A 118,522-nucleotide genomic window follows, 5' to 3' on the forward strand; every position below is an offset into this window, starting at 1 on the left:
GCTTTTATAATGAAAAATATTGCATTTTATGAAATTTGTATAAGCAAATTTCCCCAGAATCTGGCTATTAAAAATAATTATCCTTACAAAGTTAGTAAATTTGAATTTCAAATCTCCCGCCAGTTATGTTACTACTGCCGCCATCTTGTAGACAACTAGTTAATGGACGAAAGTTGCTTTGGTTTATAACATGTTATCTACTAAAATCGTTGATATTATTGTTATCCAGTTTATTTCAAAAAACAATAGAATGTTAATTAGTAGTGTGAGTTTATTATTTTGATAATTAAATAATTTTGATTTCAATATCACATGTATTGCCATCTTTTGTGAATTTTCTAGGTGCGTAACGTCCATCGTATTGTTTTGACATTTCCCATCAACGTGTTCTATTTTTAAACATTTTCTTAAGGTTAAGTTTAGATTTCGATTCCCCAGTGTCATGTTACAGTGCCGGAAAATAAGACGTGTTTTAACCTATAGTTTAGTTTGTTAAATAATTCAAAGTCAAAAATGGGGAAGAAAAAATCCCATCAGACCCGGAATTGTGCAACCGGCGATCACAGACATTTGCCTAAACATAAACGCCAAGAATTAAACAATTTGGTAGAGAAGTTATTGAAAGTCACCAGTATTAATCCTGATGGTCCAGGTATTGGTAAATTATGGGACCTCCATGCTGAATCACAAGTTATTATTGATCGTATCCAGCAAATTGAAAGCGAGGTTAAGAGCCCTATACACTTACAAAATCGTAACGCTTCTTTAGACACGTTTTTATCATGGTTGAAACAAAATGATGCTAAATTCGAGAGCATTAAAATTTCCCATTTTCCCGACTATGACTTAGGCTTAGAGGCTACTACACCTATCACTAAATCTTCTGTCATCTTAGAAGTACCTCAAAAACTTATGTACACGAGTCAATGTTGTGATGTAGCAGACTCCAAAAAGCTCTTCGATACTGATAAAATGTTAACTAACATGCCAAATGTAGCTTTAGCTTTTGCATTAGTCGTGGAAAGATTGAATAAAGACTCGTTTTGGAAACCGTATTTAGATGTTTTGCCTAAAGACTATTCTACAGTTTTGTATTATAAATCTAATGAATTGCAAGAGTTGAGAGGGTCTCCGAGTCTGGAGATGGCTTTGAAACAGTGCAGGAGCATTCGGAGGCAGTATGCATATTTTTATAAGATGCTGTGGACTTCATCTTTTGCTCTATTTGAGAAGATTAAGGAAAAATGGACTTATGACCTGTATTGGTAAGTGGATAAGTTAATTATAATGTATATATATATATATATATATATATATATATATATATATTTGAAGTATTTTGCAGCTCAATCATAAAATTAAAAGAAGGTAAATAAGACAAATTCTTGATTAATTAAACGTTTCAACACTTAATGCGTCATCATTCTGTGATCAAACCAGAAAAAACACAAGAACATAAAATTTATTAAAAACCCAAAAATTGTACTATAAAACAACATAATTAATATATAATTAATAAGCGAGCAACATAATGACCCAATTTGAAGAATGTTCATTCAATTTTATGTATTTGTATTTTTCCTGGTTTGATTACTGAATGATGACACACATTAAGTGTTGAAACGTTTAATTAATAAAGAATTTGTCTTATTAACCTTCTTTTAATTCGATGATTGGGCTGCATAATGCTTTAAATATGTATCAACGTCGACACAACTATCATCACATATATATATATATATATATATATATATATATATATATATAATATCCTGCTTCTCTGAAATAATATGATTAAAAAATAATAATTTCAAAATATCATTGTCAATGGTAAATTTGAATTTCTAGTCTTCAAGTATATAATATTTTTTATTACTCGTAATAGTACACAATATATTCTTATATTTTATCCTAACGATACATAAAATCTTTCAAACAAACTTAAAATTCTGCATACACATAATAATAAATAACTAATAATTTCATCTTCGTGTTAGTGATAGTTAAAACATAAATTAAAAGTCTTATAAAAATATATACATACATAAATTATATACATTGATACTAATGTGCTTTTACTGCATCAAAATCAGTGAAAGGTTTTTTTAAAGTGATTCCATAAATATTCTTGAATATTCCTTCGAGACCTGGTATTGAGTGTGTGTAACTTACCATTTTTGGATCTTGATTTCATAACTACAGGGTTTTCTTTTGGAGTACCCAGATCATGCTGGAGAATAGGTGTACGCCCTTTGCAAAAAAGTAGTCTATTGTTGTATCGCATTTTGTTTTTGCTTTTTTGACGCCATCTGCAAGCAATAAAAATGCATAGGAAGACTAAGATTGATAAACCACCTATAACCGAGCTGGCTATTATTGCAGATCGGACTCCTAAGGCTTCGACGTAGCTAAAATGACCATCTGAAATGTCTATGGTTTTGTATTCACTTTCACTAGACAAATCGACGTGTAGGATTTCATTATTGGTATCGGAGTTGCCTGTGTGTTCCATCAGGACATCCATGAGTCCCTGAGTGCTTTCTTTCACCTCCGGTTCACTACTTGGTGTAACTGGTTGGGACCTCGAGTTCTTTTTTGTAGCTCTGGAAGGTAAGGCTGTAGCGATGTTATCAAAATCACTCATGGACCTACTTTTTTTGATAAAATCTGGTGGAGGTTTTACACGACTCATAAAACCAAGTACTGACAAATCAGAACTTTCAGCTAACGAGTCACTTTCAGCTGATAAACGCACTCCACGCATATGGGATAAGTCGAAATTTGGAAAGTTTTCAAACATAGCAACTTCACGTTCAACACTTGCTAAATCTCTAGGACGTCTAGTAGTGGTTGTATACATTCTTAGGTTAGCCAAACGGTTTTCTTCCTCGGTAAGTCTTTTATCAACTTCTGCCAAGTGCAGTTGACTCGAACCACGTTCCCTGTGGTCCAACAACTCCTCCAAAGTCATATTTCTTTCTTCCAAAACCCGACGCAATCTATTGCCTCCTCGTCCATTCAAAACTTCCAGCAAGTGCCCTCTATCGAATTCCCTGGTGTATGCTGTATCATAATCATTGCTATCGAGTCTTAAAGAATTATCAGTATGTACTATAATAGATTCTTGTAAAACTGTTTTGTCAGTACTTGTCACAACTGGTTCTTTGTAAGTTGTTCCTTCGGGTTCATAATCTATAGACATTGGTGATGTGGAGTGTCTCCATGTAGTACGTTCATATTTCGTGGTAGGTTCCTCCTTGTCGTCAACTGTGGTAGGAACTTCTGAACCATCTTCAAAACTTATGGACGAAGTTTGCTCGCTGTTGAGGAGTTCAGTACTTGATGCAAAAAATTCACTGGATGTACCCTGGACTTCCACATATGGATCTTGAGTAACAAAAATACTTGCTCTGGTGGTTTCTTCAACCTCATTTTTGTAGTCATCAGGAAGAGTTGTTGCAACAGTACTTTCTTTAACACTCCCAACCTCATAACTTCTTGTATAATGTACACTCGTGGACTGATTCATATGCCAACCTATTATCTCATCAGGTCTTGGTGTTTCTGCATGCACCACCACAACTTTTTCACTACTATCTTCAAATCTTACCATTTTCGGAGCATCATCCACAAACACAACTGTATTTCCTTTACCTTTTGGAGGTGAAGTTGGAAAAACAACAATTGTCGTCGACGGTTCAGCAATTTTATACTTGACTTCTTTTTCTTGATCATCTCTGCCAAATACAAACTTGATGCTTTCGTTTTCTATGGGCTTGAATGATGAACTGGTTCCACTGATGAAAGTGAATCTGGTAGGCGCGTTTGATGGAATGTCGAACTTATTTTTTGTGTCTTCGGGATTTTCAAGTTTCGATCGCCAAATTGGAATTTGAGTTGGTTTTTGTTCTTCGTTTCGAAAAGGCGGCTGGAGTTCGGTACTGACTTCGTTTTGGTTTCCTGGTGGTATACGTTGGCCATATGCTAAAAGAGACATAAATCTATTTAATTTAATTTGTGATATGTAGTAATTCGCCAGAAAATTATAATAATCAGATAAAATATTATTTCTAGGTATCTTAGAATTATTCTACGATAAAGCAATTTTACAGGGTTTTTCATTATTAACTTCCCATAGGGTAAGTTATAGTAATCCGAACATTTTGGCATACCTTAGAAAAAATGTATTTGTGTATGTGTGTGTGTGTGTGTGTGTGTGTGTGAGTGAGTGCGGATACAAATATTTGTCGACTTTCGAATCGGATCAACCGATTTGAATAATTCAAAAAACATTCGATTCCTATTGATAGGATGATGTGCTGATTCGTTTTTACCAAAGGTAGGTCCAGCCGTTTCAGAGGCACGGGGCAAAAAGTGCCAAAAATGGTATTTCAATTTTTGAGAGAACGGAGCGTTCGATTTGAACGATTCAAAAAACATTTCACTTGAATTGACGAAATGAACATCTGGTAAAATTTTTGTAAAGGCAGGTCCAGCGTCTCTGGAGATCCAATAAAAAAGTGAAAAAAATGCCATTTGGCGGTCAAAAATGAACATTAGATATATGTACATCGTACTATTTTATAAAGATTATAATAATAAGTACAAATTTTGTGTACATTTATATGGGTTTCGTATCAATGTTCACACGTTAGACGACGCAGCGCTTACGCGCTTTAATATTTCGACTCCAAATCAACTTTGCAACGCGATTGCTTAAAAAATGTTTAAAATTTTCAAAATAAATCAAAATACAAAAAAATCTAAATATAAAAAAATCTAGTTTTCCAAAAAGGTCGATTTTTCTCAAAAATTTTAAAATTTCTCAAAAACCAAAATTTTTCAAAGATTTGCAAGTTTTTTTTTCATTATTTGGTTTTCAGTACGGGAAGTTCCAGCAATTTTCCTTAAAGCACGATGCCATATACCACTAGTTTAAACAATTTTTGAAAAGAGATTTTTCAAAATACTGCTGATTCAATCAAAATTTTGGAAAGCAAAATATTTAGAAAGTAGATACTGATTAGAAAATAATTATGGCACTTCATAATGTTATTTGGGGGATTTTAAGGAATTGTTGACAAATTGCTTCAGAATGCTGTTTTTTATATTGTAGATACTTTTGAGTTATATTTGTAACATTCTAGTTAAATATTAGTAAGTTATTTGATTAGATTTTTTTATTGGGCAATAATTTATTTGTTCGAGTCAAATTTTTGGTGTAAACATCAAGGCACTAAAATTATAAAATCATCTGACCAATAATTAACCAATGGACTATTTTGAGCCGATTCTGTCTCACAATAGACTAATGCTATGGCAAGGCCATGTTATGCTCCAACTTCCATATCATGCCACTGAATCATACTGAATACTGTCAAAATGTCATGTATTTGCTGTGCATTCAGGTGTTTTACACATACACTGCAACGTCACTCGTATGTTCTGAAGCTGAGTCAGAAAGATCCTGTTATCTAAGATTGTTTTTTGATATTTCTGCGGTTTCTGGGTTAGGTTTTCTATCTGACAACCTGACAAAAACGCCTGACTGCACAGCAACCACATGGCTTTTGTCATTATTTAGTATAGAAAGTTCTTCATAACATGGACTTGCCATAACATTGACCTGTTGTGCTGGAGAATCGGTCCATCTATGCATTTATGATTAATGCAGGATAAACTTTCATACCTCGTATGGTCCTGGCTGTTTTTTTCTATTTCTGTTTCTATTTTTAAAATTTTACCAATTAGTTACCTGAGTTGGTCTTAATTGATACTGCGCTGGGTTCAACCAAGGCCGACAAGGCCCTACGTTTTCCTTTGATCAGGTCAGACAAAGTTAAATTCCTCTGTTGTAAAATTTCACTTAAACTTAAACCTGATGCTTGCTGCTTCAATATAGACTTCAAATCTACTGCTCCAGTATCACCAAAGCTATTGTTTTCCTAAATATATAAATAAAAATAGTTAAAAGAATCCAGGAATATACGATTTTTCATATGAATCTAATTGAAGACCCTCGAGTCGTTTTATTTGATTAGTTGCTATATTTTCTTATATACAAAATTTACTTCGTTTTTATAATTTTTAAATAGCTATCAGAATGCTATAGCATTCATTTTCATTGTGATGCAGAATGACATGAATGCTATAGCATCCACATTTTAATAACTATGATTTTGAAATTAATTTTATATAACTTCACATTTTTATTATACCTGTCAAGGTAATGGCTAACTGAATCTTTAATTATTTTATTATTATCTTATCTTTTTTGTAATACTTGACGTGGATGCTATAGCATTCATCTTATATAACAGTTAAAATATGATAATCTGACTACCCTTATCGGCATTAAAATAATTATAATATTTAAAAACAATAATGTAATTAAAGTCATACTTCAAATATGACATGATCGGTTTGTCATTGTAATTAGCATTTAGTTAATTGATAATTAATAAATTTTATAATATTTGTTCACACATTGGGCAGCTGTAATATAACAATCTTGAATACTGTCATTAACACTATCAATAAATAAATTGCGTTGATGTCCATTATCCAGTATATCTGTATATTAATGATGCACAACTACACAAACTATTGTTGTGCTTGATTTCTTGTTTAGAGTAATACATCTGAATATCAATTAATTTTTCATTATTTATCAAAATATGCAACTTTGTAATACTTTATGTTCAGTATCAGCAAAATGAAATTGTATTTGAACGAGAACATCTATTTCACTTGTCATGTAATTAAAATTAACATAAATTCATTGAGTGTTTGCTTTTTTGACTATTTCGCTGGCGATACAGTCTCATTCTTTGAGCAGCTGTAGTATGTGTCTTGTCTATAAAAATAATTTCTAACAGTAACAACGAACAATACAAATTACTTTAATAAGAACTTACGTTTCTTACACGGCACAGATTTTTCATTTATTTTATTATTTTCACTATATGAGGAGACATACTACGATAAGCATACAACCAAAGCAATCATACTCACGCGACACGACGACCAATCACAATCGACTCGTATAGAAATGATGTCATTTTTACAGATTTACACCCTAGTCGCGCCTAAAGAAGTTTTACTCCAAAAATTGTACATATTTCGTACACATTTTAGAATATATCTTTAATAGTTTCATTAGGTTTTTTTTAAATAATTGTGATATTCGAAATTCATTAAAAATAGAATTCTATAAATTGTATAGATCCTTACAATCATGTCTAATTTTAACATATTTTCTTAGCATGGGACTTTTGCCTCAAATGCAGAGTATGTTTTCTTGTACATATATTTTTCAATAATCTTTAATGTGAATTCATATAAGAATACCCATTGACTTGTAACATAAATATTATTTTCATATATTTGATGGGTAGTTATAATTTTACAATTAGGTAACTATACTTTTCCTAAACCCAGGATAATTTTAAGCAAAAGATCTAAGTTTGGGACAAATATTGGTTTTAGGAAATCCGGGACGGCCAAATCTGGACCTATGGTTACCTTACTAAGTAACTACATCTCAATTTTTGGTTATTTATTTTTTTTTTTTTTTCATTTAGTAATTACAACTGTCTATAAATATGACATTTAGTAATTTTTTTGATTAATATAAATAAAAGGGCATATCAGGCCGCCCAGTAGTGGTCCTAATATTATTAATTCTTGGTTATAGAATACGTATCAGGAAGTTCATGCAACTTGCCTTAAAGCAAAATGCCACTAAAACCTAGTTAAAATTGTTTTATAATTAAAAACAAGTCAGTGTTCTTTTATTACCTCAACCGACGCCTTGGTAGTTTGCACCACGACAACCTCGCTCTTCGTCGGTGGATTTCTATTGGAAAACCTGGATTGCGAGTACGGAACCCTGTACCTTTTCTTCACTGTATTATTATTATTACTATTATTATTATATCTCGATCTTTCTCTATTGCTTCCAAATTGATGTTGCAATTGTCTGATACTGGTGGTCGATGGTCTGGGAGTAAATAAAGGCGGTTCTCGTCTTAAGACGGTTGCAGAAGTGGTGGACGATGGTACAGGCGTTGGTAAGAATGTTGGACTTTCTTTTATTATTACTTCAGGTACGGGTTGTTGGTCGCTTTTGTATTGTAGTATTCCTTCGTCAGATGTCCTGGGGAAAATAGTAATTATAAATATTTATTATATATATATATATATATTTCAAAGTAACTAGCAGCCCATTCGTCGAAATAAAAAAGGTATAAAGTGTAAAAACTTTTATTTATACGTTTCGACACAAGATGCGTGTCATCATTCAGCAACTACAAAAATTTGAAAAATTTTATTACTAATATACACAACAATATAGATTAATTGTAGCATAGAGAAACATTATACACACCACAGGACAAAAACACTCAACAAAAATTTATTTTAAAAAATTAAACTTAATAACATATTAGAAAAAACATTTTTTTAGAAATGTTTTTTCTAATATGTTATTAAGTTTAATTTTTTAAAATAAATTTTTGTTGAGTGTTTTTGTCCTGTGGTGTGTATAATGTTTCTCTATGCTACAATTAATCTATATTGTTGTTTATATTAGTAATAAAATTTTTCAAATTTTTGTAGTTGCTGAATGATGACACGCATCTTGTGTCGAAACGTATAAATAAAAGTTTTTACACTTTATACCTTTTTTATTTCGACGAATGGGCTGCTAGTTACTTTGAAATATGTTTCAACGTCGAAAAAACTATCAAGATATATATATATATATATATATATATAAGTTATATAAGGAATAATCTTATGATAACAGAATTCTAGATGGTGCAGTTATTATAAGATTATTCCTTGCTGGTTTATATGTAAAATACGCCTGATCGCACGGCAAATAAATAGACATTTTCATAATTTTCAATACTAAGCACAAGCATGAGAGAGCATTGCCATGACAACACTATTTTATGAGCTCTGTTACGGCAGAATTGCCCCATAAGTTTTACGTGTGAATAATACTCGACTCGTACATAGTGCTATATATTTTACGAATACATACAACTCATTTTATAGCGCGGTTTCCACATTACGCGCAGCTGACGTACCAACAGCTCTCCTATAACGCGGGACTCTTATTGCGCGGTTTCCGTTGAACATCTCATTAGTTACTAGGAAAATTCATGCAACATGCCAAAAGGTAAAATACTATTAAAAAGTACCTATTTCATACAGTTATTATTTCATACAGTTATTTCAAATTATTGTAAACAAATTGACATTTTAGAATGCATTTTTTTTCACAAAATTTAATTTAAATGGTAAATGATCAATAAACAAAATTCCGCCACTTCTCAATGACGAGTGTATTCGTCATTGTTTGGCATAGAAAATATTTTGACAAATGAGAACTGTCATCAATTCACTTATGAGCCTAGACAATATTAGAATATAATAAATAATGACGAGTATATTTATTTACTTGTATATATCTGGACGAGGCCTCCTTTTCCTTTTTCTCCTCCTGCGCAGAGGCGGAGCAGATGCATTTTGTCCTTCTCTTGGCACTTGTACTGATGCTATCGTCGTCAAAGTACGCCACTGGAAAAAATAATAGAAATTATAAAATAATTCATCAATTTTAAAAATATTTACACAATTCCAAAGTTTATTGTCGAAATTTATACTTGTTATGTGATTTAAAATTGTTCTTTCCGAATGAAAAATGAGAAAACGTCCACTATTGGTTCGGAATCGTGGTAAACAAAAAGATATCCTGTACACATAGAGGAAAGTTGATGCAACTTGCCTTAGGGAAAAATGCCACTTACACCCAGTTAAATTTTGTTTGATATTTGATTCAAAATTCATCTAATAACCAAGCAATCAATCCATAATATATAATTGACCCAGCAATTAAATTTTAAAGCATATCTATTCAAAGTAAGTTTCAATAATTTCTTAAATGAAACAACAAAACAAACACAAACTAATTAACAACATCATTGTCTTGTTATTGTTGTTGTTGTTAATTTTTTCTGTGATTTTGTCCAAGTACCATGTATTGTTCATTTTTTTCTCAATTAACTACTTAGAAGGACGACACTGGCCAAAGACAATGGTAAATCATGTTAAAATTTTATGATGGAAATTATCGTCAAAACGATTTGGCTTTGATAACTGTTATTAAATTAAATATGAATGTTAATTATGGGAAGATGATAATTGGAATTTGATTAAGAAATACATCTACGATGTCATTTTGTAAACTAAGCAAATTAATTATCGAATAGATCATAATAAGATCGGCTGACACTCGCAAAAGATTGTGAATAAAACTCCAATGTTGTTAAATTAAATACTTTGGAATGAAGTTTTTGGCAAATCATTATTATAATAAAGTCTTCGTAATTATATATTTATATCAACTATGAATGGAATGCTAAGAGAATTTTAATAATATACTTTGGAATTGTAGAAATATTTTTTATAATTGATTATTATATAAATACTATGAATGATTATTATTTTATAAATACTAGGCATTTTATTATTTAGTGTATCCAAAATATTTGCAATCATAACAAAATCGTCTGAGCACTCACTAAAAATTAAATTAAATTTCTAATGTTGTTCAATTAAATATTTTAAAATAAAATTTTTAGCAAACTATTATTATAATAAAGTGCCAATCTTGTATATAAAATTCTACTATACCGATGTATGAATTCAAACTCCTACACGGTTATCCGAATTTTGATAAATTTTTTTGGAGTTTGTTAAGGAAATTTTTTAAGATGTGATGAATTATAAAACTTTTAGTAATATTGTAGAATCAAGTGCCAATCTTATATATAAAATTCTACTGTACGGATGTATGAATTTGAACTCCTCCTACAGAGTTATTCGAATTTTGATAAATCTTGTTTCGAGTTTGCTAAAGAAAATTTTCAAGTTGTCATGAATTATAAAACTTTAGCAATATTGTAGAAATAAATCACATTGAAAACATTTGAACTGTCCTCTATTAGGAATGTCAATTCACATGAAATTTGAATTTAGCTGAAATTATGAGCCTGGATATATTAAAACATAATATATAAGAAAAATGTAATGTCTACACTATTATTGCCTAAAAACAGCTTAGATGTGCCAGAAATTGAAATAATATAAGATACAGTCAACAGTATATAGTTTGGCAGATGAAATTATATAATTCAGATTCACATATTATTTTTTGTAACTTATACATGCCGTATTTTGCATTACTTTATTAGAATATTTCACAATACGAAAAAAAAATTACTTCTTAAATTAAAAAATTAATTAAAATTATTTCATTTGTTTGACATTGTATATTGAATATTTAGTTAGTTGATCCTAGATTGAATAGTGCACATATGAACAGGATTTGACAAATTAATTTACTTAAAATATGAATTTAAGTAATAATTTATATTAAATTATTAGTGAGAAAAGTGTAATTTATATATTACAATTATTAAAAATCAATTAAAATATGGAACGAGATTATAAAAATTATTGGCAACATTAATGAAGCAACTTGTACGATAAAAAAAATTAAAAAGTACGATATTGTACTTTTACTTACTAAATCAGAAAAAAATGCATGTATCCTAGGATAATAGGATATTAAATAAGATATTAAAAACGAATTTAAAAAAATGAAAGTTCTAAGTTGCATTTAAAAGCTCATAAACGCTTTTAAGTCCAAACTTTTTATGTTAGTTACGATAGTTACGTAGTCACCTCGTTTTGATTTGACGTTGAGTTCTGGAGCACCCAGTATATATATATATCTATATATATAAAAGAGGATCGCTTTATGTTATAACACTTATAACTCACGAACGGCTGAACCGATTTAGATGAAAATTGGCAGGGAGGTAGTTTAGAGCCAGGAGAAGGACTTAGGATACTTTTTATCCTTTTATTTCATTCTAATTCAAAATTAATTATTTATAAACTATCCATGTAGTTTATTCAATCTATGATACTATCAATGATTTCATCCATGACATTTACATTCGATTGTCAACTGTCATTCGGTGTTTCTGTTTTGATACAAATATATTAATATGCATTTCTTAATGACCATTATTTGAAAATTATTACGTGAATAATATAAATATTTTAATCGCCACGGAAAATTAATACAAAGTGGCAAATAAATTAATTCTTAATAATAGCAAGCGATGCTAGATGGACGATGGGGAAATTTATTTCTTGAAAATGGAAATGTAATTATTTATATAATTAGGTATATATGTATATTTGTTTATACGTATTTAAATAGAGTATTTGAGGTGTTTATATTATATATCAGCAATAAGTATAATCATCAACAAATTAATAAAAAAAAATATTCTGAAATATAGTTTCTTGACATAACCTCAAAATTTGTAATAAAAATGTAAATAGTTATACATTAATTGCTGTTAATTTGTAATTTCTTCATACATATCTTATAAAATGTTTCAGGTGTTTACAACTAATTGGCATATATATATTATCAGCAAATGTGCTTTGATTCGACAATAAAAAGGTCTAATTGAAGTAATCGACTACCTTAAGTTAACTATAGTGTTAGAATATTAGTTTTTGGTTCTCATATATTATAACCCAGCTATAAACCTCACGGAGCCCCAGACCTTTCCAGCGAATGCAAAATTGTTGAATTCGGTTTGTGCATTCTGGAGTTATATCGTCAGAACTTATAACTCAAGAAGGCTGAACCGATTTACCTGAAAATTGGCTTTGGTAAAGTTGGTAAAAGTTGGTGCTTTGATTCGACAATAAAAAGGTCTAATTGAAGTAATCGACTACCTTATGTTAACTATCGTGATAGAATATTAGTTTTTGGTTCTCATATATTATAACCCAACTATAAACCTCACGGAGCCCCAGACCTTTCCAGCAAATGCAAAATTGTCGAATTCGGTTTGTGCATTCTGGAGATATATTGTCAGAACTTATAACTCAAGAAGGCTGAACCGATTTAACTGAAAATTGGCTTTGGTAAAGTTGGTAAAAGTTGGTTCAGAGCCAGGAGAAGGACATAGGATACCTTTTATCCCGTTTGACTTGGAATAACAATAAGCAAATGACAGCTATGTAATCACGTATGGATGACAATTCAATATTTGTAAGGAATTAATAATAAAATTATTTATTTTAAATAAATAAATAACAATTATAATATAATGATAGTGCCATTGCCCATTCGTATAAACAGTGAAGCGAACTATGTATAACTCAGTATGGTTGACAAATCATATTTTTCTCAAACACAATGCTCTGAAAGAACTCATTTGTATAATTATGTACACATTGGTATTTATAAAACCTTTTCTAGATTATTCAGATTTAGAACCTAAATTTGGAATCGATCAAAGGAACATTTTGTCGAATAGCTTATTTCCAGTTATAATTTCCTGAATTTATTCAAGAATGGATAGTAATATATGAAGATCCACGACCGAAGTGTCAAAAACCAGTAAAGCTAAGCATTGTTTAACAACAGTATTTGAATGTAAAGGGAAAATATGTATAATCAGCTATAACCTTGATTCTTATGACTTTGGTATTGGGAGATAAATGGTAATCTTTGAAAATCCATAGTAAAAGTATTTTCTTCCATTGGTAGTTTTCTAGCAATTAGTTGAAAATGTAATTATTTTGTAAAATACTTTTGAAATTAAAATATGACATTAGACCTGTTTTCCATCTGGCCGCTCCAAGTTACCCCGTTATAGGGTAAAAAGGTCTAGATAAAATTTTTTTTAAAGACAGCAAAAAAGCACGTTTTTACAATGATGAAGTAGCTGGTAGTTTTACTGAACGTAGTCAGATAATTGTTCATTTGAAATGTGTCATTTGTTGTGATGTAATTGGTTTGATATTCATAATAAAATTTATATTTGCTTAAAGTCAAATTGGACCTTTGTGCCTTGCCCTGTTCTACATATATACTTTTTATTAAATTTACTTTTATTCATCGAATATTACTAGAAACTTTTCAAAAAGCAGGTCAAAGAAGAGATACCTAAATCATTTTGTATCTCTCCTCGCAGAAATTTGAAAATTTTGTATAAGCTCAATAGTATTATTTACAATTATACACAAAATCCAGAATCCAAAAAAAATTTCAAAAAATTTGAAACGCATTCAATAATAATCGATTAAATGGAATTTGTAATGACTATATAAGTCGAAAGACCAACAAAGACTTGGATTGAATTATGCCATGTTTTCTATAGAAAGTGTATAAAACTTTCAGTTTGGTTGTAATAATAAAATATATACAAACTAATGGGGTTTATTGTTTCTATAATACCTCATTGTATATAGCAATTCAAACAACACATCCTTACACAAAAAGTATTGATTTTTTAGATACTCTAAAAATTGTTTATAAAATAACTTACTTAGCAAAACAACGTTTGCCGGGTCAGCTAGTATATATATATATATATATATATATATATATATGTGTGTGTGTGTGTGTGTGTGTAATATATTTATTTTACGTTCGTGCACACTGATTAGTTGATTTTGATCATTAGTACGTCAAACAAAAATTTATGCTGGTAGGAAGAAATCTTAAGTTCTTCCAAAAAAAAAAATATGTAACAGCCATGTTGGTACTTCTTGGTCATTAAGAAGACTGATACTTTGTTTGCTTTAGATTTTTAAACATCTCGAATAATTTTTCAAAATAAAAAAATTATACATTATAAACAATTTTTTGGAGATATTGTTTAACCATCCAAAGATTATACTCCTCATCAGAGTTCTTTTATTACCGTGACTCTCATCATAAGGAAACACTTATAAATTATCAATTTTCAAATAATTTTTATTGATATAATTCCATTACATTCGTGTTTAATTTAATTCTTCCATCGTGCAATTTATTACGGAATATTTTTTAATAATCGGGCTCGTCAAAAAGAAATCTCGTGCAGGTTGGGAGATGGCACGATCGCCGTATAAAACACTTTCTCCGTCGGAACGCGTTATTCCCAACGAATGATGGTTGTTTTGCCATCATACTGACAGATTGACGGTTTGGCATCATTCCAAAGATGATGTTTACGAATTCATAACGATTAATTAATTGCGAAGTATCTAATGATGGATATTTATAGTAGAAAAATATCTAGGCATCATGCGTATTGATGCGGAATTAAATTGGAGAACTTGCATTGGCGACAAGAATAAGGGAGTACAATTGGAGGTGAGGGATTTATGTATACCATAACTTAAAGGGAGCAAATGCATTCTTTTTTCATCGACGATATTATTGAAAGTTTTGCATTTTATTAAGGCTGTGATACATTATTATATCCATAAATAAGAAAAAATAGGAAAGAAATGGGCAAATGACTTCTATTGCTTGTAATCGAACGCATGGGATTTAAATGACAACGTTCATCTCCATTACCATTCTAATTTATTTTATCAGTTTAATCAAGGAGTGATTTTTTAGGTCATTTTGCTTATTGATTTTTAGAATTCTCGAATAATTATTTAAAATAAAAAAATGATAAATTACACATTTTTTTGAGAGATGTTGTTCAACAATTTTACTCGTAATGAATTAATGTATTATACTCATTATTACTAAATTATACTCGTCATGAAGAGAAGTAGCATAATTTTCGGTGTCGATGAGTATATTTGTCATGCCTAGGTGACTATTAGCTTTTGCAATTGAAATTTTTGAACTAGTGGTGCATGGCATCGTGCCTTAAGGCAATTAGCTGGAACTTTCCGTACCGAAAATTAAAATTTTTAAAAACCTTTAAAATATTTTGAAAAGTTTGAAAAAAATTAGATGGTTGAGAATTTTGAAAGTTTTGAAAGAATTTGATTTTTTTGAAAAAATTGATAATATTTTATACCTGGAATTTTTCAGAAAATTTTAAACCTTTTATCAAAACAATCGTGCTGCGTGGCTGTTTTAGATAAGAAATATCGATGCGCGTAAGCGCCGCATCGCAATCTAACGTATAAAAATTGGTATGGAACCCACGTAAATGTACACAAACTTATTGTGTACAAACCCGACTGGAAATTGAAGTATGGCGCGGATCAGGGCTGCCCTAAATCAAGTAGGGTCCCAGTGCGGCAACCGTACTTGGCCCCTATGCGATATGTAACGCCTTGCCGGATAAGGTCTGTGTTGGGCAAACTGTTCCGGGCCCTAATCGAAAATATGAAATGGCCCCTATAAAAATATCGAACTTGGCCCTTAACTTAAAATAAGCATATGGCCCTGAAAATAATATGTGATATGGCCCTGAAAAATATATTTGATATGGCCCTGAAAAATATATTTGATGCGGCCCTGAAAATAATATGTGATATGGTCCTGAAAAATATATTTGATATGGCCCTGAAAAATATATTTGATGTGGCCCTGAAAATAATAATTGGCATGGCCCATAAAAAATGCATATGCTAAATTTTTTTTATTAATTCTTTTGATAACAATATTTTAATATATAATAACAATAAATAACAAATGTTAATTAGGTTTTATTGGTCCGCCTATGATCTCTCCCATTCTCCCAATCACGGGAATAATTTATAACCTTCCCGAGGGCTTGGTTAAATGCTTGCTCTTTAATAGGGCTCAACTGCGGATTTTTAATTGATTCAGTTGTCATTATACCTGTAACAAAATGTATAGCCATAAATAATAAAATCATCTATGTGTACTGTGTGAATAATACCTACCATATAAACACTTCACAAGTTCACTGTCTTTAAGACATTAAACACTAAAAAAATAAAAACTAAAAATTAAAATTAAATTATTCGATAATAATAAAAAGAAAAATACACGATAAATTGTTAACAAGAATACACTTACTTGAAGCATTGCGCGACTTATTGCCTAAATTTATGTTACATTCCGACAACTGCTGATCGACGTTATTCTGATTTACAAAACGCCCTTTATTCAAGCGGTATTGTTTTTTTAGAACATCTTGCCTTCTGTTTATGGTTTCTTCATTGTCCGTAGAAAACGCATATTCCTTTTGTTGCAATATTTTTAACTTTTCCAAGGCAATTTAATATGTATCTGAAATTACAACTCAAATCAAAGATATGTTTATATATATATATATATATATATATATGTGTGTGTGTGTGTGTGTGTGTGTGTTTGTGTGTGTATGTAACAAAATACACAATACGTAGTTGATCAATAATACTTACTCGCGTAATCTCGTACATCCACCTCATGAAGACTCCAATTATCCGATGCTGGTGCCGCCCGACGCTTCACCAAATCTTGAAGAAGAAGTAAATTTTCTCCCGATAGCTCATAATTATTTAAAAATGGGCATTCGAATTTATCTTATCTTCATTATATATCAACCAATCCACCGGCACTACATCGATACTCTATTTTCACTTGTATCATTGGGAAATAAAACAACACAATACACTACTTTTCCACTGATTATTAAACGATAATTACACGACGTTCTTTTAAAACAAATAAAAATATATCGTAATAATATTTCGTAATTTTCGCACTTCCTATTAAACACATAACGACCGCTTAGCTTGGCATTCAGTAATGAACTAAAAAACTAACAATGGTCCTCTTTGATAGAAGATGAAGTTCTTACATACATGTATTGGTGCCTCGATCGTATTCCATATTATCAATCAATGGTTTATATAATATCATATGCAACGGCGCGATGATGATCTCTTTCTCTGCATTCAATATATACTTATATATATATATATATATATATATATATATATATATATAAATTTTTATGGGTCGTCGAATAAAAAATTAATGTACTATTAATTTTTTTACGTAGAACTTCAATATTAGATCTATTTGAACTAATATCAGTATTTCTGTCCACATAAAAAAATTGTTCGAAATAATATTTGACAAAATGTTTGTTGCCTATTCGTATTATATGAGCAATCATAAATGTATATTGTTCACAATCTGCTGTACGCCGGCATCTATAAAGTTAACGTGTGACATAGCGCCGATCTTTCTTACTCTTGCCCACTCTATTTCATTCGATGTTAATGTTTAGCAGTATTTAGAATATGTTAAAATGAAATGTAAAACTTTTGATATTTATTATTGAAGTAAAATTATGTAAATTTATTTCAGTTTTTCTACTTGTCCTATGTCAAGGTCCTATGCTTTAGATAGACCAAGTACGCATAAGAAAAAGGTCATCGATCCTGTTTCTGATTGTTACACTTTCGATACTCGATATGAGTTAATATTCATGTATAGTCTAGACTCTAAAATGAATAAATACGATATATGTGTGCTGGACGAATTTTCTAAGAAGGTCCTATATCTTATGCAAACAGTTCACGTACGCAGAATTGATCTTATTATTTCTACTTATTACATTCGATATGATTATATATATATAATTTCAGTGAGGAAACTACTACTATTATTAATAAATTGATCATAACTTATAGTACATTAATTTTTTTATTCGACGACCCATAAAAATTTATATATATATATATATATATATATATATATATATATATATTATATGTCTCACATGACAAAATCGAAAAATAGTAATATACCTAATAACTTCTAATCACAAAAAGTATTATTTTTATTAAAAAATTATTTTATTGTATTCGCTATAATTTTAATATCTTGTTATATAATCGATTCAATAATTATTTTTATTGTTAATAAATTTTATGTAATTTCCTATCTTTCATGATTTTATTAATTTTATTAAAAAAAAAACACTTTTTGGTTTTGTATTACCATTGGATTTTTTGTTCAAAGTTGTATAAAGCTTTCGTAAATTCGTATATTATATTTATAATATATTGATAATAATGAATACGGTATCATGCAGATTATGGAAAGAACGAAGAAATATATTGTTACCGATTACATATTGTTATTATTTATTAATAGTTATTTTTTATTATTAATTATGTAATTTATTTCTATATTTATTTTAGACTATAACGACAATCATTGATCAATAATACACATTATAATCCTTTTTTTTTTACAAAATATTAATAAATCAAACTATTTTGATTCTATTGATATTGAATCCTAGTAGGATTCAAATAAAGAATGCAGATAGGGCTTGTCTAAATAATCTGTGGGTAAGCCGTATTAGGGCTCTAGTAATGAATTTCCAATACGGACCGTATCATCATATCATGGGCAATACGTATTAGGGGTACAATAGGGCATCCGAATATGGCCCGTTTCAATTATTATAGGGCAATCCGTGTTAGGGCTGAATTCAGGCATGCCTTTTATGGACCCTATTCAAATTACCATATTAGGGCCGCCCATATATGGCCCCTATGAGGGCCACGCACTAAATTCCGTAATACGGACGCCGGAGTACAGCCCTATAGGGGCCTATAGGGGCCGGACCTGAGTTAGGGCTTGCCGTAACAAATTTCCACTCGGGAACTTGAGCTTATTATTAAAATCTCTATAAAATATATGATAATTTAATGCGCATATGTCTAATGATCATTTTTGACCGCCAAGTTGCATTCTTCACTCTTTTCATTGGATCTCCAAAACCACCTGACCTGCCTTTCCAAAAATTTGATCAACTATTCATTTTGTAAATACAAGAAAATCTTTATTAAATTATTCAAATCAGACGCTTCGTTCTCTCAAAAATTTAAATACCATTTTTGGCACTTTTTTCCCCGTATCTCTGAAACGACTAGACCTGCCTTTGCCAAAAACTAATCAACACGTCTTCTTATCAAGAGGAAACAAATGTTTTTGTCGAAAAATTATATCCGAACATACACACACTCACGCATACATCATTTTTTTCTAAGGTGTGCCAAAATATTCAGAAACCTCTGAAACGTAAAGATATATAAACATTTTCTATTTTTATTTCTTTGCGATTACTATAACTTATCTTACGGGAAGTTAATAGATCTATCCTAAATTGCCAAGGTTGTTGAGAATATTTTGACTGTACAAATAAAATAAGTAGCTGTAAGTGGCATTTTACCTTAAGGCAAGTTGCTCGATTTTCCAGAAATGTAGAAATAGTGTACTTCATCAATATAAATTAAAATTTAGCTGTTGAAAAAACTCTTTCTACTGTTTATTTTGAAAATAGTTTTTAACTATGATCATATATGTTAAGTTTTCAGTTTTTGCCTTAAAGACATGTCTTAATACTGATTGTATTCTTCACAAACACTATATTTTGTTGATACAGTTTTTATAATTGATACAGATTTTCTATTGATTTTGATATTTACATATATCTTGGTCTTAAAATACAAGTTTACGTTAAGGCAAATTACTTTTCCCAGTAAATATTATTCGAATAACCTTATTCTTTTCTCCAACTAGAATTCTCACGACTAAGGTAGGATCATCGTAGTTATCTAATCGTAAAATATATGAAATGAGAAATAACTTTCGCAATATCAGACATATATGATCAGAGAAGCATATGGAATCCAGGTGGTATTTCAATACCAAATATAAATAGTAGCATCGTTATATTGTAAATAACAGATGAATGGTACGTTGGTTCTAAATATTTTGCTGTCATCTTTTTTTTTGTCAGTTATTAGTGATAAACTAAAATTTTATTGGATTGAATCTGACTTAAAATTAACAATACATCTTAGAAAACAATTTAATAACGTATACTTAAAAATTATATTCAAGTCTCGTAAACTAAACAACAGTGCTCACAATCAAAAAAATTAACAACGAAAGAAAATACTTTTGTTACGGATTTTCAAACAATGTCGTTAAGTAAGAGTCAAGGTGATGGTTGCAGCCAACCATGGTTATACATCTTTTGCACTCTACTTTCAAATATTGTTGGTACAAATTTTTTTTACTCTATTTGTTTTTTAAAAAAAAATGTTGGCAAAAAGGCGACTGCTTGAAAAAAATGAAAAAAATGATGAAAACTTTTTGAGTATCACAATTTTTTTAAATATAGCAAAAATTTAAATTCAGGGATTAGGCAAGTATATGCCAGAGTGAAGTATATAAAGAAGATCCGGTGGTGGATTTTTTTACCAGCGGGCTTTTAAGCCCCGCTTTACCCTAATGTAAATATTACATTATTTTTTAAGTTCACAAATATGCTGTGCCTTAACTGAATAGAAGTTAATAACAAATTTTATTCTAACAATATGCTTTATGGGCAGTTCCCATTGGGGACAACTGCAGAGGCTATAATGATCATTTGTAACTGGAAAACAATAAGGCAAATTTAAAAAAAAAAAATTAAAAACCCAAAATTCTGCATGACTTTTCCATAACGAATGTATACGTAAATTTGGTTAATTGATACAAAAATACAAAATATTTCAATTATTAACAGTTGTAGAAATCCAAGCTGTCCTTTTGAAAAAGAAGCAAATCGCTTCTTCTTCAGTCGTTTACTATGACCATAAATTCAAGGTTGGTACAGATGCGTGTGCGTGCTGTTCACCTACTTTTCCCGATACAAGAAGCAACTTGTTTTTCCCACCGAACCAACTACTACTACGAAGTCTTCTTCTAAATTAATAGTATACCTACTATGTATGTACCACACTCCATCATCAATATTATCATCATCATCATCAATATAGTTTTCATCATGGAGATTAGAACATCAGAACCAATCGTTGGAGATCTGGATGATCTTTCAATACAGCTATGTATTTTAATGCATATCCGCTTGTAGGAGATCATAGATGGACAAACAGTTATAGGTACCTATTGCGAAAATGATTTTTTTTGCATTTTTAACTTCCTGAAGGTAAGAAAATTCTATAATTACATATTGTGGAGGATTGTCAGTGTTTCTATTGCACGCCCAAGGGATATAAAATCGTGTTAGGCAAAATTGGACTAGATTTCCAAGGATTCTGAAATTAAGGATACAATCGAAGATACTGACATCAACCTGGTAGACGAGTTCCAGGACTCTTGATGTATTTTTGCACTCAAAATTCATATCTTTTAACACCTTTTACCATCGGTAAATTGGACGAGAAATTTTTAGAGATTCTATAATGGGGATTCTACAACTATGGAGCTTCAAATCCAACGTGATAAGAATTCAAGACTCCCAAAATAAATTACTTATAGAAATTTTGAATACCCTAAAGTATGTATCGAATTGGTTTAAATGTAAAATTTTAAGTTTGAATTGGCTTGTTTTCGCTTGAAAATCCTTGATTAAGGGGTTATTCCAGTGTAGAAATTCCAAAAAATCGTTTTTTGTTTTTTTTATGTTTTCAGAGCTTAGCTATTTAAAAATATGTGCAGGTACGAGATGATTTTTTAAAATTTAACTAATTTTTGGAGATACAGCTATTCTTCTTAATTTTGATAAACAGTTTTTTTCAAAACTGTCTTTTTCAATAAGATGTCCCGAGTTTTACTGAACCGATTTTCTTGAAACTTTTAGAGAATCTTCTATATAAACTTCTGTCAGGCATATATTAGCTTCATTCCTAAATTTCAATTTTTACAATTTTTTAAAAAAAATGTGAAACTCAAAAAGTTGAGAAAAATGATCATTTCTTTCAAACAGTCGCCTCTTTGCTAACAAAAATTATTTTTAACATATTTCCAGTATATGCCATTGCTACATCATTCTAGATTAATAATCTTGTTTGTTTTTTTTTTATTATTAGGAGGGTTGCAATCGTGGGCATGGTCACGTGACAATTTTTTGTGACCCTCCACTTCAACAAATGCTAATTTTTGAAATTATTAACTATTTTTGTTTAATTTTCCTTTCTTTACTTTTGCAACGTTGATAAATAAATTATATAAATGTATAATAGTAAAAAAATGTTTTGCCTTTTTCATGATGATTGAAAAATGTCCTAAGAGTCAGCCATTTACACTAGAATACCCTCTTAATCTTATCTTAATTTTCAATAATTGGATGGATGAAATTTATTTCCTTGAATTTTTTCCTAAATTAAAAAATATTAACATTAGTTTCAGGTGTAAAATTCTATAACTTACGATTAGAACAAGTCTGCAAAATTAACTTTAAAGAAATAACGAAATCTTGTATTAAAAATTAATTTACGATAAGTAATAAAAAATTAATCTTAAAATCATTAAAACTGCAAAAGATTTACCGTCTTTTTTAATTTTTGCATTTCTTAGAAAAAAGATATAAACAATCAACTATTTTTTAAAATAGTAAATCTCTCAAAATAAATTTTAAAGAAAAGATATAAGTTATTCTGAAAGCTATTAGTAAATTTATGGCAATGCAAGTCGGCGTTGGTTTTGTAATTAGTAAATGAATTCATTACAAATTGATAAATCATTTCGTTCGACTAATTATTGATAAATAGATTTTCTATAGTTGGAAGTCCCTGTATTTATCCGAGATGACTCATTATTTATAAACAATCATCAAACGGCTATTATAATCGTAAATTATGCTTTTATACATATAAATTCAAAGTTGTTACTGGTTGTTGAGTAATAATCTACGTCGGAAAATTAGCGATTACCTTATATCATTATTATTCAACAAGCTATATAAAGAAGAAAGCTAATTTGTTTTAAAGACGATAAAATGATCTGATCAATGATAACTGCTTTTGTTGAAATAAAACGAGTTTTTTCATAATAATAACAATGTGCATAGGAATAACAAACATGTATTGGTAATAATTATCCAGAATTAATTGTTATATGGACTTTTTTTGCTATCACTATTTGAGACATGGTAGTTAGAGTTATGGATTTCTGATGAGAAGTGTTAGGTTTGATATTGGCTTCAGACAGCTTGATGCAAAGCAGCAGTGAGATTCACTTCCAGTTGAAAACATAGATGTCAATATGTTTTCAAGTGAAAACAGCATTTACATTGCTGCACCAATATAAAATTCATCAGTATTGCAAATGTAATAAAAAAATTCACCACCTAGAGATAGGACCACTGCCTGGGTTGCCATTTATGGTTAAAAGAAGTCAGCTCATAAAACTCGTTACTTCTGATATATATCTATCTATTATATAACCACCAAGAAATTATACTCAATCTAACTTTTTTATCAAATCTTTTCCAAATTCACGGTATCCGAACATCAATTCATTAAGAGTCTCGGTATCTTCTCCGATTGTTCACTGAAGGTCTTCAAATATTGCACGGTTCTTACTTACCATCATTGACCATTGTTAAGTGGAAGATTCAACTACTGAAAATATTTCCCAACAATGGTGAAAAAAAAAAATTAAATAAGATACCAGATAGATAGCACCATTACGAGGTGCGCTGGTGTGCGACCAGGTGGAACATATTGAATATTATTAGTAAACACAGACAGAATTATGAATATCGGAAAATCGAATTGTGCAAAATGGAAATGAGGTAGAAAGTTGGGAGTTAATTGTTGAAGACTTATTCAATAAGTGTTAAAGTCGATTTCGACTTGCATGAAGAAGTCATAAATTTTTAAAATATCTTTAGATGTTTTACAAAATCATTCATTTGAATATTCAAATACTTTCTATGTTTGACGAATTAAATTTTTCTAATAGGTTCGAAATATCTATTGAAATAGTAGTGACGAATGAGCCTTAAGAAACTTCGATTTTTTTTAAGTGAACTATATTCTTTCACTAAATATGTTAGCAACTACCTGCACTTCTGTCCACATAATTACGACAAAAAGAAAATTTCATTTCCCTGAAAATAGTCAAAAAAGTAATGCAAAGTTCTAAGAATAGGTAAGCTCTTGGAAAGGATAACACTCAATATGTTGTGCTCAAAAATCTACCACCAAAAGCATTGATCCTATTTACTAAAATTATGAACTCTATTTTCAAACTAGTATATCAAAAATCGATCGAAAAACCAACCTAGTGGGCTGCATGGCATCGTGCCTTAAGGCAAATTGCTGGAACTTCCCGTACGATAATTAAAGATCTTGGTACGGAATCCAAAAAAAGATACACAAAATGTGCACACATTATTAAAATCTCTTTAAAATATCTGCCATTATTTTAACTTATTTCAATTGAGAGTCCATAACCGGTGGACCTGCCTTCTCAAAAATTTTACCAGTTGTTCATTTTGTCAATTCAAGTAAAATGTTTTTAGAATTATTAAAATCGGATGCTCTGTTCTCTTAAAAACTGAGTTACCGTTTTCGCCAAAAACTAATCAGCACGCCTCCTTATCAATACGAATCGAATGTTTTTTGAATTATTCAAATCATTGATCAGTGTTCCCGAAATCGTCGACGAAAATTTGTATCCGCACACATACATACATCCATTTTTTCTAAGGTATGCTAAAACCTTCAGAAACCTTTGAAACGTAAAGATCTATAAAATTTTCATTTTCGATTTTTTTGCGATTACTATAACTTACCCTACGGAAAGTTAACAAACCTAATCACTTTCCTAAATGTATGATGTGTAATAATGTGTGATGATTTTATATTTAACCCGAAGGAGAGGTTTGTTTCTGCCAGAAAATTCTATTTCCTAATTTTGTACATTCTTTAAGTTTTAAGTCATTCTGAATAAACAATTGTAAGAATGACATCTGGCCTTATGATGTATATCAAATGCCAATAAATAAAAAAAAAGATAAATAAAATAAAAGTTTAGTATCAAAATTAGAACAATTATGTGTGTGTATGTGATGAGTCTATTTTTGATCTTTTTGTCGAGGTTTTCTCAAAAACGGCTGAACCGATTTCTAATTAATGGAAACGCGTTGTGTAGTTTTGAGAGACCATCAAACCAGATTTTTTTTATAATTAGCAAAAAAGTGCAAAATTTGTCGTTCATCATTTAGTCTAAAATCCTGGAGAGATTGTTATAATTCAAAAACTGATAGAAATTATTTTATAGAAATCGTGTTGACTAGTTTTTGGTAAATATAGACTTCGTAATTATTTTTTAATTTTTTTTTATGAACTTTATGAAGGTCATGCTTCAATGTTTTGCTGCACCAATGCCGGGCAAGGGCTATTTTCACTTGGAAGCATATTGCTTTCTATATTTCCAAGTGAAAACCATTGTCACGACTGCTTGACAACAAGCTGCCCGAACTAGGTCTCGAAACTTGGGCATTTTTAATATTATTGAACTATTTTTCTTTTAGACAAATGCAAATTTTAAGTGCAAGGCTGTACACAATTAGTTCAATTCTATATTGCAATTTTTTTTCAAACCGACTAATAATATGAATTGTTGCATATAAAACAAATTTATCTTCTCTTCCATAATTTCCAAGAACGATTATAAAATCATTCATAATTCACGAAGTAATTCTGGCGATCTCTTATGATGATTTACATGCAATAAATACATGTTAGTGCATCGGATGCAAAAGTTTAATGTTAAGTGCATACAAGTTTTGCAAATTGGCTAAATGCCGATGTTAATGCAAGTTTTCACTAACTTTCTACCTTTCTCAGTGTGCCAACAACTACCATATGATCTGATGTGATCTGATTCGATTTCATATGACAGATCTGTAATTATCTACCTTGGTACATTTAGAATTTTCACTCTCTTTCAAGTGGATAAACCATTTTCCATTTTCTGTAATGGATTTACTGGAAAATCGGCAATCCACAATGATATTGACCAAGTCTAAACAAAATGCATTTATTTCGTTAACTTTTTTGGACTTTTTGACATAATTAACTTTCCCAAGGAGAAGTCCAAAAATCCGTTTTGCTAATTATATGTTTTCTCGACGTTTCAAGTCATTCTGAATCGAATGAGCCCAAATTTGGAAAAAGTATCTGTGTAAATCGATCCCCCGAAAGCGTGGACGAATAATTGTATCCATACACACACACATCCATTTGTTAAGAAACCTTCAAAACGTGAAGATATGCAAAAAATTTCAATTTCATTTTTTGGACAATTACAATAACTTACCCAACAATGGGAAGTTAATAAGTACAAAAAAAAACTAATTTTTTTCAAAATTTTTGGATATCAATCTTTTTTCACTATGGTAAATTTAGAGTCATTATCTTCTTTAAGACAGACAAATAATTTTCATTGCCTTTTTGTAATCGATTGAGTGTCAAATTTATTGTCGAAAATGATATTCACAAATATAAAACAAAATGTGTTAAAATATTAAACAAATTATCAAGTTTTTTGTGAGAAACGAGGGTTGGAACCCTTTTTAATAAACTTAAGTGTTAAGTTTGAAAATGCTTGAGCATATCAAGCTAATCTATGTTTTTATAACAATAATCATAATTTAATTAATAATGTGCGAATAGTTTTTTAAAAAAAAATATGTGGGTTGGTATTTATATTCTCAATACTTATTATTTTCAATATATAAACTTCTTAGCTATAATTTAGAGAGTGAAAAAATGTTTTATAAGTGACCTTAGAAAAAACGTGAGCAAGATAATGCATTTCTGGATGCACAATTTTCAATCCAATATAAATCACCAATATTTAATCGGATTTTTGTAGAAATTATATAATTACAAATGTAATTTTAATAATAACTATTAATCGATACCTGATTATCATAATCCAATCGTACATTTTGAGATTCCATAGCCAGCAAATCACTTTTGTCATCATTTTCTTGATCTTCACATGAAATATTGTTTATAAAAACTACCAAAAGCACAAAACTGCAAAATAGTAAATTTTTTGAACCCATTTTGCAAAATATATTGTTATTACACTTGTGCACTGAGGATCAACTTATATTTTCACATTATTTAGTTGTTTTCACTTTGAATATCACCATATTTATTTTTACAAAATTTTAAAATCAAAAATTAAAAACACATTAGAATTGATAAAATAAATCTATATGTATGAACCAAAATTTTATTTGGTAATAAGAATAATTGGTATAAAATATTGTAGTTAGTAATTTGCAGCATTTAATTTTTTAATTTAAATAAGAATTATTCAAGTTTGTTTATATTTCAATAATTTATTAAATTATAGCTTCTAGTGCAATGTTGAAGTTCTAATCCAAATATTTATTTTGCAATTGCTAATTTTAAATTTAATTTTTAACGACACTTTTGAAATTTTGTCTTAAACACTATATAGATTTTTAAGGGTTTTTATGTACACGGATTAATATAATCACGTGATTTATTTAACACTAGTCCAACAAACCTATTTATTTTACATTTGTTCTTTTTACTGAAAAGTGAAGAACCACCATTTTCAACAGCAAAAATTAACTTTTGGGTAAAATTTGCAATTAAACCTTGTAGATTTTCAGTGTTACTATTTCATAAAAATTAATATAAATATAATGTTGGATATATATTTTTTTTAATTATTATTTTTTGTTCCGATGGTATCCGACAGACGGTCGGTTAATGAGTGAATGCGCGTGGTCTGAAAAAGCTCTTTCACCGCAACGAATTAACACCGAAAGTGGGGATTTGTTTATAAATTATATGCGAAATATATATATAATAATAATTGTTGTAATTGATTGATTGGAATGTGTCTGGCCGAAGGCAGGTCCAACGGGCAGGAGCACTACTTTAAATTTTAAAATTTTAAGACAGGATCTTAAGGGGCGCCCATTAAGTGTGAGGCTTTTACGGGACCGGGGGTTTGACAAAAAATCACGAGAAATCAAGTGCGGGAAGAAGGTGTCTAGTAAGATATCACGTGTTTATTTTTTACCTAAATTTGCAAAAAAAAGATACGATTTTTTTCTAAATTTGTTCAAAAAAAGGGTTAATTTTATATATCACTGTGTATCACCAAGGGATAAGGGTCCAAAAATTTCTAAAAAAATCGATCACGTGATTAATGGACGCCCCCTTAGAACTTTCAGAAAGCAATTAAAGAATTCTGATATATCTATATTAAATTAAAATTTGAAAAATTTGTATGTAGGATAATATATCTATAGATACTACTAGTACCTGCATATTATTTTGTCGTTTCGTGTTAATTTTAGAGGTTCTTTTTGGTCCTTTCTGAAGCCCATGTCATGATTCATATAATTTTAACATAATGAAAATATTTCATCAAATTAAAATCAATTAACATTTTTAATAGATCATTTGAATCATCACTTTATATTTCCTAAATTGTTTTTTTTTATGCAATACCGAATTTATGATAACTAATTTATTAACTTCCCGTAGGGCAAGTTATAGTAATCGCAAAAAAATCAAAAATGATCCATCCATTTTTTCTATGGTATGCCAAAATATTCAGAAACCTCTGAAACGTAATCAAATTTGAAATCAAATTTTAAAATTCCAAAGAATTTGTAGGCTATTTGATTTGCTTATGGGAAATCCATTTAATCGTCAAAAACACTCTAACGAATAATAGTAAAATAAAACTATGAGTAGTAAACGTAGAATTTTAAATATTACAAAAAACAATCTATAAATGATAGAGTAGTGTTCGTAGTAGTACTCGTAGTAAACGTAGTACTACGAGTAGTAATCGTAGTACTACGACTAGTAATCGTAGTACTACGTGTAGTAATCGTAGTACTACGAGTAGTAAACGTAGTTACAATAAAGGAATTAAAAATGGTATACGAGGAGTATTCAATGAATGAATGAGTAGTAATCGTAGTACTACGAGTAGTAAACTTAGTACTACGAGTAGTAATCGTAGTACTACGAGTAGTATGCGTAGTTGCAATAAAGGAATTAAAAATGGTATACGAGGAGTATTCAATGAATGAATGAGTAGTAATCGTAGTACTACGAGTAGTAAACTTAGTACTACGAGTAGTAATCGTAGTACTACGAGTAGTATGCGTAGTTACAATGAAGGAATTAATAATAGTATACGAGGAGTATTCAATGAATGAATGAGTAGTAATCGTAGTACTACGAGTAGTATACTTAGTACTACGAGTAGTAATCGTAGTACTACGAGTAGTATGCGTAGTTACAATGAAGGAATTAGTAATAGTATACGAGGAGTATTCAATGAATGAATGAGTAGTAATCGTAGTACTACGAGTAGTAAACTTAGTACTACGAGTAGTAATCGTAGTACTACGAGTAGTATGCGTAGTTGCAATAAAGGAATTAAAAATGGTATACGAGGAGTATTCAATGAATGAATGAGTAGTAATCGTAGTACTACGAGTAGTAAACGTAGTTACAATAAAGGAATTAAAAATGGTATACGAGGAGTATTCAATGAATGAATGAGTAGTAATCGTAGTACTACGAGTAGTAAACTTAGTACTACGAGTAGTAATCGTAGTACTACGAGTAGTATGCGTAGTTGCAATAAAAGAATTAAAAATGGTATACGAGGAGTATTCAATGAATGAATGAGTAGTAATCGTAGTACTACGAGTAGTATACTTAGTACTACGAGTAGTAATCGTAGTACTACGAGTAGTATGCATAGTTACAATGAAGGAATTAATAATAGTATACGAGGAGTATTCATGAATGAATGAGTAGTAATCGTAGTACTTCGAGTAGTATACTTAGTACTACGAGTAGTAATCGTAGTACTACGAGTAGTATGCGTAGTTACAATGAAGGAATTAGTAATAGTATACGAGGAGTATTCAATGAATGAATGAGTAGTAATCGTAGTACTACGAGTAGTATACTTAGTACTACGAGTAGTAATCGTAGTACTACGAGTAGTATGCGTAGTTACAATGAAGGAATTAAAAATAGTATACGAGGAGTATTCAATGAATGAATGAGTAGTAATCGTAGTACTACGAGTAGTATACTTAGTACTACGAGTAGTAATCGTAGTACTACGAGTAGTATGCATAGTTACAATGAAGGAATTAATAATAGTATACGAGGAGTATTCATGAATGAATGAGTAGTAATCGTAGTACTTCGAGTAGTATACTTAGTACTACGAGTAGTAATCGTAGTACTACGAGTAGTATGCGTAGTTACAATGAAGGAATTAGTAATAGTATACGAGGAGTATTCAATGAATGAATGAGTAGTAATCGTAGTACTACGAGTAGTATACTTAGTACTACGAGTAGTAATCGTAGTACTACGAGTAGTATGCGTAGTTACAATGAAGGAATTAATAATAGTATACGAGGAGTATTCAATGAATGAATGAGTAGTAATCGTAGTACTACGAGTAGTATACTTAGTACTACGAGTAGTAATCGTAGTACTACGAGTAGTATGCGTAGTTACAATGAAGGAATTAATAATAGTATACGAGGAGTATTCAATGAATGAATGAGTAGTAATCGTAGTACTACGAGTAGTATACTTAGTACTACGAGTAGTAATCGTAGTACTACGAGTAGTATGCGTAGTTACAATGAAGGAATTAATAATAGTATACGAGGAGTATTCAATGAATGAATGAGTAGTAATCGTAGTACTTCGAGTAGTATACTTAGTACTACGAGTAGTAATCGTAGTACTTCGAGTAGTATGCATAGTTACAATGAAGGAATTAATAATAGTATACGAGGAGTATTCAATGAATGAATGAGTAGTAATCGTAGTACTACGAGTAGTATACTTAGTACTACGAGTAGTAATCGTAGTACTACGAGTAGTATGCGTAGTTACAATGAAGGAATTAATAATAGTATACGAGGAGTATTCAATGAATGAATGAGTAGTAATCGTAGTACTTCGAGTAGTATACTTAGTACTACGAGTAGTAATCGTAGTACTACGAGTAGTATGCATAGTTACAATGAAGGAATTAATAATAGTATACGAGGAGTATTCAATGAATGAATAAGTAGTAATCGTAGTACTTCGAGTAGTAAACGTAGTACTACGAGTAGTAAACGTAATACTACGTGTAGTAATCGTAGTACTACGAGTAGTAAACTTAGTACTACGAGTAGTAATCGTAGTACTACGAGTAGTATGCGTAGTTACAATGAAGGAATTAATAATAGTATACGAGGAGTATTCAATGAATGAATGAGTAGTAATCGTAGTACTACGAGTAGTATACTTAGTACTACGAGTAGTAATCGTAGTACTTCGAGTAGTATACTTAGTACTACGAGTAGTAATCGTAGTACTACGAGTAGTATGCATAGTTACAATGAAGGAATTAATAATAGTATACGAGGAGTATTCAATGAATGAATGAGTAGTAATCGTAGTACTTCGAGTAGTAAACGTAGTACTACGAGTAGTAAACGTAATACTACGTGTAGTAATCGTAGTACTACGAGTAGTAATCGTAGTACTACGAGTAGTATGCATAGTTACAATGAAGGAATTAATAATAGTATACGAGGAGTATTCATGAATGAATGAGTAGTAATCGTAGTACTTCGAGTAGTATACTTAGTACTACGAGTAGTAATCGTAGTACTTCGAGTAGTATACTTAGTACTACGAGTAGTAATCGTAGTACTACGAGTAGTATGCATAGTTACAATGAAGGAATTAATAATAGTATACGAGGAGTATTCAATGAATGAATGAGTAGTAATCGTAGTACTTCGAGTAGTAAACGTAGTACTACGAGTAGTAAACGTAATACTACGTGTAGTAATCGTAGTACTACGAGTAGTAAACTTAGTACTACGAGTAGTAATCGTAGTACTACGAGTAGTATGCGTAGTTACAATGAAGGAATTAATAATAGTATACGAGGAGTATTCAATGAATGAATGAGTAGTAATCGTAGTACTACGAGTAGTATACTTAGTACTACGAGTAGTAATCGTAGTACTACGAGTAGTATGCATAGTTACAATGAAGGAATTAATAATAGTATACGAGGAGTATTCAATGAATGAATGAGTAGTAATCGTAGTACTTCGAGTAGTAAACGTAGTACTACGAGTAGTAAACGTAATACTACGTGTAGTAATCGTAGTACTACGAGTAGTAAACTTAGTACTACGAGTAGTAATCGTAGTACTACGAGTAGTATGCGTAGTTACAATGAAGGAATTAATAATAGTATACGAGGAGTATTCAATGAATGAATGAGTAGTAATCGTAGTACTACGAGTAGTAATCGTAGTACTACGAGTAGTATGCATAGTTACAATGAAGGAATTAATAATAGTATACGAGGAGTATTCATGAATGAATGAGTAGTAATCGTAGTACTTCGAGTAGTATACTTAGTACTACGAGTAGTAATCGTAGTACTTCGAGTAGTATACTTAGTACTACGAGTAGTAATCGTAGTACTACGAGTAGTATGCGTAGTTACAATGAAGGAATTAATAATAGTATACGAGGAGTATTCATGAATGAATGAGTAGTAATCGTAGTACTTCGAGTAGTATACTTAGTACTACGAGTAGTAATCGTAGTACTACGAGTAGTATGCGTAGTTACAATGAAGGAATTAGTAATAGTATACGAGGAGTATTCAATGAATGAATGAGTAGTAATCGTAGTACTACGAGTAGTATACTTAGTACTACGAGTAGTAATCGTAGTACTACGAGTAGTATGCGTAGTTACAATGAAGGAATTAATAATAGTATACGAGGAGTATTCAATGAATGAATGAGTAGTAATCGTAGTACTACGAGTAGTATACTTAGTACTACGAGTAGTAATCGTAGTACTACGAGTAGTATGCGTAGTTACAATGAAGGAATTAATAATAGTATACGAGGAGTATTCAATGAATGAATGAGTAGTAATCGTAGTACTACGAGTAGTATACTTAGTACTACGAGTAGTAATCGTAGTACTACGAGTAGTATGCGTAGTTACAATGAAGGAATTAATAATAGTATACGAGGAGTATTCAATGAATGAATGAGTAGTAATCGTAGTACTACGAGTAGTATACTTAGTACTACGAGTAGTAATCGTAGTACTACGAGTAGTATGCATAGTTACAATGAAGGAATTAATAATAGTATACGAGGAGTATTCATGAATGAATGAGTAGTAATCGTAGTACTTCGAGTAGTATACTTAGTACTACGAGTAGTAATCGTAGTACTTCGAGTAGTATACTTAGTACTACGAGTAGTAATCGTAGTACTACGAGTAGTATGCATAGTTACAATGAAGGAATTAATAATAGTATACGAGGAGTATTCAATGAATGAATGAGTAGTAATCGTAGTACTTCGAGTAGTAAACGTAGTACTACGAGTAGTAATCGTAGTACTTCGAGTAGTATACTTAGTACTACGAGTAGTAATCGTAGTACTACGAGTAGTATGCATAGTTACAATGAAGGAATTAATAATAGTATACGAGGAGTATTCAATGAATGAATGAGTAGTAATCGTAGTACTTCGAGTAGTAAACGTAGTACTACGAGTAGTAAACGTAATACTACGTGTAGTAATCGTAGTACTACGAGTAGTAAACTTAGTACTACGAGTAGTAATCGTAGTACTACGAGTAGTATGCGTAGTTACAATGAAGGAATTAATAATAGTATACGAGGAGTATTCAATGAATGAATGAGTAGTAATCGTAGTACTACGAGTAGTAATCGTAGTACTACGAGTAGTATGCATAGTTACAATGAAGGAATTAATAATAGTATACGAGGAGTATTCATGAATGAATGAGTAGTAATCGTAGTACTTCGAGTAGTATACTTAGTACTACGAGTAGTAATCGTAGTACTTCGAGTAGTATACTTAGTACTACGAGTAGTAATCGTAGTACTACGAGTAGTATGCATAGTTACAATGAAGGAATTAATAATAGTATACGAGGAGTATTCAATGAATGAATGAGTAGTAATCGTAGTACTTCGAGTAGTAAACGTAGTACTACGAGTAGTAATCGTAGTACTACGAGTAGTAAACTTAGTACTACGAGTAGTAATCGTAGTACTACGAGTAGTATGCGTAGTTACAATGAAGGAATTAATAATAGTATACGAGGAGTATTCAATGAATGAATGAGTAGTAATCGTAGTACTACGAGTAGTATACTTAGTACTACGAGTAGTAATCGTAGTACTTCGAGTAGTATACTTAGTACTACGAGTAGTAATCGTAGTACTACGAGTAGTATGCATAGTTACAATGAAGGAATTAATAATAGTATACGAGGAGTATTCAATGAATGAATGAGTAGTAATCGTAGTACTTCGAGTAGTAAACGTAGTACTACGAGTAGTAATCGTAGTACTACGAGTAGTAAACTTAGTACTACGAGTAGTAATCGTAGTACTACGAGTAGTATGCGTAGTTACAATGAAGGAATTAATAATAGTATACGAGGAGTATTCAATGAATGAATGAGTAGTAATCGTAGTACTACGAGTAGTAATCGTAGTACTACGAGTAGTATGCATAGTTACAATGAAGGAATTAATAATAGTATACGAGGAGTATTCATGAATGAATGAGTAGTAATCGTAGTACTTCGAGTAGTATACTTAGTACTACGAGTAGTAATCGTAGTACTTCGAGTAGTATACTTAGTACTACGAGTAGTAATCGTAGTACTACGAGTAGTATGCATAGTTACAATGAAGGAATTAATAATAGTATACGAGGAGTATTCATGAATGAATGAGTAGTAATCGTAGTACTTCGAGTAGTATACTTAGTACTACGAGTAGTAATCGTAGTACTTCGAGTAGTATACTTAGTACTACGAGTAGTAATCGTAGTACTACGAGTAGTATGCATAGTTACAATGAAGGAATTAATAATAGTATACGAGGAGTATTCAATGAATGAATGAGTAGTAATCGTAGTACTTCGAGTAGTAAACGTAGTACTACGAGTAGTAAACGTAATACTACGTGTAGTAATCGTAGTACTACGAGTAGTAAACTTAGTACTACGAGTAGTAATCGTAGTACTACGAGTAGTATGCGTAGTTACAATGAAGGAATTAATAATAGTATACGAGGAGTATTCAATGAATGAATGAGTAGTAATCGTAGTACTACGAGTAGTAATCGTAGTACTACGAGTAGTATGCATAGTTACAATGAAGGAATTAATAATAGTATACGAGGAGTATTCATGAATGAATGAGTAGTAATCGTAGTACTTCGAGTAGTATACTTAGTACTACGAGTAGTAATCGTAGTACTTCGAGTAGTATACTTAGTACTACGAGTAGTAATCGTAGTACTACGAGTAGTATGCATAGTTACAATGAAGGAATTAATAATAGTATACGAGGAGTATTCAATGAATGAATGAGTAGTAATCGTAGTACTTCGAGTAGTAAACGTAGTACTACGAGTAGTAAACGTAATACTACGTGTAGTAAACGTGATGAAGAAATTAAAAATGGTATACGAGGAGTATTCAATGAATGAATGAGTAGTAATCGTAGTACTACGAGTAGTAATCGTAGTACTACGAGTAGTAAACGTAGTACTACGAGTAGTATGCGTAGTTGCAATAAAGGAATTAAAAATGGTATACGAGGAGTATTCAATGAATGAATGAGTAGTAATCGTAGTACTACGAGTAGTATACTTAGTACTACGAGTAGTAATCGTAGTACTACGAGTAGTATGCGTAGTTACAATGAAGGAATTAATAATAGTATACGAGGAGTATTCAATGAATGAATGAGTAGTAATCGTAGTACTACGAGTAGTATACTTAGTACTACGAGTAGTAATCGTAGTACTACGAGTAGTATACTTAGTACTACGAGTAGTAATCGTAGTACTACGAGTAGTATGCATAGTTACAATGAAGGAATTAATAATAGTATACGAGGAGTATTCAATGAATGAATGAGTAGTAATCGTAGTACTTCGAGTAGTAAACGTAGTACTACGAGTAGTAAACGTAATACTACGTGTAGTAATCGTAGTACTACGAGTAGTAAACGTAATACTACGTGTAGTAATCGTAGTACTACGAGTAGTAAACTTAGTACTACGAGTAGTAATCGTAGTACTACGAGTAGTATGCGTAGTTACAATGAAGGAATTAATAATAGTATACGAGGAGTATTCAATGAATGAATGAGTAGTAATCGTAGTACTACGAGTAGTATACTTAGTACTACGAGTAGTAATCGTAGTACTACGAGTAGTATGCGTAGTTACAATGAAGGAATTAATAATAGTATACGAGGAGTATTCAATGAATGAATGAGTAGTAATCGTAGTACTTCGAGTAGTAAACGTAGTACTACGAGTAGTAAACGTAATACTACGTGTAGTAATCGTAGTACTACGAGTAGTAAACTTAGTACTACGAGTAGTATGCATAGTTACAATGAAGGAATTAATAATAGTATACGAGGAGTATTCAATGAATGAATGAGTAGTAATCGTAGTACTTCGAGTAGTAAACGTAGTACTACGAGTAGTAAACGTAATACTACGTGTAGTAATCGTAGTACTACGAGTAGTAAACGTAATACTACGTGTAGTAATCGTAGTACTACGAGTAGTAAACTTAGTACTACGAGTAGTAATCGTAGTACTACGAGTAGTATGCGTAGTTACAATGAAGGAATTAATAATAGTATACGAGGAGTATTCAATGAATGAATGAGTAGTAATCGTAGTACTACGAGTAGTAAACGTAGTACTACGAGTAGTAATCGTAGTACTACGAGTAGTAAACGTAATACTACGTGTAGTAAACGTGATGAATAAATTAAAAATGGTATACGAGGAGTATTCAATGAATGAATGAGTAGTAATCGTAGTACTACGAGTAGTAATCGTAGTACTACGAGTAGTAAACGTAGTACTACGAGTAGTATGCGTAGTTACAATGAAGGAATTAAAAATAGTTTACGAGGAGTATTCAATGAATGAATGAGTTGTAATCGTAGTACTACGAGTAGTAATAGTCGTAGATTTGAGATCATAAAATCCAAAATGTTAAAATATATGAATTGGTGGCCCATAAAATGCCACAATTTATTTCGAATTTAAATTTTACAATTATTTAATGAAATTAGAATCAAATAATATTTGCAGGTGTTAGATCATTAGAATAACAATCATAGATTTAACGTTGGATACACACCTCGGACAGCCTGATGTCAAGCAGTATTGGCATCGGTTTTCACTTGGAAATATAAATAGCAAAATAGTTTTTTATGCCATAGTTGCAACCAACAAAAAATTTATCAGTATTTCAGAAATTCTAATAATAAAGCCTTGTCACATAGAGATGGGGCAACCTTTTGGGTTGCCGTCTAAGTAAGCACAATAGCTCATAGGACTCTTTAACTTCTGATTGCTATTAAATCATTAAATAAAAAAAATTAATAAAATATTTTTTATTCAATAATCTTATAAGTTTTTCCAATATCAATTTCAGTGTCCCGAACGAAAGTACGACCATAAAAAATGTATGTCAATTGTCAATCCAGGTGTAAATATGCAAATTTCTCTCTCAATGAAAAAAATGTGCGGTACGAAAAGAAATGTTTCCGATACGATTTCTATAAATTATAATAATATTGTGCACTATAAATAATAAATAATTTATGTGAGAAATTATGCGACGACGACACAATATTCATTGTTGTAGTCATAGAAAATTAATAGAAAGATTCTTATTAAGCATTTCATACTACATAGTAAAAGTGAGTTGTGGAAGTAAATTTTTTATAGAATTATCTTTTTTAACACTTACACCTAGTTCATAATTAACAGATCATTGTACTACTTATTGAGTTTTAGGATGAACATTCTTTAGTTACTGAATTTGTGGAAAAGTTGAAGAGACTTTAACATTTTAGAATTAATAAAAATTTCTTTGTTAAATGATGGACTAGTTGAAATTAAAAAAAAATGGGTGTAATTATGTGTAAAAATCTGAGTAACAGATTTATATCAATCACCATTCATTATATCGATCCAACAAATGATGATTTCAAAATTTTTCAAGTCAAAAATTTAATTAGGACATATTTCAATTCAAAAATGATGTCTTCAGAACTTCTGCAGAAATTAGAACTTCTTCTGATTTTTATGAATTTGCATATCGCCAAGACAGTTTTGTAATATGGTAATTTTTAATTCCCTTATTTAACTTCCTGTAGGGTAAGTTATTGTAATCGTCCAAAAATCGAAATTGATAATTTTTACATACCTTCACGTTTTGATGGTTTCTGAACATTTTGGCATACCTCAGAAAAAAAAAATTCGTCTACGTTTTCGGGAGCACGGACCAACCGATTTGAATGGTTCGAAAAACATTCGATTCCTTCTGATAGGGAGATGTGCTGATTAGTTTTTGGCAAAGGCAGGTTCAGCCGTTTCGGAGATACGGAGCAAAGAGTGCAGAAAATACAAATTGATTTTTTGAGAGAATGGAGTATCTGATTTGAATGATTCAAAAAACATTCAATTCGTAATGACGGGGAGAAGTGGTGATTAGTTTTTGGCAAAGGCAGGTCCAGCGTTTTCGGAGATACAGAGCTAAATGTGCAAAAAATGGCAGATTTTTAGAGAGCTAAGCGTCCGATTTGAATGAATCAAAGAACTTTCTACTTGTTTTAACAAAATAATTGGTTTTGAAAAAAAATTTGTTTGATTTTTTTTCAAAATCGATACAACTAATATCAATTTTATAAACAATTTAATTCTTTTGCAAATTCAACCAACTTATCGTTAAATGGTTATTTTCTTCTCTAAATGTAATGCAAAATTTTGCTCTCAAAATAAAATATATTTCATAAAAGTAGTTATGCCTGTCTTGATACAATGGTCAAGAAAATGTGTTAGTACAAGCCAATCTCGGCCAGCTTGATATTAAGCAGTATGATATCAAATTTCCACTTGAGGTTATAGATTTTTTGGACATTGCTGCAACATACATATACGCCAACATTATTAGATATACATATATAAAAATAGATTATTAGATATTTGTAGTGTACACATAAAACAGAAGATTGGTTGACCACTGGGTTGCCCTCTCGTGAAAAATATTAGGTCAGGATATAGTCTTTAGCCAACATAACTTCTGGTCGCTGAAAAATTATATCTGAATATTTGTTGGTTGGTTTTCTACATGGTGTTAATAAAGGTTCATAATGTTTAATTTCCTTCCCGTCACTTTCAGTTTCGAACCGATCACAAATTTCTTTTTTTGTCTTAATGTCTTTATAATTTCATTACTCTCATCTTGCTAAACAGTTTCCTAAATGAAAGAATAATTATATATTCCGGTCGATCAGCTAATTTATATCTCACTGAACCGGTTATCATATAAATAGAAAAGAAATTCTGGATTTTTTTGCAGATCTTTCTATAGTCTTATCGGAAGAGACTGCACCAAACTTTAAAAAAATGCTTAAAAGTAAACATTTTTTTTTTTGGTTTTAATATAAAAGTGAAATTGCTTCATTAATTATTACGAAGTTGATTTCGAGCAAGTTTGATACCGGTATTAATTGACAAGAAAATTATCAGTGCTTTTACAGATTTTTTACACTTATCTGCTAATTATAAAGAAACTGCTCGGCTGATTGACTGACAAAATCAATCAGGGCAAGTCTTTATTGAAGTACACAAACTTCTAAATTTTCCAGAATAATTCCACCCATTTTTCAGAAGGCATTGAGGGAAAGTCAAATTTTGGATCACATATTTTTTCCAAATTTTGTATCCACTTGAAACGAAGATAAAACATAAAATAAGCAAATCGGATTTTCTTGCTAAAACATTAACTTCTCTTTTGTAAAGTTGAAAAAGTAAAACTATTATTGTATTTGGCATTTTGGTATGCCAAAATGTTCAGAAACTCCTGAAACGTAAAGATATGCTAAAGTTTTTAATTTCTATTTTTGGACGATTACAATAATTTACCTCAAGTGAAGTTAATAAATATAACAATATCGTATCGAAAATATTTAACAAATAAATTAGTGAATTACAATGCATTTAATTTGTGCCAATTTTAATCTGTGTTATATTCCCATCGGTTTGTTCGCTTCAATAGTTAATTATAACTTTGCTGATCATGAGATTTAATTTCACAAAACTAAATTACAAACTTGACTTTCTATAGAAAATGAAATCCTAGAATGAATTAATAGAGTACATAATTTGGTAAAATTAGAATTAAAACTATATGGTGTAATAATGATTATTATCTTACCACTTCACTAAATTGTTGATCGAATACAACTTCTAAGAGTTTTATAAATAATTAATTACTTTTTAAAAGCATTGCAAAAGTGAAATTCATATTTGTAATATATAACATTTCTTGCCATTTTAAATTATATAATTAAATTGACAAACAACTTAAATAAAGTTGACTTATAAAATAGTGTGCTGAATATTCTCCAATTTTTGGTAAACCGATATTTGGACTATATAGATTTTTAATCTTTTTTTTTTCAATATAAATATTTATACAATAATTACATGTAATTATCAACAATAATTACATTACTTAATCGGACCTATTTTCAGTTTACTTTGGCCTTGAAGGCGTCAATCTTCATGGCATTGAGCTTATACACATGTAGAAGGGGTGGCTTATTTATATCGGACTTAGATTTCTCACTTCTAAAACTAAATAATAATAAATAAATAATCAATAAATATATCTTCTTCAATTAGAACTTAGTGACAAATCATTAGTGTTATACGAACTTGCAACAAATACATAAATTATACCATAATTTGGCAAAATTAAAATTAAAACGATTTGGTGAAAAAATACTAATAATACCTACCTATTCTTGATTGAGTACAACTTATAAGGGTTTTATAAATAATTAATTACTTTTTGACAAAATTAGTTGCAAACGTGAAATTCATATTTCTAATAGATAACATTTTTTACAATTTTAAATTATACAGTTAAATTAACAAACATCATGAATGAACTTGACAAAAAGCATTATGAATTTTAGTAAAATAATGTGCTGAATATTTTCTAATTTTTGGTAAACCGTTATTTGGACTATATAGATTTTTAATCTATATTTTTATTTAATATAAATATTTAAATTACTTAATAGGACGTATTTTCAGTTTACTTTGGCCATGAAGGCGGCAAACTTCATGGCATTGAGTTTTATACCCTGTAGAACGGGTGGCTGATTTGTATCTGACTTATTTTTCTCACTTCTAAAACTAAAGTCCACGTAATAGCAAGTGTAATAAATAATCAATAATTATATCTTCTTCAATTAGAACTTAGTCACAAATCATTGGTGTTATAAAAATTTGCAACAAATACATAAATTATACCAACAAATCACTGTTTCATACAGTTCACAGGAACAAAGGTTAAATTAAAATCAAACAACTTTAATACTCATGTACATTACTTTTGTGACAAAATCTTTCTAAAATATAGATACCACTAAATATCATTTAATGTAAAAAAAATATTTTATTCCAATGTTACAATAATCACAATCAGGCTTAGTTTGTGCAGATTGTCTTGAATATCTTAATTTTTGTTCCATATTCTGTGTCTTACTTTTCATGTCTGAAATATGAATATTTATCAAATTAAAATGCAAGTGGGTTTTCATTTTGTAAACCAATTTCGAAACATGTTTTAATTTTGTGCCTTTATATTGTTTCCTCATATAATATACGTTTTAGTGCTTCACACGTGATTGTTCTGAGAATTTCAATTTAGTTACGTGCATTAATTTCATTTTCAATTGCCCAAAGATATTTCAGCAATGGAATGAAAATATTGGGCAATTGCTAAATTAACTAGAACACTGAAACTCTATTAATAATAGAAATGCTAAGTACCAAAGTTATACAAAAATTTGCACATAGATGCCTAAATAAAATTAATGTATTTTTTGATCAGCATTAAATATATGCATTAAAAAAAGATGCCTAAATGCTTCATAATTAAAGAAAATATATGAGACATTTATCTATTTATGTTCAATAAGATTATTAGAGAAAATTGAGTGAAATTACAAATTTGTTAAGTAAATTAAAAGATCTAACTCAGTAAATTATATCCTTTGTGAAATTGACTTGACTTGACTGAATTGCCTAGAAATAAAAATGCTTCATGTAGTTAAATGAAGTTTTAAACGTAATAAATAGTTAATAAAAATTTAGTAAATTCTAACTAATAAATATATTGTTTTATATAATTTTCTATAAAGTAATATAATGTTTTGGGTTTAAAGAAAAGAGATTAATTTTGATAATACTTTTGTCATTTTTTTCTGTTTTGGAATTCCAAACATAGAATTGTTGATTCGAGATCGATTGTCATGATTGTGATTGTTGTTATGTTGGGGAAAGTTCCCAAAATATCATCAAATCAACAAATTTATAATTCTAACAACCCTAAAAAATTTAAAACCTTGTTCTTTGAATACTTTTCAATATTAATTATCTGGTTAATTTTATCATAAAAACAATTTGCAGATTTTACTTTTTTCCGAAAATTACAAATTTTTTGACTTCTGTCTTCATGATAAAATTAATTTTGTATAAAAATATATAAAAGTTCATAATAATGAAATGCTAACAAATGATAATCATGCTTGTCTTCTTAATTATAAGTCAGTGTGCCAAAAAAATTCTAACTATTAATCAAATATTTATTATATAACAAGATAGTTATTTACCAAATTATGTACTTCATTAGAACGTGTAATTTTAAAAATATTACATAATTTAAATTTCATTTTGTTGAACGCGTGAAAATAATTCCCATAGTGCATTAATTCTGTATGTAGAGATTATTATTATAATAAGCAAAAAGATTGATGGTTTTAGAAACAAAGATTTGAATATTCCGTCCTTACGAAATGTTCCCATAATAATAAAAATTACTGCTTTTTATGTAGAAAGAATTGTTTTCTTCCTCGGTAACCATATTTGATGACCTTTTCCGACATGACTGGGTAAATTTATTGCATATTTTGTAATAAGGTTAGTGTTATTAAATTATTTCCTGATTATAAAATTAACCAGCTAATTTAGGATCTATTTTTAGATAAATTTGCCCTTTTATTTCTGCCATACCTTAGAATAAATGGATGTATGTGTATGTAAGTGTATGTAAGTGTGTGTGGGTGCGGATACAAATTTTCGTCGGGGATTTCGGTAACACCGATCAACCGATTTGAATATTTCAAAAAACATTCGATTCTTATTGATAAGGAGACGTGCTGATTAGTTTTTGGCGAAGTCAGGTCTAGCCGTTTCGAAGATACGGGGTAAAATGTGCAAAAAATGGCAGGTTTTGGGAGAACAAATCGGCCCATATAGACAATTTAAAAAACATTCGATTCTTATTGATGTGGAGAGGTACTGAGCAGTTTTTGGTATAGGCAGGTCTAGCCGTTTCGAAGATACAAAGAAAAAACTGATGAACTATTTAAAATTGTTAAGTCAGTGCATATATTTCGCGAACAAAGTATTGATGCATTTGAAATAGAATATGTTCATTTTACCTATAAGTACGCTTCCTTAAATTTTGTTTATATATATTTCATTCAAACATATATAAACAACGTCGTCTAATCTAATAAGTTTTCACATTTTGTCTACAAGGAACAAATAATGAAAATTCTAGTTTTTATAATATTTATTCATAGACATTTTTGTTGACTGATTATTTTTATTTTTTGAATATTTAATTACGGTACGGGAAGTTCCAGTAATTTGTTTAAGGCACGATGCCATGCGCCCCACTAGTTCTAAATAATTTTAAGCTCTACAATTTTGTCTAAGATAATTTATTGCGATAAAACTGGCACGTCATTAATAGATGCCTCATAATCTTCTAATACTTAATAATTAATCACTATCATTAATTGCTCAATGATTTCTCGTAGATGGATCTTTCTAAATTTATTTCTCATTTAAAATAAAGTTTAGTAACATCAGTATCGAAATGTACCATATTATGTGATGGTATTGCACCTAACCTAACCTGGTACGAAAATACATGTAGTTTTTGCGTAAGGTGCATTGTCTAGGTGCCTTCTTGCGTAACATCACAACAGTCTTGCACACATATTATTAAACTATATAAAAAAGCAGTGAAGAACACACTTTCAGACCACTGGGAAAAATAATATAGACATATGGTAAATATTTAAAAATAAATTTAACCAAATTTTAATCCAAAAATCCCTAAAAATACCTAATGGACGCTGCCAAGGGACTTACCTTTACTATCTTTTTGCGCTAATCTGCCAAGTCACTTCTTCATTATTAGCAAAAAAGTGTTAAAAAATTTGGCATCATTTTAGCCAAAAATTTTTAACCGATTTTAAAAACTAAAGAACTGAAAAATATTAGTTGGAAATCATGCTATCGGTCATGCCGTTTTTTTTAGAAATAGTTGGAGACTTTTTTGCTCCAACTGTGCTGGTAGATTTTTTTTAGATTATAAAATTCACGGTCTTATCGTTCTGAATATCCAGAAAAATATTTTTTACTAAAAAAATAGCTTGAAATAATAATGGTTTGCATCAAAATTTCAAACTTCTATCGTGACACTTTCAAAAGTTGCTAAAGTGTAATTCTTATTGGTTGTGCTGATTATTTACTATCTAGAGACAATTTTGTAACTTGCCAAAATTCCACTTTTACTCGATTTTTCTAACTAAACACTCTTTTTTCCTACAGTAAAAATTCAAACTAAAATTTAAACTTTTTAAGTATTATTTTGCAAACAAATATTATTTTCAAATTTCAATGATTAATTTTCGTCTTTTTAACAAGCAATATTTTGAATGTCTGCAAACATTAATTTTTGAAAAATTTTCAACAAACAAATTTTTTATGCTTTGAGTGAGCTTTCGTCAGAGTTTTTTTTAGTACCAATCAAATACTAATTCCCAGTTTTAAAAGTAATGGTATATATTTTATATTTTGGACATCACAGTACCTATTCTATTTAAAGATTTGTTACATTGAATATATAATAAAACTGAGATTTGCATACAGAGCAAACTATAATAGAGAATTCATTCTGTTAAGAAAATTACAAAAACACATTTCAGAGCACAAAAGACCTCTATCTGATTTGCGTAATTTGAAAACATCTCCCTTACAATTGACTGGATCTTTTAATAGAAAATATACGAATTTTATTTGATGTATGGTGAAATAAAATCTTATTTGAATGGATTTATTTTGGATAAGTAGAGCGGTGTTGAAGGTTCACAGGTAAAAAGGTCCACCACCGATATTTCAAAAACAAGTAACGATAGAAGCATTTTTTACAACAATATTTGAAAGTAGAGGGCCAAAGATGTATAACCAGCCATCATCTTGATTCTTACCATGTTTCTATCAGGAGATAAACGCACAATTAAATAATTAAAAAGAGTGCGCGTAAGGTTCACACGCGATTGAAGTAAAACTTATTTGCTACTGTACAAGATGGCATTTAAGTAAAAAATAATTACATCATATAACAATTTTCAATAATTATTAGTATTATTAGTAATATGGTAACACTCGTGCTGCACACATTTATTAGTGTCGACCATTATATACATTTATATAATGATAAATTATAAATTATATATTTATAATAGCATTAAAAATATTTATAATATTTAAAAACAATAATGCAATCAAAGTCATATTTCAAATATGATATGATCGGTTTGTCATTATAATTAGCATCTAGAAATGAACCTTTATTAGAGAAATTGAATAATTGCTAATTAATAAATTTTATAATATTCGTTCACAAAGTGGATCATGTTAAACAACGCCTGAACAAATAATGTTTTCGCAACTTCACTCATCATGTAATAATTGTGTTTCAAGAACTTCATGTAATTAAAATTAACATACATTCATTGACTGCTTGTATTTTTTTTTTACTTTTTTGCTGGCGATATTATCTCATTCTTTGAACAAAAGCTGTCTTGCCTAAAACAGATTTTACATTTTAATAACTTCAAAGATTTATAAGAACTATGAATGATGTGGACATAATTTCTTAACAATAAACTTACGTTTACTACACGTCCCAAATGCTTAATTTATTTTATTGTTTTCAAGGAACAGGGTAAAATATTCTTCTAATTCAGGCATTTTTCATTAAATCAAGATTTGCACTACGATGTAACTTCAAAATGTTTATTTATCTATGCCGATTTCCTTATTGGTATCGGTACGCATACAACGTTGATGCCTTTACGCACACAACCACAGATCTCTATTCACATACACGACGACTAATCACAATCGACCCGTATAGAAATGATATCATCGAGAGCGAATGACGAATCATTGGCACTCGACTCTTGTCTTACTTTATCTGCCGTAACGCACTTCCGTTGCATTTGTACGGATTTACACCCTAGTCGCGCCTAAAGAAGTTTTACTTTAAAATTAGCAATTTGGGATGGATTCTAATTACATCTATGGGTGGATCAGTATATAGTTTATCATTTTATGGCGTATAGTTGCATCTTCATTCTGATTACTTTCTACTAATATTACAACGCACTTTTATTAATTCAACAAATTTCATTTTCTGTTCTGATTTTAATCTGTTTTAAAACGTTTACGAGACATTAAATGTTTTAGTGGCAATTTTGTGGGAAGCACTAAAACACTCTATAACAATGAACATAAAAACGGTTTAATTTTAACACATCAGATAAAAGATGAAAAGATGATTATAAAAGATAAAAGGTGTTTTCATTAAGATTGATGTTAGTGAGGAAAGTGCTTTGAAATTCGGTTCCTCTTGTCAACTTTCACTCTTGTAAGAATCCAGGAACAGCTTTTTATGACGTCCGGAGACGTGATTTTCATACATAATAATAATAACAATAATGGTAATAGTGCACTTGTGGTTTTATTATTGAAGATTTTTCATTTCGAGCTCGTCGTAGTGTAATTTTCAACAACGTGGGCTTGCACAAACTAGTCTCAAGATTAATACCATCATAGGCCAGATCGATATCAAGCAGTATGATATCGAATTTGGACTTGAGGTTATAAATCTTAAGTGAAAATCGTCTTTCGCGGGCTTTGTTGCAACACAAATATGCACATGATTCAGATAGCAAAGAAAAGTGACCATTGGGTAGCCCTGGTTGGGAAAAATGCTCGGATAGGATATACGATACGTTATGAAATACATAATTTTCAATTCTTACATGTGCCTGACGGAGGAAAATCTTAAATATATATTATAAACAAATGATATTTTTATTACTGTACTTTCTATATTAATTTTTAAATTTTTGACATATCCAAATGTTCTCTGATGGATTTCTGAATTTATATTGCATGAAGTGTGAAATTAAAGTTATGTATCAGGTTAATGTGTTATTAGTGAAAATATGGTAATTTTATATAATTTTTTTAGTAGATATTTATCATTGAATAAATTTAGACGCGTCGTGTTATTTTATCCATGTTAGTAAAACTGTTCGTTTGGTAAAAGAAATGAACACAACTGCAAAGAAATTTGGTCAAGCAACCGATTCTGCCGCATAACAGAAAAATGTTATGGCAAGGCCATGTTATGAAGGACCTTCCATACTAAATATTGAAAAAGATTAACATTAGATGTGGTTGCTGTTCAGTCAGGCGTTTTTCTCAGGTTGTCAGATAGGAAGCCTAACCTAGACACCGCACAAATGTTTAAAAAAAAATAGATGACAGGGTCTTTTTGACTCAGCTTCATAATATACGAGTGGCGTTGCAGTTTATGAGTATAACGTGAATACACAGCAAATACATGACATTTTGACAGTATTCAGTATGATTCAGTAGCATATTGCATGGAAGTTCGAGCGCAATGTAGCCTTGCCATAACATTTGTTTGTGCCTCAATCTGACCAAAATCTCAGGTGTTTTTCAGTTAATACCTAAAGTATCTTTAACATCTATGTTGCAGAATCGAAGTTTTGCATATGTTTCTTTATTAGATTTTTTACGTTTTTTATTAGCCATATTTGCAGTTCTAATATATTTTCTCGAGTGGGCAACCCAACGGTCGATCACTCTTCTTTATGTTGCAGCAATGCCTACGAAAGACGATTTTCACTTGAGATTATATTTAAAATCTATATTCTCCTATGTAATATTTATATCATACTGCTTGATATCGAGCTGGGCGAGGTTTTGATTGAAATCCTTTCTTCTTCTTGACGAAGGTATTTTGAGAAAAATAAAATACTTTTATTCGAAATAGAGGTATCAATAGTATTTCTAAGTTTATAAAGCAATGACAAAATGCCATTGATATATAACCCTTTAAAAAAATAATATTTCTATTCTAGACTCAGTACAAAATTTCTATACTTTAATAATTGTTATTCATGCTTATTTCTGTTGTGTAAAAAAATACATTATCATAGTGCACATTATCGTACCATGGAATATTAGTGTTGTTATTTGTAATATATGGATACGGAACTGTAAGGTTTATTGATAATAACTTAAGTACGACTTAGCTCATGATTGTTTGATTGACTGAAGACTAAATTACGATTGAACCATTGCAAGCCTTTTATGTGCTCGCTTCAGAGTGACTTTGAATTCCTAGATAACATTGTAACATAATATATTGCAATATCATACAATGGAATATTAGTGTTGTTATTTGTAATATATGGATATGGAACCATAAGCTTTTCGATAACTTGATTTTTATTGATGATATTTAAATTACGACTGAGCTCATGATTGACTTAAGTTTAAATGACGACTGAACCATTACAAGCCTTTTATGTTCTCGCTTCAGGGTGACTTTGAATTCCTAGATAACATTATTTCACGACTTATTCAATGTAGTTGTGGAGTGCAGCATAATACATGAGTAAGTTATTATTGCTAGGCTTGATAAGATTACTTCGAGCTTACAATGTTGTAGCAATGAGTAATTCACTACAAACTGCGTAGTTTGTATTCTGACCGTTATATTCATAATATTCATTTAATTATATGAATAGATGCATACCCTTACAGGACATATATAAAGTCATTCAATTAATGATCACTAAAACTCATCTCGTATCAATTTATTACCCATTGAGCAAATTTTAACAATCAATCTTTTCTGAAATTAATATTCATGTATTCAATGAAATGCATCATAAGTACATCATATATTATATATTTTGTTCGGTAAATACTTTCTACGGAGTGAAAACATTTCGATCGGGACGAAAGTGAAACAAAGAGCTAATGTACTCTGTAATATGATTTCATCAAGATATTTTGCTGATATGTGTGTCAGTATAACTTACATTAGTGTAATTTAATGGATTTACACTCTTTATGCATAAATTTACAGAAAAACTGGCATTTATCATCAGTGACTTGGTTGTTAGTGAAACAGAGAGTTGAAGAAAATTTATAGGTAGAACTAGAATGGAATAGTTTGCGAGGAATTTGTATGGAGATGATGATAATGTTTTTGTCTAAAAATGCTGGTAAATGCCTAAAAATGTAGCAAATTGACTGATAATGTTGTCAATGAAAATGTCCTGACTTGCTAAAAAATGTTATAAATTATTTATAGGTTTTCTACTTTATAAATTGTATGATAACAGTGCAAATATGAAAAATGTTGTTGTCTGAAAATGTAGCAAGTTAGCCAAATGATCGGAAAATGTGTTAAATTTGATGAAATAGATGTAGCAAATACAACTCAGTGGCACAATACAAATTTTTGATATTTGGTAGAACAGGTTTTTTGTAAAATGTACATATAAATGTATATAAAATACTAAAGTTATACCCGATATCAAGCATTTATTATGGAAATTCGTTTCCAAGAGAAATTAGCATCCAGTAAACAGCGATCAGGATTAGAATTAGCCGGGTTACCTTAGTTAAAAAAAGGCAACTCTCGATATTAAGAAAGGCATCACAACAAGATTATAAGACTATTAAGTTGTGATAACTGTTACTAATATATTATATATGTGTATAAAAAATGTGGGCTTAAATACTTTACAGATGCAAGGTCGCGACATTGACTGACTAATAATAATACTTGGATATCATTTCGAAATCTGACACGGACAGGTGTTTCTCTGCATACTGATGAATATATATATATATATATATATATATATATACATGCAGATTTTTATACCAGGTTAGTGTTCAGAGCGAAAGTCTTGCGACCGGTTTTAATAAAATTAATTTGAAATCAATAATGATTTCGCTTGTTTAAGCATCTCCGGGAAGAGAAATTTTATGATGTGATCAAATAATTATATGCATCGATGGACGACGAGAAATCCAAAGTGCAAAAATACGAATAAACCAGAAAAATTAATATATAGAATTAGAATTGATAATTGATAAAACTATGATTTTCTATACTATTAAGATTCAATGTATGGTCAAACTTAAGTATATGCATTAGAGATGGGCTTATCATATCCGAAGCCGGATCGGTTAGGATTTGAATCCTATTCAGAGAGGAGTTATATTCACTTAACAACACAATTCCAACAACTTCGAAACATAATACTTGACATAAATGTGTTTTCTAGTGTGTTGTTAACATATCAAAGGATTTATTAAGACTTTGGAAATAGTTTACAAATAGTTCAAACATTTTTGTTCATTTTATTATTAATAATTACGATTTTATGCATTTCAATATACATACAAATCTCAAATTGACAAAAAACTTAGGAATCAAAATCAATTTTGTAATTATTTTTGAAGAGAAAATATAGAATTCTGTAAAATATTTATTTTTGTATGAAAATAATGCAGTGAACCTTATATATGAAATGAGAACAAATTTTTGTGTATAATATTATTCACAAAATAATAATCACGTTTTTTTATTATTTCCTTTTCGAGAATTAATTATACATCAGGTAGTTTGATTAGCATACTATTACTTTTACACATTAAAATTAAAATCATAATTGTGTAAAAATTATAATATAATACTAAATATTTTTTAGCTGGTTGTATACCATTGAAAGAGCTCATTTACGAAAAAACCTTATCATATCACAGAATATATAATACAAAATAGCATTATTTTGAGACATTATATACCCGGAAAGTCCTAAAACTGGCTGTGAGACGAGAAAAAAAAAAACACTTTCTTCGACCCAAAAATTTGTATTAGTAAAAAATCGCAAGCAAATATTTGCACATGTTAACAGATTTAGTACCAGTTTAGGGAAGTCGGATATGACAAATCCTGGGAGACAACTCCCCTCGGATTCACTCCGAGGGAAGAGTTGTACCGGAGTGATATATTATGCATCAGACACTAAATTTACATTCTCCAATTATACCATGGCTGTTATTTGGTTATTTAACACCACAAATTCCTCAACACAAAACCCTTTCATGCGAAGATATTAGAAAATGCGGAAATTTTTCATTGTTAACCACTCTATACATTGGTTGTCTATGTGGATGACTGCACTGTATATCACCACTTCACAAGACATGGTAATACATAATATACTGCAATTATTATGGTAGGTTCTTGTATAAAACACAAGAACAACATTATTACATTACAATGGTCATCGGTGGGTATTGAAATCGATGCAGTAATTTTATTGACCACTTCTGGTACATGAACAATTGTTCAGACAACTGTACAAGACATGGACGGATATATGTACAACAGGCGATTTCGTTCCGCGTAGAAATGGAACGAAAATAAGAGTTTTGTTGAGTAGTAAGAATTTGCAATGCAGCTGAAAAAAATAATGTTAAATTTATCAAAAGTGTTTTAACAGATTTTAAAATTGAGTGTTTTATTAGCTCTGCTTGTTAACGTACATCCTAACCTAGTATTTTTCTAGAGAGGGCAAACCAACGGTCAACTTCTCTTCTTTTTTATATATCAGATACGTCCACAAAAGGCGATTTTCACAAGAGTTTCCCTTTGAGATCTATGATCTCAAGCAGAAATTTGACATCATATTGCTTGATATCGAGCTGGTTATTACGAAACCCATGACTAGTTTATGCTAGCTTAACCATTACACTACGTCGGGCTACATGGTTAAAAATAAAGGATTGAAAAAAATAGATTAAATTTTTTTTTTAAATATGATTATTAATTATGAAAATATGAAATTAATTTAACTCTGTTTTTGCGGGTGTAAAGATTGCACTTTTAAAGAATAATATATTAAACGACCTATAATCATCCAAAGTTAATGATTTCGTCTATAAATTCGATTTGTGAATTTTATTTTTTAATTTCAAGTCATTCTGAATCATTTGACACCAAAGTTGTATATGTGTATGTCGGCCAAAATTAGATCTTTAATTGGCGCTTTTAATTTTTTGAAATTGCTTCAGCCGTTTGTCAGGAAACGTTCTTTCGAAAGTTCAAAAATCGGTTTACATACACACTATTTCTCAATTGTCATCTGAAACGATTCAGAATTACTTGAAACGTTGAGAAATGAAAGAAAAATTAGCAAGAAAAATTGTGTGACACTTGATAAAATTGTTCAAGAAGAGTACTGAGCCTGTATATAATATTCCTTATTTTATAAAAAAAATTACATTGAAAGCAGATCGTCATGCGAATGTCGTCCATAGACGACCCTGGTAACGAAAGGATTAATATAACTTAGAATAATTCAAAATTTTGTTCTGATTATTACTTTACTCATTTTAATCATTTCTACAATCGCTTGATGACTCTTAAATAAGGTCTGGGAAAATTCTTAAAGAATTTCCAAAGGCATTAGAAATATCTATGAAAAAACTTATTAACTTTTTTTTTTTAAACTGTAGCATAAATAATACTATATCTTGCCGACAAAAAAGAAATTATTAGTGTGACTTGCCTATGAGAATTTCAAGTTTAACTTGAAATTATTTAAGGTTATATTTTAATTTATGGTTCAGTTAGAAAATATTTCACCAGGAATCATTTTGAGACTCCCTATTGCTTCACCTATTAGAAAAAAAATTATGACTATTTCTAATTTTTATTTTTTTTTATATTCTCAAAAAATCAATTAATCATTGGGAAAAAGAATATAGTAAAATCATTGTTAGTTTTTTTTCTACGGCCTTTCAAAATTGCATGAAATTCGTAATATTAATTTGAACACGAGCTTCTGTTTGTATAATACAAATATTTTTTGAAATATGTCAGAAACTGAAAAAAAACAAATATTTTTTGAAGGCGTCAAAAAATTCTTTATATATGTATGATGATAGTAGGATAATAGGATTAAGATACATATAAGTACAAACGCTTAATTGTCGATAAAGAAATTAATTTGAACACGAGCTTCTGTTAGCCTGATACAAATATTTTACAAGTATATAGCTTAATATATACACAAATATACATATACAACAAACAACCATCGAACTATGTTCAGTAAAATTCCCAGCTGTTTCATCTTTATTGAAATGTGTTTTTTTGCTGTTTCTCTAAAAAAGCATTTTTTGCACCTTCTGATATTACAAATTTCACCAACAAATGCGGATCTCTGATACCATTCTCAACACTATTTTTTTAAGTCTTTTACCTCTCTCGGGCATAAATAATAATGAAATCTCATCGAATATTAATAATAAATAGTTCTTATAGTCTAGAGTAGAAAGATAGAGTCGACGCGTTTCTCTGCCCTACATCGATCATACGACAATGCAACAATACACGATAAATAATTCGTCATTATAATTAATTCATTCTCTTACAATAACAACAATATATAGTACTAGTAATAGTAATAGTAACAACAATAACATAATGAAATGAAATGATTGAAAAAATGCACACAAAACCATAATGGAATAACTTTAGCGACGCGGGAGAGAAAATCCACTTTGAATAGAACTTATAAATATAAATGCATTAGAGAAGAAAATTAATACTTGGTATGGGATGTGTGTGTAAGTGGACTAGATGTAAGTGGTATTTTGTCTTGAGGCAAGATACATGACTGCCTCGATACCTGTAGTAGTTGTATGAAACACTGATTTGTTGGAATAATTTTTGTATTTGTTGCAAGTTATTATTACTCTAATGATTTGTCATTAAGTTCTAATTGAAAAAAGTATAATTGATTATTTATTACATATGTTGTTACGCAAACTTTACTTTTAGAATTGAGAAAGTTAACTCCGATACAAATCAGCCACCTCTTCTACAGGTTGTAAAAGCTCAATGCCATGAAGATTGCCGCCTTCATGGCCGATATAATAAAATGAAAATACGTCCGAATAGAGTTTCAGCAAACATTTCAACTATTATTACTATCTCTCTAACTATTAATGAATTCGTATCCTTCAGGCTATATTTTACATACAGTTAGGATAACAGTTTATATGTTATGCCTACGAGATAGAAATGCGGAAACTATGTGATGTAACTGATCTTTGGTACCGATATTGGTAATTGAAAACCAACGGTAATATATTATGGTAAAAATTAGTACTGAACTATCTCTAAATGAATAACTTATAATTTGAAAATCCACATAAACAAGTAATCACAAAGATGCCTCCAGCTATTGAGTTAGAGATATTATTACTTATTAGTACTCGTAATATCACATCATCCATCATCATCTCCATTGCGATTAATAATAATTTGTCTATCAAATAGAATTACTTTTTCGCCTAATTATGACACCATTATTCATTTAATTTATTATTTCATATAATTAGATTAGTACTTTCATTAGATTGTTTGCTCTAGATATATTCAAACGAGTTATCTAGAAGAAATATGATTGTATTCAATATTTTGTTTTTGTTGATTTTGATAGATACAAATTCAATTTCAATTATCATGGATGTATAAGTTTTGTATCTCATTAATCAAAAATTATAAGCATATAGTATTGTTAATTTTTTATTTATGTGATTCTATTATAACTAAGGAGAAAATATTATGTTATAGCCTATTTTGCAAATACGTAAGAAAAGTATTAATTTTTTGTAAACTGTATTTTAAGTAAAGTAAATGCTAATAAAGTTGAAACTATTGACGTGCTTTATTTTATTAAAGCATATTTTACATATAAATATAAATTAACAATACTTCCCTTACTGTATAATTTTTACAACAAAAAACTCGAAAGGAAACTTCTCTAAGAAAATAGTGACCCTCGTCGGTGGGTCATCTCTTATGTATCATGATTATTTTGTACTCAAGTAATAGAATATCAATTTAATCTTATTGCTCTTCAACAATATAAAAAAAATGTTGACTAACTAATATTTTTTTTTTTATTTTCCAGTTGGGCCGTGTCAACCGTGATGACCCGCCAGAATTCTGTTCCTGTGGGCGAAGGAGGCGTCATGGTCCCGGCCCTGATCCCACTCTGGGACATGGCCAACTACAAAGATGGACAGGTAATTGGAGATGAAAATTATCAAATTATTCATAGTCATACTATAATAGATTATTCAATCTAATAGTTATGGACAGAATACTTGTAATTTTGTTCACTAAATGTTTGTAAGTTAACTCCTACATTTTGTCTAATATTGCTTTAAAATTGTTATGTATTTTTTATTTTATATATTTATTTAACGCCTATGGCAATAATATAATGGAAAATTAAACCTTATAGTATAATGAGCAAATTATAAGCCAAAGAACACAAATGAGAAAATTCAGATAAAACTTATACAATATATACTATTAATAAGTATTATAAATATATATCACTTACTACTATTATTATCTTATTTAAACATGTTGTTAAGAAAAGTTACCAAATATGATAGTTACCTTAATCTTATATAATTAAAATTTCATGTAAATTCTATCCTTTACACTCTTATTTATTTAAATTTATGTTATCATTTTATCAACATTACTAGATTTTTAATTATTTAACAGTTGTAATAAATATTGAAATAAAAAAAATTAAAATTTTATTAAAGAATTCATTTATATCGTAAATTTTTACTTGAAAACTCTTAAGATTTTTAAGAAATCACTTAACAAACCATTTCTTACTTAATTTGAAGAAGTAATGTTACTTAATTTTTTTTTGTTTTACCAGCGATCTGAAATGCGTCTATGAGTTGCGTCTATGCTTACTATCATACAGTCTAACCTAGTTTTTTGCTCTATCGGGCAACCCAACGGTCAACCACTCTTTTTTATGTGCCGAATATACATATATCATTTGATATATCGAATGGTGTTGTCGTGCAATAAAAATTGTTATTGTTGCAGCAATGTCCACGAAAGACATTTTTCATTTGAGATCTATAACCTGCATTGAAAATTTAGTTTCATACTGCTTGATATCGAGCTGACGATATTCTAAATAGCAATCACAATCACAACTTAAACTTGTTTTTCCAGATAAAATTGCCTATATAAAATATTAATAAAAAAAAAGATATAGATTTATATAAATCAAGCTCAGACTGCAATTATGACATTGATTTAGATTAGATTAATGATTCTAATTGATTATATTGAAAAACAAATTGATTTAGACAAAGTTTCACTTAATTTTCGCGAACCTTCACTTGGTTCTTACTTTATTTAATTATTATGAAAACAATTAGTATTTTTATGAAATATGTCACACTTTTTTGCGAAACTGTTACCTGTTTGAATGAAAATAACTATCAAAATATACATGATATAGTACTGTTCATATTTTTTGATTTTTACAAAACAAATTATACTTGTTTATACTGAAATGCAATTTTTATATCATCAAAGCAAACGAACCCAAATATTTTTTGTATATCTGATTTAAAGTATTCTTGTGGCCTCCTAGTTATGCATATATACAAACGCATATGTACATAAATAAAGTTATCACGGAGTCCAGGCTCAAACCCTTGTTACGGACAACCTGATATCAAGTAGTAGTGAGATTTCTACATTCTCTTGAGAATAATTAACAAAAAAATGTTTGTGGTAAAAACTAGCTCTTTACGACATTGTTGCATTAAATTAAACATATGTGATTTATATATAAGAAAAAAATCCAATAAAACAAATTATATCAATAGTTGATATGATGACTATTGGGTTGCTATCTAGAAAAGCCTAAGTTGTTAAGTAGTATCATCACAACAGCTCATATGGATTCTTCAGTACTGATTGCGTTTGAAAATAGTGAAAAGAAACATATACCAAACATATCCATCTTATTATTATTAAACAAGTGATAAATTGTCTTAAATTTGCTTTAATTATCAATAGACTTGTGATATTTTTTTTAACACAAAGAAGACTTTTTATTCTACCTGGATCTCTTAAATTCCTTATTTCCAGACACTCTAAATATATTTTATATATTCATGTGATTTTATTATCCAAAATTGATTTATTATTTAATTTCTTTCAGATCACAACAGATTATATCCCAGAAAATCAGACAGTACAATATTCAGCTTTAGACGACTACAAACCAGGTGATCAAGTGTTCATATTCTACGGAGAGAGATCTAATGCTGAACTACTCGTACACAATGGGTAAAAAAAAATTAATTAAACTAATTATATAACAAATTTTACCTCAAGGCAAATTTCATCAATTTTCCAATATCGACTTAAAGTAAAAGAATCGAAATTTAGCATATTTTATAATTGTGATATATTTTATATGCGTTATTCAACTCGTAAGAAATATATCCTCGGTTGGATTTATTCAGCAACTCTTGTTAATATAAACATTTTCAAGAGTTTTGAGCAATAAGATCGTCACATATAGTAATTATAATTATCTCTTTGAAAAGATTCAAAACAATTATTAGTAATCATTGATCAATATTTACTCATTATTAATTTTTTTACCTCGAATATTTAATTCTGGTACGAGAACTTTTAGTAATTTGGCTTAAGGCACGATGCCATACACCACTAGTTTTATTCTGTGTAAATATCCCTTGCAATATATTTTATTTTTATTTATTTTTTCAGATTTGTCTGCATGGATAATTCAGGAGACACTGTCAGTATACGATTAGGAATTAGTCCAAGTGACCCTTTGGCCACTTCAAGATTAAAAGCCTTGATAGACCTGTCTTTACCATGTGGTGGCACCAGCACTTTATGTGTGGCTAAAAATCCAGCACCAATAACACCGCAATTATTGGCATACGCCAGAGTCTTTAATATGAACCAAGGTAATCTTCTTATATATAAAAATGGAGCTCTCGATAAAATGATCCGCTAAAACTCAAAAACGGCTGAACCGATTTAGCCAGAGTTCGTGCTAATCAGTAGGTTGTCGGAAAGGTGAGATGTTATTTCAAAATCGCGTAGAAACTTTACATTTTTAATTTGAACATTTTTGTAGAAGCGCAATTTAAATAAAAGAATGGACGGTGGCTAATATGTCAAATGTCAAACGTTTTTGATAGATGATATTCAATTACGTCTAATAGGATGTTTTACGTGAATATCATTTACTTATGATTGAATTGTAGTAAGTAGTTTTGTTTGTAGTTTTATTTATACACAAAAACGTTATTGAACGGATTGCAAGTGTTACTAGAAACTCAAAATATCAACTTTTTTGAAATGTTAATATGAAAATGCACTTTTTCACATATTTTTCCCAAACACGGTGCTTTGAAAGATCTCATTTGTATAATTATATACTCATTGGTATTTATAGCACATTAAACATTTTTTAGATTATATTATTTTTTATTTATGTTATTTAAATTCAGAACATAAATTTGGTATCGATCAAAGGCACATTTTGTCGAATAGCATTTTCCCAGTTATAATTTCCCAGAATTTATCGAAGAATAGATAGTAATATATGAAATTTCGGGGTTAAAAAGGTCCACCACCGATGTGTCAAAAACCAGTAAAGTTAAGCATTATTAGCAACAATATTTGAAAGTAGAGAGGAAAAGATGTATAACCAGCTATAACATTGATTCTTATGACTTTGCTATCGCGAGATAAACGGTGATCTTTGAAAATCCATAATAAAAGTAGTTTTTTAGCATTAGTTAAAAATGTAATTATTTTGTAAAATACCTTTAGAATTAAAATAAGACATTCAACCTGTTTGCCACCTGGCCGTTCCAAGTTACCCCGTCTATGGGGTAAAAAGGTCTAGATAACAAATTTTTGAAAGACAGCAAAAAAACACATTTCTACAATGATGAGGTAGCTGGCAGTTTTACTGAACGTAGTCAGATATTTGTTCATTTGAAATGTGTTATTTGCTGTGATATAATTGGTTTGATTTTTAAGTCAAATTGGACCTTTGTGCCTCGCCCTGCTTTACATATATACTTTTTATTAAATTTACTTTAATTCATTGAATGTTACTTGAAACTTTTCAAAAAGCAGGTCAAAGAAGAAATACTTAATTTATTTACTATCTCTCTTCGCAAAGATTTGAAAATTTTGTATAAGCTCAGTAGTATTATTTACAATTATACACAAAATCCAGAATCCAAAAAAAATCTGAAAAACTTGAGACGTAATCAACAAGTCGAAAGACCAAAGAAGACTTGGATTGGATTATACCATGTTTTTTTATAGAAAGTGCATAAAACTTCCAGTTTGATTGTATTGACAAAATATAGACAAACTAATGGGGTTTATTGTTTTTTTAATACCTTATTGTATATAGCATTGAAACAACGCATCCTTATACACTTAGAGTATTAATATTTTTGATTCTCTAGAAATTGTTTAGAATATACCTTACTTAGCAAAACAACGTTTGCCGGGTCAGCTAGTATAAAAATAAAAATCACATCCAATGAGATATAACATTAATAATTTTGTTTTTTATTGTTACAGAACAATTAGATCACTGGTTATCAAGTGACCACATAGAAGACCTCTTCCACATGGACTGTGCATTAGACCACGAATTGGAGAAAAAGGTCTGGACTTTCCTTTTGACCAGATTGCAAATATTGCTATCGGTGTATCCTACGACTTTAGAGGCTGATAGATTAGCTTTAGAAAATAGTGCCAAAGCAAACGAAACCAGTGATGGGGTAAAATTGAGTCCTGCCACCAGATGTGCCATCCAATTACGGTATTCGGAGAAACTGATACTGCAAGATGCCATCGAATATGTTAAGCAGCATATGAGTGCCTAATGGAAGTCTAGGAGGATCTTTGAGAGGCCAAAGAGTTTTATTAATTGATATATGGATGTTCCTTATGATAAGTAGATATTTACATTTTTAATTAATATATACACCTAAGTCTGTTTTTACACGGAGATTGGTTCCAGAAGAAACCGTGTAAAAAAAAAACGTGTAAAAAAAGACATTGATCTTATACAATAATGGGTGATTTGTCCTACTCTCTAAAACCTATTAAAATTAGTGAAAAACAATAATTTTCAAGAACAAGAATTCATGTTTATTTTAATAATAATTCCCCTAAATTAGTGTTATTCACATTTGCTTTGACCAGTAAAAATTGTTTGTACGCACTAAAGGGGAATTCACTTAAATCTTTAAGCTAGTGTTCGCAAACTATCGATACTATCGATGGTTTCAGACTTTTTTCTTTCATAAATACTTTTTGTGATATGAACATACATTGCAGAAAATTAAATTTGACAAAAAAAATTAAGTACATAAAATTTCAAATCGTGCTGAATGGAATAAAATCGTGTAAAAAAACTAAAAATATTCAATTTTCAAACCGTGTTATATCAAAACCGTGCACAAAAAGACCGTGTAAAAACAGACTTAGGTGTATAGTACTTATATAAAGCGTATGATGAGTTGGTAACCAGAGTGGACTATTCTAAATATACCTGAACGTTTTCATATTATCACCAAATAGTTTACACACTACTTAAAATTTATCTTTACATTATTTACTTCATTTTTTCGTTACATAAATGAAATGGAAGCCCCAGTCCACTCTGGGTTTTCATAAAACATGAAACAAATGTTAGAGTCCTAGCAGATTTTTTGCTTTCATTTAATTACTGGTATAAATATTATGTTGGAACATTATTTATTGAATAACACATCGTGTCTTAGTTTGCCCTGGTTACTCTGGTTACCAACTCCTCATACAAATTTTGTTTTCTGCATAATGCACATAGACGATAACTGAAAGATTTGTGCAACTAAAGCAATATTTGCAATTATTCAATTAACGGACTTAACATACTTAAAATTCATGACCTAATTTCTAAGTCTTCAAATTGATGATTTTTGTATGAAAATCAGTCATTTTTTTCTTACCGAATGATTAATAACGTTAACACTAAACCAACCGACAATTCACGTATATATATATATATATATATATATATATATATATATATATATATATATGTTTAATTTGAGTTTAATATTCGGGCGTAACATCAATAAAAATTTTTATTGATGTTACGCCCGAATATTAAACTCAAATTAAACATATATATCAACATCAAATTCAAGACTATTCAAAAATATATATATATATATATATATATGTATTAGGGTGGTCCTTAACATGGACATTTTTAAATTTCTTTGTTTCTAGGGTTTCAAATGGTTCCAAATTGATAAAAAACAATTCTCTGAAAGTTTTTAAAACATTTTTAAAATTTTTGAAATGTTTTCAATGCTAAATCTCTACAAAACTTTGATTGAATTGCGCTCTATCTAAAAGTTAATATATATATTATATATTAAGAGCTAACACTTGTTGTTGAAAAACTTATGGATAGTGTTGATATAAACTAGATTTTCTTGAGATTATCGAACAAATTGACTAAAACAAAAATTCTTGCCAAAAATGCTTTTACTCATCGTCTCTCTATATACGATTTAAGCAATTTAAATTATGTAATATAGTTGCCTTATACAAATTTTCGACTTCGTATTACTTTTCTTAGCCATCTGATCTGCCATAAATTCACTAATCTAATTTTTATCTAATAGTTTTCCGTACATTTTGGCTGCTTTCTCTTATTTCTATTGAATATTTTTTGGAATTTGGGATAAGCAACATTTTGGATCAATTAAAGAATTGAACAATCACTTTTTTGTCATTTCTCAAATAGGGAAATCCATTTATTATATATTTATTATTGACTTCACACACACTCCAAAACTTCATTCAAAATTGTTCTGATTTATTTGGTATATTTTGAATAAATTTGCATCTACATTTCGATGGAAACGACTCTCAAAATTGCATTATTTTCCACCGGTCAAATTAACCGATTCGGCCACATAACTTTTTTTTTTCGAAAAATAGGAAAAATAACTAAAATCAAAGAGTGAAGAAAATATCATTATAGTATTTTAAAAAAGTCTAAGTTATATATAAGTTTGAAGCGGTCATTTTGACTGGTGTTGGTAGGTTTAGTGTTAATAATACATGTACATGTAATCATTTTTAATTTCCCCAAGAAGAAGTTCAAGTTTTCGCTAGAAAATCCGATTTTCTTCCTATATGTTTTTTCGACATTTCAAGTCATTCTGAATTGTTTGACACCGACACCGAAAATTGTGCCAAGAGTTGATTTTTCTGTACATTCTAAATCTTTTGAGATCAAAATAGAAGTGGAAGTGGCATTTTACCTTAAGGCATGTTGCACGAACTTCCCAATAGCGAAGAATCGACCTAATCAATAAAAATTAAGATTTAGATGTAAATTTGTAAAGTCGGTCTAGTCTTTTCTGAGAAAACGATTAGAAGTGATCGAAAATCGACTTACATATTCACATACCTTTTCTAAATAAGGTCTCATTGGATTCAGAATGACTCGAAAGGTCAAAACAATATAAAATTCTAAATAGAATTTTTGCAAAAAATAAACTTGTTCTTTGGGAAGTTCATACCATTCTTCACGAGTGTCTCAAATTTAATATTACTGTAATATTCATTGTTACAACATTTTAATATAATTAGATTAAATTTAATTATTTATTATATGATAACTACATCACACTATGATGCTATCGATACATGGAAAAGCATGCAAATTGTTTATTAAATTGCGGTTGTATATCTTCCGAAATGACGTAGAATTTTTCATATTTCAATTATTATTAAAAATAAATTGTTTTAATTAATTGTTGATCATATTATATACATCTAATAAATCTGACTAATCGAGAAAGAGTTTATTTGATTTTCAAATATTTAGATTTCAGTTTAAAAAACCATGGATTTATTTTCAATATATAAATGTATATATTGATTTACACATAATTATATATGGCCTAACTGCCTAGTTTGTATGTGAATTAGATATATAAATGTATATATTGATATTCCTTCAAAACGGGACCATAATTATATATGTAATGGCGTATAAAGCGATATATAAATGTATATATTGATATTCCTTCAAAACCGGAATTATAATTATATATCCAATAGCGTATAAAGGAATCCAATGGGAATCCACTAAGATTCCTGTGAACCTAAGGTACTTGCATGCAGCGCCTCTATGTAAAAATGTTCCCAGTTCTCTGGGAACTACGTAGTGACTACCGGGTTCATATGAATCTGTGTTAGATGGCGCCACCGTCGTCAAACAGATTGAACCATGGATACCTATTCACGAATTTATATATCGATTTATACATGATTATATATATACGAGCTGTCTCAGTTTGTATGGAAATTGGATATATAAATGTATATATTGATTTATACATGATTATATATTTACTAGCTGTCTCAGTTTGTACGGGTATTGGATATATAAATGTATATATCGATTCATACATGATTATATATATACTAGCTGTCTCGGTTTATAAGGGAATTGGATATATAAATGTATATATGGATTTATACATGATTATATATATATATATATATATATATATATATATATATATATACTAGCTGTCTCGGTTTGTGTGGGAATTGGATATATAAATGTATATATTGATTCATACATGATTATATATATATACTATCTATGGATTTATTTTTGAATTTTATTATATCGATTCATACATTTCAATTTCAAAAAAATTAACAATTATTTTTACTCCTACCCTAGTCCTTATATATTGTATACAATGTATATACAACCTAGTTTTCTATGATGTTGCTATATATTTTATTTATACTTACAATAATTTAAGTATCAAGTCAAATGCATCTGAAAAATTACTTGATTTGAACTTATATGGAATTTCATTAACTTTAGCTGGAATTGAATCGGTGAACTTAAGATTAGGTCTTAGCCATTCGGCCAATTGCATGTAAAACTTTGAAACATGTTCGTAACATATATGTATAAAAATAACACTTTAACACTTTATATTTAAGCATTAAGGTTTTTATAATACAACCCAATAGCCGAGAGCGTAAGGTTACCGGTAAGGTAACTCAAAGTTCCTCGGTTCTATTCCCGAAAAATTCAATTCTTCATTTTTCGGAATTACCAAATATTAGTTCGAAATGATTCATTGAGGTGGCGCATTTCGACCTTGACACTTAGAATATTTCGAAAAAAACCTGCAATGTATAGATAAATACAATGGACAGGGTTGATGTAGTAGTGGAAGATGCATAGGAAGAGTTAGTTGGAGGATGAAGGTGCCGGAAGAGGGCGAGTAAGTAAAACACCAATAAAGGGGACTTATATACATATATTGAATTTCATCTTATATATACAACTTATCATTTACTTTATAACATGTACCTACAAGCTGGTCTGATGGAGCAGTGGTTACAGTGACTGACCAACTTAGGTATCTTTGATGCCAAGGTGAGCCAGTTCGAATCCAAAATAAACTGATACTTGTAAGAGACTCAAATTTTGTAAATTTTAATATATATGTAACTTATTATGAACAAAAAAACATTTATCCTCAAGACATCTGATGGAGCAATGGATAGAGCGGCAGACCCAAGAAAGGCGACTTCGAGGTGAAGGTGAGGCGGTTCGAACCCCGGTGAAGGCGACAAAATTTGAGGACTATGAAAGAAGATTTAGAGCAGTGGTGGCACGAGAGGAACTAGAGCACTGGCGGTCACAAGGCGTCCTGAAAAATGCAACAATCGAATTGGAGAACACAGTATCTACATCGAGATTTCCGGAAAATCCAGAAAAAATATGAAAAAAAATAGGAAAAAAAGGTTTTTTGCGCTTGAAAAAACTATTATAAGTCCCAGGACTAATATTCTCCAACCAAACCTAATAATGAAACTTTTTTACGAAATATACTGCTCTCCCTAAAAATATCCCAAAGCCAACAAGCAGACTAAAAATAAATTTAAACAAAAACCACTTTGAAATTGTCACAACGAGATAAATTTATATGCACATATTTAAAAAACTTAATTTAAAAATTTTTTAAATATGCTTGTATAAAATTATCTCGACATGAAATTTTCAAAATGGGACTTTGTTTCAATTTTTTCATCTACGTGTTGGCTTCGAGATGTTGCAACAAATTCAATATAATTGAAAAGGTTTCAGTATTAGAATATGATAAAAAAATGTATTAAAATGATATAAAATAGTAGTGAAAATGATATAAAATAAAAATTATGTACAGTAAAACCTCGATTACCAACTTTGGACTATCAACCACGACCAATTTATATGTATGTACATATCTATAATTCCGAATTTTAGCATGATTAATGCTGCAATTTAGTACATTTATGTAATGTAATCGAAGAAAATATATATGTACATGCATAAAAAAGTGTTAATTTCTTAATAGACATTGATTGTTGTTGATATCTATGTAAGCAATTGTTACTTTTAATAAATACACATTATTTTTCAAACATTCGAATATCCAGATTTTCGATTATCCGAACGCCCATCAACAACAATTAGTCTGGTTAATCGAGGTCTACTGTATTTGGAATAGAAATAATTTAAAAATCTATCGATGTTATTTAAATGTTTATATGAAGATATATAATTGATTGGTATGTTAAGTATTCTGTGATAATTATTTGAGTAAAATGAATATTATTTGAAAAAATAACTAAATAACTGAAACCTTTACAATTATCTGAAATTACATGAAACAAATTAGAAGATTTGAATGATCTAATGCAAGGTACTTATAAAAATAGTAAAAGAAATTTTTAAAAATTAAATAATTATATAACATTAGAGACAGGCTCATATTTTCATATTTAATAGACTTAAAGTTTCTTTTATCATTTATCATTCAAATCAACTAGTTCAAACTTCAATATAAATAACTTTAATCAAAATGTATTACCCGAATATTATAAATGACAAAACAAGATTTTTAATACTGAGAAAAGTTTCTTTCAAAATAATTTAAAAAATATTTTAGTTCAATTTGCTATTTAAATAAAAATCTATCAGGGTAATGTACATTTTATTAAAGCTTAATTATATATGACAAAAAATGTGATTAAATCAATTGACATGTCGAGTACTATGTAATAAATATGAAGAAAAAAATATAAAAATATCTAATAAAACATATTTAAACAGTGATAAAAAATGTGCAAATATTGGTAAACTACTTAATAATTTGTACTATGTAATAAATATGGAATAATATAGAAAATATCTAATAAAACATATTTAAACAATTTTAAAAAACTATGCAAAATATTAATAAACTACTTGACAATTAAATTGCATTAATAAAATTAAAAAAAAAAAGGGTTTATTTGTCCAACATGTCGATTGAACAAATCATCATTTATTATAAGTCTTGATCAAAACTGTTTTTTTAACAAATTATCAAAATTTAAAGAAGAAATTTAAAACAAGATTTCAATGAAAGACTTTTAATAATGCAATTTGAAAATCATAATGAGTATATTAATAGTTTTGATCAAAAATTATAATAGTTTTCCATAAAACGAAAGAAATTCGTGCAATATATATATATATATATATATATCGATATATATATATATATGTATATATATATATATATATATTAGGGTGGTCCTTAAAATGGTCATTTTCGAATTTCCTTGCTCCCAGGGGCTCAAATGGTTCCAAATTGATAAAAAACGATTCTCTGAAAGTTTTAGCTCTTAATATTAACGTTTAGATAGAGCGCAATTCAATCAAAGTTTTGTATGGAAATAGCATGGAAAATTTTTCAAAAATTGTAAAAATGTTTTTTAGATGTAATTTAGCGAACAAATGAATGAATAAAACTCATTCATTTGTCGCTAAGTTATACCTAACACATTTTTTTTAAATTTTCAAAATTTTTTCCATGCTCTTTCCATACAAACTTTGATTGAATTGCGCTCTATCTAAACGTTAATATTAGGAGCTAAAACTTTCAGAGAATTGTTTTTTATCAATTTGGAACCATTTGAGCCCCTGGGAGCAAGAAAAATCGACAATGACCATTTTAAGGACCACCCTAATATATATATATATGTATATATATATATATATATATATATATATATATATGTATATATATATATATATATATCACTTTAAGGTGAACATATGATTCAAAATATAAAAATTACAAATTGAATTGAAACAAAGTGTAATTTTGTCAAATATAAAACAACTATAAATATTAGATAAATTAGTAAAATTAAAATAACAATTATAATTTGTAAGGAAAAATTCAATATTATATTGAAATTGCATGAACAAGTAAACAATTATAATTTGTAGGGAGCTTGCAAAAAAAAATTCAATATAATACTAGAAGTGCATGAACAAGTTCGATTTTGAATCAATTATAATTTGTAAGAAGCTTGAAAAGAAATTTAATACTGAAATTGCATGAACAAGTAAAAATTTGAATCATTATGTTCACCCCATAAAAATTATTTTCCTGTTATCGAGTATCACTTGTAGAATTAACAATTAAGTAATGAATTGATATTAATCGCATCATTGATTATCTTTTTTATCTTTTAGAATTTTGTCATGAATCTAATAAAAGTGATATTCGAAAATTTTTACACAAACATCTGTTGGCATTAAGATATTCATTATATTTTATCTAATATAAAATTTAATTGCAAGAGATGTATGTTTGGAAAATATCAAATATTCATGAGCTAGAATACATTTTTATAAATCATATACAGACTGTTTTTATACCCTACAATAATCTTGTATTTAAATAATGATTAAATTTGTAAAAATCATTCAAATTTTACTTGCTGTATAATAAATTCATTACAGAAGTATTGCAATACTTGTAACTCGAAAAATTTCCTTTTTATATGGAAAAACCATGCTAAACAAAAATCACTATGAAAAAGCCTTTTTTGTCAGTTTTTAATATGATGAATACCAAATACATTGGAAGGAAAATAAATATAAATATATTTAATATGAAACATTTAATAAATTATAAGAATTATAAGAATATGAATTCATTTGGATAATAAAGCAAATATAAAAAAAAAAACTACTAAAAAATGCATTTTCTTTATAGATAAAAATTAAAATTAGTTTTTACAGATATAACCTTTTTTTTGCTCTCTAGTTCTTTACTTTCATTTTTTTCCGTTGCCGAACTACAATTTTTTTTATAAATGAAAGATAAACGATTCTGTTACTTGCTCACCTTGAATAAATTTATACTATCAATTATATATAAAGACAAATTAAAAACATTGTTTAGAAACAATGATGCTCATTGTTTTGATATAAAAAACGAACTAGCTTGTACACACAACAAATTTAGTTTAGGTCATAAAACATGGATTTCTGGTCTTATCTACATATTTTCATCATGGACACAGAGTACTAAAAATTCGTAACTGTAACATACATTTTTTAAAAATTTGTTTAAAATGTTATTGTAGATATAAGCAAATTATAGTTCAGTGTTTATAATTTCGTGTAAACCCAAAAAAATAATACATTTTATTAAAAAAGATTATTTTCAATAACCGTGTAAGATTGGAAATGTGTAAACCAGGGGATAGGTCTATGCTGTTTATTTATTAGTATAAATAACTTACAGAAATCTATTGATTTAATGGTTGAATTCTTAGGTATTTGCAATAACAAACTTTTCTTTAACAAATTCTTTTGTGTAATATTTGAATAAAAAATCATAGAGAAGCAATAAAATGGTAAGTTGAAAATAAAATTAATCTATAAGTCCAAGTAATTTGTTGATTGGAGTTTCCACTCTATTAGAGCAATAAAGTTGTCTATGAAATATGGTATCTTCATTTTATGAATAAAGCAAATATTTAAAATTAGAAATAATTCAATATAAATGTGTAAGAATTTGTTTAGTCTAAATTTGAATATAGTCTAATTGAATAGTAGTAAAAAATAGTATGTCCAGACTAGGAAAATGAGAAAGCTGATCAATAAACCACTGATGATGCTAAAAGACATGAAATCAATGGATAAATTTATATTTAAAGTGTCCGCAAATAAGGAATTTAAGAGTTCCAGTAAGAATGAAGAAGTCTTCTTCGTGTTAAAAAAATATCACAAGTCTATTGATAATTAAAGCAAATTTAAGACAATTTATCACTGGGAATAAAAAATAATGAAAAGATGATAGATAGTGAATAGTATTAATCTTTTAAGGGTATATACTTGTGTAGGCTTCAAATGAATCAACTTTACTAAATAACAGTTGTTTTATAATTTTCTTCAAGATTAAGCTTAACAGCATTGATGTTTTTAGAAGAAATAAAATTACTGCGTTGCTATATTTGAATAGATATCAGGTATCAAGCAATATTGCTTAGTCTAATCAAATCATTGGTAAAAGACTCGTGCTAGATTCAAAACTGAAGCCTTTAATGTAAGACTTATGTTTGTATTGAAATTGTTATCGATAATTTAGAAAGTAATGCAATAAAAAATACTCAATTTTATATTATGTATTGATGATGTGCAAATTAATTGAAAAAATTACACTAAGAAATTTAAGTAATAAAACTCAATTAATTTCTTCATTTTTATTATCGCACATAATGTTTTTGTTGAGCATCTACCATACATGTTGTAGATAGTGCAATATATGACTACGGTGAAAAGTATACATCACATTAATCCAATCTTGTTTACAAATACGCATAACAAGACATAAAACTTAATTTTGGATGCTTATTACTTTGTAAAATTTGATTTAATTATAATTTATTCAATCATATAATCAATCTTAGTATGAATAAATATTAGATGAAGTGTTTATGAATAAGAAATATACATAATGCATTTTTGGTACATAGGGATTGCAACATGTCTTTTAACTTTTATATTATATGCCTGCCATTTTTGTACAACAAAGCAAAAGCAATTTATGGAAAATTTGTTGACTTTCCGGTTATAATTTGAATTTGTGCACAGTGGAGCCTGCACCATTTTCATAATCAATGATTATTATCTAATTTCATTTACTTTGTACAAGTCATGGACATGTATATGAAATTAAACCTGGATTGCCCATACATAAAATTACCCACGAATTTAATCAGAAATCCTTTTTTTCAAAAAAAGTAGCCCTACACCACTTTCAATATAACCAATGGTTTATATATGTACATAAAATATGTAGAATGAGAATATATCTAGATGCAAGCCTAAAATAAATTAATAACTAAATGTCTGTATATGATCCATAAAGTATTCTTAACTCATTATCTATAAAACAAAAGTATTTGACTCACTTTGAAGATTCCAGTCTTTCAAAGCAGCTGCCTGGACAGTCGTGGCTGTAACTTTTTAATCACTTGCACTTTTACACACATGCGATTTACAACTTTTAATTGTCTGAATAAAGTCTTTACACAACACACGACACTACTATACTTATATTGTAAATTCATTGGTGGTATAAAATTTGATTACTATACACTTTTGTGAATACATGGGTGGTATAAAATTTGATTCAAACAGATTTTGTCACAGTTCTTACAACTTGCTGATGCTTAAATATATTTAGATCATACTATTGCATTTATCAATATAAATAAAGGATACATTGGGATCGCTGTAAATACAATATTTGATTAAAATTTTTGGTCCTGTAAAAGATAACCTCCATTAGTTACACAGAAGTTGTAAGAACTTCAACAGACACCTGTTCCAGCGTTTTCATACACTATTCTACACCAAATTACTCTAACAGATTATTTAAACAATATGATGCGTTAATTAATTGACTTCATATGCAAATTTAATTAGAAATTTAACAAAAAACATACCACCACATGCGTTTTCACAAATAACTTTTTGACAACCAACAAAATGGCTGCCATAAACATGGCAGCTACTATGTGCGAAGTGAAGTTGGTTGGAAGTCAAAGCGCGAATTTCAAACTTAAAATTTAAACACAATCGATCACATTAATGTTTAATTTACAAAGATTCGATTCAATTTGTTTGAATTAATAAAAATCATATTGTAATTAACTATAAAGATTTATGTAGACAATATCTACTGTAATAATTTTGCTCTAAAGTAAATCAAATAGTACATTAATATAAATTTTTATTGGACACATTGGGTGATTAACCTTTAAATATCTTAAATTTATCAATTAAAATCTTATATATAAATTATAAATTTTATAAATAATTGAATTATATATATATATATATATATATTATATAAACTATATATAATATGTATATATTATATAAACTATATATAATATGTATATATTATATACTTAAAACAATTATATATAAATTATAAATTATATAAGTTATACATTATATAAATTATAAATCATATAAATTTTGTTTCTGTTTGTATTTTTGTTAGATAAAATTTTACAATCTAAGACAACCCAAATAATTTTAATATCTAGTTAGAAAATGTATACGTTAACAATATAATATCACTACCAGCTGTAAGTTTATCTCAAATTGAATTTAAGAAATATGTGTATATTACATTTATTTTTCTTGGTTTATACATAAATAAAATATGCATTATGTATTATTTTTTATTTTGGCACGGTTGGTTTAGTTGGATCAGGATTTACAGTCGGTACAGGAGATGCCGGAGTCGGTTCAGTTTTTGCCAGAATCGGTTCAGTTTTTACTTTTGATTTATAAGTAGAACATTGTACTTTCTTTTTAGATTTTTCTCTCATATCCAAAACTGGTGTTGCAGGTGGCATAGTTTTCATTATTTTGCTGTAAGCAAATCCTAAGGCCCAAGATAATTCGTGGTTGTCGTACGAGTTTAACATCTAAAATAAAAAAATATAGAAAACATTAACAAATTATAGAAATTATAGAGTAAAACAATTTTAACTTTATAATTCACAATTTCCAATTGTAAATCATTTTTATATTTGTAATAAATCAAATTTAATTTTATAATTATGATTAAGAAACAATTAGTTTTGCAATGTTAAAGTACAAGTTCTGCATGCTATTTTTATTATTTTTTACTTATTTTAATTATTTTTTCACTATAATTGATAAATAATCTTGTAAATATTTTTGTCTACTAATAAGACATTTTTATTTTCTCAATCAGAAATAAAATAAAATTTATATTATTCCTAACTGCAGTTACATGTAATCATTATTATCGTTGGAACTTCATATCTTTTGTTCATACACAATATTTTTTTGGTATACCAATATAAAATTTTAGAAATAAAAATTAAAAGTAATTTGTAATTTTGATGTAAACATAATTTCAAATTCTTAAAAAAAAATATTTTTATTCAATCTATTATAAAAGATTGAACTCTTATTTAAAATGAATGTCACCATCTAAATTAAAAAATCATATCATATCCAATTATTTAGAAAAATATCTTAATTCAATCTATTATAAAAGATTGAACTCTTATTTAAAGTGAGTGTCATCATTTAAATTATCGAACCACAATTGTAAATTGAATTAACAAAAAAAAGTACTTTTGACGTCAATTAAAATATTTATATAATAAAGTTCATACCTCTACAATATTCGAATTATGGAGTCTGAAACCTTTCGTAAGTAAAGTATGTATATAAATAAGGTCCAAACACAGAAAAGGTTCTTTGCTATTCGGATATCTGCAAACCAATTGTAACTTTTTCCAAATTCTTCCGATGGTCGTGACACCATATTCATCAGCTAAAATAAAATAAAATATTGTTAGATATCTTATAATTTTTTATTTCAGATGTTTAATTAGTATATTGATGTAAAAGTTGAACAAGATTTAAAAAAACTATAAAAATTTAACATAAAACTGCAGTTGCTGTAAAAAAAGGTAGTGGTTGAAATATCAAATTTATGTCCAAAATATGGTATATATATATAGCTATATAATTAACAGTTTTAAAAATAAATGCTTTACTTACTTATAACGTTTCCAGATTTTCCTCTGTAGTAAAATGCACTCAGAGCCACATTTGCTTCTTCGTGAAGACCATAAGGAACAGGAACGATTTTGTCTCTGACAAATCGAAGAACACGTTTTCTGCATTTTTTAATATCAACTCCAATTTGTTTATTGCTTCTTGGTTTACCTCTAAAATAAATTTGAAATTATTATTCTCCAATATATTTTATCATTAAATTAATTTATAAAACAATGAAGAATAATTTTATTTTTCAGACTTTAAAATAAAAACGAAAGTAAATGCGTTTCATATTGATAAAGTAAATTATTGCTAGTTTTAACATCAGATTACAATATCGCTTATAAATGAAAACTGATGGTATTGAAAATCATAATCAAGAAAAAAATAGAATAAAAGAAATTTAAGAAAAGAAATAGATTTAAATAAATGAATAAATAATAATATTAATAATGAAAACAACTATGTTTATAAGTAATAAATAATAATTATAATTAACTTGTTTGAAAATTTTCCTGTGCAAGACAGAGAATTTTTATTATATTTTTATAAACAAAAAAAAAATTATAAAAACGAATATTATACAATTATTTATATCTACCGTCCACAACCTAATTTTCTCTGTTTTGCACAGAAAAATTTTCAAACAATTTATTTATAAGTACTTCCCTATAAACTTCGTTTCTTATAAAAATCCTGAACCAGTTTTGAAAATTCAAAAGCGTTGGAGTTCAAAAAAAATAAACTAATTGGAAATTGAATTCAAAAAAGACAAAATAATTAGAAATTGTGCTCATTAGATTTTGGGAAAGATCAAGCTCATAATTCTTAAAAATCTAATTGCAAGAACTGAAACTTTGTCTATTTCAATAAAACTATGCATATTTTTATTCTTTAATTAATCGCAAAAAAAATAAAAAATGAAAATTTTTGCATAACTTTACGTTTCAAAGGTTTCTGAACATTTTGGAATACCTTAGAAAAAATGGATGTGTGTGTGAATGTATGTATGTATGGATACAATTTTTCGTCCACGTTTTCAGACGCACGAATCAACCGATTTGAATGATTCAAAAAATATTCGATCCCTATTGATAGGGAGATGTGCTAATTAGTTTTTGGCAAAAGCAGAACCAGCCGTTTCGGAGATAAAGAGCAAAGAATGCAGAAAATAGAAATCGAGTTTTTGAGAGAACGGAGAATCCAATTTGAATGATCTAAAGAACATTCAATTAGTAATGATTGGAAGAAGTGGTTATTAGTTTTTGGCAAAGGCAGGCCCAGCCATTTCGAAGATACAGAGCTAAATGTGCAAAAAATGGCAGTTTTTGAGGGAACTAAGCGTCCGATTTAAATTATTCAAAGAACTTTCTGCTTGTTTTATCAAAATAATTGGTTTTGAAAAAAAAATTTTTGTTCCAAATATTTTTTTTTTCAAATTTTTTTTTCAAAACAAAATTTTTTTTGTCGAAAATAATTCAGGTTTTATTTGTAATTCTGACTAAGGTTCTAATATACTTTAAACAGATATTTTTAACTTTGCAATTCAGTTTATGTAATTCGTATAAATATTAGACAATGTTTACAATATTTATTTATAATAATCTATTTGAAAACATTTAATATTTCTCGAACATTTCGTTACGGTACGGCAAGTTCCAGCAATTTGTCTTAAGGCACGATGCCATACACCCCACTAGTTTACAATTTATTTCTTAATGAGTAACAAATATTATTATGTAAGTTTTTATTAACATATAAAATTACAACCTGATAATTTAATTGTCATCTGCAATACTTTCTGTGGGACTTTTGGTATAAATATTAGAAGCTTTATGTGACCGGAGATATTCTCCACCTTTTTCATAATAATCATTTTTAGAAATAGCAATAGATGTATCACTGGATAAATCTTTTGCCCCATTCCAGGCATCTAAACTCGGGGATGTTGCCACATTTATATGATGGTGGCTTCCAAATGGACGAATTTGTGTGAGTTCCATGGTTAATCGCTCTTTTAAGCCTGCAAAATTTGCACAACCTCCGGTGATAAAGATATTTTGTGCTAAAATGGACTGGTCTTCGGGATTGAACATTTTGAAGACATGTTCTATGGTTTCTCCTAGCCCAGCTTCAGAACAACCAATGATAGACGGTTGAAACAGCAATTCTGTGGCACGGATTAGTTCTAAGCCTAAGTTCAGTTGGTGGGAGTCACCCATATCGTTGTATATGGATTTGCAGTTGTCCACGGTAAAGGAAGGATCATATTGGCGCAGGATGTCTTCAAGTTCTGCCAGCTTTTCATTCTCTTCCTCGCTATCACTGTCACCACCTTCTTTGCTGATGGTTTTGTATACGTCCCAGTCTTCATCACGTATGCCAAAATCGTCATTACCCTTTTCTTTACGTGCCAACTGTGAAATTATTCTCATACGCTCCTGAGCAGCTACAGTGCGTCTACGTACCATATCTAAACGCCTTTGTTTCTTAGCAGCCTTGTGATCTAAAATAGCTTGCCTCTTGTTTTTTGTTACATTGAGCCACTCATTTATATCTGTTCCCAATTCCGGTCCAAAATTTTTTGCAGAACTTTCTTCTAAAGCATCAGATTCCAAAGTACTTTCTGTTGCAGCTTGATAAGCCTTTTGTTCAGCTTTTTCAATGCGTGCTTGCACACACACAATAGCTTTTTCAACATCTTCATAAGTTTTAATATCAAAATCACCCATATCATCTATTAAATCCGTCGTATGCCCATCATCAAGGTACTGCAGCAATTCAGTTAAACGAGCAAGTAGTTGTCGCTCTTGCACTAACTTATCTTCTCTTTTTCTAGCATTCATCTCAATTAACCTACGTGCTAAACTGCGTCTGCGCTCAAACCGTTGATCAGGTGTTAAACCTGGATTCACGGTTACTGAAGGTATTGGGAATTGAATTTTCTTAACATTCTGCTGGTAATAATCCACGCAACCCCATTTTTTAACTTCCTCTAAGTAGTTAGAAGAAACATAACAATGGTCGTGAACAATATCTTCAACTCTACTTGGTGTAATAATATTTGTATAAGCCGGATACTTCAGTTGTAGCAGTTTGTGCAAAAAGCTGGTGATGTTAGAACCACCTATGTTGATTCTTCTTGCTTTCTCAATAATGCTTGTGTTATTTATGACAGGTATGACATGTGTAGTATTGTGACCTATGGATATTATTAATGCACTTGCACTATCTAAGCAAGTTCTCCGGTTGTAGTAAAAACTAAGTAAAGCATCAACACCATAAGTCACACAAGGAACATCATAGCACTCAAACAACAATTCAGACATTAAATTCCTTGTATAATTAGGATTTAATAACGCCTCTGTCATAACTATTGGATGCTTCACACTCCTCTCAGTATCAATGCCTATATGTGCAAAAATATAGTCCAGAATTTGCTCCTGAGCTTCAAAATGCGTCACAATGTCTTTATCAAATTGGGTTTTTAGCTGAAAGCGCACTGCCTCAATGTTAGTTATATCATTGCCAATTTGTATCGGAGGGGTAGTTGGGGGTTCATTATCTTTTCTCACCCTTTCTTTGCGAGGTTTTGCTATCAAGTTTCTGAAAACTAGCCGGGGTGATTCATCAGAGGTCCATCCTACTCTACATTGATAAGACCCATTGTCAATTATTAAGGGTATTGAAGTTTCTTTCTCGACATATTTGTGGAAAATATCTGCCACCACTTTCTTGTCTGTTAACTTAAATAAATTAGTCGGATTTGAATCAGTCATTATTAACAAATCGTAGCCCGAGTGATAAAAGACACAATACGAGCACAATAATAGTCTTCAAAATTCACTGAATTTAATACGAGCAAGATTAATCGAGGAATAATATCAATATTGTTATTAAATTTGTTTAGTATACAATAGGTTATTTCTGATTCCTATAAACACAAGTGAAGTTGCCTCTGGAACCTATCTGTCAAAATCGTAGTGTTTCCATAGACATTAAATTGTGCAATTATGGGAGTCGCCTGGTTCATTTATATGTGCCAACACCTGTGGCAGCACTTGTCACGTTTTAGTTTCAGTTTGTTTTAAAAACTATGCTGTCATGAATATCAATAAAAATTTAAATAAACAAGTGGTGTACGGCATTGTGCATTAAGGCTAATTGCTGGAACATCTCGTACCGAAATGAAATGTTAAAGAAATATTAAATTTTTTCAAATATATTATAATACGGTAGCACTTCATCACTTTTCATCACACTTATTTTATATGTAGTGTGTGTTGGTTGTTTTTTGCGCAACTTGGGAAGCGTCCATTAATCACGTAATTGATTTTTTTTAAAGATTTTTGAACCCCCTCCCCTTTGTTGACACGTGGTGATATTCAAAATTACCTTCCCCTCCCCCGCCAAACATCACATGCATTTTTAGTTTTAAGAAAAAAGTGTAAAAGTTTTGATATTTTTTAAAAATGTTTGAATTTTTTTCAAAAAAATTCAGGTAAAGAATAAATACACGTGATATCTTACTAGACCTCTCCCACACCTACCTGACATATCATGATTTTTGTTTATTTTGTCAAACTTTAGACTATGTGTTTGTATGAATGTATGTATGGATACAATTTTTAGTCAACATTTTTGGAAGCACCGGTCAACCGATTTGAATCATTCAGAAAACAATCGATTCCTATTGATGAGAAGACTTGCTGATTAGTTTTTGACAAAGGCAGATTTAACCGTTTCGGAGATACGAAGCAAAGCGTGCAGAAAATAGAAATCGAGTTTTTGAGAGAACGGAGCATCCGATTTGAATTATTTAAAAAAACATTCCATTCATATTGACGAAGAAAAGTCGTGATTAGATTTTGGCAGAGACAGGTTCAGCCGTTTCAGAGAAGCCAAACGTGCAAAAATTGGCAGTTTTTGAAGGAACGAAGCAATATGATTCAAACAAAAAATCTTTTGCTTGTATTGACAAAACGGTCATTTTTCAGGAAAAAAATTCAGCTAAAATTTTGAAGCTCACTTATATACTTGAAATAAATTATTTTAACATTTCAATTCAATTTATATAATTCTTAAGAATATGAAACAAGGTCCTTCAATCTAACTCAGCTTGATTAAGTTTTGTTTATTCACTTTTCATGTAAACTTATGTAATCGTCATGGTCCAATTTATAAGCTCTTATATTTTGTCTATAAAATACGAAGAATGAGTGTTACTGTATTTATTATAGTATTTTGAAAACATTTAATATGCTTCAAAAATTTCATTATGAAACAGAAACTTCCAGTAATTTTCCTTAAGGAACGATGCCATACACCATTAGTTTCATCTTATAATTGATTATAAGACAAAGTATTTTTATGATTTATTAATAAATGCTTATTTACCTGACATGTAATACCATGTTGTTGAAAGTAAAATTCTTATATGGAGTAAATCTGTCGTAGCAAACGCTTGTTACATGTGAATTATTGTGCAATGGATGGGGATAGTCAAATTGCAAAATTCCTTGACGGGCAGCACTTAGACCCAAACCCAAGTAACTGAAATAAAAATACAAAAAAATAAAATTAACTTTGTATTAAAATCTGTGTTTTAATATTCTTAGTTTTTGCAAATTCTACAAATATCTCTAATTATTTGCACATTAATTACTTCTTTTAAATTATTTCTAAAGTGTAAAATTTAAAAAAAGGATTTAATAATTTAAAAAAAAAGTTATAGTTTTTTCCTCACCTGTGGGCAAAAACTTTAATGTTCGGTTTTGGAGAATCATAAATACTATTTCTCACATAAGGAACATATGGACGATTTACTTCATATGTTACTTGTGAAGATCCACCGCCCATTTCCAATGTGGCATAGGTGTGATGTTTTTTCAAAGAATCTACAATAATAAAAATTAATGATACTTTTTTGTACTTTTAGTGCCTGTACATAAAATTAATGTATTTGGACTTTAATTTAATATTGAACAAAATACAAGTCAGCACCACGCTGGTATTTATATACTATTTTAAACCATGGTATTTATATACCATTTAACACCAATTTTTGACTCTAACACCCTCATCATCATCAAACTCATTTTTTGTCGTAACCGTAAAATTAAAAAAAAATTAACTAATGTAATTGTATTGAAGCTTCATATACAAATAATGGAAAAATAAACTTGATTAAGGGACCGATGCTGCTGCACAATAGACCATTGTTATGGCAAGGCCATGTTTCGCCCCAACTTCCATACATTATGCTACTGAATCATACTGAATACTGTCAAAATGTCATGTATTTGCTGTGCATTCAGGCGTTTTACACATAAACTGCAATGTCACTTGTATGTTATGAAGCTGAGTCAGAAAGACCCTGTTATCTAGCATAGTTTTTTTTGACATTAGTGCGGTTTCTGAATTAGGTTTTCGCCTAAAAAACGCTTGACTGCATGGCTTTTGTCAAAATTTAGTATAGAAAGTTCTTCATATCATAGCCTCGTCATAACATTGATCTATGGAGAAGCAGAATCGGTCCATAGGGTTGTGGTCTTACCTTACCAAACCCAGGTTAGGCTTGATTGAAGTTATAAAAGTCATGATGAATAGAATTATCAAAAACCCTGGTCTGATGTTTAAAAAATCTGCATATTACTATTATTCTTACGTTTAAAATAGTTAACAGTGAACCAAGAAAACAATCCTTCCTCAACTCCTGTCAACATAGCAGCTGCATCCTTAGGAGCCTTATAACCAGTACATTCCAAGGCATTTTGGACAACTTGGAGAAGTTCTGCAGATTTTTCATCCCCTAAAAGTCTTAATCCTGCTGTAGCCCTCAAATAAACTTCTGTTTTGGGTTTGTCATCTTTAGGAACAAAGTCCTTGACTTCTTGGACGAGCTCGTAAATCTTTTGTGCACCCTTCAATAAAATAAAATGAGTAGAAATATATTCCTACAAGATGACTTTCATATACTGTCTTATATATTTTGATTTAAAACTAGGTGATCATAAACTTTAGTCGATAATATGTGATAATAGTGGACAGGTAATTTTTTTCTTTTTTTTTATTGGTTTAACACCAATCAGAACTCTTACTTTACATGCTCTATAAGTTGTTTGTTGAAGACTTATGACCTAACGTATTTCATGAGAGGCAACCCATCGGTTTACCATTCTCCTATGTGTGTGGTTTATATTAGCTCTTACGTCTAATAGTTATCATATGATTGAATAATGCTGCTATGTCCACGAAGGATGATTTCCACTTGAAATTATATTGTGATCTATAACCTCAAGTGGAAAGACAGGTAAATTGATGTAACAAATATGCATTTTTGTTTAAGTTTTTAATTGAAAATAAAAACGTCGAAGTGTGAATGGGTACAACCAGTATTTCATAAATAATATAGTTATATAATGCGTATCTTCTTATATATAAAAATTAATCGCAAAATGTGTTGGTAAGCACATAACTCAACAACGCCTGGACCAATTTGGTAATTTTTTTTTTAAATGTTCGTTAATGTCCAAGAACGGTTCTTACGGCGAGAAAAATTCGAATAATCGTCGAGAAAAGCCTAAAAACAGCCCTTTTCTTTTTCACATGCAAACGTTTTCTAACTAAAACGTAAAATCAGTTTGACCTTTATTGCTATTATATAAAGTTCATATTGAATTACAAGCCCTCACTGTATACTCCTTCTGAACGATTATTCGGATTTTGATAAATCTTTCTGAAGTTTGTTAAGAAAATTTTCTAGAATGTATGTGATTATAAAGTACTGGGATGTATGCGCAATATTGTAGAAATTGTGTTAAGAAAATTTTCTAGAATGTATGTGATTATAAAGTACTGGGATGTATGTGCAATATTGTAGAAATTGTAAAAAACAACATGCCATTGTTTGCATTGAAAACGAATGAAAACTATCATATGCCAAAAATTTCAATTTACTTATAAACTTAGACAATATTAGAATATGTATAATGAATTTATGATTATGACTAAGAAAAATGAAATGTCTACATTATTATTGCCAAAAAGCAGCTAAGATGTGCCAGAAATTAAAATAATATAAAATACAGTATATGTATGGCAGATTGAATGATGCACATATGAACAGGATATGACAAATTAATTCACTTGAAATATGAAATTAAGTATTAGTCAGCGCCGGTCCTAGTTTTAATGCGATGCATGCAAAAAATACGAGCGCACGCCTTAGGGGGCACCAACACAAGATTCAGATATTAAATTTTCAATATAGGTTTTTTTTCAATATATAATTTCTTTGCATCTTTTACTAATCTTACCCTAATATTTTTAAAATTCGTAAAATTTTCTCTTTATAACAACAAATGGGAAAGTAAAGATGAATACATACAATTCGGCCCTCACGATATCGATTAGGAGAAGTACAAGATGCAATTTTGTAGTGCCAGTGTTATGTTATGGCCATGGTTATGTAATCCTGTTTAAAAGATTTCAATTTCCAATATAGTGTAGGAATTGAGACTCATGATTTTTTTAAAGCAGTTCTACATTTAACATCGCTCATATCATAAATGTATATGCATTTTGGCGTGAAGAGTAATTAAAAAAAAAACTTATTTTTAGGTAAACAGGAAATATTAGTATATTATATTAAAAAATTGTAGACATGGGTACAGGACAACGGCTGTCGGGTCATCTAGTTTTAAATAAAACTCACCAATTCTGGATCATGTGCATATGATGATAATCCTGGTCTGATTTTTACAAACTTTTCCTCGAGCAGTTGGAGATCTCTACCTACATTTATTAAAAAATAAATGATCATTAGTAAATGATTTTGATGAAGTGCCTTTTTTACAAAAATTGACCAAAAATGACAATTCGGTTTAATCACATTATATTAATTAAAGCATTATTACTAGTGCTAGTAATAGTTTTCATAAGAATTAAAAAAAATGTATTTATGTTATTTTATTTCTACGAGTTGTCTTACTGCAAATAATCATTTTCAATTATTTATTTTGATTAAAAATACCTGTTTTTGAAAATTTATATGCCACAACTCTGGATCCTGTTGATCCTGCGTCGATTACAAGGATGTAAACGATTTTTCCATTTTTTTCTTGCCCTGCATTTGGAAGATCCTTTTTGACTTCACTACCTGCTATAATAAAATAGAAATATACAAATTATTTTTTGAAAACTTGGTCAAAAAAACATTTTCTAATTTTTTTCAAAAAAAAAAAAAAAAATCTCAGATACTGACTTATTTTTCGAATAAAAATCTGTATCGTCTTTATCTAGGTTTCTGTTTCTAGAACTGACTGGAAATATGTATCTACTAACCATTTATACCCAAATTGCAAACCAAAGCAAAAATTAAAAGACCTGACCAAGAAAACATTTGCTAAATTTTTCCAAAATTGTTCAAATTTAGAAAATGTTTCTCAGATACTGACTTTGCATTTTAAAACCAAGATCAAAACCTATTGATGATGATGATGATAATATTTACGCAAATGTAAGAATTGCACAAGCTCATATTTGCGTATGTGACATGGGTAGATATTGCATAATTTATTATTTTGTATGTTAAGAACAATTTATTATTGAACGAAATAAATAATTTGGAAATCCATTATCAATTTGTTTTAGCCATATTTTCAAAAACAAATGTCAACAAATTATTTTTGTAATAAATTGTAATAAATTATTAGAGTGGGGCACAAAGGTTCAAGTCGACTTTGAGCAATTACATTGTGAAAATCAGACGAATTTTATCACAACAAATATTTTTTTTTATTATTTGTATATATTTTTTGTATAATTTATTACTTTGTTCAAACATTCATTAATTTATGTATTTAATATTTATTTATTATTATTTATTATTTTAGATATTCATTATAAATCGTAGTAATACAAAATAAGGTATTAAAAGTAGTGACATCATCTCACCATACACCTGCCTTTGGGTATTAATAACGATGAGTATATATTTATTAAGATTTCACTTAAATTACTGTGCCATTTGTAAAATATTATAAATATTTTATTAACAATGTGTTAAAAAAATTATTAAATGACGATTTTGAGCAACATTTTGTAAGAATAAACGACGTATATTTTTATTCTTTTTTAGAATTTATTTTAATATTTGAATAAATAAAAAATATTGAAGACATTCTGCTTATTGAATAAAACTCTCGACGACTTTGTATATAAAGATTTACTATTAATTGTCTCTTACAGATTATGAAGAAGAAATATATTTTGATGCATTGTAATCATTGTACAAATGTTTATATGAGTGATATAATTTATTGTCAATAAATACAACAATATGTAATATTTTTTTATAAACACTGTAGTTATTTGCCCTCTTAAATACAAGAATTTAATACCTAACATCAGAGGCCAATAAAAGAAAAAATAAATTAGTGGTGTGTATGGCATCGTGCCTTAAGGAAAATTGCTGGAACTTCCTGTACCGTAACGAAAAGTTCGATGAATATTAAATGTTTTCAAATGGATTATTATAAATAAATACTGTAACTTGTCTAATAATTGTAAGAATCTGAATTAGTTTCGATATAAAAAAAATTTTTTTTGAAAATATTTTAAACAACAAATTTTTTTTCCAAAAGCAATTATTTTGTTAAAACAAGCAAAAAGTTGTTTGAATCATTCAAATCGGACACTTAGTACTCTCAAAAACTGCCGTTTTTTGCACATTTAGCTCTGTATCTCCGAAACCGATGGACCTACCTTTGCCAAAAACTAATCAAATTGGTTGGTTCGTGCATACGAAAACATGAACGAAATATTGTATCCATGCATACAGACATACATACACACACATCAATTTTTTCTGAAGTATGCCAAAATGTTCAGAAACCTTGAAAACGTGAAAAAATGTAAAAATTTTCAATTTCGATTTTTGGACGATTACAATAACTTACCCTACGGGAAGTGGAAAATATATTTTGATGCATTGTAATCATTGTAGAAATGTTTATATAAGTATAAGAATTTATTGTCAATAAATACAACAATATATAATATAATAAAAAAAAATAACATTCGTCCTGATTATTAAGATGTAAATATTAACTTTCTAAGTTAAGCCAGAAAATCCTATTTGCTAATTTTATGTTAAGGTGAAGTTTTTTTTATGTTTGCTAAGTTTATTTTTTCACAATTAACTCTATTTGACGCCGATATTGGAAAAAGTAAGTAAAGTGTGTACTTAAGCCAATTTTGACCAATCTTCCACGATTTTTTAAAAACTGCTGCACCGATTCCAAAATTTTAAAAGCCATTTGATGCAACTTGATGAAGAGTTTTGTTGTCTCCAATTCGAATTTTTAAATTTAGGTTAGAATTTTTTGCACTCCTGTTTTCTAGAATACTGTGTAAAGTCGCTTCTATATCTTAGATCTAAAGTCCTCATTTGCTTCCTGACTTGTTTTCCATATGCAACATAATTATATATCAATTTCACCATGAAGTGGTGAAACATATCTTATTCTGACAGATTTCACTGTATCTTGCACTGTATTTGCACTTGTTTTTGCAAATTTGTGTCTTAATTAACAGTATTTTTTTTATTTCCATATCAATTACAATCTGTCTCCAAGAGACATTCAGTAATTAGATTGTTAGATGTAAAAACTGATGCTTAAAAGGTTATCCAGTAGTAAACCTTTTAGTTATGATATGTAACAATTATGGCAAAATATTTAAAAATATAGTTACTAACACCTATTGTAAGTCTGAACATGCATAAATAATATATGACTATAAATACATATACATATAAATAATTCCTACATAAACTAACTTTACTTATTCTGAGTAGTGATTGTCTTTTTAATCTTAACAGTATGACTAGAATTGAAATTTATAATATCTTTAGGAGCCAAGTTGAATAGCACATCAATTCTAAAATCGGTTCAGTGGTTTAGAAGTTCATCCGGATCAAATATCTTCGATTTCTATATTGTTTATAGTGTTTATTTCCATAATCCACAAATAATGCATATGAATTATTGCCACGTGCAATTGTAACAAATACTATTCAGTTGTAATATCAGTTGCATTTCATTACGACAAAACTGCACCTAAATAATGACAATAATTAAATAATTTACAGTTGCATAAAATCTGTAATTGTAGTCATCCAGTTATGTACAGTATTGACGATATTCGAATCCTGAATCTATTATTATTAATCTATTATAATGGCCGGATGTTTTTTTTCGCGATTCGGTTTATGAGAGCACAAATATAATGATTCCTATTCAAATTGGTGAATTAAAAGCAGAACATGTTGCACACACAATTAATGCCATTTAATAATGATGTCCGAAGTGGTAAAATCAATTGACAAACGTCGATATAAAACCAAATGACCGAAGTTTGAAATTTTATGTAGTATAGCGAAGGAAATGCAATTTCTGAAACCCAGACTAGGTTTTTTGTCAGAGTATGTCGTATGACTAAAACCTCCTTAAATTTGTTAAATTTGCTTTTAACGCAATTTTTTATAAGAGTTGAATTAAGTGAATATTAGTGTTTGTTAGTAATTAGATCTAGTCGTAAGAGCATGCATGTTCAATTACTGTCTTCAGCCTCGGACAACCTGATATCAAGCTGTAGTGATAACTGTTGAAAACATAGATCTAAATATGATATCAAGTAACACTATATTACTAACATAATTCCACTATATATGTGATAATAATCTCTTTACAAAAATTAAATTTAAATTTTATATTTTCACAAAAAAATAGTGAAGCTCTGGCGCCAAAATTAGAAATAGTATGTGTGTATATAAATATCCTTAATATGGATTTTTTGTTCTTTAATATTAAGACTTAAAACTTTCCTTTTCTTTATCAATTTGGAAACTTTTGAGACCCTGGGAGCAAAGAAATTCGGAAATATCCATATTAAAGACCACCCTAGTATATATGTACTTAGACTAAATTTGACCATCCTTAAAATGGTTTCTCGATGTTTTCTCAAAAACCACTACACTGATTTTAAAAATTAAAAAAATCAGTCGGTGTAATAAATCTAAGCAAATTTTGCAATTAAGCTCAATAATTTCATATAAACTTAAGAAAACTAGTAATTTCCTATATTATTCATTACTTAATAAATTAATTAATATTTACCTTTACCTAATAACTAGTATTTTTCGCACCACTATCATCTCATTTATCTAAATTGTTATTTTGATTTCAAGGACAATTTTAAAACCTATATAAACTGAGATTGGTGTTAATTTTAACACATTAGTTAAAAATTAATTAGTGAAATTATCAATAATTTCAAAATGATCAAATCAGTAGTGATTGGTTTTGCTTTTGCATTGATGGCTGTATCAGTTCATGTAAGTAGAAACAAAAAAATAAATAAATAAATATATGTATATATATATTAATTTAAATAATTCAAATATATATATTTTTTTTAATTTTTATTATATATCCCAAAGAAGTTTATAAAGTAAAAGTATATTCCAGAAAATCTGACTTGCCAATGCTTTTTTTCTAGACGTACCAAACTATTTTGAATACTTTAAAAAAAAATGTAATAAGAGTATGTGTGTATGTGAGACAATTTTTGACTTTTAGTCGACATTTTGAAAAACCAGAACTGAACAGTTTTCAAAAATGTAATAGACATTCGACAAAAACGCCCATTGATTAGTTTTTAAATTGAATTTAATTCTCATTAATTAATTAAGCATATTATTAGTATCCTTCGGACAAAATGCCACTTACATCTAGTTTAAACAATTTTTGATCAATTTTAGGCAGGCAAGCCCGAGTTATCAGAAGAAGCCAAGGAAGAACTGGTGAAGATCACAAAAAAATGTATAGAAGAATCTGGAGTTGATCCAAGTAAGTAATTAGGCAAAAAAATAGAAATTAAAACAATTTTCATTTAAGGTATCTCCATAATAGTAAAAGTATTATATGTAAAGAAAGTACCTGCATTACACACAAAAAATGCTCAAATTAATGTGTGATAATTTTTAATACTCGTAAATTTTTCATTTCAGTTTTGTTCGCCAATAGAGTTACAGATGCAACTTATTTTCATGTTACTGATTTTATATTTTATATTTAATACATTTTTTAAACATTCTCTGATAAAATCAACTTATTCGAATAATATAATACATGTATAAAATTTCATAGAATGTACAAATAAATAAAAAAATGGGAAAACAGCTTTCACTATAATTAATTCACGAGCAAATAGACTCCAAAATCATATTAATAATTAATTAAAAAAATAACCAATATAAACCAAGTGAGAAAAAAATTACTAAAACTACTTTACTTAGAGAGATTGAGAAAAAATATGATTTTATATATAAGCTCAGAAAACAAAACTATCTTTTTGGAGTTAAGGATGTTAATTTCTTCTACATCATAATCATTTAGATGTAAAATTTTTAGGCAATAAAAAATATCATGCGAGGCCAATTGATTCTGTTAATGAAAAACTTGATCGATTAAGTAATAAAAATAAATATTTAAATTTTTATAATAATAATATTATTATTATTTTTATGATTTCAGAGGAACTTGAAAATATGAACAAAGAAACTCCTTCAGATCCTAAGGCCAGGTGCTTTGTAGGTTGCTTCTATAAGGAATATGGATATGTAAGTTTTAAAAAATCTAGTAAAATTTCTGTTTAAAGACAAGATTCCAGTATGAAATGTCCACCTTAACTGATCATAAAATAGTTTCCTCGAAGAGTATTTTATAAAATGTGATATATAGTAAAAATTGCCAGTTGGAGATAAGATTCTAGAATAAGATTTTTGTCTTAACTATTCATAAAACTAGTTGGTATTGGTATTTTGCCTTGAAGTTACATGAACTTCCCGATATGTGTAAATAATCGACTTAATCAATAAAAAACAAATCAATTTATGAGTGATTAAAAGCATTCCGAGTGGATTGATTACACTTAATTGAAAACGAACGAACATGTTAACTCGGAGTAGTTTCAAAAATCAACAATTTTTATAATTGAACCAGTTTTCGTAGGACTTTAATTGTTCAGTATGTTCATTTAAGACCAAGTACTCTATCGTTATACCAAGTAAATCGTCTAATTTTAATTTTAACAAACGTCAAAAAAAAACTACTCATTTCCTTAAACTTTGATGAATTTTTAAAATTAAACTACTTGTCGTAAGGCCATAATATTTCAGTAAGTTCTATAAGACCATGATATATATTGCCAAAAAAAGTTCCATAAAAATCGGCTTAAATTTTTTTTCAACAGTTAATTACAAGAAAACTGCTCGGTAGATTTTCACTTAAAACTAATCAGTATCATTCCAAAATAATATCTTTTGAACAGTTTTTGATTTTTTTAAATCGATTCGGTAGTATGAGCTTAAATGTGGACGAAAAATTTAACACTTTTTTTCCAAATTACAAAGAAACGTCTCGGCAGATCGTCGCACAAAACAGACAAACGATAGTTCTCATTGAGATACATCAAATGGCTTTTAAATTTCTGAAATCAGTTCAGGCGTTTTTGAGCAAACGTCAAAAAATCTGTTCACACACACATACTTTTTTCAAATTTGGTCTCATTCGATTCAGAATGGCTTGAAACGTCGAGAAAACATAAAATTAGCGAATCGGATTTTTTGATGAAAACATAAACTCCTTCGGGAAGTTAATAATTTCCATCTTATAAAATTTGGTATCTAGAGAAAATTGCCCTTAGAAGATTTATTTTGAGAATGAAATCCGTTAGATAGTAACTATCTAAAAAAATATCAGAATTGACTATTGGGAGAATTCAGGATAAGGTAATGAAAAGTCCAATCAAAAAAAAAGAATTGTTAAAAATATGCCAGAATTAGAAAAAGGATAACTACTATGGTCAAATAATAACAATAACCATTTTAGTGGATATTTTCGTAATATTCATAGATTAATTGTAATTCATATAAAGAAAATTAAAAAAAAAGTATATGAATGAACTAGCAACAACAATGAAATTGTTCCAACCACCAACTTCATCTCTTACTTACTTAATGGAAATAAAGCAAGCTTATCAATTAATGAAGCTATTAATTATTACCAATAATTTATTTTTCTTTTCTAGATAAAAGACAACAAAATAGATGTGGAAACCATAATGGAAGCAAGCAAAAAATTAGGAATGTCTGAAGATGATTTGGACAAAATGCGTCCAATCGCCGAACAATGCCAAAAAGAAGTTGGCGAAGAGAAAAATGCATGCGAACTTGGCCCTAAGTCTACCGAATGTATGAAGCCTAAAATGAAAGAGGCCGGATTGGAAATCGACTTCTAAAAAAAAGGAAATAGATTGTTGAAAATCGATTTTTTATTAGATCAAATTTTATTTTTGTCACAGTATTATGTTTTACCAATTTTTCATTATTAAAGAGAATATTGAGTTGTAACAAAAATATTATCATAGTGATACTTTTGTTCTAATATAATGTTTCTTATATATTTTTACCACAATTTATATTTGTTTTATAATATAAGTATTATTATAAAACAAATACGAATAGTTTTCATTATGCAATAAACATCATATTGTAATAAATGTATTATTATAATTATATTTTTGTAGCAATATAAAGTTTTTCTAAATTTACGTTTCAATTTGTATTTGATATATAATGCAAAATAAATAAATAAATATTATTATTATATTTTTGTTTCAATAATATGACTTGGTAGAGTCATGAGCCTAAAAGGTTTACGGGAAAAAAGATAAACCAACGATATTCCAAAAACAAGTAAAGTTAAAAAAAATTTAACACTAATATTTGAAAGTAGATGGCAAAAAATGTATAACCAGACATCACCTCAAATCTTACAATATTGTTATCAAGAGATAAACGACAATGTTTGAAAATCCATAACAAAAGTATTTTATGTTGTTATTTTTTTTCGTCGTGAGCTTGAGCACTGTTGTTTAGTTTAAGAGACCTTAATATAATTTTCAAGAATACGTTATTTAATTTTTGTTTAAGTTGTATTGTTAATTTTAAGTTAGATTCAACCGTTTTTTTATGAAATCCTCTATAAAAGCTTACACGTGGGTGAGGTAAAAAGGGCAATAAAAACTTTAATCCTTGTAAAGGTGTGAACAATAAAAAATAGTACTTAAAATGGTAGATTAAGTTGAAAAAATTCAAGATAAATTAAATAAATAGTTATTCCAAGTCTGCTGATGAATATTTCTGACAAAATACCAAATCAAGGTTATATACAGTGTGTTATCTCTGTAAAAAATGTACCCATGATATTTATATTTTGCATTGGTTGAAAATGTAGCTGCTATTTTGTAAAATTCCTTCAAAAATATAATTAAGACATAGTACCCTGTTTGTCACCAGGTTTCCATATTTTACTCCATCTATGGGGTAAAAAGAACCAGGTAACAAATTTTTGAAAAAACAGCAAAAAACACATTTCTACGATGTTGATTTTGCTGGAAGTTTTACTGTACATAGTCAGATAGTTGTTTGTTTGATATGTGTTATTTGTTGTGATATATTTGGTTTGCTTTTCACAGTCAAATTGGACTTTTGTGCCCCGCCCAATCATATTACAAAATTGTAAGAAAATTGAAACTCAAAGTAACTCTTATTTTACTAAATAAATATGTGCAGTTTAAATTTGCAGACTCGACTTAAAATTAAATTGTTTAATATAAAAAATCAATAATTCAATATTTTGTTAATATCCAATAATTATGTACAAACTTATTTTCAATATTTTATTATATCGAGAATTTATTTTACATCCGATTTTGTTCGGATTTCTACCCACCTTCTTATCTGTTCTATCAATACAATAACAATTATTTTAAATATAAAAAACACATAATATTTAGATAATAAATGAGTATACAAAAAGAAAAACAAAACAAAAGACTTAACTATAATTTATTTTTTTCTATTTCAAGTCAAAGATAAAAATTGCGCTCACCCACTTTCCTCCAGAATCTCTATATAATTCTATTTCATTCGAATAGCAAAATATAAATTTGCAATAACCAATTAAAGTCTTGCTATTTTGAATACAATCGGCTAAAATTTTCAAAATTACTATCTATCAAATGTTATATAATTACGATTAAAAATTCCACGAATCCTTTAATAACTTTTTTATTTATTTCAAAAAATAATGACTCAATTTCGGCAAAAAAATTGGTTAATCCATCTAAAAATTGATCTATTAAAACGTTTACTAATAACTATTACAGAACCATTGATATTATTGATAAATGTAACAAAACAATCAAATAATTGATCTTGCATAAAAACTCAATTTCATAGTAATCTGCGCAAATCTACGACGAATACAATAAAATTGTTTAAAATAATTAAAAAATAAGGTCATTGATTCAGAAAACTTTTGGTATATAAAAAGAATTAAGAGTTGTATTAGAATCACAGTTATTTGATATTTGTAAAAACTTTTAAATAAAAGTATAAAGATGAATAATAATATATTTATTGTAGTCTTTATTTGTTCCACGATTGCCTTGGTTCAAGTTCAGGTAAAATTTATTTCCTATTTACTAATAATTCCCACGAAATTATTTTAACTAAAGAAGAAGTATGTTTTTGCCAAAAATTCCAATTTGCCAATTTTGTTTTTTCGATTTTTCAAGTCCAAAAGTTAATTGATTCCAAAATTTGAAAAGAATGTGATTATCGGTTCTCTAAATAATATTCCATAATTTCACAAGAATGTCAAGCATTAATTATTGCTCACTTTAAAACACTTCTTTTATTTTAACTTTTTGAAGTAATACTTATTTAGGCGCGACTAGGGTGTAAATCTATACAAATGCAACGGAAAAAACGTTACGCTCGAGTCGAGTGCCAATGATTTGTCATTCGCTCTCGATGATATCATTTCAATACGGGTCGATTGTGATTGGTCGTCGTGTTGCGTGTGAGTGTTCTTTGATTGTATGCGTATACGTAGTATGTCCCCGCATATAGTAAATGAAAAACCTTTGCCATGTAAAACACGCAGTGGCGTCGGAACCAAATTTTTGATGGGTAGGCTCGTTTTTTTTTTCGATAGTCAGCCAGTGGGCTCGTTTTTTTTTGAGATATTAGCCCATATAATTTTTTGAAATTGATGGGTGGGCTCAAGCCCACACAGCCCACACGGTTCCGACGCCACTGAAAACACGTAAGTTTATTGAAAAAATTTGTATTATTCGTGGTTACTATATATTTTTAGAAATTATTTTCATAGGCAAGACATATACTACAGCTGGTCAAAAAATGAGACTGTCTCGCCAGCGAAATTATCAAAAAACAAACAGTCAATGAATGTATGGCAATTTTAATTACATGACAAGTGAAACAACTGTTCTCGTTCAAACGAACAATTTGATTTTACTGATCCTAAACGTAAAGTGTTACAACGTTGCATATTTTTTATAAATAATGAAAAATGATTTGATATTCCGATTCATTACTCTAAACAAGAAATTAAGCACAACAATAGTTTGTATAGCTCTATATCATTTATATACAGATATACTTCATATCTCGTACGATAGCAAAAAAGTTTTACTTCAATGGCGTGTGAACCATACGCGCACTCTTTTTTAATATCACTTTAATATTAAACTATTTAAACAGATATATAATATGTCATATATTTTTATTATAGGCAGGATTGCAAAAGGCTGAAGTTAAAAATTTCCTTATGGATTTAGGAAAGACTTGCTCTGCAGAAACAGGTGCTACAGAAGGTAAATGACAATTTATGTTTAAAAAATAAATACTCTCATAAAAAATATAAAGTTCAATAAATAAAGCAGTATAAATTAATAATATTACTAGATTAAAAATGTATCAATATTCGTAAATATATCGCAAGTTATAGGACAAAACTATCATTAATTTTTTTTTGGGAAAGTTCATCTATTAGTTATTTTATTCAATAGCAAGTTATAGGACAAAACTCGTTCAAAAATTTTTAAGCAAGTTTATCACATTTGTTATTTTTGCCAATAACCATATTTGTTGCAAACAATTTTATTTATTTATAATATGACTAATTTACGCTTGAAGAAATATGAATCAAAGTAGAAAGGAAATTTAGATATCTGGCGTACAACTCTCATATAGCACAGATATAAATTTTATACAAACTTGGCTAATTGCTTTATTGAAATATTAAAAATACATATAAGTTATAAACACCTTATTGAACGTATTTGCAAACTTTTAAGCCCGGTGCACACGACGCCAGTAGGCAGTATTCCTTGTAACATATTTTCTGTTAAGGTTTTATCGTAAGGTGAGCATGTACAAAGAAACTATTTTATTGGAATAGATACATAAAACATATATATATATATATATATATATATATATATATATATATATATATAGAAGAAAAACTAATTCATTTTCTATCTATCCTCGCAGAAATTTGAAAATTTTGTATAAGCTCAGTAGTATTATTTACAATTAAACACAAAATCCAGAATCCAAAAAGAATTTGAAAAACTTGAAACGTAATCAATAAGTCGAAAGACCAAAAATGACTAGGATTAGATTATATCATGTATTATACCATATTATGACAAAATATAGACAAACTAATGGGCTTTATTGTTTTTATAATACCTCATTGTATATAGCATTCAAAACAATACATCCCTATACACTAAAAGTATTAATTCTTTTGATTGTCTAGAAATTGTTGAGAATATTCCTTACTTAGCAATACAATGTTTACCGGGTCAGCTAGTATATATAATAAATAATAATGCAGAAATCAAAATCAGGTTAAAATGAATCATTTTCATTTGCAATAATAATGATGACTAGTGTCGAGACAATAAAGGAGTAAGTCTGATTTAGACTAGAATTACTTTTAATATTTCAGTTATTTTTCATCTTGCTAATTTCATTCATTCAAGAAATATATATTTTAATATATAAAATTGGTACTTGAAACAAAACAAAACATAACATTTTTTACTTCTTTGGGATATTTACACGTATGTATAGTATCCAAAATGCCACTTACAACTAGTTTCAATTATTTATTGGTCTCTACCTTGGAAAGGATAAGAGACTCCAAAAATTATTTCGAAAATGCCCTCGAAATTTAAGTACTATATTGTGTCACGTCCTTTGTTTGGACGAACAATTTGTGGCGGTGGTTAAGGAGTTCGGGTTGTACTTCAAGGCGCGAGATAACCGACTTCTTAGTTTAACAGTAAGAGAAAAAAAATCAGGACAAAAGTACTAATCATACTGTCAGAACTAAAACAAAGAAAACATATCAAACAAACAACCGTCTGACTATGTTCTGTAAAATTCCCACCATTGTAGAAATGTGTTTTTGTTGTTTTCCAAAAATTTGTCACCTGATTCTTTTTACCCCATAGGCCTAATATAGGACAACCCGGGTTCAACAAGTCCGATGCCTTATTTTTAGTTTCATAGGTATTTTATGAAATTCAAGCTACATATTATTCAACCAATGCAAAATATAAATATCATGGTTAAATTTTTTACATAGATGACCTTGATCTGGTATTTCATCAGAAATCATCATCAGCAGAGTTGGAATAACTATTTATTTAAGCTATCTCTTGTAAAACTTACTTAGCAAAACAATGTTTATCGGGTCAGCTAGTAATTATATGAAAATAATAAAATGTTAGAGTAATATTTTATGACTAAATACGCTCACCTTACCTTATAAAAGCTTGACAGAAAATATGTTACAAGAAATACTGGCGTCGTATGCTCAGAGCTTCAGTCATTACAAAAATGCATTTTATCAACTAACTAATTTGAAAATTTATATTTCCAGCTGATATTGAAGGTTTGCTGAAAAAAGAAGTGCCCACAACTCCAACTGGAAAATGCCTCATAAATTGCATTTATAAGAAAATTGGTTTGGTAAGAAGCAACCGCAAATTAATAAAAATAACACTGAACACAATATGCGAAAATAGAAAAACAACCGCAAATTTATTAGAAACAAACTTAAAACTTGTGTAGAAGTTTTCAAAATATTAGACTCTTGAACTTTTTTTTAAATAAAACTAAATATATCCTATTTTTTTTTTTTTTTTTTAATTTCAATAATTATTACAACTGCTAATTTATTAACATCAAGTAATATTGATAAATAATAATATAAATTTAAATAAATAAAAGAGCAAATATATCCTAAAATGTCAAGTTGTTTAGAATATTTTGTTATAAGTGATATTTTACACCCTAAGGCAATTTGCATGAATTTCCTTAAATGTGGAAATAACATACTTAATCGATAAGAAGTAAAATTTATCTATTTAAATAACATTTTCTGCTGTTCACTTGTGAAATAGTTTTTGCTTTTTAAAAATTTAATTTAAAGGCCAGCCGACCAGGCTCGAAAGGAAAATACCTCGAGATCTAATATAGATTTTTGTTTCTCCATATTTGTCTTTAGTTTTTTTTTATATTAACTATAGTAGATACGCCACTGGGTTTAGTTAATTTAGTTTTTAAATATTCTTTTACCTTTTACAGATGAAAGATGGTAAATATTCATCAGAAGGTGCAATTCGTACAGGAGGACTTCTCCATGATGATGACAGTGAAGAAATGGAAAAAATTAAAAAAATGGCTGATGCCTGTGAAAAAGAAGCCAAACACACTGACGAATGCGAACATGCGGCCGAAGCCTTAGGATGCGCCTTGAGAATGGCCAAGGAATTGAATTTCCCTATTCCAATTTAGAGAAAATAGAGGAAAATTGATCTGGTGATGAAAATGCACAAGTAAAGTAGTTGGTAACATTTTTCTTTGTCTCAAAAGTAGTCGAAATCTTTAAGAAATTAAGTCTTTATGTGTTTGTAGTATGTATGTATGTAAATTATAAAGTCAAAATTCAAATCAAAATTAGGAACACTTAGAATGTTGAAATTTTAAATATCTTGTATTAATTTGCTGATAAAAATAGTTCTTTTTTGCAACAAAATTATGTTAGTTTACAAATTCAAAAATGTTCTGTTTTAGCTACTACAGAATCGATTCTGTCGCATAACAGACAAATGTTATGGCAAGGCTATGTTATGACTTTTACAACTTTCCATACTATATATTGACAAAAGCCATGTGGTTGCTGTACAATCAGGCGTTTTTCTCAAGTTGTCAGATAGAAACCTAACGTATTTGGTGCCTTCAAAAGTTTATTTTGAAGGTGGCTTCGTCACGTTTTTAAGCACTAATCACTAGTTTTGGCTTAAGTTCATTGGTTTTAATATAAAAATTACAAATAACAGTATATAATGGACCGATTTTGCCGCACAACAGATCTTTATGGCAAGGCTATGTTATGAAGAATTTTCCATACTCAATATTGACAAAAGCCATGTGGTTGCTGTGCAGTCAGGCATATTTCTCAGGTTGTCAGATAGAAAACCTAACCTAGAAACCGAACAAATGCAAAAAAACGATCTTAGATAACAGGGTCTTTCTGACCTTACTTCATAACACACGAGCGACGTTGCAGTCTATGTGTAAAGCGCCTGAAAGCACAGCAAATACATGACATTTTGACAGTATCCAGTATGATTACAAGTGACTTCCTTATATGCACTATTTCTTTTATTATTTATTTTAAAATTCGAACACGATAGAAAACTTAGGTATTACAGGTTCAAATTTTGGAAAGTAGTTTTTCAATATTTTTGAAAATTAGTTAGAAGTAACATGTAGTAAATCTGCATTGGAAAGAGGAATATTAGTTCTATTAGTTAGAATTAGTCTTTCTTAGGAAGTTGGATTTTTAATGAATCTAATAGCTAGCATTAATTTGTTTTCAGTCATAATTTTGATTTCATTTTGGAAACAAAATTTGAATTTAAGAATTGTAGAACAGTTAAAAGTATCATTTTCGAGATGAATGCGTTGATTGTAAATGATAATTTGCAATGTTCACCTAACAATAATTATCAATATTAATATAATTCTATATAATAATATATTGATAATTGAAAACAATAAGAATATTATTAAGTTTTTTATAATTTTGAAGATTTTTTTTATTGAGTGTTCCATTACTTTACTTGTGTATTTAAGTGTTGAAAAAAATTATGGGACTCGACTAAAATGACTAACGATATAAAAAATATAGTTTTAAGTTTTATTAAGTTTTTTGCAACATTATTTATTAGTTTATGAATAAAAGCATACCACGAAAATTATCAAAATAGTTTTATTTATATGAATAAAGTTAAATTGTGGATTTTTGCTGATAACTTATTATAGTATATATTAACTTTTTATATATTTATTATTGTTCAATAGTTAATTAATAATTCCTACTGAAATAAACAAATTTATTAGTAAATTTTTCATCAAGAAATTCCAAACGCTATTTAGTTTTCAAATGTGGTAAAATGTTGAAATGTTAACTTTCCAAAGAAAAATTGCTGGGTTTATATTTTCTCGATGTTTCAAGTTATTCTGAATCGTTTGACACCACAATTATTATTGCTACCTGCTCACTATAGTAGTTTATTCGTTTATCAATAATTCCTTTTTAAACGAACAAATTTATTAGTAATTTTTCCATTTGGAAATTCAAAACACTATTTAGTTTTTAAATGTGTGTAAAATATTGAAATATTAACTTCCCAAAGGAAGAATTTATATATTTACATATCAATATTTTTTCGACGTTCCAAGTTATTCTGAATTGCTTGACGCCAAAATAGTGTAAATGTAAAGAAAAGTATAGAATAGATGTATGAGTTTTTGTGTCTGAGTAAATATTCATACTTAATTTTAGTTTACTGCATTTTTGTTGGAAATACTTTGTACGTAGTATCCAAAATCAGAAATTTGTTTTATCCTTTTTAATAATAATAAAATTTAGGTTCAATATGGGTTCAACTAAACAGATATTTAGGTTTCGAAATTGGGTAACATTCTTTAAATAAATAAACCATAAATTAATTTTAAAAAAAGTTTAATCATATCCTAGATGCCCATAATATATGAATACTTTCCAATTATTCCATTATTTTTAAGAGCACATTATTGGTATCCTGAATCAAAAAGTAAAATTTTAAATAATATAAATCAATACTAATTTTATCATACATTTGTTGTACTACTTTTGCATCAATATTATTTTCCATAATTATAAATCATTATTTTATATGACATGGCATATACGTATTATATTTCATTGTATTTTGAAATAATTTTATATTTTAAAATCACCATATTTAAAAATAGATTAAAATTGTTATCTAAATCTGAACTGAATTAAATTTATGACGTGTGTTTTAGGAATTACAGTTACAAAGTGAAAAAATAATTCAATAATTTTCAGGAAAAAGCAGGAAAATCACAATGGAAATTTTTAGAAATTTAACGAACGGTTCTATATTATAATAATTTTAACCATTTAGTACGGTTTAGTTATAAACAATAAAAAAATCTAATTAAAAATTAACGAATCGAAATATGTTTCAAATTTTGGTTTAATTGGTTTAATTTAATTTTTGGTCAGATATGAGATTCAGAATAGCATCAAATGTCGAGAAAATATAATTAGCAAATTGGCTTACCTGAACAAAATAAAGGAGTTCGGGACGTTAATAAATGAATAAGTAAATTAAAGAATTGTAATCATATAAATTTAATTTATAGTAGGTATTCAAATATTATGCTCAGATATTTATTATATTTGAAACCTTATTCTAACAATTTTTTAAATTTTTGTTACTGTTGTTTCACTGTTGTTTTTTGTTATAGCAAAAAAACTTGTGATAAATACTTATTTGAGTTTTAAATTTTCATAATTATATGATAAACAAAATTTACATTTTTATAAGGCGAAGCAAGTTAAATAAATATAAAAAATAGTAAATTGAAAAGATAAAATTCATTATATTAAACAAACGTAAATGAATTACATTTGTCTCTAAGTCTGTCTATTATCAATGCTTTAAATATTTTTATTATAAGAAAATTAATTATACTTTGACAATATTTTCTTGAAAAACTCCAAACTCATCATTTCTAATAGATTTCTTCTTCGAACGTTATCAATAACACATTAATATGTCAGATCATCATTAAAAAATCATTATCTAAATTAGTAATAAATTATTATTTATGATACATTAAGCAAATGATTTGTCGAGAGTTCTATAAAAACGCGGTTGATCAGAATTTATGCAATTATTATAAAAAAAATAGAGATAACTAAGTATTCAATATGAAGAGTTGTTTTTTGCTGGTTTTGTCTGTGATTTTGGTGATTGCTCAGGTAAAAAAAATAATTAGAATTATTACTTAATTATAATACCAACTCGTTTTAATGCAAAATTCTCACACTTAGTTTATTTACTCATTTATTTATTTTTTGATCTATTTATTTATTGATTTATACATACCAGATGATAGTTAAGAAATTCGAATGTGTACAAAAGCTTTACTAACTTAGAAAGATAAATTTGAAGTTACAACTAAATCCAAACATATCCAATCCCTTTTGCTTTTGATCTAAATAAAAAAAATCTAAATAAAATATTAGCTTTTTCCAAAATAACTCTACAAACTAAATAAACACTAATATGTCCTACAAAATAGTTCTAAAAAAAAGTTTAATTTTAAAAATGATAGCATAATGGGAGAAGCACCTTTGTGATTTGAGCCAAAATTTGCCATTTTTTTTAACATAATTTGAAATTTATACAATTCATCAAGTTTCTCATGCTACATTTCCAGAGTTATAAATCTATTTTTCTAATTTTGATATATTTAAAAAAAAATCAGGGTGAAAAACTGACTTTGGATGAAGCCAAAGCTCGCATGTTTAACCATGTTCAAGATTGTGCTGGAGAAGTCACTGCTACAAAAGGTACAAACTAATTTTACAATAAATACATTTTTTTTAAAAAAACTTATAATTTCAAGTGCATAAAATAATAAAAATCACAACTGATATCAACCGATGTTTTAAAAATACTTACAACTTTTTAGATAATAAATTTTAAATATTTTCATATATAAGAAATTGCAACGAAAATTTATCATGATTGTTATTTATACAAGTATGTTGCAATTGTCATTAAAAACTCATATTTCACTCAGGAATTAAAATCACAACCAATTTAAATTGGCCTTTGAATTAACTTGAAATTTAGTACACTTAGAACTTGTATTAATATTTTACATTATTAATTTTCAATAAATATCATATTGAACTTTTCAGATGATATTGAGCAATTGTTGAAGTTATCTGTTCCAGAGACCTCAACAGGAAAATGCTTAGTTGCATGCGTTTATAAAAAAGTTGGATGGGTAAGTTAACTATAGAAAGAAAAGTATGTACAACAATCGGCTTAAATTGTTTTTCAAAACTTAATTACCAGAAAACGGCTTGGTAGATTTTCACCTAAAACTAATCAGTATTATTCCCAACCAATATCTTTCGAACAGTTTTTCATTTTTTAAAATCGATTCGGTAGAATGAGCTTAAACGTGAACGAAAAGTTTAACACTTTTTTCCAAATTTCAAAGAAACGGCTCGGCAGATCGTCGCACAAAACTGAGAAAGGATAGTCCTCATCGAGATACATCAAATGGCTTTTGAATTTCTGAAATCGGTTCAGGCGTTTTTAAGAAAACGTCTGATCAAACGTCTAATTTTGACAAATGCCAAAAAACGATACTGATTTTTGCCAAACTTTGACAAATTTTTAAAGGTAAACGAGTTGTCGTAGGGCCGTAATATTTCAGTATGATCTATAAAACTATTCCAAGTTAACGTGTTTGTTCGTTTTCATACTTTAATCACTAATCACATAAATTAATTTATTTTTTATTTATTAAGTCAATTATTTACACATATCGGAAAGTTCATGTAACTTGCCTCAAGGCAAAATACCAATTCCAACTAGTTTAAAATTTGGTCTCATTCGATTCAGAATGGCTTGAAACGTCGAGAAAACATAAAATTAGCAAATCGGATTTTTTGATGAAAACATAAACTTCTTCTTCGGAAAGTTAATAATAATAAAAGTTAATGAATAATAATAATGATTATGTATTAACTAATTGCCAAAAACATTGAAATTCAATATTCAAAGAATGTCTTGGTTTGTGTATAATATTTGTGTTATAAAAATGTTGAATTATTCAAAATTATGCCTGTCTATAAGACAATCTGATCAATCCCATTAATTTATTTCTCAGATTCAAGACGGGAAATACAATTCCGAAGCCAAAATGAACTCCTTCAAGAAAGTGCACGAGGATGAACCAGAAAAGTTGGAAAAATTCGCTAAAATATCCAAAGATTGCGAATCTGAGGCGAATGGAGCTGATGAATGTGAAATGGCTGCAAATGCAATGATTTGCGGAACCAGAATGGCAAAAGAGCAGAAATTATTGGAAGAAATCCCAATTTAAATTTGATAAAAAAAAATTAAAATTTTCTGTAGAATTTATTAATGAAATGATAAAAATATCAATGAAATATTGTACGTAGAATAATTAATAAATGATTGTTAATAGAGAAAACATTTTTTATTTAAAGCGATATAACGAATAAAATAAAGTTTTCTTAAATTTATTTAATCACCAAGAAAGTTTTCATAATTAAGTATTAGTTGTTGGAACATTGGTAAAATTATGCAAAGGGAATAATGAAATCTTGGTGAAAATGGTATTTTTGACATCAACCACGTGTGATTGTTTCGAGATGTTACATAGAAGACTGTTGAATCTAACCTAGAAATGGTAGAGTACCTTATGACCTTAATTAGGTCACCTTAATTTGATCAATATCATCCTTATATAATATGGATTTTTTTATAGTTCATTTCCTTGTCAGTGCATTGGATCAGTAGGCCCTATTGACTCCAACCACATATGTTTCTTTTTCAAGAGGTTATATAAAACTATAGAATCTAACTTGAAATGGCAGTATATCTCATGACCTAATTAGATGACGTATGCTTAAAACTATTTTCAGGAATTGGAAACTAAACAACACTGCTCAAAAATCGCATCCACTAAATATGGAATTTTACTTTGCTTTATCCTCATATAATATAATATTTTACAGTTTACTTTAACATATTACGCATTTATTACTTGGTACTCTGAAACTTTGAGTTTTTTTCATATAAAATTTCATATTTATAAAAGGTAGCCAAATACAGTTAAATTAATTTTATGATATACTTTATAATACTGAAAAATTATCAATTTTCAGAATAAACTGAAGCAGTATGGCCACTTATAACCTTAGGTTAACTTTAAATCAAATTCTGAACAAAAACTGTTACAAAATTAAAAAAAGGCGTTACATTCTTGAAATTGATGCAACCGTTTTTTGAGAAAATATCCACAAAAAGCCAAATTTTAGTTCACAAACATACACATATGACACACACATTGCACATTCTTCTTCGCAATTGTTCAAACGGATAAACAATATATAATTAATCTATAAACTCATCAATAAATTACGATTGCGACTTACTTTAACAATAATCATTTATATGCCAATTCATTATTATTATATAACAAAAACCACAGAGTCTTATAAAAACAAACATCTGTACTATTTCAGTAACAATTGTAAAAAATATTTGTAACAAGTCGTATGATTTTTGTGATTTCAAAATGAATTTTTACGGTTTTCTAGTTTTATCTATGATAGTTTTTACAGTTCAGGTGAGAAATATTTTATAAAAAATTGTTTTTATTGATAAAATTATATAAATAATACGAGGTAGAATTTTATTTAAAAGTGTTATAAAAAAGTATTGAATTGAAATATTTAATATTAGTCAGAATCGTAATATCGTAAGATGTGTAAAAAAAATGTTTTTTCTTTTTAATTTTTGGCCCATGTTAATTCCTAATATTATTAAAAAAAACATTTTAATTACTGCTTTAATTTTCAAAAACTTTATTCAAATTAATTTAAATTTTTTTTCAAGATGTGATTGTTAATTGTAACATATAATTTTTCACTATGAACTGAGGATCAAATCTTACAAAAGCTTATAGGGAAATTATTTCTTTAATGTTTAAATAAATTATTCATATTTTTTAATGAAAAATAAATAAAATTATAATTGAAAGTAATCCAACGTATTGAATTATTAATTTTGAAAAAAATAGTATAAATTGTACCTCAATGTACATAATTGAGAAAATATTGCAATGCCTCTTCTTTACTGAATGAAAGAAATCTCACAAAATTAATATTTCGAATTTTATAAAAAAAAGTGAAATAATAATACATTTATTTTTGCATGATTATAAATTATTATATTATTTTCTGGTAAAATTTACAGGGTGAAACTTTATCTAAAGAAAAAGCTGAAGATTTACTACATCAACAAATTGAAGATTGTGCAAAAGAACTAAATGCTTCCAAAGGTTTTTCCTTAAACACTTAAATTTTTCCCTATTAATTAAAAATGATTTTTATAAGAGAATATATCCATAAAATTTCAAAAATTATAAGTTCGAATGTTAAATTTGTTATCTAAATATAGAGAACATTAAACTTTTGCATAGCTTTTACAAATAAAAATTTCGAAGTCTTGAATAATAAAAACTGAATTAAAAACTGGGTTAAAAATTCAAGCTAATATGAAATTTATTATCATCAATTATTTTTAAAACTAATAATTTAGACAAAAGCAAATATTATTTATAAGATTGTTAATTGTTTTTAATTTTAGATGACGTTGACAAATTATTCAAGCTAAAAGTTCCAGAAACTGATGAAGGAAAATGTGTCGTTAAATGTGTTTATGAAAACGTTGCTTGGGTAAGTAATTTTTTTATATCTGATACATTATTAAAATCTTTAATATAATGAATTGTGTGAACTTCTTTAGTCTCTATTAAAACACCTCATCTCTAATTAATCGTTTATTGTCTCTAATTACACTCTCTACAATATTTATCTTTGCATGTCAACGCCATCCATATGTCCCTAACAGTTGTAGATTTATTTATTATGTAATTAATATATTAGTTCCTTTAAAAATATTTGCTTCCTGAATTTGTGATTTAATTCTAGCTATCATAAAGTTTTTAAAAATTGAGAATTAGCAATGAAAAACAAATTTTGCTCACGAAAAAAACCTGAACCGATTCTGAAAATTTATATCATTTGGTGATTGTACAAGTTTTTATCAAAGATCGGCCAGTCCGTTTCTTTGTAATTATATAAAATTTAATTTCGGCGCCTTTAATTAAACTTAACATTGTGATAGAGTTTATGATTAAAATTTGAAAATATCAGAAGCCTACATTTTTTTTTATTTCCTTAGAAAGATACAAAGGAATCTTATAAGAAATTGTTGCACAAAAAGACAAAAAATAGAATTTAAAAAAATTGAAAATCAGTCCTTGGTCTAGTTTTTAGTGAATATTTCTAACATATTTTTAATTATTTATTTATAGATGAAAAATGGAACATTCGATGCAAAAGCAAAACTGGACTCGTTTAAAAAAGTCCACGAAAAAAATACTAAATTGATTGAAAATTATACAAAAATGATTGAAGATTGTGAATCGAGTGCAAAAGGAGAAAATGACTGCGACATTGCCAAAAATGTGATGGATTGCGAAATTAATATTGCCAGGGAAAATAAATGGATAAAAAATCCAGTAGAGGAAGAAAATGTTTAAAATAATATAATTAAAATAGAATATGAATAATAATCATATAATTTGGACAGAAAATTAGAAGTAAGAAGAAAAACCATATTAGAATTCGAGATCAGGTTTAGATGAAAAAAAAGGATGAGAAATCAGTTGTGAAAAGCAAAAAAAATAGTTAGGATATATATGAAATATAGTATAGAATAGAATATATATATGTATATATATATATATATATATACACAATAGTGTAGAATATATAAAAATAGTATAGATTATGAAAATGAAATATTGTAGGTGGTTAAATGCTTTAAGTAAAGCCAATAAAAAATGCAACATGTTAATAAAATCCATTTTTAATACATGAATTAGAGATTAGAATTTATAGAAATGACAGTAAAATATAACCAATATACTGTTATTTTGGATCACATTTTTTTCGTATTAGTATTTGGTTGTTGTATTTTAAAATAGATATTAAAATTTACTATTCAAAACGTGTTTATTCTATTTTTAAGCATCAATTCTGTTGGCAGCTTCAATTCTGCAGGTAATTCTGATTCGACATATTTTCCAGAACAAAGATCGATTTGTAAATCAATGTTTGTCAAAACTTCCAAAACATCCTGAATAATACTTTCACTTTCGTAATTGTATATTGAATTATTACGATTCATCACTAATACGTATAAATATTAATGTATCAGTAAATGCACTAGGAAAAAACTGAATCCTGATCAATTTTGAATGATCTAAACAATTTCTTCATTAGAAAAATGTTGTCAAACATTCTTAACGTTTTTAAAATGGCTACCCAATGGTTGCTCTATGTTTATTAATATTTCTCGTTTTTTATTTGAAAAAAAAAAATCTGTTCATTTAAAATAATAACGACCAATAAAATGAAAACTCCAAATTTGGTTCACTGTGATATATACAGACACCGAAAAAAATCATATCAAGATGATAATAAATGTTGTTCTTCCTTAGTGACTAGTCAAATTTCAAACTTTGCCAATTTTCATTCTGGAACAGCAATTTGATCTAAACACCTCCAAAAAATATTGTCAAACATTCTTAACGTTTTTAAAATGGCAACCCAATGGTTGCTCTATGTTCATTAATATTATATTTCTTTAATACTGATAATTTTTTTTATTTGATGCAGAAATGTCGAGAAAGAGATAGATACTCATAAATAAAAACGGATATACTGCTTGATATTAGGCTAACCGGTTGCTTTCAAACCTGTAATTCTGTGTTTGCAAGGCCAAAGCAAATATATTGTCAAACATTCTTAACGTTTTTAAAATGGCAACCCAATGGTTGATCTATGTTCATTAATATTTCTCTAAAACTGATGATAAATTTTTAATTTAATGCAGAAATGTCGGGAAAGAGATATATATTCTTAAATAAAAACGGATATACTGCTTGATATTAGGCTAACCGGTTGCTAACAAACCTGTAAGGCCAAAGCTCTTACCACTAAATCACGACAATTCTTGCAAACTTTTTCGCAAAAATGAAAGAAAGAAAAAAAATGGAATAGTAATGCCGTGAAATACTGTAAAAAATTTAGAACATTTACAAAAAATGATTAATACACAAATATTTTTATTGTGATAAACAGTAATGAAAAAAAATTGAAGTAATTGGAATAAAAATGACCTCTAGTACCAATTCCTAATTTGAAGATTAAAAATATCATCAAAACCGTAAAAATTGCAACTTCTATTAAAGTTTTTTATACATATTTTGAATCAAAATTTCAGTTGTTCATCTTCATCTATCATTAACTTAGTATTTTCCAAAAAAGTGCAACTCAATGGTCGTCTACTCCGACTCTATGTATAAACAATGTATATGTATTTCAAAAAATCTAATAGTGTTGCAGCAATGCCCACAAAAGGTGATTTTCACATGAGAATATATTTGAGATTCATAACTTTAGATGGAAATTTGATATCATTCTTTTTGATACCGAGCTGTCTGAAATTGGGATCAAACCTGTGTTCTAACCCATGTTCTTACCCACTAAACCACGACGGCACATAAATGTCCTTAACTGAGCAGCTGTAAATATAGTAGTAAATAAAAAAAAAACTAGTAATGTATGGCATCGTGCCTTAAGGCAAATTGCTGGAACTTCCCGTACCGTAATGATTTATTCGAGGATTATTAGATGTTTTCAAAGAGATTATTATAATTTTACAGATTCATTTTGCTGCTATCTACTAAAAAATACTAATCAGTCCCCTCAATTTATACCAAACTCGTACAAAAGCACTTTAAATTATTTATTGCAATAGAGTTACATTGCAAAAATAAATCATTGCATTTATCCATTAATAATATAAAATCGTTTATCATTAGTGGTTTTCCACCATTAAAAATGACAAATCATTCTAGTTTCATCAAATGAGCAATTATATCCGAACAATTGAATATTGTCAACAGACAGAATCTAACAGAGATTCAAGGAAATTAGAATCAGATAAAACACAATATATAAAGTCGAAGCATTGGGTTTTGGAAATCAGTACAGTGTAGTAAATACTACATTTGAAAATTATAAACAAATTGTTTTATAAATTTGAAGTAGAAGAAAATCAAAATGAAGATATTCTTGGTGATTGGAACACTGGTCGCTTTATATTCTGCGGCAGAGGTAAATAACAATCTTTTTTTTTTTAATAAAAAGGAGTAAAAAAAAAAACAAATATTGTTTTCGCAACTTCACTCATCATGTAATTGTGTTTGAAGAACTTCATGCAATTAAAATTTATTGACTGTTTGTATTTTTTTTTACTTTTTCACTGGCGATATAATCTCATTCTTTGAACTGCTGTAATATCTAATCTTGCCAAAAATATTTTCCATTTCAATAACTTCCATTTTATAAGATTTACAGAAACTACGAATAATATAAAAAATATTTCTAATCAATAAACTTACGTTTAGTACACGGCACAAATGTTTAATTTGTTTAAGGGTAAAATATTCTTCTGATTCAGGCATTTTGCATTGAATTAACATTTATACTACGATGTTACTTTAAAATGTTTATCAATGCCGATTTCCTTGTAGATATCGGTACGCATACAACTTTGATGCCGGTACGCATACAACGACAGATCTCTATTCACATACACGACGACTAATCACAATCGACCCGTATGGAAATGATATCATCGGAAGCGAATAGCGAACAGTTCGGGCGTAACGGATTTCCGTTGCATTTGTACGGATCTACACTCTAGTCGCGTTTAAAGAAGTTTTACTTCAAAATATGAATGCCTTTTTTAATTATTCAAATCAGTTGATCGGTGTTCCCGAAATCGTGGATGAAAATTGGTATCCGCACGCACATACACACACACATACATCCACTTTTTCTAAGGCATATAAAAATTTTCATATTCGATTTTTTGAGATTACTATAACTTTCCTTACGGGAAGTAATAAATCAATATATAAATCTCTAAGAGTCTCCATATAATTCTTTTGAGATTATCTAACTTTTCATAAAATTTTGGAAGTCTGGCTGGAAGAAAAACTAACTTTTCATGAGTATTTTATCATTTAAAAGACATTTTGAATAATTTATCTCACCATAGAAACTAATTAGATCTTGTTAGATGTTAGATTCAATAAAATCAGAACTAGAATTTATAAATTCTCATTAGATTGTGGCTACATTCTTATTAGATTCATAATAGGTTCTTATGAGATTAGGCCAGATTCTTATTGCATTCTAACTAGGTTCTATATAAAATATAAAAATACTATATACAATTTTATATAGGTTTTAATTAGAATTAGGAGTTTCTAAAGTATAACTAATTTACCAAAACTAATTTAAATATTATATTTCAGGCTGCTAAATATACTAAAGAAGAAGCAAAAGAAAAACTTTTGCAGATTGGTAAGGATTGTGCTGTAGAAACAGGAGCTTCTTCAGGTAATCCTTGACAAAAATCAGTTTGGTTTAATTATAAAATATTAAATTGGATAATACATATTCACTGTGATAAAATTATTATATATTATGTTTATATAAAAAGTTTGTATCGATGTGGTAAACGCCTACAATCTGATATAACACAGTATTAATGTCTATGTTTACTTGAAAATATAGAAGAAAATATGTTTCCAAGTGAAAATAGACCGCCTCCAGCATATTTGAATAAAGTAGGAAATAAATCCTTATCACTAGAAAAATTATATTGAAAACAATACATCAAATATAAATAAAGCAAATAATTGGTATAAGGCAATACTATAAGGCAGATATTTAAACAACAGGTCTTATGACAAAAATATGTATAGACTTACAATAGAAACCTGTTAAGACGATTATGTCCAATAGGATTTCTTGCATAATACACCATTTTTAATCGGTTTCTATACCTTGATATGTGACAGTGTTCCTGCATAAGATGCTTTTTTGCTTGAAGTTGGTTCGGTCTCTAGAAAATCGTTTTAACAAGGTTTTAAGGCGTATTAGGAGTATTATAATATAAAATTTATCATTTCAGATGATATTGAAAAATTACTGCAAAAGAACATACCAGATTCAAAGCCTGGAAAATGCATGATTAATTGCGTTTACAAGAAACTTGGAGTGGTAAGAATGTACTACTTTTTATAAAATGATTAAGAAAAGAATAATTTAATATAAAAAATAGAACTAAATCAATTTTAAAATTAAAGAACAGACCCAAATATCTCCATTTTAAGTTAATAATAAAAATTTCACAAAAATAAGCTAAAGATTCCAAAATTGATACTATTATATTCAGATATATAAAGAAAAATGTTACTATTTTTGATAGAAGATCAATGCAATGGCTTCTCAAATTTTTCAAAACATTCAAAATTTTCAGGAAAATGTATAGTAAAATATTGATAAACTGGGCATAAGTAGTATTTTGCCTTTAGGCAAGTTGCAAAATCATAAATAATCGACAAATCATTACGAACTGGTATATACAATTTTTTTTTATATTATATAAAATTTTATATCGTAAAATTTTACACAGCCTATTATTTGAAACAAAGATTAATTTTTGCTGTTGAACCATTTATTTTAGGCCTATAATGTAATAAAATTTGAGGTAAGACCTATCCATAAACTAGATGTAAGTGGCATTTGGCCTTAAGTTTCAAAATAATCGACTTAATCATGATTATTTAAATAATATAGAATGTTCACAAAATTAGACATCATGAATGCGAATTTTCTAATTTGATTTTTTGATTTTAGCAAAAATAAACTTTGTTTATTGGGTTTCTCATAAACCAATTTTGTAATAAAGTTTCCTTTGAGAAACATCACAAGTAACACATGATACATACCATTTGCATTATTGCAGGTTAATTTTTTTCTCGTAAAAACATGTGCACAGCATAATTTATAACTGATCATCATTTAATAAAAAAAATAGTACTCACCTAATTAATCATCTTTAGTTGTCACTTCAAATACAGGCGACATTTTGTAAAAATCGCGCTTGAACTAAACGTCATCCAACAGCAACCACCGATTCAAAAACATGCCACTAATTTCCCAACACTTTTCATTTACTATTTCAGATGAAAGATGGAAAATACCATCCTGATGCCGGAATTGAAGTATCAGCCATGGTACACGAACACGATTCAGAATTAATGGAAAAAGTTAAGAAAATCGCAACCGAATGTGACAGCGAAGCCAAAGGAGAAGACGAGTGCGAAATTGCTGCCAAAGCAATGGAGTGCGGCGTGAGGATGGCCAAAGAACACAACCTAATGGACGCGATACCAATATAATAGTTAAAAATTTAATATTAGGTCGGTTGAAGACCTGTCAAAATGTAGTCGTTAAATTGTAGTGTGAAGTTGTCACGATGTGGGCGTAGGAATAAAATGCTATTTAAAAAACAATTCCTTTTAATTTAAAATAATGTTTTTATGTTTTGATTGTAAAATAAGTCTTTATTTTGAATTCTATTTTTAGAATAATCATATATATAAAAATAGAGCTCTCGATAAAATGATCCGCTAAAACTCGAAAACGGCTAAACCGATTTGGCCAGTTAGCCAATCTTGAAAAATTCGTGCTAATCAGTAGGTTGTCGCAAAGGTGAGATATTATTTCAAAATCGCGTAGCAACTTTACATTTTTAATTTAAAAAATTTTTGTAAAAGCAAAATTTAAACAAAACAATGGACGATGGCTAATACGTCAATCCCAGAATTTATCAAAGAATAGATAATAATATATGAAGGTCCGGGGTTAAAAAGATCCACCACCGATGTGTCAAAAACCAGTAAAGTTAAGCATTGTTTAACAACGATATTTGAAAGTAGAGGTAAAAAGATGTATAACCAGCTATAACCTCGATTCTCATGACTTTGCTATCGGGAAATAATCAGCAATCTTTGAAAATCCACAATAAAAGTATTTTCTTCCGTTAGTAGTTTTTTATCAATAGTTAAAAAATGTAATTATTTTGTAAAATACCTTTAAAATTAAAATAAGACATTAAACCTGTTTGCCACCTGGCGGTACCAAGTTACCCCGCCAATGGGGTAAAAAGGTCTAGATTTTTGAAAGACAGCAAAAAAACACATTTCTACAATGATGAAGCAGCTGGCAATTTTAATGAACGTAGTCACATAATTGTTCAGTTGAAATGTGTTATTTGTTGAGATATAATTGGTTTGTTCTTTACAATATAGTTTATATTTGCTCAAAGTCAAATTGGACCTTTGTGCCTCGCCCTGCTCTACATATATACTTCTTATTAAATTTACTTTGATTCATCAAAGGTTACTTAAAACTTTTTAAAAAGCAGGTCAAAGATTAAATACTTAATTCATTTTCTATCTCTCCTCGCAAAAATTTGAAAATTTTGTATAAGCTCAGTAGTATTATTTACAATTATACACAAAATCTAGAATCCAAAAAAATCTGAAACGTAATCAATAAGTCGAAAGACCAAAAAAGACTTGGATTGGATTATACCATGTTTTCTATATCTATTCAAACAACACATCCTTATACACTTAAAGTATTAATATTTTTGTTACTCTAGAAATTGTTTAGAATATATCTTTCTTAAAAACAACGTTTGCCGGGTCAGCTAGTAATATTATAAATATAGTAGAATTTCTTTAGCCCGTCATGACCGATAGCCCGAAATTTTGTATCAACTATTAAACAGAGAAAATAAGTAAATATAAGAATAAAAAATTGCTAAAAATTATAAACTTGGTATTTCACTAAGGGAAATCAACAGAAAAAACATTAAAAATTATTTAATCTAGTGCTATATAACATTCGACGTTTAATCAAGATCGTCAAAAATAATCAAAGACGTTATAAATTGAAAAAGGAAATGCGGAATAGCATTGAAAAAGCTATTTACAAATAATATATAATATAAATTTTCAATTAAATGTTTAAGCAACTACAAAATTCAAATTTTATAACATAATTGACATATTTAAATTTGGCGCACTTTTTGATTTCAGTTTTAAAGACGGCGGCCATTGCGCTGAACATGTTGCAAATAATTAACTGACACCTAAGTTCAGTAAGTTTTTAAGAATGTAGTGCGTTTTTTTTTTGCATAAACTGTTTATATTTAATAAAGTGTGTAAAATCTGCAAAATATTTATTTAAACAATACATTTTATGACGAGAATTCATAGTTATTATAAATTTCTTCAAACATTCTTCTACAAGACAATTTAACATTCAACTTAGCACACATTAGAAACACACCAGACAATTTACGATGCAATGAGTATATTTCTTCAGGGGGTGGGCACAGTCTTTGGGACACCATTACAGGTACCAAATCAGCAATTCTTTTTGTAGTACTCTGATTTCCAAAATCAAATTCCCCTCTGCAACTGAAAACTTCTCCTAGAATCATGACCGCATTGATATGAGCCTCACGCATAGATTTTGATTCGTATCCTGTGAGGAAGCCCATGTGTTCAGATAATTTAAGTACAAGGTCTCGGTCGTCATCTGTGGCAGCTTTGATTACTTTTAAATAATTATCAATGAATTCTTTGGAGTAATCTCTTGTAGCACCAAAGTCAATTAAGGCTAGTTGCTGGGTTTCTTTGATGTACAGAAAGTTTGACCAATTTGGATCTGTTTGCATGAATCTATGGACAAATAACTCTCTAAGGCACAATTTCATGATTGAATGAGCAATCATATGTCGGTCTTCATAAGGCAGTTGAAAACAGTGGTCAATAGGTACGCCTGGCATTAATTCAGTTGTGAGTACTTGTGCTGAACTTAAATTGCGTATAACTTTAGGTATAACATATTCAGGATAATCACTGAAGTAGTCATAATATCTTTCTGAGTTCATTGCTTCACGTTCATAATCAACTTCCCATGCTAATTCATGTTTAGCTACTTTAACTATTTTATCAATGAACATACCTTGTGGAAATACATTCCACACATTTAATAAACCTACTAGATTATCTATATCACTTTCAATTCCTCGAGCTACACCAGGATATTGTACTTTTATTGCCACTGTCATGCCATCATGCAATACACCGTAATGCACTTGACCTATAGACGCAGCAGCAAAAGGCTTTTCATCAAACTCACTTAAATGATCTCTCCAATTTTCACCAATTTCAGCCTGTAAAACAGATTCAACTTGCTTTAGAGGCATGTAATCAGCTGAATTTCGGACTCTTTCAAAGACTGATGCCAGTTCTGGTGCAATAACTGAATCATCTTGGATACTAAGTATCTGCCCAAGCTTTAGAGCAGCACCTGAAATAAAAAAAAAACATTTATTCAATATTTATAAATTCCTTCTCTTTATTACAACTTTTTGTTGCCATTTTTGTTGGTTTTAAATATTTAAAGCTAAAATACTTAATGAATTGTTCAATGATTACCTCTAACTTTGCACAATGTATCAACTATCCTCGTTGCATTCTCTGGAGACAACAAAGCTTTTTTGACTGTCGGTGCACCCCCCAAACCTAGGGCTCCTTTAGCCAGTTGTGATAATGTTCCAATTCCTAAGCTTGCAGCCAGACTTCCAAAAGTTGCCATGCGTTCAATGCGTGAAGCAGGGACTCTCCTTTGCTTTGCAGATTCAGACAACTGTGATAATAGAAAATAATAATATAAAATGATTTCACGATTAAAATGTTAACATCACATTTTAATATCTATATTCTAAATGTTTTTAAAATAGTTTTACAATGAAAGTGCAAAGTTTGTTCCAGAAAATTGTGGTTTATGCCATGGATTTTTGTGGAAAGATATAAATTAATTGACTGTGGCAATTGGTAAGTCGATTTATTATTCTAAGAATGTATATATATATATATATATATATATATATATATATATATTATATTATATTATCATATTATAATATTTGTACTTACACTAATAAATAACAACTTAGATGAATAATTATTAGATGATAGAACCATAAATCTAGAACCATTGTTTACCTTCTACTTTTATATCTTATAATTAAATTAAAAATTTCAAAAAAACATTTCAATTTAATTAATCTAAAAACAAAACATTTGATTAGAAAAAGGCAATTTAAACATAGAATCTAAAAGTGGAAGGTAAACAATGGTTCTGGAGTATTAGCTAATAATTATTCATCAAAGTTATTTATTTGTATAAGCGCAGAAATGATTTCTTTTATTTAAATATCTGGAATAAATACGCTAATTTATATATCCTCAATGCTATCGGTAATTGCACAAATTGCTATCGGTATTTAAGGGACATAGCCACAAAAAAACATAAAATTGGAAAGATAAAGATGCATTTTGACTGCATGAGTGCGCAGTATTAATTTTATAACCTCAAAGCAATTTTATGAAATGGATTTTATAAAGAATACATTACCTTAGGTAAATGTGGTTCAATAACAATAGGCTTATCATCATCATCATCATCCAAATGCCTCCTCGTTTGAAAATTACTCTGTGCATATCTTTTAGTATTAACCACAAACCCTTTCCTCGATCCTGTAAACTGTTTATTATTCCTCGACCCCCAATCATAGTTCAAATCCTTAGTGTTACCTCGTTTTGCCAACAGTTCCTCGACTTGTTCCAAAGTCAGATGTGGTTCATCCTTGGGTTTGAAATTAAGTTTGAGCATAGCAAACTTCTTAACCCCTTCGAGGAACACATCAATCCTTTCTGCAGTTTCTTTAACATTTTGTACGTTGTTTTTGAATTCGGTTGTGGGGTCATTTAAAGTTTTGTTGAGTTTATCGTTTGCCAAAGCCCCAGCACTTTGGGCTATTTGTCTGGTACTTGAATTTTGCCATATTTTCTTATAATAATTCTGTTGGAGTCTTGCGCCAGCTCTCAGGACCTGCCTTAAGCCTCTTATAACTGCAGCAATGTCATAACCCCAAGCCATTGCTGAAAATATTTCAAGTTGTACATGTATTCAAAATACATATCACTTAAAAGTATTTATATTGATACAATTGTTGAATACGATAATTTTGATGTCATTTCGAAAAAATAGATATGAATAATTTGGAAAATAAATAAAAACCGTGCACTTGAAAATTTTGTACGGCTGAAAGTGACAGCTCGAGTTTGACAGGTGTCAGATTTGAGGTTTGTGATTGGTCAGGCGAATTTCAACCACGTGGTCTAAACAACTTACCCAAAGAATTATAACTTTAATTGTATATATTTATACTTATTTAAATGTTTATTTGAGACTACATTAAAATATCATTTGAAGCTTGTGAAAATTCTATCGAATTTATTTTGTCACTTATCTTGATAAAATATTATCATGCTCCATATCACATTACGTCTTTGTTTACAAAACCCATGTTTTGGTAATTGATATAAAAGAAATTCTCATGGACATTTGATTGATGTTGCAATAAGTAATTATAAAAAATATATTAATATTATTTAAATATTCTAAAGGCCTAAATTACATAATTTGCATCTTGCAATACATTCTTCCAAACTGTTAAAATATTTTTGTTTTTTTCTTATATTTATATATACACTTAAATAATTGTTTTTATATAATGAAATATTTATTTCATTATAAATAAAAATCTAAACAAAATTGTGACTGAATGTTGAGATGTATTAGATGCATCTTCGAGTGAAATATTTCATTCAGCATCCCAATATATAATACATTCGCGTTTCTGTGTTACATAATAAAAATGATAATCTCCATGCATATAAATAAAATTCTAAACAAAAATGCAATCTATTGTTGATGCATCTTTGAGTGAAATATCTCATTCAGCATCCGAATATATAATACATATCAAACAAATCAATATCGAGACAGGTTCAAAAAATTTTCAGTTATTGCTAAAATATATAAATATGTTTATTTGATACTTTTTTTAAAAAAAAATTCATTTGTCCTCGTTTACTTCATAGGAGGCAAATATACACAATTTCTAATTTTTAATCGTAAGTGATTTTAGATAAGTTTAGTTTCTTTTTTGATCAAAAAACTATTTACTTTTTCATTTACTTTTTGATTTTACTATTTGAGGATATGGTTTGTATCTTTCTTCAGAAACTATCAAAAACAAATTTTCTTTTTATTCATTTGACCACATTTTTCATTATTTCGAAATTAAAAATATTTCGAATTTTAGATTAAATTTGAAAATTTTGGTCCAGAAATTGCGCTTAGAATCATGCCTTGCAAGATTCTTGAAAATAAAAACCTAAGCTCCAAAAATATTTTTTTCCCAGTTGATTTATCTGGATTGGTTATCACTTATTTATTTAAAGTTGAAAGTGAGTATTGTTTAAGGTGATTGTTTTAAAAAAAAAAATATATACAGAATATAATACATAAGACCATGAAAAACTAATCATTACTTCTCCTCATCGTTACGAATTGAATATTTTTTAAATCATTCAAATCGGATGCTCCGTTCTCTCAAAAACTCGATTTCTATTTTCTGCACTCTTTGCTCCGTATCTCCGAAACGGCTGGACCTGCCTTTGCCAAAAACTAATCAGAACATCTTCCTATCAATAGGAATCGAATGTTTTTTGAACCATTCAAATCGGTGGATTCAAAAACGTTGAAAAATTGTATTCGTATACACATCCATTTTTTCTAAGGGATGTTCAGAAACCTTTGAAACGTGAAGAGATATAAACAAATTTATTTTCGATTTTTTTGCGATTACTATAACTTACCCTACGGGAAGTTGAAAATGATCAACTATTTTTGATCACATAGTTATTAAATTGAGTAAATACTTTGATCATGAGTTCTCTTTCAAATATCTTTTTTATCCATTGATTGATCTTCAAATAAGTTTCTAAAAGATATTATTTCAAGTATCTATCCATTATAACCGAGTCATTCTACAAATTCGTAAAATCCATTCCAATTTAGGCAATCTCATGTTATAACACATGTGTGAGAAGTGAAAGGAATTGGATCGAATTTCTTTTAAAAAATTCTTCGAACTTTGAAAATCGACAACTGCCCAGCCGAGACGAAAGAAAGCATAGAATCATATATTTAGAATCATGAAAGCAATTATGCTGCTCAACAGAATCTATCATTAATAATAAACATTTTAATTTATTTATATAAATGGTATTTTGTTTAATTACCATCATCATTGTAATTACTAGAAAAAGACTAACTTTGTGGGATTTACCTGGCGTATGGAAATTAGCTATTAGGTAAGCGGGGCTTTATGAAAAAGAAGTGCATAAATTTCTTAGAAGTAAGCTTTGTAGCTTTCAATTTGT

The 118,522-nt window shown here is 28.7% G+C and overlaps 4 protein-coding genes and 1 long non-coding RNA gene across 6 annotated transcripts; 2 read left to right on the forward strand and 3 right to left on the reverse strand.

The window, feature by feature from the left end:
* Positions 1–399: 399 nt before the first annotated feature.
* Positions 400–61,000, forward strand: LOC113389059 (histone-lysine N-methyltransferase setd3-like). The gene is made up of 5 exons (XM_026626108.1): positions 400–1,265; positions 56,068–56,182; positions 58,153–58,280; positions 58,728–58,933; positions 60,579–61,000. The coding sequence occupies exons 1-5, from the start codon at positions 514–516 to the stop codon at positions 60,884–60,886; spliced, it is 1,509 nt and encodes a 502-aa protein (XP_026481893.1). The 5' UTR covers positions 400–513; the 3' UTR covers positions 60,887–61,000.
* LOC113389061 lies at positions 16,558–17,360 on the reverse strand. Its single transcript, XR_003368204.1, has 4 exons — positions 17,239–17,360; positions 16,889–17,101; positions 16,753–16,796; positions 16,558–16,687 (listed from the first exon to the last, which is right to left on the reverse strand). It is a non-coding gene; the product is annotated as an uncharacterized LOC113389061 (long non-coding RNA).
* An 11,440-nt stretch (positions 61,001–72,440) lies between the features above and the next one.
* Positions 72,441–111,294, reverse strand: LOC113389189 (ectonucleoside triphosphate diphosphohydrolase 5-like). 2 transcript variants are annotated; one of them, XM_026626247.1, is made up of 10 exons: positions 111,188–111,294; positions 110,069–110,202; positions 83,033–83,161; positions 82,715–82,794; positions 80,666–80,921; positions 79,745–79,895; positions 79,396–79,551; positions 73,999–74,168; positions 73,608–73,768; positions 72,441–72,884 (listed from the first exon to the last, which is right to left on the reverse strand). In XM_026626247.1, the coding sequence occupies exons 2-10, from the start codon at positions 110,112–110,114 to the stop codon at positions 72,636–72,638; spliced, it is 1,398 nt and encodes a 465-aa protein (XP_026482032.1). In that variant the 5' UTR covers positions 110,115–110,202; positions 111,188–111,294; the 3' UTR covers positions 72,441–72,635. The 2 variants fall into 2 exon arrangements, with proteins under 2 accessions (XP_026482032.1, XP_026482031.1); XM_026626246.1 differs by lacking the exons at positions 110,069–110,202; positions 111,188–111,294 and adding an exon at positions 83,344–83,441.
* On the forward strand, positions 108,325–111,622 carry LOC113389190 (general odorant-binding protein 19d-like). Its single transcript, XM_026626248.1, has 4 exons — positions 108,325–108,401; positions 109,610–109,694; positions 110,272–110,360; positions 111,329–111,622. The coding sequence occupies exons 1-4, from the start codon at positions 108,348–108,350 to the stop codon at positions 111,542–111,544; spliced, it is 444 nt and encodes a 147-aa protein (XP_026482033.1). The 5' UTR covers positions 108,325–108,347; the 3' UTR covers positions 111,545–111,622.
* A 1,744-nt stretch (positions 111,623–113,366) lies between these two features.
* Positions 113,367–116,336, reverse strand: LOC113389222 (atypical kinase COQ8B, mitochondrial-like). Its single transcript, XM_026626283.1, has 3 exons — positions 115,644–116,336; positions 114,662–114,872; positions 113,367–114,533 (listed from the first exon to the last, which is right to left on the reverse strand). Exons 1-3 carry the CDS (start codon positions 116,166–116,168, stop codon positions 113,413–113,415), a joined length of 1,857 nt encoding a protein of 618 aa, XP_026482068.1. The 5' UTR covers positions 116,169–116,336; the 3' UTR covers positions 113,367–113,412.
* Positions 116,337–118,522: the final 2,186 nt, after the last annotated feature.

The sequence above is a fragment of the Ctenocephalides felis genome, unplaced genomic scaffold (genome assembly GCF_003426905.1).
Source record: "Ctenocephalides felis isolate EL2017-DRISC unplaced genomic scaffold, ASM342690v1 CF-g0.4_SCAFFOLD_03573, whole genome shotgun sequence".
In the NCBI taxonomy this organism is placed as follows: Eukaryota; Metazoa; Arthropoda; class Insecta; order Siphonaptera; family Pulicidae; genus Ctenocephalides; species Ctenocephalides felis.

Bases quoted from the DNA above. Each gene is read 5' to 3' on its own strand.
- LOC113389190 (XM_026626248.1), top strand. From the start codon at position 108,348: ATGAAGATATTCTTGGTGATTGGAACACTGGTCGCTTTATATTCTGCG. The intron at 109,695-110,271 runs GTAATCCTTGAC...TTATCATTTCAG, and splicing joins AGAAACAGGAGCTTCTTCAG to ATGATATTGAAAAATTACTG. The intron at 110,361-111,328 runs GTAAGAATGTAC...TTACTATTTCAG, and splicing joins TTTACAAGAAACTTGGAGTG to ATGAAAGATGGAAAATACCA.
- LOC113389222 (XM_026626283.1), bottom strand. From the start codon at position 116,168: ATGGCTTGGGGTTATGACATTGCTGCAGTTATAAGAGGCTTAAGGCAG. The intron at 114,873-115,643 runs GTAATGTATTCT...CTATTATCACAG, and splicing joins TTGAACCACATTTACCTAAG to TTGTCTGAATCTGCAAAGCA. The intron at 114,534-114,661 runs GTAATCATTGAA...TTTTTATTTCAG, and splicing joins TACATTGTGCAAAGTTAGAG to GTGCTGCTCTAAAGCTTGGG.
- LOC113389059 (XM_026626108.1), top strand. From the start codon at position 514: ATGGGGAAGAAAAAATCCCATCAGACCCGGAATTGTGCAACCGGCGAT. The intron at 58,281-58,727 runs GTAAAAAAAAAT...TTATTTTTTCAG, and splicing joins GAACTACTCGTACACAATGG to ATTTGTCTGCATGGATAATT. The intron at 58,934-60,578 runs GTAATCTTCTTA...TTATTGTTACAG, and splicing joins AGTCTTTAATATGAACCAAG to AACAATTAGATCACTGGTTA.
- LOC113389189 (XM_026626246.1), bottom strand. From the start codon at position 83,401: ATGTTTTCTTGGTCAGGTCTTTTAATTTTTGCTTTGGTTTGCAATTTG. The intron at 74,169-79,395 runs GTAAATAAGCAT...AATTTATTTTAG, and splicing joins AACATGGTATTACATGTCAG to AGGTAAACCAAGAAGCAATA. The intron at 72,885-73,607 runs GTATGAACTTTA...TTTTTATTTTAG, and splicing joins ATAATTCGAATATTGTAGAG to ATGTTAAACTCGTACGACAA.